This window comes from Canis lupus, chromosome 19 (assembly GCF_048164855.1).
Source record: "Canis lupus baileyi chromosome 19, mCanLup2.hap1, whole genome shotgun sequence".
NCBI lineage: Eukaryota > Metazoa > Chordata > Mammalia > Carnivora > Canidae > Canis > Canis lupus.
The window spans coordinates 44,144,316-44,268,235 of NC_132856.1; the positions used below are offsets into that span (position 1 = coordinate 44,144,316).

Here is a 123,920-nt window from a genome sequence, read left to right on the forward strand (position 1 = left end):
GTACACTTGGGGCATAACATCCTTGGTCTGCTCTGGAGATATGGCTATGACACACAACTATTCTCAAACATCTCCTCCCAGTTGTCTCCCATTACACATTCCTTAGCCTCTAGGGCTATAAAATCAGGTCTTATGGGAGGTGGGGTGCAGAGAGCTACTCATTTTGCAGTCACCCAAAACACACCTGTGTCCATAAGCCCCTTTATTAAACCATTCTTGGCAAGCTGGAATTGGTCAGCCTTTTTCTTTGGCCTCATGGTTTCTTTGGCCTTTGGAAGTCACTTGGCATATACTTCCTTTTCAGGGATCATCTGTGTTAGTGACGACTTGGTCTCCCAGAGTAGTCTTGAGATTATTTCATACCTGAGTTTACATGAGAAATGCTTGCTCCTTTCTTTTTCAGACCTGTTCCAAGAGACAGCAAGTTTCCTGCCATCAGGATTTGTAGACTTTATGGAAGGAAGAAAAGGAGGGAGCAGAGGAAGAAAGGAACAGAGGGACAGAGGGAGAGGCAAAGGAAGGGAGGCAGGCAGGCAGATGCTCACGAGATATTTGTTAAATAAATGAAGGAGCAGTTTGGGGATCATTAGTCCTATTCTATAGATGAGGACCTTAGGTTCAGGAAGGGTAGACAGCTTGCCCAGAAATATAGTAAATTTGACTTGAGTTCTCTGAATCCAGTTCCATTGCTCTTTCTTGTACACCTACTGGGAGAACGGTCTAGCTTAGTGCCACTCAAATGCCAGTCCCAAGGGGCATATGACCGAATGTAAATGAATGTGCCACTTCCTTCATCAAAAGAGCTTTGCTAAGAAGAAATGCTCCCCAAACTAAACAGTATGTTTTGTGACTTCGTGTTCTGGCAAATTTCCCAGTCTCATTACATATAATTCATCACTGGTAGCTAGACCACGGACCACACTTTTTTTTCTGATCCTCACCTAACCACATGGTTTGAAATTCTGCATCTCTGTCATTTCAGATGCTCTCCATGTCTATATGGAGCCCTCAGGCACCCCAGAGTCCATCACCATTTATTATGATTATCAGAGCCTTCTGTGTGAGACCAAGTCCTTCACCTTTGCCACCTTCAGCACCACCATCTTGTACTTCCTGGTGTTCCTTCTCAGCCTGGTGGGCAACAGCCTGGTGTTGTGGGTCCTGGTGAAGTATGAGAGCCTGGAATCCCTCACCAATGTCTTCATCCTCAATCTGTGCCTCTCAGACCTGGTGTTCTCCTGCTTGTTACCAGTGTGGGCCATGGGGTACCACTGGGGCTGGGTGCTGGGGGACTTCCTCTGCAAGCTCCTCAACATGATCTTCTCCATCAGCCTCTACAGCAGCATCTTCTTCCTGACCATCATGACTATCCACCGCTACATATCAGTAGTGAGACCCCTCTCATCCCTGCGCGTCCACACCCTCCAGTGCCGTGTGCTGATGACCACATCTGTGTGGGCAACCAGCATCCTGTCCTCCATCCCTGATGCCATCTTCCACAAGGTGTTTCCCGAAGGCTGTCACTACTCAGAAAACAAGTGGTTCCTCACCTCGGTCTACCAGCACAACATCTTCTTCCTGCTATCCATCGGCATTATCCTGTTCTGCTACGTGGAGATTCTCAGGACCCTATTCCGCTCAAGATCCAAACGGCGCCCCCGGACAGTCAGGCTCATCTTCACCATCGTGGTGGCCTACTTCCTCAGCTGGGCTCCCTACAACCTGGTCCTGTTTCTACAGACACTGCTGAAACTCGGGGTCATCCAGAGCTGTGAGCTCAGCCAGCAGATAGATTATGCCCTGCTCATCTGCCGCAATGTTGCCTTTTCCCACTGCTGCTTCAACCCAGTGCTCTACGTTTTTGTCGGGGTCAAGTTCCGCAGGCATCTCAAAAGTCTGCTCCAGCACTTCTGGCTCTGCCAGCAGCAGGCACCCAGCACTCCCCCTCACTCCGCAGGTGCCTTCAACTACGAGGGTGCCTCCTTCTATTGAAAAGGAGTTTGGTGGTGCCAATGGAGGTGGACAGAGCTGCTAGAGTGGGAGCAGGAAGAAGCATCATGGAGGGCACGCTGGGGAATGCCATGGCCATGGCGATGGGGTGAGAGAAATAGCTTCCACCTGCAGAGGTTTCATGTCCCCTCTCCTGCAGACAGTGGCTCCCACCTGGAAACTTTAGATCACCATCCAGAAAAACACTTCTTGGATTCTGAGTTCACCATCCATTCCTTCATGAATTCATTCATTCGGACATTGCTTAGTCCAGAAGACTTCCAAAACTTGGAAGGATTCCCAGAAAGGAGGGTCCTTCAAGACTTTATGAGGTCTGAGACTCAATGTGTGTGCTAATTGTACAAATGCAGGCTGCTGGCAGATGATCTGTCCCCTGCTCCACTGCAGGGTTGTGCCAGCTGACTTTGGAGGGATTGGCTCTGCACTCCTCAGTGACTGCTGGATGAGACTATTCTGCAAGGCCAAGATAAACACATCCTCAAATAACAAGTCAGGACGCAATCAGGATTCTGAAAATCCACAATTAGATGGGAGACATGTCCCATATCATAGCTCCAGTGTCTGCCACATGAACTGGCACCTGCATATTCAGTCTATAAATCTTTTGTGGAAAGAATGAATGCAATAAGTGCCACCTTCCACATGAAGCATTTATCTGCAAGACATAAAGATAATGAGATACTATTGTAATCCTCCAGGTACCAACAGTCCACCTCTGAAGGTCCAGATAAAGAAGTACCCGCCTTGGCTAAGGCATCCAGGGTAAAGAGTCCTCTAACATCTTATCCTCTCTAGTTGGATATTGAGCTGATGCTTTAGCTTCATCACTGTCCACCTAAAATGTTCTCCACCTGCTTGGTTGATGGCACCAGCTTCCTCCAGCCACTAATGCTCCAAACCTGGGTCATCCCTGAGTCCTCCATTTCCCTTCCCTCTACTCCCACAGCCCAGTCCTGTGGACTCTGCCTTCTCCAAGGCCCTCAGAGATATCCTTGCCTGTGTTCATCACATGCCTATGGTTCCATCCCCAATGGCCTTACTTCCTCAGCATCGTCCTACTGTTCATCTCTTTTACCACCTAAATGGCCAGTTCCTCAGGAAGCCCTCCTCTATCTGTAAATCAGAAGAGCACTCTCTGGGGTGCTGTGGCACTCTACTTGTCCCCTATAAAATAGCATTTGTCACTCTCCACCATGTGTCATAGTTTCACTTGTACATGTCTTATCATCCTGCCCCATTGGACTGCAAACTGTCTGAGGGCAGGAACCTGGTCTTTCTTGCACTCTGCCAAGCACTGGCCCTGGTGTTCTATCACTATATATTGCATGGGAGCGAATAATGACAATTGTTATTATTTTTCTAATTTATGCATTTTGGAGACCCGTGCCTAGGGAATACAGTCTACCTTTCCTGCCCCAGGCTGCTAGTTTATAGATATTTATCTTTCTTCTTTAGTCTATACCCTCAGAGCACCTTGTTTATCCCTCTCAGTGGAAATAGCTATACTTGACCTTGCTTTTTAGTTAGTGGTACACATGCCTGCCTCTTACACTGTCCCATAGTGTCACATCCAAGGACATAGATAAAACTCACCTTCTAAACTTTCCCATATCACACAGACCTGGTCCCAATCTGACTTAGCTCTGGAGTGGAGCCTTTGGAAAAATCTCCCCAGGTGATTCTGACCTGCATTCCACTTAGATATATTTGGCTATAGGTCCTTGAAAATGAGAATTCCAAAGTCTTCCATAGGTCCTTGAGCAGGGCTTTACACAGAGTAGGCACTCAATATATGCTTACCAAATAAAGTAGCTACTATTACAGCCCTCAGCTAGAGCCTAGAGAGCACAAAAGCATCCACTCCTTCAGCTCCAGCTTCAATTATGCATTTGCATTTGGGTGGCCAGCCTTGGAGGCATTTTACTTGGCTGGGAAAGACAGAGGTCTAGTTTTAAGAATTAGGCCAGTAGCACTTGCTGGAGAGAACTAGGTGGTAACCAACAAAGGGATAGAGCTCTTATGGACTTGCCAACTAATAGCTGGGGACATCACTTACCACAGATAGAAAACAGCAAAAGGAAGGAGATGTGAGGTAGTAATGGGCTCAGAGCTAAGCCCATAGGCTTCCGATTGGGGTAATCATTCAGTGCCCCTTTCAAACTAATATTATTAAAACTCCATTCAATGTTCATTCAGAAGGTGGGATGAGCCCAGGGATGAGAAGAGCAGAAGACTCTTGCTCACACCCTCCAAAACCAAAGCAGTGTAGCCTTAATCCCACTCTTCCTAGAAGGCAGGTTTGGAGGTCTTACATCACTACAGAGTATGCCTTTTGAGAGGTGTGCTTCATTAGCTCCTCATTCCAACCCATACCTTCACATCCAAAGATGCTTATCTAAGTATTTCTTTCAACACATTTACCCATACCCCCAAGAGCATATCACTAAACACAAGTGTATCCATCTTCTTAAATTTCTAGTGATGTTTTGTCATTCCCTAGAGTAGAGAGTAGAGCATCTTCTCCCAGTCTAGTTCCTTGGGAAGACAAGGGAAGAGGCACAGAGAAGGAAATGTATGAATGGGATGACAGAGGAGCATTTATCAGAGAGGGAACTGTGGGTAAGACTCCTGAAAAAAGCAGCCAGAAAGCTACAGGCTAGTGGCTACTCCCTATATACCTTGACCACACCCTCCATTGGCCACAACCTCTTGCCTTCCCCTCTCTCCACCCACAGAACCATGATTCAACCTCAGCTAGTCTCTTGTGGACCTGTCCCTCCCCTCTAGTCAATAAAAGGTGACCCGACCACAGGGCTACCGACCTCCTGCTGCTTCTGCCGCTCATCTCATTAAAAAACCACAGTGATTCCTAGGGAAGATGCCTTCACAGCATTGCTACCTCCCTTTACTCGGACAAAATCAGGAAAGGAGGAACTTTGCTCGTCTCTGAATAGGAACTCTAAGCTCAGGGCAGCCCCAGACCTCAAATGACCCCAGCCAGAGTAGAAGTTCCTCAAGGGCACAAGTCTCATATTGTAGCTCAAGAGTCTCCCTCTGTGCCCAGCAATGTTTGTGGTTGGTTGAGTCAGTAGATAGGAGACCATCTTTTTGGCTTTTATCTACTTCCATTTTTTCTTTCCACATTTGCTTACATTATATCTTCCACCAGGTAGAACAGTGGGGACTGTGGGCCCCAGTGTGGACGGGGCCTGGGCCCGGGCCCTTCGGAGTTCTCCAAAGCTCAAAGCACCCAACTGTATCCCCGCCCCATCCTGTGTCTTCACTGCGGCCTGATAGGGCTCATTCCCAAATTTTCTCCATCTCCTTCCTGTGTCATCACTAGGACAGCCCCACTGTCCCTCAGGGACTCCAGTGGGGACCCAGTCAACTTTTACCACCTAATGGCTTCCCATGAACTCTTCCCTAGGGCCCATCAGCCCAGACATTGCCCAATTGCTGAACTCCTGACAGCTTTCATTTGTGGAACCTACATGTGACAGGACAAAGAGGCCCACACGTCTAGAAAAGCACAGCAGAATAGGTCCCAAAGTAGACTATCTGAGAAGGCTCTCAGGACCTGAGCCCTAGACCCAAACCCCAAAACTCCTTTACTGACTCACTATGATCTTGGGCCTCTCAGACCCTCAGTATCCTCATCTGTAAAGCTATATAAATGCCAATGATGCAAAGACAGACTCTACCCACACTATGGAGATGCACATGAGGTCACATGCATAAAAGTACTTGCTTTGCCAATGATTCAGCCCCAAATAGGAATTACTACTGTAATCATCTCATAAAGACAGAAAGCATCATCGTATCATATGCACAAATTAAAAATTAGCATGTATGGATGCACCTCTGGCTGTATTTTCTTCATTTCTGCCCAACGTCATTATATACAACTCCCAAAAGTTCTCTGCTTATGGGCGATCTGGGTTAGGATTTAGGGTGGAGGGAGGAACACAGGAGGAGGACTGGATATTGACCATGGAGATACAGAGTGGAACAAGGGGCACCTGGGTGGCTCAGTGATTGAGTGTCTGCCTTTGGCTCAGGTAGTGATCCTGGGGTCCTGCAATCAAGTCCCACATCAGTCTCCCTGCGAGGAGCCTGCTTCTCCCTCTGCCTATGTCTCTGCCTCTCTCTATGTCTCTCATGAATAAATAAATAAAATCTTTTTTTAAAAAGTGTGGAACTTATGTGGGTCAGGATGGTAGGAAATTGACTCCTTTTAGGCCTCAGGCAAAATCCAGGAGGCCAAGTGTGTCCTGAGTGCTCCAGGATTCAGTTTTCTGTCCCCATCTCTCCCTTGGCCTGCCTGGCACCTAAGTTGACTGTCTTCAAGTCCAAGGTTTTTTCCTATTTTGTGATCAACATTGTGTCAGAACAAAGACTTTTCAGAGATCAGCCTTCCAATCAGAAGGAATGGCACACTTCCTGCTGTGAATTTCAGGTATCCTGAAAACTTGATGGGAAACACTTTACAGGTCTTAGGGAAGTTTGGGAAGGGTTATCCTGAACTCCCCTCTCTACCCTGAGGCCAGCCCAGATTTTAGGTTACAGGGTGGTTGTAACCTCCTCTCCCATACCCGTAATCCCTCCACAAAAGAAAGCGTGGCCAAAGGGACACAAGGAGGACAATAGCAGCTTGGTTCCTTGACTTGGGCCATACCAGAAAATCAGACTTGAGCATCACTCATGGTCAGAGAGAAGATATAGGCAATGGATGGGCATGGAGAACTGGGTAGTTATAAGCATGATATCGGGCCAGAGGGTGAGAGGGGGGCACATAGACCTCAAGGATGTTCCTGGCCACATGTGTAGAGGCCCACTCTGGGAAGCAGTGGAAAGCCCATGCTGGGAGGTGGAAAATCACAAAGACAAATTAGCCCCATTCTCAAGTTGGCCAGCCTCTGGTCATTCCTATTTGGGGATAGATTTCCATAGGACTACTCTAGTCCCAGGGAAGTGCTGATCTTTTTCCCAGGTGATTGGATGAACCTTCTTGACTCAGAGAAAATGATATGGCTCCATTGTCCACACAACTGGAAATGCACACCTTGAATATGTCACCTTAAATGTGTCATGGAAACCATTTCAAAGCATTTTGCAGCAAACTATGGTAGTTTAGGGAAGGAAATACCCATCTGTATCTGTTCCCCCTACTTTGGTTACAATTGGTACAACAATCTGCCTCTAACTTTTTCCAGAAATAAGGATAATGTGACTTTTAAAAAACACTGAACACTACTAATTTTTCAAAGCATCTTCTGTTTAAAGATTAGAGGAAACCCACACATAGTGGTCTTCATAGGAAATCACATTCACCTTTCTGGTTGGGTCCTCAGCAAGCCACTTCCTCTCCTTATTTATTTAACTTAACTAGAGAGGTTTAAACTAGTTATCTCTAAGATCCTTTCCTGTGATTAAGAAAATGAGATGTGTGGGCCTATAATCTCATGAGTTGCATTTCCATGAAGTTCTTTAGGGAACACAAACCTATAGCTTCAGGCATGTTATGGGTTGAACTGGGTCCTCCTCCTCCTCCTTACCAAATTCTTAGGTTTGAGTCCTAATTCTCAGTACTTCTGAACGTGACCTTCTCTGTAAAGAGCATTACTTCGTGTGTAATTACGTAAAGAGAGATCATATGGGTGAGGGCAGGCCCATAACCCAATATGACAGGGGGGAAAGGGGGAATTTGGACACAGATCCGGACAAAGGGAGAAAGCCATGTGAAGATTGGAGTTATGCTATCATAAGTCAAGAACACCAAAGATTGCCAGCACCCACCAGAAGTTAGGAGAGAGGCATGGAACAGGTGTTCCCCCACAGCCTCAGAAGAAGACATCCCTGCAGACACCCTGACCATAGATTTCTGGCCTAGAGATCTATTTAGGCCACCTGGTCTGAGGGACTTTGTTATGGCAGCATGAACAGGTTAATACATGGCACCAATCTCAGTGGGTGTGCAAGGAATTCTAGTGCATCTCAGAGCTCCTCATGAGGCGTCAGTGTCTACCCTGCCCACATAGAAGATTGGAAGCTGACTTTTACTGAGATCTGCTCTGTGCTGGGCCCATACATTTTTACACCTCACGGCCACCCTGGGAAGTTTCTATTTCCACTTTGACCAAGGAGGGTATTGAGGCTTAGAGAAGTCACACTCCCCAAACATGTGGGGTCACTGCCTGAAGCAAAGGGTCATAGCCCCAGTCAAGTGGGGCCTTAGGCCCTAGCACAAGGCTCACGACTTGGAAGACATGGGGTCATGAACCTGAGCATGAAGTATCACAGCCCTGAGGATGTGAACTCATAGCTCCGATAAAGTGGGGACATGGCCTCAAACACATGGGGTCACGACCCCGGGGACATGAGTTCAAGTCCTCTGGCATGTGGGGTCATGACCTATTCACTGGGGCCACAGCTTTGAACATGTGGGGTCATAGCCCCAATCAGGTGGGGGTCACAGTCCTGAGGATGTGAGGTCATAGTCCTGAAAAAAGTGGCACTAAAATCTGACTTTAAGATCTTTCCCATCCTTCGGGCACCTGGGTGGTGCAGTGGTTGAGCGTCTGCCTTTGGCTCAGGTCATAATCCTGGGGTCCTGGGATCGAGCACCGCATCGGGCTCCTTGCAGGGAGCCTGCTTCTCCCTTTGCCTGTGTCTCTGCCTCTCTCTGTGTGTCTCTCATGATTAATAAATAAAATCTTAAAAAAAAAAAAAAAAAAAAAAAAACCTCTCCCATCCTTGATATGTCATAAAACCATTCAGACCATGGTTGGAACAATGACTATTCCTCTGCCATTCTCTCCCTCTTTCCTCTTCCTTTCACAGTTTTTAAGAAGAAGAATAGAAATCACTTTTCATGACCCCCACAAACTGACTAGTCTAATCCATCTAATCACTGACTTATCGATACCTAATAATTTCTAAAAGAGCACTAATGACATGCCATACCCTGAACTTAATGAGGACATCTCTTTCCTTTCCTGCACTATTCCACCCAGGTAATGTTGGGGCCATGGTGCCTGACTGGACAAAACCAGCTAAGTCCTGTGAGATAGAAAGGTATTTCTAGGTTAAACGGTGGGAACAGGGGCAGACAGTAAAAGACGGTGCAGCCGGAGCTAAGGAATGACAAGAGCCCAGGCCTCAAGCCACAGGCCGAAGAGCCCCGTGTGCTTGCTGTCGCTTTTCTGTTAGATGTCACTTGTTTGCTTCTCTTGAGTCCAGCCTCAGAATGCCTTGCAACTCATTAATAGAAAATAGAACTTACAAACAGAAACCGGGCCGAGCGTGGAGCAGAAGGCAGGGGCGGTGCTTCATTCATCAACACATACTTTTTGAGCACTGCATTCAAATAGGTCCCTGCGTTACCGAGAGAGGGGATCAAAAGATGGGAAGCCCCAGCAACACGCAGCGCTTTTCATTTGGCCTGCCCAACGTATCAAAAATATTACCGTTTCAACACGTACTCAATAAAAAAAAATAATAATAATAATAATAAAAAAGTAGTGATAAGCCGTCTCACATTATGTTTTCATACTCAGGCTTTGGAAGTCAGGTGTGTTTTGCACTCACGGCCCATGTACGATTCAGCTCGAACTAGCCGCATTTCAAGTTCCCCAAAGCCGCCCGGGGACAGCGCTGCTCTCAGGTGCCACAGGAGCCCGCGGGGACTGCACGGCTGAAGCCGGGGCCGGGGTGACACCGCAGCGCCCCGGGGAGATGCAAACCTGGGCCCCCGCTGGGCGAGCCGGGAGTCGTAGTCCGCGCCCCCGGGCTGTGGGGTCCGACGGGACTTGTAGGCGCCGGCTGTGCGGAGCATGCCGGGAGTGGTAGTCCGCGCCCTCCTGCGGCGGCTCTGCGTGTCATGGCGGGCCGCGCCGCGCTACCGCACTCTTCCGCTGGGCCCCAGAAAGTTTCGCTTCTGCCCAGCGGTGGACCCTCGAGCGCGTAAGTGCGGCGGGGGGCCGGCCGGACCTCGGGGGAGCCTGGGCCGCCGTCCGCCCGGGAGCCGAGAACTTGGCTCCGGGCGCGGCTGGTCACCTGTTGCCCTCCGCGTCCCCGCCCCTATCCCCGGGTCTCCCCCGGACCCCGCCGGAGCCCGGCCGGCCTGGGAGGCACCTGGAGCCGGGGCTGAAACGGACCCTGGGCCCCGGCTGCCTCCGCCGTCAGTGAGGAAGGCAGACCCCCGAAGCACCAGCCCCAGGACCTCCGACGGCCGACGGGCGCCCCCGGTGGGAGCCTCCCAAGGAGCCTTGGACCCTCCAGGCACCGGAGGTCCTGCTCGCCCTGCCCGGGAGGCCGCTGACCTCCAGGGGCCGGGGCTGCCCCGACCTCCGCATCCCGCGCTGCCGCCCAGCAGGGGACAGTTTGCCCACCCGGGCCGCCTTCAGGCCTTGGCCCATTCTCTTTACCTTGTGTCCCAGATCGCGGGACAGCCTCCCCCACCCCGCCCCGCCCCCGCCCCCGCCCCCGCAGTGATCCTGCCTTGAGACACCTGTGCATTTGGGGTGGAGGCGTGGCCGCCTGGGACGTGGGCCAGATAAGACCCCGGCTGTAGGGGGAGGGCTGGGTTCTGTTGTATTTTGGTGTAAGCATGGGCGGTTGACACATGAACCACGTGGCTCCCCGTGAATGCACCTGTGCCCTCTGATGTCCCTTGTCACTCTTGACAGCTCCCATTGGCTGCTCCCTCCAGAAACCAAGAGAGCGTGGATAGAAAGTGCCTGTGTTGGCCGCAGCCTCTGCCCCCTCTGCTTGTCTGTCTTAAACCGCGCGGCCCTTCCCTTTCCCACGGAGAAATGGGTCAGGGGCTCTTTGAGGGCAGAGGATCAGGCTGTAATCTGCTCACTGCCGTCCAGGCCCTGCAAGCCCTGTGGTCTCTGTAGCAAGCTTTACTCCCCTGCCATCTGCCTAATGCGGCTTCCCCTGTGTGCCCGTGCCAGGAAAGAGCTGTCTCACTGAGGTTAAATGCTTTCCGGGCGCCCCCCCCCCCAAACTTCTGAAGTGGGCCCGTGTTGATGGGGCTCCACTTGACCGTCCCTTCTGTGACAGTCACTGTTCATCAGTTACGGGATGCCCTGTGCAGTTGTGGGCCACCGTTGTTATCACCCTGGAAATTAGAGTTAATTGTCTCGGTGAAGGGACCTGACCTTGAGATTAGGAGGATCCGCACCAGCTCTTGCTTTGGGAAACAGGTTTTCTGCTTCTGTTAAAAGTGTTCATCCTTGTGTGGTGCTGCATTTAGTTTCTAAGCTGTTTTCCTATTTTGGTAGGAAAATAGTTAAATATAATCATCGAAAGGATTGTCGTGAACTTGTGCCCACCTGTGAGAATCCACAAGTCGTATTCGACTCTGATTATTTTTGGTAGTTGCTTTAGAGTCGATCTTCTAGCGGCCCCTCAGATGGTTTTTGCTCCTTGCACCTGGTTTTGGGGCAATAGCATAGATGGAGGAGCCGTGCTTTTAGCGTGGTCCTTTTGGGCAGATGTTTGTGATGAGAGGAAGCACCCCACACAGACAAGATCAGAGCAGCTAGTGATGTCAGTGTTGACCTGTATCAGTCACCGAGGCTGGGGGCTGCTGCCTCCAGAGCACATAACAGGCACCTGAGAAATGGCAATCCCTCTCTTCCCTGTAGGGGAGAGGTTTGGCTGATGGGTAATCTTTATTTTCAGGTGATTTCGAGAATGACTTTGGTGGCTGAAGACTAGAATGTCTTTAAACACAAAGCGGAGGAAGCATATTGTCTAGCTGTGATCTCATAATGAAAATCACTGATAGGAACTCCCGAGTTTAGGGCCACATTCACTGTAGTAGCAGCCCCAGAATGCATAGCAGGTCAGGTGCACTAACTGGTCCCTTGTAACCAGCCAGATGCTGCCTGTGAGCAGAGATGAGTGGAGTTTGGCCTCGTCAGCATCTGCTCACCTAGTGCTGAATGTCACTGTGTTGCTCTAAAGATGAACAATATTTTCTATTTGTGATCTCAATGCCAGTTTTTTTTTTTTGGGGGGGGGGTGTTTGTTCGTTTTTGTTTCTAAAGCTCTTGATTGGTATAAGAGCCTAGCGTGGATACTGAAATGTTTCCATGGGTCTCTATTTATCCTTTTGCTGCTTTTAGACATACTGTTTGTTCATCACTGTACTGCCCCATAATAAGAGCTTCAGCCTCAGAGCACATGGGTTCATGGCTTTTACAAGATGAGCATGGTGGAGCTGTGCTCAGTTGGGTAGGAGGTGTTTTTTCCCCTCTTCCACATGTTGGAGCCAGCCTGATGGTTTTTGTGACCACCAATGATCCTCCCTGTTCACAAAGGTCTTTGTGGCATTTGAAAGACACCGAGCACCTGCATCTAGTTTGGCCGGATCCTGTTTTCCAGGACGAGGACGTGTACATCAGTGTGGTTCTGAGGGGAATCTGTGGTCTGGTTATAGTACTGTCACCCTGCAGTTGATTCCGGGGCCCAAGGGCAGGTCTGGCTAACCACCTCAGGAGCTTGGGGGTACTGCATCTTTTGTCTAGGGTGGAAAACCGAGTTAGGGGACATTATAGAATCCAGAAAAACCTGAGGTAAAAAAGCAATCCAAACAAACCATTAGTATGCAGGGGGGTATACTGCATAGAGGAGAATCCTGTAGGAGGTCCAAGGTGGACTGGACAGCCGAACCAGAGGTGGTGGTTTCACAAGGAACCAGAGGAATTTCCTCAAGCTGAACCTGTAGTCCCGTGGGCTTCGTCAAGAGTGGGGGGTGGGGGGGGGCACTTAGAAGCCTCTGCCAAAGTTAGCCACTGGCAATGTCTGCTCTTCTCCTTCCCTACCTCTTCCTTGAGGAAGATAAAGGGTAACCTCCCCATGTTGTACATGGGGGTAAAGCCAAAACTAAAAAACAGGAGAAAAAAAAAAAAAAAAACCCTCACACACAGAAGATAGGAAAAGGTTAAATAACTTCCCCAAGATAAGACAGATTTGCTTAAATTCCCTGAAAAGAGTTTGGTGAGCTAAATATAGCACAGTCTCACCCGATCATAGCACAATCTTTATCTCATTACCCACTGAATGCTAGGGAATGGAAATTTCACATGGCTAGTCTGATTCCAAAATCCAAACAGTGTCCTACGTGGCAAGCCTCAGCTACAATTGGTAAAAAAGAAGACAGTTTTCTTGCCCATTGCCAAACTCCAGCGTCAGAGCCATCCTAGGTCTTGCTCACCCTTCCTGTCTACCAGCATAGCCCCACCCTCTGCCCTGTCTGCTCCCAGGATGCTGCTAATGTCACCCAAGGAGCACAGCAGAGCTCAGGCCCATCAATACCTCCCCCACCAGGAGTGTTCCTGGTTGATGGTGCCGGATCCAAAGTCCCAGGGATGCAGAGAGGGAAGGGCTTTGGGAGGGTTGGGAGCGCAGGAGAGGTGGCCGTGGTTTTCTTTGTCTGCATAGATGGAGGAGGCTTCTGGGTAAGGCTGCCTCAGGCCAGAGCCATGGGGCGCACTTTCTCCCATAGACACACTTAATCCATCCAGTCCCTAAATACATTATTCCATTCCTTCCTAGGATAATAATTCCGTAGTTTTTCTACAATAACGACAGTATAACGTCTGCAATTACAGTGTGATTTTTTTAGTGTGTTATTTTAGTCAACATAAAACTAATTTATGTCCAGTAAAGAGGAAAATTGAAAAATCGAGTTTTTGGAAAATTTACTCACGTTTTCCCCCATTGAAGGATAATGGCATTATTTACATGCTGGTACATTTCCATGCCTTAAAGTTCAGTTCAGTCTGTGGAGCAAGAGTCTATGTGTTTGGTTTTGTCTAACTCATTCATTCATTCAACAAATAGTTTATCTTGGGCTCGCCACAGGTCAGACCTGTCCTAGGTGCTGAGGAAATGGTGAGTAGCAGTGGAGCTTACAGACAGGCGGGAAGAACAGGTTAAATGAGAAACTACCGCACTGGCGAATGGCCACAAACGTGAAAGAAAGGCAGTAGGGGCTTAGCATCTTGTGCCTCCTGTGCTCACCTGCTTTCATCAGAGCCCATTTCAGGCCTCAAGTGATCTCTTACTCATCTATAAGCTTAGGAGGGTGTATGCTGTCTCTTCTCCCTTCTGGAGCATGGGTTCCTTGGAGACTAGGGCCCACCGTGGCCTGCCTGGCTCACAGCTGTAGTCCCAGCTCCTGGGTCAGGTCTGCGTCTCACTAGTGGTGTCCAGCAGCCCCCTCTTGCCGGCAGACAGTCTGTTAACACAGATGGGTTACACACGGGCTTCCTCAAGGCCCTGTTTAGTGCCTAGAGCATATTCTAGCAGAGACTCAGTTGGTAATTCATCATTGGCTGGACTGACATTCCTCCCCCCACCCCCCCAAAATACTCTGATCAGGAGAGTCCCCCTGAGCATTTGGTTTTGGAACTCTGCAATTTTCTCCATCTGGGTGGGGAGCAGGAATAAATAGGTGCCCCAGCTGGGTTCTCAAGTGTTTGCCCAGCTCTTTCTGGAGACTGCCCAGAGTTTCATGCATGCACTCACCGCCTCCTGGTTCTTTTGTCTGGGCTTCAGTGGCAAGACCTCAGCCCCACAGCCCCAGGTATGGATATGTTGCTCCTTCTAGAGCAGCTGCCCCCCTTCCAAAAAAAGACAGTCAGCTTCCCACAGGCCCCCAGAGGCAACACCTCCTATCCACAGGTCTCTCAACCCTGCCTTCCTGGGGCAGCTGGAACTGGAGCCAGTTTTGTGTGTGTTCCAGAGGCAGTGACCGAGGAGCCTGGAATAGTTGGTGCGAGAAGGAGGCCCAAGGGAAGTTTCAAAAAGTGATGGCAAAAGCTCAAGTCTCCATTCCCTTTAAGAAAGAAGATCACAAGCAAGGAGTGTGGGAAAGATGACCCAGGCATGCAGTTGGTCAACACTTTAATTAGGTCTGAGGGGTTGGGTCGCCTCATGAGCCTCTGCTCACATGTGCTGAAATGTCTGCCTCTGACAAACTCCTGAGCACTCTCCTCGGCACCCTCTTGAGGCCCTGGTGAGGGCAGCCTGCCTACCCACCGCTGCAGTACTGAGCCAGCAGGACCGCCGGGCCTTCAGAGCTGCAGGTACAAGGCAAGTGCCCCCCTCTCCAGCGGTGGCAGCTAGATAGATACTGTTGATTGTGCTGAACCAGGCCAAGGCACTGGACTCTTCCAGAAGGGCTTTCTGCCTCTGGCTGATCCACAGTGTCCTTGTTAACATTCTTTCTTGGTCAGAGTAGAGTTGACAACTGGTCTGCTTCCCCTTGTTTGGGAGTGGAGGAGGAGTCCAACTATACGGTGGCCTCTCTGGGTCCCTTCTCAGCTATTGGGTCAAGAACAAGTACAAAACATTCTGAAGACAGGGCGAGCTTGTCTTCCACGCCCCAAACCTCCCCCACTTCTGATCTTTATTTCCTTAATGTGACTAGTCAGCTGCTGTACTGCTCCTGCCAGAGCCAGTTTCTGGGCAACATTATGAATATGAGTCATTAACACCAGAGTGTAAATAAGTTTACAGGAGTCAGTTGGTGTCTTTGTATCTTAATTCGGGACTAAACTGCTATCGCTATTGTTAGGGCATCTGGACAGGTATAGGAGGAATTTGGAGTTTGGGGAAGAGTCTTTACCTCTAATATACCTCCTAAGCTGTGATTAGGAAGTCAGACAATCATCCCGGGTAATAAATAAGAATTTTTTTAAGAACGCACTTAGCCCCTTTTGCACTTTATCAGAATATTGGATGCTTTTAGACATGCTGGATAAGCTTAAACACAGTGTTGAGTTGTTAGCAAGAGAATTCAATGTTCCCCCCAAATTTTAAATAAAGTGAATTTCTCTGGTATTTGAAAGAGCTTGCCAGAGACACGCGATGGAGGTTTTTACATGTCCTGCAGCAAGGACCCTGGGTTCAGGGAGGTTGATTGGCGCTTCCGGGGTTTTGTGAGGCGTGGGAATCCTGGCATCCTTCCCCCAGTGCTGAAGCAGCTGTGGCTGCTGATGTGAATAAAAGCTCTAAGTGTCCCCGGAGTTATGAGAGCAGTTTGCTAATCGGTTGTCAGGATCAGGCTGCTTCGGGCCTGAAGTCTGTGATCTCTGTGATCCAATAAGAAATACTTGTTTGCTGTTTGTCTCAGGATCCTGCCGCAGAGCTTCAGGAACCCTAGGAATTTCCTGAGTAATGGGAGCGTCCTTTGTTATTCATAACAAGCCTCTGAGTTTATGCTAATATGCTAATATGGTGACTCACTGGACAGCTTCGGGATGGGGCTGGTTGCCAGAGAAACTAGCCACGTGATTGGAGATTTGCCCTTTCAGCCCCACCCCAGACCTCTGGGACTGGAGAGAGGCTGAAGATGGAGTTCATCGCCAATGGCCCGTGTTGAATCAGCCGTGCCTCTACAATGAAACCTCCTTTCAAAACCCCTAAGTGACAGGGTTCTGAGAACTTCTGGGTCCGTGAACACCTGACGTGCTGGAGGGTGGGGGGAACTCTGAGGGCATGGAAGCCAGTCCCAAATTGTGTTCTTTAAAACAAACCGGTCACCGCAGTGTTTTTCCAAGTTTGTGACCTCTTCTAGCAAATTATCGAAGCTGAAGAGAAGGATCCTGGGGACCCTTGGTTTATAGCCAGTTGGTCAGGAGTACAGATAGCAGCAGCCTGGGCCTTGGGACCAGGTCTGAAGCCAGGGCAGTGTGTGGACAGAGCCCTGCACCTGTGGCGCACTAACTCCAGGTAATTAGTGTCAGAATTGAATTAGAGAACAGCCAGTTGGTGTCAGAACAGGTTACTGGTGTGGAAAAAATCCACAGTGTTGGTGTCAGGAGCGTTGTGAATAAAAAATAAGGCATCCCTCAACCACAGGGCAGGTTTATCTGGAGACACAGGGAAGTTAACCAAGGCGTGGAGAGGGACAGTGAGTGCCTCATCCCTCACCCTCTGGTGGTTAATAGTTGCCTCAGACCCAGGAAGAATGGGGACAAAATGCCAAGAGCCATCCTTCCCAAGTCCAGGAAGGTAGCTTCCCAGTGGTAACCCTGATCTTCCAAGGAATCTCTGATTAACTTCCAGAACCCCAGTGAGGTGGGACCCACCCCCACAGCGGGACCTGCAGCCCTGGCCTCCCATTTCCTCGGGCACATTACCTGGGTGGTGACTCAGGCTTTTTGGAAAACCAGCTTGTGTAATCAGCAGCTGGGCCCAGCTCACCCCGTGACCCAGGAGCTTGGCATCAGGCGAGCACGCCCTGAGGGCCAGGCAGAGGAGGCCTCCCGCGCATGCGGGCCCAGGCCAGCTTTCCCCAGAGCACCAGCGAGTCTTGAGGAGCACCTTTGTGTCTGTTGAGACCCGTCATGCCAGGGTGCCCGTTCGGCCCGCAGACCTTGTCCTCCTGCTGGGTCTCAGAGAGGACTGCCTTCCACTGTTCATGCATCGGCCGCTGCCAGAGCCTAGGGGAGGGCACTCAGGACCAATTGCTGCTGTTGCATCCTGCCTTCTTCCGTCTGCGAGGCTCTCACCCTAGTTTGAAGCATGCACTCAGACCCGGGGGACTGCTTTTGAGGACTTGGGGGGCCGTGGGCTGTTTATCTCTCCCAGAGACAACCAGGCCCTCTCCTGGCAGCAGATGAGAGAACTTGGGGAGGGAAGCAGCCTCTGTGCTTGCCACACACCCTCCCCCCGACTCCATCCTGGACCCGTCCCTCTTGGATCTCTTCAGAGACTTCATCCTCACTTTGCAGGCCTGGCACAGCTCGGTTGCCACCATCTCTCACCCTCTCCCGCCCCAGGCAGAATTAATCTTCCCTTCCTGAGGTCCCATGGCATCTTTCTGAATCCATCACACTACTGCCTTTTTTGTTGAGACACCATTGACGATCTGTGAGTTTTGACAAATACGTGCTTGTCAAACACATGCTATCACATAACCACCACCATAATAAGCAAGGTGCGGAACAGAACTGCCTCTCCAAACTTCTGAAGGCTCTTTGAGCCTAACCCTCCCTTCACCCTCAGGCCCTGGAAACCGCTGTGGGGAATCTCTCCCCGGAGCTCTGCCTTGGCAAGAATAGCACCCGAGGGGATCCCTGGGTGGCTCAGTCGTTTAGAACCTGCCTTCGGCCCAGGGTGTGATATAGCACCCGAGGGGATCCCTGGGTGGCTCAGTCGTTTAGAACCTGCCTTCGGCCCAGGGTGTGATCTTGGAGTCCCGGATCGAGTCCCACGTCGGGCTCCCTGCATGAAGCCTGCTTTCTCCCTCTGCCTGTGTCTCTGCCCCTCTCTCAGTCTCTGTGTCTCTCATGAATAAATAAATAAAATCTTTTAAAAAAAGAATAGCACCTGGATGGAATCATCAAGTCTGTACAGAGCCTTTTAGGCTGGCTGTTTTCACTGCAGAAAAGCATTGGTTGTACATATCCAGGGCTCAGCCCTTTTCGTAGCTGTGCACCCATCACCTTTTATTCATATCTCTGCATGGACTGCTTCTGTCATGTCCACATATCTGGATATTTTTTCCGTCTTTCTGCTCAGTGCGCAGCCGAGCTCTCTTCCAGGGATGGACTGTGTCTTGCATGCCTTTGTGTCCCCAGCCTGCACATAGTAGGCACCTAACAGAGCGTGGTGCCGGGGCTGCTGTGTGTCAAGGGAGAACCCTCGACTCTCTACCTCCCCGGGAGGGGCAGAATGGCCCCTGCACCCCTACCCCCGACCCCGCCCCGGGTAGCAGAGCCCCTGCAGATGTGAGTGAGCAGGCCTGGATTGCGGCTCTAGGCCCTTGGCTGGTCCCTGCTCAGGCTCTGTGCTCAGCAGGTGACCTGGAGAGAGATGGGCAGGCTAGCTTCTCGAAAGCCCCTCCCAGCCTCAGTTTGGTGTCTGTGGTGGGCAGGGTGCTATCACTTGTAAGGGGGCTTCGGAGGGCTCTTTGTGGATCCCCAGCATCTCTTGGGCTCTGGGTCAGGAATTACTGGGAGCCTGGTGTGTCTGTATGTGCCTGTTTCATTCCTCCTAGGCCAGAGAAGCCCTCTTCGGGCCTTGTGTGCACTGGGTCACTGCTGCACTAGTTTTGTTAAAAATAGGCCTTGGCATATCCACCCCATGACCAGCCCTTCTTGCTTCAGGCCCACGCTGGAATGCTTATGTAAATATTTGGAGGAACTTGAAACCTGGGACCATTTCTATTCCAGAGTCTTCTCTCCTGGACTCTTGGAGCAGGGAGGGTAATATTGGTATGAGAAGGTGAGGGCCAGCACATGTTAAAAACACTCAGAGGGGCAGCACATTATTTGGGAGATGCTAGAGAGAGGGTGGTTTCTAAAAGCCAGTGGAAGCAGTTGGTTATTGGCAGTAACGATGGCTATAAATCCACAGGGTTTAAATCTGACTGACCAGGGTTCAAGCCACAATTATTCTCCTTACTGACCCATGGCCTTAGACAACTTACAAGACTTTTCAAACACCAGGTTCTCCTTTGCCTGTTATCTACCCCACTGGAGTGATTGTGAGATTAAAATGATCATGTGTCAAGCACCTAATAGGACCCAGCACACAGCACACAGTAGGCCCTCGTTTAGTGCTGGCTGCTCCTACGGCCACTTTAGTCTTGCTGTCAACTTTTGCCCACAAGCATTGCACAACCTTGCGTTCAATACCTACGGAGAGAATTGGAGGTCCTAAAGGAGGAACACAAGAGTGTCCCAGTGCTTCTCTTCAGTGCCCCTCCTGCCTCCTCACCTCCATTGGTCTTCAGCCACTCCTATGTCCTGAGATCACTTCAGCAGCTGCCTGAGCAGGGCTGGTAACTCAGGACTCATCAGCTGCAAGAGGACTGTAACCAAGCTTAAAATAGACACACGTCCCTTGACTGGACCGAGGGCTACGCAGGCTCCCAATGCAGGCCAGACGGTGTCTGCACTCCAGGTTGAGCTGGACTCTAGGCAGCTGGAGCTGCTGGGCCCCCAGGAGGGAGCTGCTTCCCCCACCAGGCAAGCTGGGCTCCCCTCTCAGCCTCTTGCCTCCACTGCCACCTGGCCAGAGGTTACTGACCGATCCCGATCTTCGGAGGACACGAGCCTGGAGAGGACACAGGGGGGCTGGGCATGGGGGAGACAGGGATCTGGTGGTGGCCAGCACTTGTCGGCTCAGCAGGCCATCTGAGTGTGGGTTGGGCTGGTTCTGGCCTTGGTGTAAGGGGGTGAGGGGAGCCACCGGGAGGCATTTCTTCTTCTTTTTTATTCATAGAGATGCAGAGAGAGAGAGAGGCAGAGACACAGGCAGGGAGAAGCAGGCTCCATGCAGAGAGCCTGACGTGGGACTCGATCCCAGGACTCCAGGATCATGCCCTGGGCTGCAGGCGGCACTAAGCCACTGCGCCACCTGGGCTGCCCCTGGGAGGCATTTCTAAAGGTGGAAGGAGACTAAGGCTGTCCTGCCTAAGGGTTGGAAGAGGAGAGAAGCTCAGGGTGAATGAGTCATGCTGTTTGGTTGAACTTGCTGCTTTTTAAGCCCCAACCCAGGTCATTGTGTCTGAATAGAAGTACGTCAGAAGCCAGCCAGATGATGCCCACTGAGCCAGGCCCACAAAGAAAGATCAAACCCTTCCTCTTGAGGAAAGATGCCCCAGTGGGGTAACTTGTGCCCAGAGCAGCGCCCCTCTCCTGCTGTCTTCACGTTGTGTCTGTGACTGCTTCCTCCAAGGTCTCCCTCTTCCCCTCCTGTAGGTGCCAACATGGAGTCTGACCTCTGCTGACCGGACCCAGGCAGGAGGCGTGCCACCAAGAAAGGCGGCCTGTAACCCGTCCCCATGGCTTCCCCCATGGCAGAGAGCCAGCTCCAGAGAATCATCCGTGATTTGCAAGGTACAGTTTGGGGGGTGGAGAGGCACATGGGGCTTGCTTGTGGGGGAGCTGGGGCTGTGTTCTCATCCTGTCACACAGGGAGTAATTGGAGCCCTTGGGACACATTGTGTAGAAGCACTTGGTGCTCAGTTGTCTGCCCTGTGTCAGGCAGGGAAAGCTGGCCTGGCTTCCTCTCAGGGCTCTGTGAAGCCAGTCTGTAAACAAAATCTAATCCCCTTTTCTGGGTCTGGGTCTGCCTTCTGTTGGTGAGTGTATGTGTGTTTTCCAGCCACCTGTTAAATCTGTGGCTGAATCATGAGCCTTTGGGCCATAATGGAGTTGGCTCATCTGAGGAGGCATGTTCGCCTTCCCTTTGAGCAGGATGACCAGGCACCCGTCTTTCTTATTTTGCTGTCCTACCTAAGCCTGTCTCCTGTGACACACTGTAATTCTGGGCCTGCTGCATCCCTGATTTACCTAAGCTCAGCAAACTACCATTCCCCCCCTCCATCCAAGACTTGTAGCTCTTATCTCCCTGGAGAAGGGCAGGGCCGGGGAAGGTGCAAGTACAGTGAAGTAGACTCAGGAGGAATAGGCTTTCTCCACTGGCTGCAGAGTCCAGGGCCTGAGTTCACCCTTTCAGATGATGCCCCAAAAGTCAGAATTTTGGCAAGTTTCCCACCCCCTGCAGACCACCGGGGCTGGCCTGTAAGCCTCTTTGGAGCTCCAGCACTTTGGCTACAACACAATCTGAAGCCGCCACTTCCTGCATGTCGCAGGGATTACAGTGATACTTTCCTGACAGGCTGAAGATCCAGGTTCCTACCTGCTCAGGCACAGTGATGACCCAGGGCAAGTGGCAGCCACCATACACTTTTCATTCTGCAGGCAAAAGTTGATGTGGTGAAAATCACTCTCAGGCTTATCTCCCACTTATATAGCATTTTGGGCCTTGAATAGCTAGATAATCACATGGCATTTCGCACGTGCTGGGCACTGTCCTACACATGCCTTATAAATGATAACTCATCGAGTCCTCACATTTGGTCTGTGAGGCAGGAACCATTACTCTAATTCTGCAGATGCAGAAACAGGCACAGAGAGGTTAAGCAACTTGCCTAAGGTCACACATCCAGACGGGCGGAGCCTGGGTTTGCACACACACCCGGTGCCAGTCTCCACTCTTAACCACAGCAGCCTACCTCCAGCTAAAACACTAGATGTTTGCTTGTTTTTTAAATTTTATTTATTTATTCATGAAAGACACAGAGAGGCAGAGGCAGAGACATAGGCAGAGGGAGAAGGCTCCCTGCAGGAACCAGATGGGGTTCCATCCCAGGACCCTGGGATCATGACCTGAGCCAAAGGCAGAGGCTCAACCACTGAGCCACCCAGGTGTCCACTGGTTTGGTTTTTTTTCTTAAGTCTACACACACACACACACACACACACACACGGAGGAAGTCAAATGACAATCTCTGCAAATCTGAGTTCACCACTGGTCTTGAGAAGCAGCCACAAAGGAGACCATTTTTTTTGTGCATGTCGGCCTTTGGTTCTCCAGAATGACTTTGGGACCCAGATGTCTTTATTGGGAGGGAAGAGAGAGGACCCCCTGCTAGCACTTCTGATCCAGGGAGGAGGACAGGCATTGGCATTTGTTCAGATGGACCTTCCACCCTTTGTCCTGGCTGGTCTGGTCATCCTCGACTTCCCAGGGCCATCTCAGTGTCCTATACTCAGCCTGCAGAGTGCTTTGAGACACCACTTTCTCAAGACCCTTCCCTTGCAGCTGTTGGTAATTGTCTTCAACGGCACATAATAATCTCCACCATGTAGCATGGGAGTGGTGTATCCCTAACTGAGGTACCTCGGGCAGTACATAGCCTTCATGCCTCTGCAGAATAGCCCACTCATCCTCCTGTGACAGCAGTGATGAAGGCTTTGGGGTCAGCTCCTGGCCCTGCCTTTTAACTCTGGAAGATGTTGGACAAGTTTCATCACCTTTCTAAGGTCCCGTTGCTTCCTTCATGTGCTAGATCAGCTTGATGATGACACCCACTTCCCAAGATTGTTGGCAGACATAAATATATAATTCACATAATGTATAATTCATATAAATATACATGCAAATGTAGAATTCACATAAAACTAAGATTATTCATAAGTAATGCATTTGGATTACCAGAGATTGAAACTTAGAACTTCATATTTCATACCCAAGGCTCCTCCTTTCAAAATTTCAGGAATTCTCAGATCAGGTTGTGAGCATTAACCCTGCCTGAGAGTGGGGGAGGAAGGCCGTGTGTCTTCCCTTGTGCCTGGCCCCCCAGCTCTCAATGCCAGCTGTAGCAGATGCTTCTAGAGTATCAGTGTCGATTAAATTTTAGCAGCTCAGGCTCAGCTTCAGTGCTGGACAGGTCTGCTTTCCAGGCATGGTTCTAAAGAGCAGGGGCTGTGGGCTTCTCTTCGTTATGAGCCATCAGAGAGGAAGATGATTTTTGTCCAGCCTGCCCCAACCATCTCAACGGGGGTACTTTTCCCAGTATCTACACCAAATACTGCCATTCCTCTGTGCCACAGCAGAGGCTGCGAGTGAAAGTAAAGGTGGTTTTCCCTCTTTTCTGCAATAGGAGGTCAATTGTCTTAGAAGTGGAGAGGTGGGCGCTGGAGTCAGAAAGCCCTGGAGAAACCAGGCTTCTCATTCCAGCTCTGCTGTATGTAGCCCATGGTCTTTGGCCAAATGCTCCAACCTCTCTGGGAATTCCTTATCTGCCAAAGGGGATGGTAATATCAGCCCCCATCATTCTCAAGTTGTACAACCCCACCCCTGCCCCATTTTAACAGTACTGAAATTGAGATCATCTTAAAACCTTTTGCGTGTTGAATTGTTGAAATAAAACAATTCAGGTCTCTCTTTGCTGTTGAATGAGAAAGACATGCAAAGGCCTGCCCCCTGGATGGGCACCCAGCTCACAGAAGCAGGTGTCACTGTTGTCATTCTTGGGATTGTTCTCATTACTCTTATTTGCATATTCTGGGTCTTCCTGAAGCTGAGACAACCTGTACTGAGTAGTCAGGTTATAATGAAAGAACGACAAGAAACAGCCAGCATGAAGGATAAAGCTCTCTGGATGTCACTATGAGGGGCCTGCTGAGTGATTCAGGCACGTAGCAAACCTTCGTTGACCAAATACTGCATGCATATTATAAGGCCTTCATGGTGGGCCTTCAGGGAGGACCAAGGAATGTGCCCGGTCAGAGAGCGCTTGTAGAGTACCTGTGGGCCCTGTGGACTGCCTTCAGAGTTAGCATTCCTCCTTCCAGGGTTACACACCATTTTCTGCTTCCCAGGGGCTCTGCCATCATTGACTGCTTACTCCTCGTGCTTCCCAGGATGATTCTGCTTCTCTCTCTGAGGCCAGTTACGTGTTCCTGTTTGTTGTCTTAAAGATGCTGTGACAGAGCTGAGCAAAGAATTCAAAGAAGCAGGGGAGCCCATTACGGACGACAGCACCAGCCTGCATAAATTTTCTTACAAACTTGAGTATCTCCTGCAAGTAAGTGACTCTTGTACTGCATTGATTACTGCTCTGTTCTCTTGTTTTCCTCTCGGTGATTCATCAGCATTCAGGATGTGGTTCAGACAGCTCCGAGGAGCCATTAGGCCCTCCTGCTTTAGACAGAAGGTCGGAGCAGTCCCCCATTGCTTGGAGCTTGAGCCTCCAAGTGTGAGCCTTTGGAGAATCAGAGCATTGCCCCTTAGGAAGGCTGTGCGCATCAAGAACATTCTTTAGAGATTTAGGTCATCCTAAGGCAGTTCACAGGTCACTGGATAGCGGGGATCTTAACTTTGGGGCAGCCACATATCCCTCTGAGAGTCTTGTAGCAACTGTGAGTGAGATCTCTCCCCAAACAGACACGCATATGCATGCACCCATTCTCCAGGAATGTGTGGACCCTCTGAAGATTATCCAGAAGCCCCAGTTTTAGAGCCTTGCTGCTCAAAGTGGAGTCTGCAGACCAGTAGCAAAAGCATCACCTGGGAGCAGGTGAAAAATGTATTCTCGGTGTCTATCGTGACCTGCTGAATCAGGATCTCTTGAGATCAGCCCAGGAAGTTTTTTTTTCAGCATGCGCACAGTGTAATGCTTATGTATGTTAGGTTCGAGAAGCACAGATCTACAGAATTCTACAGATGTGGAAGAATACAATCACAGGAGGCAGGGAGGAAACAGACTAAAATGTTAACAGAAGTTATCTTAGAGAGCAGGTATTAGGCATTAGCATTTTTTCCATCTTTCATTTTATCCACATTTTCTCACAGTGTATGTATCCGACTTCCATAACCAGAAAAAACACTATAAAATATTACATAGTAGAAAGACACACATTTATCCTTCTGAACACCTTCAGTTTGCAACGTCACATCCCAGCAAGGTCCAGCTAGAGAATGAGCACCTGCTGGAGACAATGCCCCAATGTGTTGAGAGACTCATCTTTCACACACCTTTCCGGTTACTTCTGTTTTACACTAGGAAATGATTTGTGGACTTTTTTTTGTTTTTAGTCAGCCCATTTTGGTTTTGGATTTGAAATGACTCATGGTTGGCATTAATTTGAATTTATTACATAGATATTAAACAAGTGTTGAAACTTGAGTTGAGTAGCCAGGGTAGGATGTCACAAACTCATTTTGCTAAGTTGAGACCAAGTTAACAGTCTTTGTGGTGCTCTCAAGACTTTTCTCTTGGTTGTCTCCATCCTGTGTGAACAGCCCCTTTGGTAATCTTCCACCCAGTTCAATGCACAGAGATCCTTTCAAGGGATAGTCTTTCCAGGGGCTGTTACTCCTGAATTCTACTAGCTGTGTGACCCCAAGCCAGCTATGTAATCCCTCCCAGCCTCAGTCCCCTCATCTGTAAATTAGGGGTTGAAACACCCACATTTGCCAGTCAGTAAAAATGGTGCCAATAAAGGGCCTTGTCCAGGACTGGGTAACTAGGAAGCTGTTGCTGTTATTGATCATTTAAATGGCAGGATGAACAGCTGCAAGTCTGGTCCTCTTCTCTCTGTCCCTTTCTCTCCGCAGTTCGATCAGAAGGAGAAGGCTACCCTTCTGGGCAATAGGAAGGACTACTGGGATTACTTCTGTGCCTGCCTGGCCAAGGTGAAAGGAGCCAATGATGGGATCCGATTTGTCAAGTCGATTCCTGAGGTAAGCAGAGCAGCCAAGGACCTCACACCTTCCTCTCACTGCCTTAAGCATCTCTTGCCCGGACCTCTGCTTCAGACAGCCCCATGAGGAGGTGGGGGTGGAAGGCTGATGAAGCCTCTCCCTTCCCCGCCTCCTTCCCTACTCCAGCCTAGTACCTCTGGCAGTGAAGAACCATGCACACTTAGGAGTGAGTAAACCCCTAGATTTGAGGTGGGAAGCCTAAAGGGGTTCTACATTTCATCTTTCTTCTCGGTATCTCATCAGTATATCTAGAGTCATTTTAAAGCCAGCAGCCATGCTCCTTGGCCGGCCTCCCACAGAGGCCACAGAGTCAGGTGCTCTGAGATCTCTTCCCAATCCCTACCAGCTGGAGCCAGATGGGTTTCTTCTTACAGAGAATGACAGCATTTGATGCACTGGCAGTAAGGGCCAAGCATTTTCCACCCTCTGACATCTGAGAAATTGAGGAAAGACCTTGGCTGTGAAGAGTTTGCTGCTTGGATTTCTTTAACGTCCAAGCAGCACCACAGTCTTACGAGATCTTGCCTGGTGGGATGGTTGGGTCCCTGGTATAAAGCATTTTGATGTGTCAGAAACCTGGAGAAGGAGCAGCCCGGGTGGCTCAGCAGTATAGCGCCGCCTTCAGCCCAGGGCATGGTCCTTGAGACCCGGGATCGAGTTCCACGTCGGGCTCCCTGCATGGAGCCTGCTTCTCCCTCTGCCTGTGTCTCTGCCTCTCTCTCTCTGTGTGTGTGTGTGTGTGTGTGTCTCATGAATAAATAAATAGAATCTTGAAAAAAAAAATAGAAGAAACCTGGAGAGGGATCTTATTGTCTCCTCTCCAAAAGCCTGGAAGAAGTTCTTGGTGTCACTGTGCTGTCTTCCACTCCTGAAAGCAACAAAGGCCTTTGACCTTATGGCTTCAGACAACTGAAGTCTGGAAATAAGTTTAACTTAGTCCTCATGGCCCAGGGTTACAAAATGCTTAAATCTACTTTTTGGGTAATGGGCAAACCTTTAGACAGTCCAAGGCCAGGGAAACTGACTTCTCAAAGCAGAAAGCATCCTCTGCTTGCACAGATATTGCTGGTTTCCCAGTGGATACATGGGCTCTGCTTTCCAAGGGCTCCAGTTGTCTCTTCCCTTTTGAAGGCTCTGCTCTCTGGGGCGCCCTTGGGTGGAATGGCTTAGAGTGGCATTGGGCCATAGAGCTGCTGGCTTAACTGTAATGATCAAGTGTTGTCCAGGCTGCCAAGCCAGAAAGCAAAAGTTAATGGATAAGAAACATTGCTGGGCCCCTCAGGCCCTCTTGGGGTGGGAGGCAACCTTTTGGGCTAAAATAGTCTAAAGCCATAATCAGCCACTTATAGAGGTTCAGAATAAGCTCAGCCAAAGCTGCGCGTCTTCCCCTCCAGATCCTCAACAGGGTCTGAACCAGGGTGCAGCTTGGCGTCGGGCTGTCGGCACAGTGGCCTGGCTGGAAGCAGAATCCACTCTCGTGCAGCCTGCAGACTTCCTGCCCTTTGCTGCCATTGGATAGCTTCCTGGAGTAGTGCAGATGAGTTTGGGCCAGATGCTAAACATTTAAGGAGTTAGGTCACGAACCTAGACCCATGATCTCAGAACATAAAAAATTAAAAAGCTGGGCAGTGTTTTCACTCACAGTACAAGAGAACTATTGTTTGTCTCCCTAAAGGATGTTTCAAGATACCTCTTAAAATAAATAGCTCCATTTATATATACATAAATAAAATCAAGTTGATTAATAGGGCTAATTAAAAATATAGCTTCAAATATTTGTCACTGAAAAAGTCTTAATGTTCAAAATGCTGTTACAGTGGCCATTTTGCTCATAAGGATATGCTCATCCCTTGGGAGCTCATGGACATGGGCTGTCTTGTGAGGTTCTTATTACATTCTGCAGGGCCTATTTGTGGATGTGTCCATCTGACCAACACACTTGGCTTCACAATGCCTTGCTCAGCTGTTCTGGGCTGCCCTGAGTTTTCTGGGTGTCATCACTGACTACCCCGTTTGCCCTCACTTATCAATGGAAAAACTTTTTGGATTTGGGGCTGTCATCACGATCCTCCCCTGGGCATCTGTCAGATGTCAGATCTCAGACATGCTACGGTGGTTTTTATAAAGCCAGTTTGTCAGGCTGCCACCCACCTTCACTTCTAGGTATCCTGACCATGCCCTGGACTCAGAAAGCACACACAGAGACGGCTTATAACCATTCTACGTCATGACATTTCACACCTTTTTATTTTTTAGAGCGACCTCCTGCTGTAGTATCATTTCCTTGAGTCAGCAGTAGGAAGACCTACAGCTCTGAGCTGAAAGGTGCTATATGCTGGGATGTTTACACCTTCACTAATAGGTCAATGCTTGAGGCTGTACCACACGTTTCCTGTCTCAGTCCAGTGCCATGATTGGTTTCTCGATAATACGGGGTGTTAGGACCATCTGTCCCCGGGGCCCCACTACCAACTTAAAACATTTCTAACCTTTGAAGGGCTGAGAAGAGTATGGGTCTTTAACTCATCTGACCCAGACTCTGAACCTGACAGAGCTGGTAGGTTGAGAGGTTTTGAATTCCTGCCCCCTGATCTTGACCCTCTGGGGCTGAAAAATTGAGAATGAATCCTGTTTGGCAAGCTGGTTGTGTGTGCCCCTAGCCAGCAGAGCCCTGCTTTGGCAGTCTCAGGGGGGTGTCTCTGGCCAGTACATCCCGCCTCCCTCCCAAGAAGCATCCAGAAATCTCTTTAGAAGCCATGTTTTGGCACAGTGGGGGTGAGGTTTCAATGGCAGGCCTGCACCTAGACCCTCCTGTGTTGTCCAGCTCAGACTTCCTGAAACAGAACCACCCCCATTTTTTCTCTACCCTGGTGTGACCAGGCCATCTAGCGACACCCTGCTCTCTCTCACCACCTAGGTACTATCTAACTAGGCACAGTGAGCTGGTATATCTTAAATCCAACCAGGAAAGGATGGACACATAACAGGTTTTATGAGAATACTGAGAAGGCCCTCATACATCATCCATCAGAACTTCTTAAAAGTCCCCCTGATTGCATCCCTGCCTTTTGGTTCCCTCACACCCCTCTCGCACAGGGGGTCCAGCCAAGCCCCTGGCCTCTTCCCCTGTGCCTCTTCTCCCAGCACCTCAGACACAAGCCCAGACATTAGCCAGACTGAGACCATCTCTTGCTCAAGCTCACTTCTGGTGTGAGGAGCCCTTCTTTTACCTGCCAAGTTTTACTCTAAATATTCCAAATTAAATCAGTTTCACATGTGACTCAAAATCCAGCGCTTCTGATGGAGCAGGGGAAGGAGGGTGACATTCCTGGAGCACCCACAGATGTGTCAGAGCCTCTTGTGAACAGATCTGCCCTGACCTGTTCACTAGAGTCTACAGACTATTCTCAAATGGCGGACTGCAAGAAGTCAGCCTGCTTTAGGCCTCACCCTGTGAGCCGACATGAGGCCAGGGCTATACTTGGAGTTAGGCCAACAGGTCTTTGCTCCAATATCATCTACTTTTTCTAGCTCCGAACATCTTTGGGAAAAGGAAGGGCATTCATTCGCTACTCCTTGATGCACCAGAGGTTGGCAGACACCTTACAGCAGTGCTTCATGAACACCAAGGTGACCAGGTAAATGCATGGCAATGCTGGAGTTTCCCCTGTGAACTCGGGTGCCCACATCAGTACCAGGGAGCACCCCACAGGGGAGCCCCATAGCAGTCCCTGGTGCACGTGGGGCGGTGGCACTGCATGTTCACAGGTAAAGAGATGAAGCTCAGAGGGGCCGAGTGCCTTTCTTGAGGCCCCACTGATGCTTGGTCACAAAGCAGGAGCTTGGATCCAGGTCTCTGAGATCTGCTGCCTACTGGTTTTCCCTAGCAGGTGGCATGCCCTTGATGCCAGCCCTCATGTGTGGATAGGCCCCCCCCGGCCACCTGGAGCCAATGGCTGCAGAGCCTTGGCCTCCTCAGCAGAATCAGCTGTGGGGTTTTTAACATCTCTAAGGCCAGGGCCTCACCTGAGACCCCGAGTCGATGCCTGTTGGGTGTGTCTGGGCTTGGTGGACATTGTGGCAGGCAGCCAGATTGGAGCCCAGGTCATCGGTGGGGTCAGCCTTTGTGGGGCTGGTGCTAATGTCTGGGCAGGGAAAGGGACCGAGCATGGAAACAGGGTGTCCCAAGAGGAGCTGCAGCTCAGGCCCCTATCAGCTGAACCTCTTTGGGTCCCCCAGCCCCCTTTTCCAGTGCTGCCTCCCCTCTCCCTAGAAGAGTCTTCCAGTTAAATAAAGAATCACTTGTGGAGTTAAAAAACAAAAAACAAACAAACAAAAAAAAAACTGTTTGGGGGAGAAAATACCGTGTTTCATTTTGTCACCTGTAAAATTGATTTGCATAAAGACCTATTCCTCTTACGTGTGACAGACTCTGGATTCTTGTGAGTTGAGAACTTTCACACATTTGATCTGAAGGTTATTTTATTCTAGATGTATAGTGAGAACTGTCACAAGCAGCTTGACTTCCAGCATGCCGCATTTCACAGGCCAGCCAAGTAGCTCTTTATACTTAGCAGTGTTACCTCGCTTAATTCTTGCTGCTTCATGTGGAGTGCAACAACTGGCACCTCGTAGTGCAGCTGTTTTGCTTCTTGGCTTTAAAATTGGTGTCTGAAAAAAAAAAATAAAATAAAATAAAATAAAATTGGTGTCTGGACAGAACTTAGCCACGAGCTCAGCATCCTGTATTGAATCCTCTAGAAAGAACAGAAGGGGTGCTGGCCCCTATAACTGCCCCTTTCCTGGCAAATAATTGAGACTTAAGTTTTCTTGTCTCCTTTTTGGGGACTAGATATGATGTAAACAAGAGATGAATGAGCATTTAGTTCATTTCAGTGATTTCCTTGAAGAAGAGCAAATTTATTTGAGAGTTGAGTGCTCTTCCAGTGAAAATCAAATTGGGGTGGGTGGGTGTGTGCTCACCTGCCTGTCTGTCTGAATTTTAACTCATTGGTAACCGGAGTTAGAATTTGATAAAGCAGAGCCATATCAAATTTACTCTTTCCGTATCTTTATTATGTTTGTCATCAATCCCTTTCCTGCAGTGACTGGTACTATGCGAGAAGCCCCTTCCTGAAACCAAAGCTGAGCTCCGACATTGTGGGCCAGCTCTATGAGTTGACCGAGGTTCAGTTTGACCTAGCATCGAGAGGCTATGACTTGGACGCCGCCTGGCCCACCTTTGCCAGGTATTTTGAGGAATTGCTTGGGGGAAAAGACGGGAAAGAAATGTTTGAAGTTCTGAAGGTTGAAGTTCAGTCACTCAGTAAATTACATAAAGCCTTGCAGCTCTTCTGCCTGCTAATTTTCTAGACACTGGTGAGTCCTGACCAACGATAACATCTGAAGTCTCCAACCCGAAACTCTCTAACTCTCCTAATCAGCCAGCTGGTATGAGTCAGTGGAGATGCATATGCAAAACCTGAGGTTTTTGAGTGTGTTAAGGGACTTAACTGGGTGGCCAGCCAGGGAGCTGGTGGGCTTTTTCCTGGTTGTGTTCTTGCAGGGTTACCATAGAGGCCTTGCAGGCAATAGAGAGGGAACTACAGCTCACCCACGGAAGGGTTGCTGGGAAAGCACGCTCACCTGCCACCAAGAGGGAAGTGAGAGGGGACAGGCTCAGACAATGGGGGACTTCCCACAGCCACCCAGCACAGCCAAGGTGCCAGACTCAAGTTTAACTCCAGTCCAGCATTTTTTTTTTTTTTTTGAGAGAGAGAGGGAGAGACGGGGAGAGGGCTTGCATATGCGCACGTGGGTACTGTGTACTTCCTAAAGTCAAGGACACCCTCTTATGTATAATCGCAGGGCAATTTTTAAGATCAGGAAATTAACATGGATACAATGCCACTGTCGTACAGCCCTATTCAGATTTTAAGAAGTATCCCAATAACGTCTTTTATAATCCAGGAGCCAGCCTAGGAACATATGCTGTAGTTAATGCCATGTCTTTCTGGTCTCCTTGAATTTGGAACAGTTTCTCATTCTTTGTCTTTCACAGTGTACATATTTTTTAAAAGCATTGGCCAGTTACTTTGTAAAATGTTCCTTCATGGGAGTTTGTCTAACATCTCCCCATTGTTATATTCAGGATAAACATTTCTGGGGGGAGTACCCAGATGTTGTGTCATCCTCAGCACATTATGTCCGGAGACACTTGATGTTGATTTGTTTCATTACCAGGGTTATTGACCATGACCATTAGGTTAAGGTGGCATTTGCCAGATTTCTATAAAGTTATTGTCTCTTGCTTTGTAATCAGTATGTTTCTTATGGGAAGACACGTTAAGATTAGGTTGTTACCTCATTTTTTCCTTATTATGTATGTATGTATTTTTGTGAGCTCTGTGCCCAATGTGAGGCTTGAATTCACAACCCCGAGATCAAGAGTTGCATGCTCTGCTAAATGAGCCAGCGAGGGCCCTTATGTATTTATTTCTTTACTTATTCATTATAGCAGAGTTGACTCATGGGTTCTTATTTTGGTCAGTGGGTTATAATCTGTCACTGTAATAATTTCTTTTGAGGCCTAAACTGTTCATATTTGGCCAGCAGAAGCCCCTTCAAGCTGGTTCTTTTGGGTTGGTGTTTTGTTTCGTTTTTGGCTGTTGTTATGTCTGATACCATTTGTTTAGGAAATAAAAGATTACAGATCCAAATAAGGCCCCACGCTACTCTCATGCTATTTAGTTCCCATCTAGAAGTAATCACAGCCTTATAGTTGACACCGCTCATTTCCAAATATTTTTGTGTTTTACTATGTGCGTATCCATAAATATGTCATAGATGTATAGTTTTGTTTTATGTATTTATAAGTTTGGCATATATTGAATCATAAGTAGCTATCCTTTTGTAACTTGCTTTTGTCTTTTCATGTTTTAGAGATTTTTACCCTTGTTTGTCCATGGATTTCTATAGCTGTAGAGTGTGGGTTGACCAGCCATAGCCCACAGGGCGAGGGAGGGAAGGGGTCACATGGCTTTGCCCATTCATTTACATTTGTCTCCAGCTGCTCTCATGCTGCCACTGTAGTATGAGTTGTTGTGACAGAGACCATAAGGCTGGCAAAAATAAGATGTGTCCTGTCTGGCCTTTCATCAAAAAAAGATTGCTGCCGCGTGGTGCGGGGCATTCCGTTGTACAACTAAACCCCATTTTATCTGCTTCCCTGTGGTGCACTACTTCCTTCGCTGCCACAGTGCTGTACTCAAGCACAGTGCCACCTTCACATATCAGACTGATGGCTACTTTTCCCTCACTAGCAGACAGACCGTGACAGGCACCAAAGGTTGAAGGAAAATTTAAACCCCAAATTGGGAAATAATATGTCCGCTCAGTTCTTCTTTGGCAGCAGGTGGAAAGGCCTTACATGTAAACTTGGCAGTGGAGCCCGTCAGCTGCAAACAGGTGTACAAGTACCCATTGGTTATGAGCCTTTTTATGCTCTCTCTGAGACGGCCATGCCCCCTGTCACCACCCAGGTGACCTGTGATAACCAAGCCCTTGGTGCGTGTGAATGTGGTTGTGTGTGTGTGTGTGTGTGTGTGTGTGTGTGTGTGTGTGTGTTTCCTGCTCTGAGACAGGTTTGTCTGTTCTGTGGCCCCGCAGGAGGACGCTGGCCACTGGCTCTTCTGCTTATCTGTGGAAAGCCCCCAGCCGAAGCTCCAGCATGAGCAGTTTGGTGAGCAGCTACCTGCAGGTAATGCCAGAAAGCCCCAGGACATCGCCACTACAGTGTCAACCAGGGTGTGCCCTTGCCTCTTGCAGCTCAGATGTTCTCAGACACCTTTTGTTCTAACTAGAGTCATATAAATCCTCTGTTATACCCATTTATTTCCTAGAGTCCAGGTGTTTATAATGCAATAGAATTTAAATCTTTTAAAAATTAAATTCCGTTTGAAGCTTTTCAAGTATTTTGAAGGAAGCAAGTTGTCACTTGGGTTAAAAGCAGTAGAGTCAAAAGCTGACTATCACCCACCAGTTGTGTGACCCTGGGCAGACCACTCACCCTCTCAGAACTTCGACTCTCTCATCCAGAAAATGGGGCTCATAAAAGTCATTCTAGCTCAGAAGGTGATGGTGCAGATTGAGTGAAGAAGCACTTGAGGGCTTGATATCAGCAAGTAAGTGCTCCATAAATGTTCATGGGTGGGGTTAATTTTCTTAATTGTGTTATAAACGTGAGTGTATCATAGCTGCATATAGTTTTATAGGAAAGAACAGTGCAGCTAATCAAGACAAAATAAAAATAAGACAACATAAAAACAAATAGAAGCATTAAGAGTGGAGGATAAATTGAGCTTGATCCCTTTTTTGTGGTCACACCGCAATAGGAATTGTAGGTGCGGTGCAGTGGTGAACAGTGGTTTAAATTTAACTTCATGAATCTAAGCACCAATGTCCATTATGCTCCCAAAGCTGTAGGAGGCTGGATGGGACATGCAGGTTCTGAGAGCCTGGGAGAGCTCATGTGTATGGCATCATGGTTCTGGGATGTGCTCTGACCTCCTTTGGCAGATGCTTCCAGCAAAGTGCTTCTAGCCTTTTAAGTAGCTCAGGAGACTAGTCTCAGGCCCTCTCCTTACTATATTCTGACTTCTCTCTGACTCTAAAGCTTCTCCCGGTGGCCATGCAGCTTCTATCCAAGAGCCACTTTGTGTTTTGTTTCTCCTCCCCAGACTCAGGAGATGGCCTCTGGGTTTGACGTGAGCAGCCCCTTAAACAACGAGGCACTGGAGGGCTTTGATGAGATGCGGCTGGAGCTGGATCAGCTGGAAGTACGGGAAAAGCAGCTGCAGGAGCAAATGCAACAGCTGGACAGAGAGAACCAGGAGCTGAGGGCGGCTGTTAGCCTGCAGGAAGAGAAGCTGCAGATGGAGAGGGAGCGGGGGCGCACCGCTGCTGAGGACAACGCCCGCCTCACTCACATGATGGCCGAGCTCCAGAAGCAGTGGGAGATCACCCAGGCGACCCAGAGCACCGTGAAGGAGCTCCAGAAGTGTCTGCAAGCCCTGGAGCTGGGGGCAGCAGAGAAGGAGGAGGATTACCACTCGGCCCTGCGGCGGCTGGAGTCCATGCTGCAGCCTCTAGCGCAGGAGCTTGAGGCCACACGGGACTCGCTGGGCGGGAGGAGCCAGCATTCAGCTAATGTCCCCAAGCAGCCAGGCATGGCTGAGCAGAAGGCAGATATGGCACTGGACACACAGGGGCAGCAAGAGCTCCTCCCCAAGGACTCGGCCCTGGCAGTCCAGGAGCTGCAGGAGAAGCTTGGAGCCCTGGAAAGAGAGAGCACTGAGGTCCAGGAGCTCAACAGGCAGCAGAGTGCCCAGCTGGAGCAGCTGGCCAAGCAGCTGCAGCTGAAGGAGGAGGCCCGAGCCAGCCTGGAGCACCTGCTGAAAGAAATGGCCCCGCTCCGGGAGGAGCTGTCTGGGAAGGGGCAGGAGGCAGCCCAGCTCCAGCGACAGCTGCAGGATTCTCTCGCCCACTTGAGTTCCCTGGAGAAGGAGCTGGCAGAGGTAAGGCAGGAGGAGCGGCAGTGGCGGGAGGAGAAGGAGCTGCTGGAGCAGGAGGCCAGGTCCCTGGCACGGCAGCTCCAGCTCCAAGAGACCCAGCTGGCACAGCTGAGCCAGCATGTGAGTGACCTAGAGGAGCAGAGGAAGCAGCTCATCCGTGACAAAGACCACCTCAGCCAGAAGGTGGGGATGCTGGAGCAGCTTGCCGGGCAGCCAGGCACAGGTCTGCCCCCGGCTGGTGAGAAGTTTGAGGCCCCGGGCCTCCCAGATCCCACCCCACAGCCAGAGGAGGAGCCGAGAAGCCCACAGGAGGGACAGACAGGTGATACCCAGATGCGAGGCAGTGGTCGGGAGAAGGAGCTCCAGCAGGCCAACAAGGAGCTGGAGAAGGAGCTGCAGAATGTGCGTGAGACCAACAGGCTGCTTGAGGGCAAGCTGCAGGCCCTGCAGGCTGATTACCAGGCCCTGCAGCAGCGGGAGACAGCCATCCGGGGCTCCCTGGCCTCCCTGGAGTCCGAGCAGGCCAACATCCGGCACATGGGTGACCAGATGGAGGCAAGCCTCCTGGCTGTGAGGAAGGCCAAGGAGACCATGAGGGCCCACGTGGCAGAGAAGCAGGCCGCCCTGCAAAGCAAGGAGGCTGAGTGCTTGCAGCTGCAGGAGGAGGTGGAGAGGTGCCGGCAGCTAGCAGAGGCCCGGGAGAGGGAGCTCAGAGCTCTTGAGAGCCAGTGCCACCAGCAGACTCAGCTGATTGAAAGCCTCACGACAGAGAAAGGCCCACAGGGGCTCGGCCCACCCAAAGACAGTGCACCCCAGGAGCCAGCAGCCCAGCTGGCCCTGTGTCAGGCCCCAGCAGAGACCCAGCAGGGGGAGGCTGGGTACCTGCAGGCTGGGGTGATGGACCTTCAGGCTAAGCTCCAGGCAGCCCTGAATGACCAGGAGAGGGTTCAGAGCCAGTTGAGCATGGCTGAGGCCGCTCTGAGGGAGCACAGGGCCCTCGTGCAGCAGCTGAAGGAGCAGAACGAAGTCCTCAGGAGAGCCCATGGTCCAGAGCCCCTGCAGTGCTTGGAGTGTGAAGGGGCACCGCGGGAGGAGAGGGATGAGGAGGAGCAGTCCCAGGCAGAACACGGCACCCTGGAGGCTCAGCTAGAACATGCCGAGCCGCAGGAACAGCTGTCCAGGGCCAGCACGGGTGTGGACGAGCCAGGCGTCCGTATCTGCTCTCAGCTTGTGGAAAAACAGACAGAGGTGGCCCTGGCCCGTGCCGTCCAGGAGCTCCATGACACCAAAGAGGTGGCTTCGAGGGAGCGAGAGGGCCTGGAACAGCAAGTGGCAGGACTGCAGCGAGAGAGGGACAGCTTGCAGGAGAGGCTGAAGGTGGCGGAGGAGGTGGCCCGCTCCCTGCCCAGCCTCCAGGCCCAGCTGGCTCAGGCCGAGCAGCAGGCCCAGAGCCTCCAGGAGACCGCGCACGAGGAGTTCAATGCTCTCAAGTTCCAGCTGAGCACCGAGATCATGGACCACCAGAGCAGACTGAAGGTAGTCCTTGCCTTGACCCCCTCGGGCTGCGGGGATCCCCTGTGGTAGGGCCCAATGGGTCCAGAGAGGATAGGATGTGCCCTCAGCCACGTGGCATGTGAGAACCTAAGAATGTACAGCACCCTTCCCCCTACAGGGACACATTAGGGGCTCATGTCAGGAGCAATGCCATACTCAGAAGTCTAAACTCAGGGTGGTTGCAGACAGGTTTCGCTCATACAGAGTGGCTTTTTTTTTGTTTTGTTTTAAAGATTTTTATCTATTCATTCATGAGAGACAGAGAGAGAGAGACAGACAGAGACAGAGGTAGAAGCAGGCTCCCTACAGGGAGCCTGATGTGGGACTCAATCACGGGTCCCCAGGATCACACCTTGGGCCAAAGGTCCCCAGGATCACACCTTGGGCCAAAGGCAGGCGTTAAACTGCTGAGCCACCCAGGATCCCCAAGAGTGGCTTTTTAAAATCAGTAGCCAGCACCTTAAAGAGCAAGATGTTTACAAATTCATTTTGGGGGCTTCCTTTGAAACCTCAGGAGATCGTAAAGACTATACCCTCATTCCCACCCTACAGAAGTCACCAGGAGCTGGGCAGTGGCTGCCCCCTTTAAAGGAGGCACGGGTCACCTGGTTCTTTCATGTACATGCCCAGCCCCTCTAGGCCTGTGGGTTTGAGGCTCTGGCCCTGGCTTGTAGAACCTACTGCAGATACCAACAGCTCCTGCCTACAAGTCCCATCTGTAGGTTTTCTATCCCTTCAGGTGCCATCCTGAGGGCAGGCACTGTTGCGGAAAGTGGCCTGGTGTGTTTTTGCAAAGCTCTTGAGGTAGACGGGCTTATGAGAACAGTGGGTACCATGTGCCTTTGGTACCTGCCGCACAAAGGAAAAGGGTTAAGGGTGGCTAAGGCGGAGAACACAAGCAGGATGGCCATGGGGCTTTGGTTTCTAGAGCTTATCACTTGCCCACTTGCACTGTAGTCTGTGTGCACTCACAGACACCATTACTGCATTTCTGCAGAGGAGGCTCCTGCACTGTGGCCCCCATCCTGTGCTACTCCACATGGCTTATAGGGCACTTGTCTCCTTGCAGAGATTAAATCCTAGGTTTGGGGACCAAACTAAGTTTCTTAGTAAACTTGAAAAGATGTCACCAGTGAAGCCCAAAGCTCATTGAATTTGGTGAAAAAGAGAGGGGTAGCTTGTTTTTACCCATATGGGGGGAATGGGGCTGGTGGGGGGGTCTCAACGCAACAACCCTACTTTCATGAGCCCTCTCTCATCATCTCCAGACTGCAAATGAAGAGTGCAGGAGCCTCCGGGACCAGCTGGAGGAGCGAGGCCGGCAGCTGCAGGCCTCTGAGGAGGCGGTGGAGGAGTTGAAGGTAGGCCCCAGGGAGTGTGCTGGTCTGCAGCCAGCCCCACCTGGCTAGAGGGGACTGGCATGTCCACCTCTGCCCAGTCATCCCCACCCCTGGTGCACAGGCCTATCAGGGAGAAGGGTCTGCTTTGGTTTTCACTGGACCCTTTAGGAGGGCTGCGTGCAAGACTCCTAATTCCCAAGCCAAAGCTCCTATCCAATCACCTCTGTGGGCATCCTGAGTGTACACATCTCAGCCCCTTCTGTTTCCTGGACACCCGGCTGGAGCCGCCAGATATGTTTCTCAGCCAGCTGTGTGGAAAGGAAACTGAGTTGTCCTTCTTAGCTGCTTCTGTAGGCATCCCTGAGTTGGTGGTCCAGAACCGAGGGGGTGCAAGGTGGGTGCTGCAATCACCATCTCCAGGGAACCCCACTCCCTGCCACCTGACCTCCACCCCTGCCCCAAGATTCTGATCCCCTCTGCCCCTTCAACCTCCACAGCCAGTTGCAATTAATACTTGAGCAATAGGATTACAGACAGGAGTGGCATCACATTCCACAAATACAGAACAAAGGTTCTCAGGCTCTTGAACTTAAAACAAAACCCCCTCCAGCGAGAAGTGACCTAGCCGGGTAGGGCAACCAGTCATTTTATGGCCTGCGGCACGGGCTCTCATCGCCTGAGTGTGTTCTCCCTGCTGTCCTGTGCCAGGCTGCCCAGGCCGATCTGGGAGAGCAGCTGAGCAGCACCAGCAAGCGCCTTTCCGAGTGCCAGGCTGCCATGCAGAAGAAGGATGAGGAGGGGGCCGCCCTGCGTGAGAGTTTGGACAGGTTAGTGATGTGATCTGCCCAAACGGTGGGCAGCCGAGGTTTCGGGGAAGGGGGTGTTTGGTGCAGTCATTTAAAAACTCAGCCACCATTGCAGATTACAGTCCTTTTGCAAGAAAAGCTACGGACTTGGAAGGCACTTTGCCAGAAGCATGCCACAGGCGGGGGAGGTGCATTGCCTTTCAGCCCCCTGCGGGCAGCTGCTCAGCCTTTCTTTTTTTTTTTTTTTTTTTTTTTTAATAAATTTATTTTTTACTGGTGTTCAATTTACCAACATACAGAATAACACCCAGTACTCATCCTGTCAAGTGCCCCCCTCAGTGCCCGTCACCCATTCACCCCCACCCCCCGCCCTCCTCCCCTTCCACCACCCCTAGTTCATTTCAAATACCCACCATTTGCTTCAACGTGGATGGAACTGGAGGGTATTATGCTGAGTGAAGTAAGTCAATCGGAGAAGGACAAATATTATATGTGCTCAGCCTTTCTTGATGCTGGTTTCCTATGTCTGGCAGGGCATGTTTCTGCTTTAGAAGAGCTGACATGAAATAGAAGTTGGAATATAATACTGCTAATGATAACAGCAAACACTTAAATAATGCCCCAAATGAGCCAGGCACTGTTTTAAACACTTCACATCTATTTGTCCCTTTTATCCTCCTGACTGTCCTTTGAGGATGGAGTTATTACCTGTCCCCATTTTATAGACAAGGAAAGTGAACCTCAGAGGAGCTAAGCCGTGTTCCCAGTGTCAGCACACAGGTGATGGCGGGAGGAGTGTGACCCCAGCCACTTGGCTCCAGAGTCTGTTTCCTCAACAGTAACCCTCAGAAGTACACGGACAGATAGTTCTGTGTCTGGTCTCCTGTCAGGTCCTGGGGTTTGTGTGTGTTTCCCTGCTGTGAGTTGTGACTCGCGCTCTCCCTGGTTTCCTTTGTGAAATGAGAAGCCGCAGGCCTGGGAATGATGGGGTCTCCCAGGTGCATGCCAAGGGTGAGCAAGTGTGTCCAGCACCAGGCCAGCTTGTCTTCCTGCAGACTCTGCTGCTGTGTCTGTGAAAAAAGAGCACATCGTGCCATCACCCTTCATCATGATTGTCCCAACTTTGGAGTATGTGCAGCCCGAAGACTTCCTGAAACCCCTTGTCTTCAGGCTGGAGGGCCACCTGGAGTTATGAGCATGAGCTCACCATTTGGTGCTGAGGTCAAGACAGTCCTGCCAGGGATATTGGAACCCAGTTACCTGTGCCCCCTGGCAAAGATTGGCACACTAAATTGTCCCAGGCCTTTACCTTTTCTGCCCATCCCTTATTGCCTCCTACCACCTGGCTTCTAGGGTGGGCCTAGGCTCAGCGGGAGATCCAGAGCATGTTGGGTATTCGGCAACCCAGATGAACATTTCTTCTCATCTGACTTCCAGAGTTCAAACACCATAGGGCTCTGGCTGCCCAGGTCATATTCATGTGACAATGTAAATAGCAAGAACGTCCTAAGTTGGTGGCATTTTTTTAAAAAAAATACTACAGCAGAACTTATTTGTAAGATCTCAGAGCAATTGTTTGAGCTGCTCAGTGTTGCATAATCTGTTGCCCTGGATTGGATTTTACTTTATTTATTGTGTGTGTGTGTGCGTGCATGCACATGCCTGTGTACACCCATAAGATCATTTAGGTGGACAATGTCTAGTAAACTACCTTCCAACAGATGTAGACTGGATGTGGGAAGGCTGGATTGGAGCAAATTAATTAGTCTCTGCAGACCCCTCTGTTTGTAATGGAGTTTTTATGAATGCCTTGCTGGACCTTGGGGTTTGTAGAGCATCCTTGGAACACAACTGTCCTTGGGGACAGGCGAGCAGCAAGGGGAGCAGGCAAAGGCAGGACCATGCTTTGGCCAGCCCCTCGGCCGTAAACTCAGATGAGGGAACAGAGCTCCTTACGCCTCTGGGCTGTCAGGTCAGTGGCTGGCAGTGCACGTTGAGTGCCTGCTGCATTCCAAGGACCTAGACCTATGCTTTCTGTCCCGACTCTGTTTTCCTCTGGCAAACCCCTGTCGCCAGGCCATGCATTGCACCCTTGGGCTCCTCCCCTAACCTCAGCCCCTGTCCCAAAACCAGTGGTGCAGAGTTCAACTCACCTGGGGTGCTCCTAGCAGCCTGAGGTCACCTGTTCTCCCAGAACACCTATTGTATTTGGTGTAGGGGGCAGTGTGTGAAGAGTTTGGGTGCATGAGGGGTGTTTTGAAGGCCAGGGGAATGAGCAACCTGTAAGTTGGTAGTGCTGAGGGGCGCTACCACTGGGAGTGGGGGGTAGGGAAAGGCTCAGATGGCAGCAGACCCTTCGTTAGCCCAGAGGCATGGGAGAAGCTGGAAGTAAACTTCTCACCTCTCCACCAGGACCCAGAAGGAACTTGAAAAAGCCACAACAAAAATCCAGGAGTATTACAACAAACTCTGCCAGGAGGTGACAAACCGGGAGAAGAATGACCAGAAGATGCTCGCGGACCTGGATGATCTGAACAGAACCAAGCAGTACCTGGAAGAACGTCTGATTGAACTGCTCAGGTGAGAGTTGGGACCCTCCCAACCCTCCCCACCTCCCGGGCTGGGGTTTCTCTTTAAAGAAAGCAGCTGGTCTTGAAAGGCCTCTCAAGAGCAAGTGTCTGCTTGTGTTCTGTTGTTGTGCACACTCCCCTATCCCCTCCCAGGCCCTGGGCAGCCTGGCACCAGTGGCTTTCATAGCTCCTACCAGTGCTCAACTGGGCTTGTGTTTTTGTACTGCTGTGTCACTGTTGTCAAAACCTGTGTGCTTAGCCACAGGTATGACAGTAAGTGATGTCTCGTATCTTCAGGAATCTCTCTGTTCCCTTATCCCTCTTTCATGAGTTCTTTTCCCTTCCTCCATCCCGCTTTCCCCATTAACAGGCCTCCCAAACTCCAGTGCCTGCAGGTAGCAAACCACCAATGCAAGTGTGTGAGTGGGGCCAGGAGGGCGCTCAGGAACTCGCAGGCATGCGCGCTCCGCTCCTGCCACTGGCTGCCACACAGGCAAAGGGCCCAACTTGCCAGGTTACCTCACCTCTGAAGAGAAGGTGGAAATCTACATTTTTATGTGAAATCGGCTTGCCTTTTCAGTGTTAGCAAGTTTTTTTAACTTTTTCTTATGGAAATTTTGAAATACACAAAAATAGGCTAGCATGGGGCACCCTGTGTACCTGCCACCCTCGTCAGTGACATTCACTTTGAAGCCAGTCTTGTCTCTTCCAGAGTCCCATCTCCCTCACCTCCCCAGATTATTTTCAAGCAAATTCCAGTGATTATCATTTCATCGACCAGTATTTCAGTATGTACCTCCCTAGGACAAGGACTCTCCATTTTGCACCACCACGGGATCATCATCATGCTTAAAAATTTACTTATTAAAAAAAAATTACTTATAGTTCATGATATCATCAAGCATCTGGTCGTTTCGGATTTTTCCATTTGCCTTATAATTTTTCTAATGAGGATCTAGATTAGATCCATACATTGTACAATGATATGTTAGATCTCTATTACTTAGTCTGCAATTTGACCATGATCTCTCTAATGTGTTTTTTTTCTTTGCAATTTACTTTTAAGGATGCTAGGTCATGCAGCTGGTGGAGTTTCCCACAGCCTGGGTTTTGTTGATTGCATCCCCAACGTGCCATTTAATGTGTTCTTCCAAACTTTGTATTTCCTATAAATTGTTAGTTAAAACCAGACCAGTGGTTCTACACTGTAACCGTACATGAGAATCATGATACCTGTGTCCAGACCCTACCTGGACCAACCCATTTAGAATTTCTGGGACTGGGGTCCAGGCATCAGTGAGCCAGAGTTGAAAACCACTGCTCTACTAAAGGCTTACTCAGACCCAGTTTCAAAATTTTCTCAAGAATGCTTCATAGAATTGGTTTATAGTTTGGGTCTTTTCTTTCCTTCAAGAGCCACATAGGATCTGATTTGCCCATTCTTTGTAATATTAGCGGCCATGGATGAGCAGTGCCTAAAGCTACTAATTCATTTGGGGTTGCAAAATGATAGTACTTGGAAGAGTAAAACCTCTGCCCATGTTTCATCAATTTGCAGACTTGGAATTCAGGACTTTTATGACCTCTGAACTCAGACCTCTTCCTGAGGTGTGTGATGGAAAAGTCCTGGTCCTCACAGCTCCCACATTCCAGGGTGTGAGTGCCTGGCCTTCTGGGGACAGAAGAGATGGACTGTGGACCAGCTGGTAGGACAGTGCTGGTCCAGGGCATGAGACATCCTGCTTCCTGACAACTTTGAGCATCCTTGAAGGGCCATCAATTCCTGGCTTTTGAAAATTTATTTACTTGAGAAAAAGAAATAACAGGGAGGAGGGGCAGAGGGGGAGGGAGAAGAGAGAAAGAATTCTAAGCAGACACAGCACTGAACACAGAGCCCAACATGGGGCTCGATCTCACAACCCTGGGATCATGACCTGAGCCGAAGCCAAGAGTTGGATGCTCAACCCACTGAGCACCCCAGGCACCCCTGTCCTGGCTTTTGTCTTTAAATGAAGAGTTTTATGGATTTGGAGTCCCTGATTCCTACTGGTGTCAATTTCTCTCAGGATCTTAGTGGCTCTGGTGTTGGTCTTCGGGACTGAGGTGTGGCCAGGGCTCCATCTAGGAAGGAATGAAACCTTCCCAAGTCAAAAGACATAAGCCTCGAAAATGACCATGGGCAGCAATACAGAAGCCTCTGTGCCCGTCCGCGCTGGTGCATCAGGTGTGTTCTGACACTGCCTGGCCTTTCTGAGAAGCCTTCGTCCTCCTTCAGTCTTGCTTCCTGGAGTGCATCCTGTCTCTCTGAGGAGAAAGGGAAACTGATGTCCCACCAGACTTTCAGGCAGGATGTCTTTGGTCTTCTCCAATGATCACTTGTTACTTAAATCGTTAAACGTAAAGGTTCCTGAACACTTGTAAGATTTGTGTGGGCAATACATTTGTGGTCATTGGGCTCTCAGCACGCAGGCTGTCATGTCATTGTGACAGCCTGTTACAGCTTAAATTCCAGGTGACCATGTGCACTGTCATTTGGACATCGGAGTGGTGTTGTGACCCTTGTGGGTGTATGTACCTCATGGGCCTCCTCTGCCTTCACCCGCATGCCATCAGCTGAGTCTGGGACTGACTTGGGGGGCAGATGAGTAAAGCAAATTTTCTGCCCATGTCTTCGGAAATTTGGAATCCGGCTTTGGAAATGAATCAGGGATGATCCTATTGTTTTCCTGGAATCTTCTCTTTTTCTAATTGGTTTTGTCTCAGGGACAAGGATGCTCTCTGGCAGAAGTCAGATGCCCTGGAATTCCAACAGAAGCTCAGTGCTGAGGAGAAGTGGCTCGGGGACACAGAGGCGAGCCACTGTCACGACTGCAAGCGAGAGTTCAGCTGGATGGTGCGGCGGCACCACTGCAGGTTAGCGGGTGGGACCCAGCACCAGAGCAGAGGCTCTGAAGCAGGCATTGCTGGCAGGCACGGGCCCCGCACTGTCTGTCTGAGAAGAGCACATTGCCATGTCTTAAGGAAACCAGGCGAGACGGTTTTATTAGGCAGGGTCCCGGCAGGACTTGGGGATCCCTGAAGAGGAAGAGAGTTTGATACAGGGTTTGATACAGGGGTATGCGCAGAGTCAAGGGGACCCACTGGGCTGTGAAGTACCCAGAGACCAGCAACCTTTGGCTTCCTTTAGCCCACAGGGACCGGAGGGCAAGTGGCATTACTGGAGCCCAGGGAGAGCAGCAGCTGAGGCTTGGCTGGGGGTGAACACAGACAGCAGAGACCCTACTAGGGCCCAAAGAAGGATGGGCAAAAATAAATCTCAGCTGGGGCCAAGGCATATGGAATATCATCAGCACAGGCCCATGTAGGTCTGTGGTCCATTAGAGCCTTAGCCCCTGAGGCATGGAATGTACCCCTGTGTTGCTGTGGCAGAGAAAGTGGGCTCAGCCACATACTTTATTCCCCTGCCTCCCAGAACCTTAGGAAATAAAACATTTTCTTCCACTGGCCTTATCAAGATGGCTCTATTGTAATCTTATCAGATTGGCAATAAGGCCTCACTCCTAAGTGGGGGTAGAGCCAGGTCTAGTAAGAGCTGTGTGGCATCTAGAGTCCGGTGCAGGTGTGGAGCAGATCACAGGACCTGAGGTGCATTGTCCTCATGACCCATGCTCATTTCACCCCAGGATCTGTGGCCGCGTCTTCTGTTACTACTGTTGCAACAACTACATACTGACCAAGCACAGTGGCAAGAAGGAGCGCTGCTGCCGAGCCTGCTTCCAGAAGTTCAGTGACGGCCCTGGCTCCCCTGATAGCGCCAGCTCGGGCACCAGCCAGGGGGAGCCCAGCCCTGCACTGTCACCAGCCCATGCTGGATCCCAGGCTGCCAGAGGCCAAGGTCAGGCTCCTGCCCTCTGTGTTCTTAGGTGCCACCCCCACCCCCACCACTACCCCAGTGTGGATAGTTAGTTGTAATGGGCTTAATTCAGGGTTTTCCAAACTTAGGCATTAAAGAGGTCTTAAAAATGTTTGTACTTATTTGAGACTTTCTTTTTTACGTAATTAAGTTTGAAAGAGAATTGAAAAAGGAATAACTTTCTCTTGATATGATTCAATATTATGTATTTAATGCAAGGTCTGTGTACCTCTTAACTCACAGGCTACCAGTGAAATGTACCCCACACCTTGTCTCCAGAGCCTCAGCCCTGATATACCCAACCCTACTACCAGAGTAACCAAAGACCAAGAGTTGTGTGTGTAAATGATCACATCCTTCACCTTCTACCACTAGCTCATGCTGTCTCTCAGTGACCATGGAGGATGTATTCTCCTTCATGTCCTTTCACTCTGCTCAGTAAGAGGAAGTGGGATCTGGTTCCTGCTGCACCTGCTCTGAGCAAAGTCCTGCAAAGCAGGCCAGACTGTCCTCTCATGGACTAGACTTGAATGTAGAATACCAAGGAGGCAAAGCCAAGATGGCAGGAGCAGGAGCAAGTCTTGTCTTTGCTCAGCCACCTCCTGTAGCTGGTCCCTATGGACTCCTGCTTGGCCTCTGCTTGGATGCAGATCAGCCATCCTTCAGAAATACTCTTAGTTTGTCTTTTGTTTAACTGGATCATCAAGGAGGTTGACTGGCCCCATTATTAATATTTGGTATGAAGAACTGCTCAGGGATGGTGGAATGTACAGCATTCCTGTATCTTCTTCAAACCTATTTTTAATTCTTTTTTTTTTTTTTTTTAGGTTTTGAGAGTTCTTTATACATTCTGGATAGAAGTTATTTTTCACATATGTGTTTTATAAATACCTTTTTCCCAACCAAAAAGCTCTTTTTACTTTCTTTCAAAGAGCAGAACTGTTCTTCAGAATGCAAAAGGTTGTCATTTTGATGAAGTACATTCCATTTTTTTCATCCATAAGGGTATGGATCAACTTTTTTCTTTTGGTATCCTATCTAGCTTTACTTAGCCCAAAGACCCAAAAATCTTCTCCTGTTTTCTTCTAGAAATTTCATAGTTTTAGGTCCGTGATCCATTTTCAGTTAAATTTTTATATATGCTACAAGCTTTGCATAGAGATTCACTTTTTTGCATATGGTTGTCCCAGTTCTAATACCATTGGTTGAAAAATCTGTTCTTGTCTCATAGAACTGCCTTTGCACCTTTGTCAAAAATCAATTGCCTTTACGTATGTGGGTCTGTATCTGAACTTTCTGTCTTATTCCATTAAATCAATGTGCCTTTTCTCTCATAAATACCACACCATTGAGATGATCACCATGGTTTTCTAATGAGTCTTTAAATCAGGTAGAGCAGGTCATCTAATTTTGTTCTTTATCAAAGTGTTGGCTATTCTAGGTTTTTTGCTTATCCATATAAATTTTTAGAATTGTCAATTTCTGTAAGAAATCCTGGTGAAATTTTGATTGGGATCACACTGAGTCTCTAGATCAAGTTGGGGAGAATTGACATGGTAACAAAATTGCATCTTCTGATCCATGAGCATGGTATAGCTCTCCATTTAAGTCTTCTTTGATTTCTCTCCTAATGTTCATTGTCCCTTCCTTTCTTGTCCTCCTTCCTCCCCTCTGCCAGCCTCAGAAGGCAGATTCAGAATTGTGACTGGATCTATAGAAAGAAAGCAGTCCCTGGTCCCCTTTGTCAGCCTGTGTCCCAAACCCTCCATTATGTAGAGCTCAGACAAGAGGAAGGATGCTTCTCCTAAAGCATGGCCTGTCCAAGTAGCCCTGCGGTGGGGCCAGCTGGGAATTGTAGCTTGTATGAACTGTTCTTGCTAACTCGTCCAGGAACCTAACCACCTGCCCTGACTCACTGGCAGCAAAGACAGAGCGTGGCACTGTGCCAGAGTACTGAAGTCACTTGTTTTGATTTCTGACATTTCCTGTCTCCTTGTCTGTCTATATTTCTTTCTGTCTTTCCTTCTCTCTGCCTTTCTTTCGCCTCACGCCTACCATCACATTTTCCAGGATATAGGCAGGAGAGTATTTGCAGGTTGGTAACTGACGCAGTAGTGTCCATACAACCTCCTTTCTACTGAGTGGCCTGCAAAGTCAGGCACAAGGCCCCTGGCTGGAAGCCCAGTGGTTGCTACCACCTTGAACAGAGGGAGGTTCTTGTCTACCCCCAGTGGATGGAGGTAAAAATGTAGGTCCTATAGAATCTTGCATTCAAAGAAGTGTGAATGAGTCGTGTCTGTGCCTTAGGGAGCAAGGAGACAGTGGCATAGAAGTGTGTTTACTTTTTTGTTAGGTTCTTACCTTATAAGGTTTTAACAGGGGTTTTTTTTTTTTTTTTTTTTTTCTTTTCTTCTAAATAAGAGGTCTTGGAGAATATGTAAGAGGTTAGAATTTCTTTAGGGCCCAACTGGGAAGCTTAAGATAAATTATGTAGGTTGTGTGTGCAGTTCCACCTATCGTCCCTGCTGCTTTCTGGAATGCCCCAGCAGCCAGTTCTCTCACACCCAGACAGCATAGCTGTGGGTCGAGTGGGCCCTGAGGGCATGTCCTGGTGGCTCCTCCCACACAGCTACAGCCCCTCACTTCCCAGCATGCTTCCCCACTGTGCATCACTATATGTGTCTCTTCTCTCCCCTTCTGCCTCTACGGCCCAGGTGTAGACACAGACTACAGGCCGCCCGACGATGCTGTGTTTGACATCATCACAGATGAGGAGTTGTGCCAGATCCAGGAGTCTGGCTCCTCCTTGCCTGAGACACCCACTGAAACCGACTCCATCGACCCAAACCTGCCCGAACAGTGAGTAGACCTCGCCTTTATTTCCTGCATGCTCACTGAGTGCTGGGCCCGTATGCCTGCTGATTTAAAGGACCAGGAAAGTGAGACCTTGGAAGCAGGATCGGCCGTTTGTGCTTAAGGGAAAGTGCCTCAGAACAGTGCTCAGGGTGATTCTGGAGACCAGAAGGCCAAGATCAGGGTGTCGGCAGGGCGCCTCTCTCCTTGGCTCTTGGACAGCCACCTGCTAGCTGCCTCTTTACACCACTGCCCTGCTGTGCGTGTGCCACAGCCACTCACTCGCCATCTCATCTGCTTTCCAACAAGGTTTGTGAGGAGAGGTTTGCAAAGGCCAATTTTTAAGTACATGAAATAACCACACAAAGTGCCACTACATTGGAACATCGAGAGTTTGTGCCCGGAAACCCGTAGGGAAAGGCCAAGCCTGCCCCTCTGCCCCCCACAGCAGCCTTGTGGCTGGTATCTTTCAGACCCTGGTATCAGGCTTAAATGCAGTTTCTACAGCAAAGAAAAGCCAAGAAGCACTTACCCACTTTCCCTCTAGTTATGGAGTTTCATGATGCTCTTGCCAACACCCACATTGAGATCCCTGTCCCTCTCTTCTTGCCCAGAATTCAGGAGAGCTAAGATTAATCATCGGGATTTCTGCTATGTGGAAGGAGATGTATTTAATCCTCATGAAGCTCTCAAGGCAGGGAGTTTAGGCTTAAGTATATCCCTCCACACTCCCTGTTCCCTGGCTAGAGGGTGACTGAACTCCCATGTCATGGCCTCTGGGGAGCATCGACACAATCACCCAGCCCGTCAGCCCCTTCGCACTGGCTACCATGACTTTGGACCTTGCCTTCTCCTTCCTGGAACCCCCTGCCTCCCCTTCTGAAGCCCCCTGCCCACACAGCCTTTGGTATTCTCCCGAGGACATGTTCCATTCCAGCAGCACTGAGCCAGTCTGCCACCATAACCTGGCCACCGTGCTCCTCGCCAGGTGGTTAGGTGGTGAAGGGAGCAGGACTGTAGCCTCAGTGACTCCTGCAGCTCCCTCTTTCCCTCACTTCTCACCTTCCCCTTTCCCAGTAAGAACAAAAACAGAAGGCACTGTGATCGCTGACAGTTAGGTATGTTTTGGTGCTGGGAAATCAGGAAGTGTTCCAGGGAAAGGGAACTACCAGCATGCTGGCTGTGGCCCCCAGGGTGGATCGGGGCCTGGGGGACAGGAGCTGCAGCCCCTGCACTCCGTCTCTTGGGGGAAGAGCCTGCCCTCACCATCAGCTAAGGTCAGCTAAGCTAACTGTTTCCATGCATCAAAGAAGACTCCGGTGTCCCTGTTCCTTCCTAGGCTTAAGACCAATCAGAAACACCAGGACTCTGAGAAAATGTGAGCAATCTAGAGCCCTGGATACGTGTCACCCTCCCTGACAGGAACCTTCGAGAAAGAAATCAGCAAGTCCAAAGTAACAAGTGGTCCAGGAGATATTAAACACCGAGTGTGTCCAAATCCTGGAAGGAAGGGAGGCTGCTTGGGAGCAGTGTTGTTGAAAGTGACTCTGCCAGACACCTGCCCGGTGCCAGCCACGTCTACGTGTGGCCTCACTCAGCCCTTGCCCAACCCTCCAGTGTGTAGGGATTAGGATCCCCATGTCACAGATAAAGCTGCTGAAGCCTCAGGAAGCCAGAGAAGCCGCTCCAGGTCACGTGGCTGTAGGTGTCAGCACTAGGCCTTGAGCCCAGGGGTTCCCTCCCTCCATCCACAGGCTGAAGGTTCATTCTGCAGAATTCCTCCAGGTTCCACTTCCCCGTTTGCACATCAGAAAAACCTGCCCACCCTCCACTGACCCATGACCACCCCTCCCCACGTGTACCCATGCTCAGGCAAATGAGGCTGTCTGCCTTGCCCCTCCTGGCAGTGATGGGACAGGGAGAGGTCCCCACACCTCAGAGCAACTGCCCGCTGGCCCCCGCACTGGTTCAGAGCCAGGATGGTGGCAAGAAGCAGAAACACAGCCCTTCACCTTGGAAGAAAAGATGGCATACTTTAAAGCCCTCCAGACATACCTATTCACACTTGCTCCCCACACCCCTCCAGGCCCACCCTCCACCTCCTCCGTGGCCCAGTGTACATCCATGCTCTGGACAGAGGTGGTGAGCAGAGACAGAAGGAGAGCTCCTATCAGCCAGTAGCAGGGCTAGCTAGGCCTTGGGTCCCTTGGCCTCTGCTCAGCTTCCACCCAGGCCTGGCCTCCCCCCTTGCTACCAGACAAGCATACTGCCCATGAGGAGCTTGAGCCCTGGAATCAGACACCAGATCAGAGTCTGAGCAACCACCGCCAGGTTCCATGGCTTTGGGTGCTGCAGCCTCCTGAACGCAGGTCCTGCCCTGGACAAAGAGATGGGGACCACCCACCTCATAGGAATAGTAGGAGGATTTGATGAGAAGGATGTGTGTCAAGCACCGAGCCCAGTGCCTGGTGCCTGGGAAGCCATCCACGGAGGCACATTGTTTCTGTGATGCTCCACATGCAGTGTGTCAGAGGCTGAGTTGTGCCTGTCTCTCCTGTTGTGCACTGTACCTAGTTCCCCATCCCTTCTCCAAGGCAAACTATTCAGGTGCCCAGTGATACTGAGCCAAACTCAGTCACTGACCCTGAGCCTCAGAGCACCTTTGCCAGTAATTGCTTTATGACTGGGGCTTCCTGGGGGGGGTGCTATGGTGAGTTTGTCACCAGCCAGGAGATGTGATGCCTGCATCTCAGAAACAACATGAAAACAGGATATGGTAGTGATGGTTGAGGTTAGAAAGCTATCTTGTGTGTGGGTTAACCCACCATCTCCACCCTTGATAATGAATATAGAGCTGGTGGGTACCTAAGTCCATCAGCTGGAGGACACCTCTGTTGGCCAGCAGAGAAGAAGGCTACTCATTGGAGTCCTAGCCTTCTCTCTGCTGTGATGAGCTTCAGCAGGTATTTGTCTCTCAGAACTATTTTCCTCACCTAAAAAATGTGGGTGATGGTGCCAGGCCTCCCCCTTAAAGGCATTAGGAATTACCCCAGACTGTGGAGGACCAGGCCCCCCAGAACAGGCACTGCCTGGAGGGGTACTTGGTAGAGATGGTCAGAGCAAGCACTCCCTCCACTCCTGGACCCTGTGCTCCCTGCCCTGCCTCCACCCCTCCTACAGGGGCAGCTCTAGCTCTTCCTGCATCACTAATGCCTCAGTCCAAAATGCCTACTGCAATCAGCAGGGCTTCTGGCTCCCAGGCAGCCCCTGGAATCGGGGTCACCCCCTGCTCACCACGTCTCAATTCAGTGCAGCCGTCCAGGACCTCTAATCCTTCCCACCCCCTGAAGTGTTGGGAACATGGGTGGGAGGGGCAGCGGGGGAGAGACTTAACCCTCAGACCCTGAAGCAACACTCAAGGCAGCCCAGCCCCCTTCCGCAGTCCCCCCACCTTTACCCCATCATGTCTGGTACTTGGGAGCAGCAGAGTCAGGGGTAGGAGCAGAGCAGGGTTGAGGCTGAGAACTTGCACCTCCTGGGGCTGTTATGTGGACAGAACAAAGTCAAGACGTAGAAGTCCTCTGTAACTTATGTGGGCTGTGGCAGCCTCTGTTGCTGGTGATGCTGTATGTCCAGGGGAGGGCTTGGGGAAAGATCTGCTCTCAGGTGTAGCAGATAAGGGCCCAGAGATACAGGGACGATGAGTGACAGAAGACACAGGAAGGTAAAGAAGGTTCCATGGCTGTGCTGTCCTGGGTTTTCCTAAGGTGCACAAGGAAGGGCACAGCCTTTGTGTAGGGAGCCTGGAGAGAGGGCATATAACATAGGCCTGGGGTGGGGCATGGCCTGATGGGTGCCTGGTCCTGTTTGGCTCAGCCTGGCAGGCACCTGGTTAGAGAGAAGCCAGCAGCCCCAGCAGCTGCCCCTCTAAGGTCTTGGTCAGGCAGGCCCCAACCTGGCCCACATAGTGTACTATCCAGGCCTCATGAGTGCTCCTGGAGGGAGGGTGTGATGTGGTGTGGATGGAGAACCGGGCTTGAGGAGGTGGAGTGGCTTGCCCAAGGATGCACAGAGCTGGAGCAATCACCGAGCTAGTGTCCAAGTGCCCCCAGAGCCCTGCTTTGCCCATCACACCACACTGCTTCCCTTGTGGGCATGTGTAGAGGTGCCGCAGGGCCCCTGGCTCCCCACCTCTTCACATCCTCCTTTCCAGGTAGGGACTCTGTCTCATTCCATGGAAGCCAGGGGCTGGCGGCTCCTCTATCAGAAGTGCTAAACTTTTAAGATGAACGCGCAAAGGAGGGTGATGGAAACTCCTAGTTAGAGACCAATTTCTTTTTTTTCTCCCGTTGCTCTTATTTATTTTTTATTTTTTTTGATATTTGAAGCCAATTTAAAGATGATAAAAGTCAGTCTTGTCACCATAGAAAGGGTAGATTTTGTTGAGCAAGGAAGGTCTCGGTCCACGTGGCCTGTATACAGTGGAAGTAGCTGTCCTCATGAGTGCATTTAAGCATGAGTGCAAGACCGTAGGGAGGGTCACATAGACACTGCCAGGCCTGACCTGTGCTCATTTGGACTGGGGTGCGTGTGCCACGCTCCCGCACCTTGCCAACTCACAAAGGACAACTTGCAGTCTCCGTGTGTCACTGGTTCTTGTCCCACTACTGCCATCTTTGGAGCCCCACCCCCAAATGTACCCTGTGCTAAGTGTAGGCATTATCTGAAGTTCTCCCCACGCCTTCCCCAGAGGCAGGTGCCAGTTATGATCCATGTTTCACCAAAACAAAATCAGTTAAAGACATTACCAACTGGTCTCGCCAACTAGTGAGAGCCAGAGCTAGGATGCCACTCTTGTCAATCCAGGCCCCAGAGCCAAACTGTTAAGCCAGGTCTGGCCCACCACCCTGTGCAGTCTCTTTCACTGTTGGTGATTGGTTCTCTCCATTTTGATGAGTGGTTCTGGTGAAACATGAGCCAAAAAGACGACTTGACTTGTCAAGCAGATTGCTAGGATCTAATAAACATACGCAGGTGTCTGACATTTAGAATCACCTCATCCTGTGACCATATTACTGAGGTTACACAAATGTACTTCACATTTTGGTTAGAAGGTTGAAAGCCACAGTGAAGGGGTGATCACTGGTATATTTCATTTCCTTCATAGAGCAGCACCTAGAAGATTACAACTTTAACTTGTTTCCTATGCTCTGAGCCTATAAGTAATCACTTTCAGTATATTCCAAACATACCACATTAAAGTAGAATGTGCCTAAGGATAAACTAGGTTAGAGACTTTAAAAAGCTTTTATTTCTTAGTCACAAAAATCATATGCTCTTTGGTACGTGCGTGTTGGTATTCTATATACAAGGATACATGATTTATATGTGCTTGAGTGTGTCAGGCATTGGACAACTTAGTTCTTAAATGAGCAAACCCACCAAAGAATCCATTTCAGAAATGCCGCTTCGATTCATGATAGTCTTTAACTCTGCACGTTTTCCTAATATTCCGTAGACCCCTGGACTCCTCAGCTGACTAATTTGTTTGGGCCCTCTCATGTTCTTTGGTGTTCCTTCTTCCAGGATTAATCAAAGAGAACAGAAACATCTCTCTCTATAAAGGCCCAACCCCAAGGCAAGACAGAGCCTCATCTCATTTCTATCAGGTGCCTGGTGATTGAGGTCTGAGCCATGCAGCCCAGCACTTACTTTCATGGCTGCTCTAATTTCTCTGCTTCCCAGTGGCCAGAGGAGTCTTCTGAACTGGGGAGCCTGGAGTATCACCTGCCCTCAGGAACTGTGTGGACACGCCCTCCCCCCCACCCCTTTGGCATCCGGTTCCAACCCTGTGAAGGAGAACCTGAGGTCTTAAGGGCCACACATCATTCCCTTGGAGCCAGCATTCTTGGGGATAGAGGAAGGAAAGCCCTTCTAGTTTTTAGAGCTTCCCTGCTGCCACGCCCCCCTCCACCCCCACTGAGCTTTAGGCCTAGGGGTTCAAGAGCAGAGCAGAATGTGTTCATGCCCGAGAAGCAGCGTCCCACACCAGCTACAGCATTCGGTGACTTCTCCATGAGAATGTGCAAGCCATAAACAAAGCCCTCCTCCTCCTTTCCAGAGCACACAGCCGTGCTCCCATAAGTTCCTGAGCAGTTCTCCAAGCCCAGGTAAGGCCTACAGCTGGAACATGTTGGTGGCCTCCACGTTGTGAGAGGCAGAATAGGTCTTAGAAGCATCCTCAGAAGACTTCCATTGACCCAAGACCCCCAGGTAAGGGAGGCAGCCAATATCCTTCATAAGTTTCCAGAAATTCCTCCGAAACTTCAAGCCAACGAAGGCATAGAGCACAGGATTGAGGCAGGCCCGCAGGTAGGCAATGGCCTCTGTGATTATGATGGCATAGTGGAAGCTGGTCATGGTGTAGTGCTCCCATCTTGTGCTACGGATGAGCTTCACAAGGTTGAAGGGTGTCTGTGTCAGCAGGAACACAGCCACCACCAGGAAGATGATCTTTAGAGACTTGTGCTTCTGGAAGCCTCGGGCATGTAGCAGGGTCTTGATTATGACTGAGTAGCATACAATCATGGCCAGCAGTGGCAGAAAGAACCCCAGTGTCATCTGGGTGGCAAGAACTACAGTGGATATGTCCTCGTCGTGATAACCACAGATGAGCTTGTCGAGATAACAGACTTTGCCATAGATGATCTGTGGCAGGGAAACCAGCAGGGAGATCACCCAGATGAGCAAGCAGATGGCCTTGCCCCAGGCCATGCGCTTGGCCTGCTGGTTGTAGGCCTTGGTGGCCTGAACCACGGCAATGAAGCGGTCCATGGTGATGCAGGTGAGAATGAGCATGGACGTGTAGAAGTTCAAAGTGTAGATGCCCAGTAGGGTTTTACACATGACCTTGCCAAAGACCCACTCGTGAATGCTGGCATAGGCCCAAAAGGGCAAAGTACAGACAAACACCAGGTCAGCTAGGGGCAGGTTCATCAGGAACACATCTGTCAGGCTCTTCAGCTTCTGGTAGAAGAGATATATGACAAGCACCAGGGAGTTCCCCAGCAGGCCACAGATGAACACCACCACGTACACGCAGGGCAGAAAGAACTTGTGGAACTCCAGGAAGTGTTTGTGCCCCTCGCTGCTGTCACTGGACGTGTTGAAGAACTCGGAATCGATGTAGTCATCGTCAGCCATGGCATGCGTTCACGTGAACACCTGGGAGGCAAACACAGGGATTATGGTCAGGGCTGAGGGTGATGCCTTCTGCCCTCCTGCAAACCTGTTGCCCCCCTTTAGGGGGCAAACAGGCATCTCTTGAACCTACTTATGTTGTGCCCAGCAACAGCGTGGTCCAGTAGCCTGGAGACAGCCAGTGCCGAGGGGTAACTGCTCAGGCAGGATGAAGAACCCATAATTAGCCCCCTGAATCCTAAGGATCTCACCCACCTGGGAGATAACACATAACTGACCCTGCACATGATCTAGAAAACCAACTGGTCTTGAAACAAAGGTGACCATGTACTAGAGTGGGGGCAGTGCCCTTCTGGAAGTGCAGAACTGCTCCATGGTGGGCAGGCCTGCCTTCCCTACCCATCCTGTGCTTCATTTACTGTGAAATTCGACCCCTGAACTGCTCTTTGTGGAAGCTAAGGCATTATCCCCTTCCAGGGGGCTCCACTGAGGAGACTTATGGAGACCAGAAGGGGCTTGGGGGATGACCAGGACTTTTCCACCTGGGGAGATAGTCCCACCTCTCTTTTCTTGCCCTCCACTGCCTAGATTTAGATGCAAGAGAAGCCAGGCACAGGAAGTGCATGGCTGCCCAGCACTGTGACTGAGCCAGTGGTGGCCAGGGGGTCAGGCAGCTCTGCTCACAGCCCAGCCCAGCTTGCTCTCCATCACCTGGCATGCCACGTTCCACCACCAGGGTCTGGTTTCCTGAAGATTTCCTCATCTTCAGGAATCTTTTAAGATCCCCGGAAGAGACCATTACTTTAGCTTTTGTGACTAGCAGCTTAGATCCAAAGGGTCTCCCTTAACAAATGAAAGATCTGGTTGAAATGGGATGCCAGATGGGTGGGCCACTTGCAGGGGGGCCAGGGCCAGCCTTGCAGAGAGGCTTGTAGCAAAAACCAAACAGCTGCCTTTCTTGCCTGGGGCTCCCAGCCTTTCAAGACCGTCACTTCCCTCTGGCATGGGAGCAGGGTTGGCTGTGGCAGCATGGGCCTTGGGGCTCCAAGCCAGTGACGTGCAGATACCAAGAACCCAGAGGCTCATTTCTGGTGACCCAGTGCCATATCCCACTGGCACCTCAAGGCTTCTCAAGAAAAACAGGCATTTGGTTTAGCAAAGTCAGAATACCAACTGGCCAGATAAGAGCGTATATAAGGAGACATCATGTCTCCTTTTTAATCTAATGGAAGACTTGTCCTGACTGGAGATGTTATCAGCCCTGACGCTACCACCTTGGTCCTCCTGGGGACAGAGCGCCCTTTCTCTCCAAGGAAGGACCTTGCCTTTGGGATTAGATTACTCAGCGAAAGGTCCCTACTCAGACCGCAGAATGTAAGATGTGTAAGGGTGATAGGCTAGCTGTAGTCCTCATGCCCCACCAGCTCTGTGGGCTGCTAGGTTAGGTAGGTCAGATGATGATGTTTATGTTCCTGCTTCACGCAGGGACAAAAACATTTGTTTCACCATTTAGAATATGAAACAGGTGGCTTCACTTTGCTTGAAAGTCATATCAAATCTCCATTATTGCCTGACTTACTCTTGCCACAATTAGCATTGGCTGTTACTATCACAATGAATAGATGACCAAAAGAATGTGAAGTTGATCATGATTCTTAACTTTCTTTGATCATAAACCCTTTGAGAGTCTCATAAAAGCTGCACAAATTTTCCTCGGAGTTAACATGTACCCGCCTGTAGTTCTGAGAGCTTGTGAGCCCTTTGAGTCCCTCCGCCACATAGTCTGTGGAACCTTGAATCCACGATGATGGTGCGCATGGGTGGCTCAGTTAGTTAAGCATCAAACTCTTGGTTTAGGCTCAGGTCATGATCTCAGGGTCGTGAGGGTGTGGAGCCTGTTTGGGATTCTCTCTCTCCTTCTCTCTCTGCCCCTCCCCACCAAAGGAAAAAAAAAGAATCCATAATGAGCTGTGTGATTTTGATTATATATATTTTATAGTATATATTTTAAATACATATATTTCTAAAATATATTTATAATTTGTGTATATACACACGTGTGTGTGTGTGTGTGTGTGTGTGTGTATCTTAAAGTAGGCTCCATACCCAACATGGGGATTGAACCCATGATCAAGAGTCGAATGCTATACTGGCTGAGCTAGTCAGGCACCCCAATTTTGACTGTATTTTTTAAAACATTGAAAAAAATGCACAGTTGAGCAGCAGTTTGCCTTTAGCTGTGAAATTCATAATGACTTATTTCCCTTCTCCCTTTACATTTTTCTGTCTGAAGTTTTTGCTGTGACATATTGGCTTAACATTGAGAAAAGAAAGTAAACAGCTATCTGAGAACCTTTTATAATGCAAAAGAAACAAAAAACAAGAATCAGATTATTCACTGAGCAGATATGGCCAGTGGCTAGACTCTCCCCATCTCCTTGGAAGGCACTACCAGCACCATTAGCTTACAAGCACTTGCAGTGCTAGAACCTCGTTCAGTCGCTTTTACAATTCTCTAATTGTGGTGCGGTTGTGGAATTCGAACCGAGAGCATCGGCCAAGCTCTAAAGCATGGGCATTTTACCCCGTACTTCACTGCAGGCAGGGATCAGAGGACCCCAGCAACCTGAGGTTAGTACCTGCCTTTTAACTCTAAAAATCAGAAGACTCACCAGCAGAGAGGCTCTGTCACTTTGTCCCAGAAATGAGCTTGTTTGAAGTAGTAAAGTCTGCCTCTCTCTCTCTGTGATGTGGTCCGTGTTTCCGTTGACTATCTTCTGAGAGCCCTTGGTTGGTGATCGTAAGATACCCAGCCATCCCCACCCCTACCTTGTACATCAGAATCCACATGACCAGCCTGTACCCATGTAACTTGGGGGAAGATAGGAAGCAGTGGCTCTGATGTTCTGCACTCCCTGCTACCTGGCTGTGGATGTAATCATCTGTCAGGACCTAAGAGGGTTTTTATTTGTAAACTGAAGAGGAGCAACAAGTTGGTCTGGTTCAGGCAGCCCACTGAGGACGGTGGCATTTGTACCCTAACATTATTTCATTCACTAGTCTTGTCTCTTTGGAGCCATTTGGGTCTGGACTGACACAAAGTTCATGCTGTGGCCTGAGTTCTGGGTATGCATGCAGCCCTAACAGGATAGCCACTGCAGCCCCATAAAGTAGGTAATATCCCCATTTTATAGACAGCAACACTGAGGACCCTGGCCAAAATAACAGCCCCATGGGCACACAGCTAAAAACTGGCACATCCAGGAAACAAACCCAGGTCTCTGTCGTTGCCAGAGCACCAGAGGGCTTCTAGGAGATGGGTCAGCCATCTCCTAGAAGCCAGACAGTTTGACGCAGCTTTGCCACCTAAACCCACGTGACTCAGAGTCCTCTGGTTCCCTGACCCAGAAACACTGATGCTTCTGGGGAAGAACACCTGGAAGATAGGAGTCAGAGGAATGCCTGCTGGGGTCTATTCCTCAGCACCTCCCCCAAGCAGAAAAGGCTGCTAAGTAGAGGAGCAGACTCCACTTCTTTCCCAGAAGCAGCTGCCCTTGTGCTGAGTCACTGGGCCTCTGTCCCCTGACTCTGCACCCCATTCAGCCACTTCCTGTCATGGCTGGTGCAAGTCTGCTGGGCATACTGGCTCCTACGGCTCTTCCTAAGGGCAAGGTGTCAGGCACTGGGTGGGCAGCACCCAGCTGTCCAGCCCTCATCCTTTATAGATGAGTAAGCAGAGGGGTCAAGAGATGAGCACACTTGCCCAAGAACATTCATGCCCCTGGAGTCACCCAGCAGCTGTCTGGCTGCAGAGCCAGTGTTCCCTGCACTGCGTGCTGAGTATGGACCTATCCCAGGGGCTCTAGTAGAAACTTTAAAGGCTGCTAGTGGATCTTCAAGGCTTTTTTGAACGAACTAGTTCAAATCCTTCCACCACACTGATACAAACAAATGAGATGTTCCCTGAGGGCAGGAGCCGTGAGGCTATGTAGCGTGTGTGCCTCTGGACATAAGGCAGGTACACACAGGGGCTAACGGATGATGAACAAGTGGATGGGCCAATCCAAATACTGAGGGAGGTAAGCCAAAGCACCCATCCTCTGAAAGAGACTTTTTAAGGCAAGACATCCCTTCGGGGTGAGCCAGCCTTTCATTTGGGAATCTTTTGGGCTTTGAGAGATGAGCTTTTCCCAGGGACAAGCCACCTGTGTCATTTGGGACCCATTCACAGAACAGAGTTAGAACATCCTGAGCCTTATCAAACGCTCATGCGGCCATGCCCTCTGATCTGGGAAGTACAAGCACTCATCCTCCGTGGGAAGAAACAGGCCTCGCCCTGGCCCCTCCACAACTGTGTGCAGCCTTGCAGGGAGGGCGGGGACGCGCATCTGAGAAAGCACAGCTGCGTGGTCATCGTGGTCATCGCCACTCTCCAGCAGGAAGCTCTCCAGTCAAAGACTTGCAGCTCAGTTGGAGGAGGGAGCCACCGCCCATTCTGGAGGCCAGAATCTTATTTCAGTCACTTTACAAAATGCCAGCTTGTCTTTTTTTTTTTTTTTTTTTAATCTGCCCATTTGTAGCACTCAGCATTTTCAAGGGCATTACGACATTACTTTTCTTTGAAACAAAACTCAAAACTTAACGACAACCACCCAATCATATGTTTTAGATTGCCTCTGGAATACTTAACACATTTTCTAAATAGAACTAGGGGAAGAATAGACAGGAAGCAGCGGCCCTGCCCACTACAGGTTTATCTTGCAAGTCAGAGTGCATCAACCTGCTTGCTTTTCCAGAACACCCAACGTTCCAGAACCAGAGCCCTAGATGGACCTTCAGCCCCAGGACCCAGGAATGAGGCAGTCCCTGCCGCTGGCAGAAGCCTAACTGCAAAGCACTGGTGGATGATGGGGGGCCGTGGAGGTTGAATTAGGACCCGAAAGCCTCAGAGAAACAGCCCGACCAGCAGGCGGCTCCGACTAGAGCTGGAGAGGCCTGCACAGTGCCGCCTGGCTGTCGGCTCTGAGGTTGGGCATGCAGGTTTGGGTGTTGTGGTCGGACCATGGTTACTAAGAAATCAGAAATCAAAATACCAGAGGTGCTCTTCATCTCTCGGTTTTTAGGCAAAAAAGGAAGCCCGTGACTGAAAGAACTACCAGGAATTAACTTTTAATAGTAAAATGGGAAAATGCCCCCCAGATGCCACGGGGAGTGTGGTCCGTGGCATGGCTCAGCGCTGCGTTCCAAGCCCGAGCGGCTCACTAGCACCATCTACGGGACGGACCTGTCCCACGTCTACGCTGTCCCACACAGTGGCTGTTGAGCACCTGAGGTGTGGCTGGTGCAACCAAGGAGCCAAATTGTTGGCTTTTTAAAAATTGTGGTGAAGTTAGAGTCCAGGTGACCCCATGAGGCTGGTGGCGGCTGTACTGAGCAGTGACTTGTAAACAGAGCCATCCTCTGACCACGGGTAGAAGCTGGCCTGGGGACTCTGGACCCTGGGTAACTGGGCGAAGCAGCGCTTCTCACCGTGCTCTTAGTGAGGCCAAGAAACAGCCTGAGGAAGGCAGTCTGTCAGCAAGACATTTGGACCTGAGGGGCTTTTTAGGCATCCTTTCTTCTTCAGCCAAACCCAAAAGCCAGAGGATCTGTCCCCCCGGCATTCTGCAGGACTGAAGTTGTACAGTAATTCCATGAAAAAGCAGCTGAGGCATTTTGATTTGAGAGAGGAAGCTATTAAAGAGACCAGGCCAGAGGGGACACCCCACCCCATGACCCCTCATCCAGGCAGGCATGGGCCCCTGGACTGTATGGCTGGGGACTTCCCCACCGTCTGCCTTGTCCCTGGCCACCACTTTATTCTCACTTGGTTCTAAAGTGGACCCTTGGTCATGTGCTCTGTTGGGGGCACGTGGGAAGAAAGCCAGCTCAGCCAGAGCACGTAATCTGGACATTGATTGAGCGTAGACAGCGTGCAGGGTGGGATCCCCAGGGATGCCAAGGTGACCAACCCCAGAGGGACGGGAAGGAGTTGGCCAAACAGACGTGTGCCTTGAGACAAGTTCAGCTCTCCTGACCACAGACAGGCTCAGGGACGGAAACTCAGCAGGAAAGGGTGACATGCCATCAGCGGTCACCATCGCCAGCAGGAGGCTCCAAGGCCCGAGCAAGGGGAGGAGGAAGGGCCCGCCTTGTGCAGTGCATTCGTCTCCACTGCTCAAAAAACGCCCCAATGGCAACAAAAGGAAACGGTTCTGGCAGGAGAGAGGGTGCCCCCTCGTGGCCGTAATTTTGTTCCGTGTCATCCTCAAGCTTGTTTTTTTTTTTTAAATAAATTTATTTTTTATTGGTGTTCAATTTACCAACATACAGAATAACACCCAGTGCTCATCCCGTCAAGTGTCCCCCTCAGTGCCCGTCACCCATTCACCCCCACCCCCCGCCCTCCTCCCCTTCCACCACCCCTAGTTCGTTTCCCAGAGTTAGGAGTCTTTATGTTCTGTCTCCCTTTCTGATATTCCCTACCCATTTCTTCTCCCTTCCCTTCTATTCCCTTTCACTATTATTTATATTCCCCAGGTGAATGAGAACATATAATGTTTGTCCTTCTCCGATTGACTCATTTCACTCAGCATAATACCCTCCAGGTCCATCCACGTTGAAGCAAATGGTGGGTATTTGTCATTTCTAATAGCTGAGTAATATTCCATTGTATACATAAACCATATCTTCTTTATCCATTCATCTTTCGATGGACACCGAGGCTCCTTCCACAGTTTGGCTATTGTGGCCATTGCTGCTATAAACATCGGGGTGCAGGTGTCCCGGCGTTTCATTGCATCTGTATCTTTGGGGTAAATCCCCAACAGTGCAATTGCTGGGTCGTAGGGCAGGTCTATTTTTAACTCTTTGAGGAGCCTCCACACAGTTTTCCAGAGTGGCTGCACCAGTTCACATTCCCACCCACAGTGCAGGAGGGTTCCCCTTTCTCCACATCCTCTCCAACATTTGTGGTTTCCTGCCTTGTTAATTTTCCCCATTCTCACTGGTGTGAGGTGGTATCTCATTGTGGTTTTGATGTGTATTTCCCTGATGGCAAGTGATGCAGAACATTTTCTCATGTGCTTGTTGGCCATGTCTATGTCTTCCTCTGTGAGATTTCTTTTCATGTCTTTTGCCCATTTCATGATTGGATTGTTTGTTTCCTTGGTGTTGAGTTTAAGAAGTTCTTTATAGATCTTGGAAACTAGCCCTTTATCTGATACGTCATTTGCAAATATCTTCTCCCATCTGTAGGTTGTCTTTTAGTTTTGTTGCCTTTTTTTTTTTTTTTTTTTTTTTGGCTGTGCAGAAGTTTCTTATCTTGATGAAGTCCCAATAGTTCATTTTTGCCCTTGTTTCTCTTGCCTTTATGGATGTATCTTGCAAGAAGTTGCTGTGGCCTGTGTTCTCCTCTAGGATTTTGATGGAATCTTGTCTCACATTTAGATCTTTCATCCATTTTGAGTTTATTTTTGTGTATGGTGCAAGAGAGTGGTCTAGTTTCATTCTTCTGCATATGGATGTCCAATTTTCCCAGCACTATTTATTGAAGAGACTGTCTTTCTTCCAATGGATGGTCTTTCCTCCTTTATACTTTCAGGGATCATTTCTATAGTTTGTTACTCAAGCTTGTTTCTCATCCTTTGACGGCTGGAAGCAGTTGCTCTTACGCTGCATCCCATGGTAAGGTACCCGTTTTACCCAACTACACAGGGTGCGCACGTCCATGTAGCACGAAGGCAGAGCAAGAGCCCCGCGAAGCGGTACTGCCCTGACCACATGCAGTATGCTACTGCTTCGGCATTTTCCATTCGATTTCTTCTAATGTGAGTCACAACTTATGAAGCTGATTCACGAACCCCACAATGGGCCACAACCCACAGTTTGAAAAGCCATCAAGAAGAAACCTCTGTGCCCTTCATCCTTAAACTAGGGACAGCATCACCGACCCCTGCCCACCCTGCTTCCCACCCCACCCTCCTTCCTGTGCAGGACCTCAGCCTAGGCCTGCAAGGGCTGAGGACCTATCCTCGGAAGCACGTACTGGCTGGTCATCAGGGCTTGTCTGTCATCGTCGTCGTGGCCAGAGAGGGGGAGCTGTAGGAGGACAAGGAGTGACAGGTTAGGACATCGCTGGAAAAGCAAGAGGCTTCAGAGTTTGTTTTGTTCTATCGGATGTCATTTCTCTTTCTCTCAGTCGGTATTTGCACTTGGCACAAGGATGAAGACAAATGGCCTGAGGCAGGCCCAAGTGGCCTGGGGCCTGCCCCGGCTCCTCAGGACCCCACATCCATGGCCACCAAATGGGGGGTTGTGTGGTTGATCCCCTGAACAGCCTCTCACATTGACGTTCTGTGATTCTCTTTCTCCCAGGAGAAGGATGGGGGATGTAGAAGCCAGTGGTCTCAAGAGCCATGGAAGGAGGTGGGCAAGGAAGACGTCAGGGGGTGAAGGGGCTGGGCCAGGGAGGAAGAGGGGCAGTGAGGGACTAGGCTTCCCCTCCATGGCAGCAGGCGAGTCAGGCATGTTCTTGCTGTACCTTCCCTGGGAAGAGCGGAAAAGGCCGAGGGAGGAACCTTTTCCAGCCGAGCCTGTAGTTCGGAGTGGAGCCTGGAATCCACCTGGTTCCGTCTCCTCCTCCCATGTGGAGAAGAGAGAACAGGCCTCAGAGGAGGGAAGGGCATGCAGAGTCACAATTAGTCATAAAGCCAAGACTGGAACCACCTTGGGGTGGCAACCCCACCAAGAGCCACACCGCCTCTCCTGCCCTCTGGAGCCCCGAGGAGCTCCAGCTAGACACGTGGAGCCCCCACCGCTCAGCCCCTGGAGGGCTGGATGTTCATGAAGACGACAGGCTCTCCTGTTTATCTTGGACTGAGGGGGACTGTGCACAGAATGTGCACACCCAGTGCCGGCTGGGCAGCTGGGTGCCAGTGAGCAACTGGTTATCTAGGCAGCCTTGCTGGCTCCCCGTGCCGGCCTCCACCCCCACCCCCTCACAGCGGCGCCCTGAGAACAGTCTCACCCCCAGTGGCCTCAGCCCTGCAGCAGACAGGGACGAGGCCAGGACAGGGAGCTAAATGGCAGGAGGGCTGCGGGCCTGCTGGTCAGTGGGCATGATGTGACGTCTGTGCCACTCCAGTGAAGCCCCGTCTTGCACTCAGAGGTTTCCCCAGAGGACAGAGGCCTCTCCCTGGGCGGTACCTGTCCTCCTCTGGGCAGAGAGGCCTTAGAAGTTAGCGGTGGCTGTGCTGCTAAGCCAGCATCTGCTGCTCCACGCTCCACGCGTGACTCCAAGTCTTCATCCTCCAGGGATCCAGCCTCGGTTCTATCCTCGACTTTGTCAACATGCCTCTGCCCCTTCCTGAATTTCCACACTAACGTTTTACACCCCCACGTATACCACTTAGCAAGTAGCACATACGTTGTTTGGCTCCTGCAAATGACACCGGCCAGCCCGCAGCATGCCGGTCCTGTGAGGTAGGGACACCTCAGCTACAGCCCCTGCTTCCAAAGGGCACTCAGTCTAGGAGAGAGAGGACTCAAAAAGAGATAAGTAAGGCCCTGCGTGACCAAGGCTGTGACAGGAGTGGGAGGAGCATGCAGGGTGGGAGCAGGCCGCAGATGCCTGTGCATGAGCGAGCCTCTGGTGAAGCTGCCTGTCCCAGACTCAGGGTGCAGGACCGTTCATGCAGGTGCACTCCCGAGTCCTTGCAGATGTTCCCATCCCCACAGTTGAGTGACGGCCAGGACAGGCTTGGGGGAGACTCGCTGAATTTTGCCACCTCTGAACTACCCGTGGGTGCTCAGCCGGTGGACCTTCAGGTCCTGTGAGGTCCTACCAACGGAGTGTGGAGCCTTGGCCTGAGACACAGGACGTAGACTGGTAGACTATCTGCAGCCCCTCCCGTGGGCAGGTTGTACATCCCTACCCCTTGGTGTCCGTACCTCTCCCTATGGAAGGAGGAGCCCCCATGGCAGCGGGCTTGGCCATGGGACGCTCTGGCAGTGAAATGAGCAGCAGTGTGCTGGGAATCACTTCCAGGCAGAGGTGGTAGTTGCCGCCTCCAGCAGAAGTTCTGTGAGCCTTAGGGTGCAGCTGCTGAGCAGTCTTGAATTTCTGATGTCCCAGAGATGGTACGAGGGTAGGTCCTGAGCTCACCTGAGTGCAGGAATTGGCTGGGAATCCTGCAGAGCCCATCCCAGGCGCGGCTCTGGGTGGCACGCCATGCAGTCCAGACATGCTGTCATTTGCGGGCACAAGTCAAGGCCGCACTCCGGGTGGAGCTGTGAGCTTGGTGCCCGAGTGGGTGCGAAGGCGGTGGAGGGGGAGCCGTGCGAGCACGAGATCCGGATGCCTGCTGCCGGCCTCTGACCTTGCCTGGGCCGCTCTGTGTGCCGAGAGCACCTTCTTCCAGCTGTGTGTGCGTGTGCTGCTGACTCAGACGGAGGGCGTTTGCGGGGTGGGGCTCGTGCCCGCATCGGTGTCCTGCCCAGCCCCCACTCCAGTGTGGACCTGGGCCGACATCGCCGGGCACTTCACCGGTGGGTGGGGTGGAGCAGGACTGAGTACGCTCCGTTCCCTCAGGGCCTCAGGCGTCGAATGAGTGTCCCCAGGGCCAAGCTGGTGAGAGCCCAGGGGTACCTGTCGCAGGTGGGAGGGGGACAGTTTGGGGCACGTTGATCTCACCCCAGAGACGTCTGGGAAGGGGGTTATTGTGACATTTTAGGAAGAAGCTGTGCTAGGTGGGAGATGTTCTTTATTCACACTTAGACCCTGGGGCAGATAATTCTTCCTTTCTGGACTAAGCTTCCTCTGAGCAGAGCACCTCGAGCTGGTTCAGCTTGACGCCCCAGAGATGACAGACGCTGAGCCAGACATGTGGGGCTCTGGCAGGATGCGCAGTGAGCTGGAGTCGGGGTGTGGGGCTCTGGCCTCCATCTCAGGAGCCGCCTGGGCCCCCGTGTCCCTGTCCTTGAAGGGGACCTGCCGTCTCTGTTCCCAGAGTAAGCAGTTCAGTAGGAGTTTAAAATGTTCCGTGATCAAATAAATACAGGAGCGCTAGGGTTCAAGTCCAGTAGATGTCCTTGCTGCCTTCCTAGAGCCTCGACCTTCCTGTCTAGTGTGCAGGGGCTCCGTGAGGGGGAGCGTGTGGGGCCCTCCGCCCCGGCCCTGGTGTTCCATGGAGCGCCGTGGGAAGCACGCTGTGTCCGCGCTGACTGGGTCATGAGTGAAAGACGACGTGTGGCGTAGGCCCACTCTCTGTCCATGGCTTTGTCCCACTGCTCCCCCTTGGCCCATGCTGTTTCCTGGGGGTCTGTCCTTGTCCCCCAGAGATGAGCCAGAGCAGGCTTGGCTGGCCAGGCAGGACCCCAGGGTGCTGCTGACCGTACTCCACTGGCGTGGGGTAGGAGGGTGGCCTGAGTTGTGTGCAGCCCCTCCCCACACCCACGGGAAAGACGCTGGGGAAGTCACGGCAGCCCCATTGACTTTTCCCTGTCCTGCCTGCTTGGGCCGGGCCCCTGTGCCAGTCCCTGGAGAGCCTGCCAGATGCCCTCTTGTGGCCTCTGTGACCAAAGGATCCCATGCATTCTGCGGTTGGCTACTTGACCCGGAGGCTGCGGACCCCAGGGTGTGGGACCCTGCATGCTGATGACCAAATGGCTGTGCCTTCTTGTGTATGACATTTCAGGGATACCATGTCAACCTCGCTCACCCCTGAGGACACTGAAGACATGCCGCTGGGACAGGATGCCGAGATCTGCTTGCTGAAGTCCGGAGAACTGATGTAAGTGACAGGTGTCGTCCCCATCCCCCCCCCCCCCCCCCCCCGCCTCCTGCCCCTGAGCTGGACGCCCTAGGGCATCACTTCTGGGGAAGAGCTGGAAGCCCTCAGAGGCTCTGACGTGGCACTGATAGTGGCTTTCAGTCTGTGCTTAAAAAAAAAAAAAAGTACAATTTATATACAGTAAATTCCCCCTCTATGTGTACGATGCTTAGATTCTGACAAATAATACAGTATAATCACCAGTCATCCTGCTGAGCCCCACGCCAGATTCAGCCAGGGGCTTCTATGATCTCAGGGGCCTCAGAGCCCAGCTGGCTCCACGCCCCAGTGTGACCCAGAGTGGGGACACAGGTCTAGGATAGGTCAGTGTCACCCCCGTGTGACCACAGTGATGCCAGAGAACAGTTCCCTCACCTTCAGAAGCTCCCCGTGCCCCCTAAGCCATCCCTTTCTCAGGCCTGTGCCCTGTGTTCTTCTTTTTTTTAAATAACTTTGTTTTGTTTTCTTACTGTAAGAGCAGTCCATTTTCATTGTATAAAATAGGAAAAGACAAGCAAACCACTTCAGTGTATATAGCCTTCCAGTTTTTAAAAATACATATCTACATAATTTTCAACACAAAATATTCTACATCTCATTTCATAGTTTATTTATTTATTTGAGAGAGAGAAAGAGAGCATGAGTAGGGGAGAGGGGTAGAGGGAGAGGCAGACTCCCCGATGTGCAGAGCACCCGACGCAGGACTTGTTCCCAGGACCCTGAGATCGTGACCTGAGCCAAAGGCAGACACTTAACTGAGTGAGCCACCCAGGCACCCCCACCCCCATAGTTTTTAAAACTTACCACTGCATGAGTATTTTCATGTATCCTATTCTTTTTCTCCTGTGGTGTGTCTAATACCTGCATAATGGCTTAATAGTCACTGACTAGATTCACTCAATCACTCACAGATACTCAGCACCTAGCAGGCGCCAGGTATGTTCTGGGTCCTTGGAGTATGTCAGTTAGCAAAACAAAGATCCCTGCCTTCATGTTTAGTTTATATCCCAGCAGGGGTGGACAGACAATAAACATAAGTAAACAAGTGAATCACATAATGTGCAACAAGGTGTGCTTGCTGTGGGAAAGAAACAAAGGAGGATGGAGAGGGTGGAATTTGTAATTTTAAATAAAGTGGCACTAAGAAAGTAAAGACTGGAGGGAGTTGCTGTGCAGCTCTGTGAGGGAACAGCACTGAGGCAGAGGGAACAGGCAGTACAAAGGCCCTGGGGCAGAATGGCAGCTGGCATGTTCAAAGAACAGGGAAAGGGCCAGTGTGACTGAAGCAGAGAGATTGAGAGAAACTGAGTCAGAGAGGGAAGGGGGCCCTTGTCACATCAGGGCCCCGTTGTTTGCTATTGACAGGACTTTGGCTTTTAATCTGAGGGAAATGGGAGCCCCAAAATGAGGTTTGGAACAGAATGACTTAATCTGATTTACATTTGAAAAAAGATCGTTCTAGTTGCCATGTGGAGAATGACTAGGGAGTGACAAGGACAGAATTGGGGAAACCAGGAGAATTTACATTAATGATGTGGGTCCTGTAGATAGTGGGCTCCTTTTATTTAAAGTTATATTTGAGGGGTGCCTGGGTGGTTCAGTCATTAAGTGTCCAACTCTTGACTTCAGCTCAGGTCACAATCTCAAGGTCATGGGATCGAGCCCGACATTGGGCTCCATACTGGGCATGGATCCTGCTTAAGATTGTCTCCCTCTGCCCCTCCCTCAATTTGTGTTTTCTCTCTCTGTCTCTGTCTCTCTCTCTCTCTTAAAAAGAAAAAAAGATTTGAGCAGAGATGGCAAGGTGTTGATTTGTTTTTATTAACCTCTCCTTTGGGAAGACTGAGTATCATCCTTTCAGTGAACAGATGAGGTCTAGAAAGGTAAAAAAAAAAAAAAAAGAAAGAAAAGAAAAGACTAAAAGTACAATCTAAATGACTGGATATGAGGGAATGTAAAATTATAAAATGGCACGGCATTGGTAGGGTGTTCTATCAGGGTGACTGCGCATAGGGTCGTGCAGTAAGATTCACTCCTTACAAGAAAATAGACCCTTTGACTAACTCTCAGATTCTTGAAAATTGTGAATGTTGGACAAGGCTTTTTGTACATACTTAGAAATAAAACCTAAATCAACACATGGGAAAATGTTAGGTTGAATTAAGGCTTCACAAAAGTGGAATGACTTTGCCAGGGCTGCTCTGTAGGGCATTTTGGATTTTTTCGTCCTTGATTACTCTTCTTACTAGCACAGCTTTGGGGGATATTTCCATCCATCTCCACAGCTTTGAAGGCCGACGGAACTCGGCCCCGTAACCTACTTGCTGTGCAGTCATGGGCTAGTTACCTAACCTCTCTGAGCTTTAGCTTCCGCTGCTGCCTTTAGGGGAGCAGTAATAGATTTTGACCACAAGAGGCAGTTTGGTGTAGCAGACAGGTGATGGCTTCTTATCAGCGCCCCGGGGACCTGGACCAGGTTTCTTTTCTTTCTTTTCTTTTCTTTTTTAAGATTTTATTTATTTATTCATGAGAGACACAGAGACAGAGAGGCAGAGACACAGGCAGAGGGAGAAGCAGGCTCCTTGCAGGGAGCCCGACGTGGGACTCCATCCTGAGTCCCCAGGATCAGGCCCCGGCTGAAGGCGGCGCTAAACCGCTGAGCCACCCAGGGCTGCCCTGCACCAGGTTTCTTAACCTGTTTGAATCTTGGCTTCCTTGTGTGTAAAATGGGAGTGTCATGCTCCCTCCCGTAGCCGTGGTGCTAGCACAGGAAGCCTGCGAGCAGAGGGCCCTGGCGTAGTGGCTGCCACCTTCCCGGTTCACAGTTGAGGGGAAGAGACTCACCCAAGGCCTCTCCCTGCTGAGGTGGCACCCTCCCCTGAGGCTGTCCTGGTGACCCGCGCCAGCGTGCTCTGTACAGGAGGGGGCGCTGCTCGGTCAGGAACCAGCCGCAGCAGCTCTGCTCCCATCCAGCTCATCCTCGGGCCCTCCCCACACCTGTCAGCGGATGGGCAGGGTTGGCCCTGTTTGCAGGGGAGGAACCTCAGGCTTCCCGGGGGTGAGACTCCGCAGCAGACAGGTTCCAGGGCAGGTCCTGGAACCCGTTTAAGAAAAATCAGGGTGCCCCTTTGGAATCTACCAGCAGGCCCTAGATATCCACTGAAAAGAGGGACAGCCGGGAGGGCTGGAAGTTTCTAATGATGGCTGTGCTTCCCACCCCTGGGCGCGTGGAGCACCTCGGGCCGGCCTTCACCTCCAACAGCCCTATGGGTACGTGCCAGCCCCACACAGGCAGGGATTGTCATCCCTGTGGTTTACTTCTGTGTCCCCGGGGCCAAGAACCATGCTAGGCACACAGTCAGGGCTCATACTGTGTGAGCTGCACATCCAGGTTTCCACCACAATTAAGCCTGTCTGTCAAGGTAACCCAGGGGTTGGCCTCCCAGGAGCCTCCAGGGCTTCTGGCCACCTCTGAGGCACAGATGACCTGGCCAGCGGACTCAGGGCCCTCTCTGCATTTGGATCTTAGGATAAAATTACCCCTCACGGTAGAAGAGATCGCCAACTTTGGGGAGAGCAACAGGGAGCTGTTTGTGCGGTCCAGTACCTACAGCCTCATCCCTATCACCGTGGCTGAGGCAGGCCTCACCATCAGCTGGGTCTTCTCCTCCGACCCTAAGAGTATCTCCTTCAGTGTGGTCTTCCAGGAGGCAGAGGACACACCGTTGGATCAGTGTAAGGTAAGGACGGCTCCTATGCTTGCTCATACAGCAGGGTGCTCGGGCGGACCTCTCCTACTGCGGGGCTGTAGCCACCCCACCTTCTGCTGGGCAGGACTCACCTGGAATGTTTGGGCTGCAGCTGTGACAGGGACACAGAGGAAGGCAGGTGGGAAAGCCCTCTGGGCTGCATCCCATGCAGCAGCCGAAGCACCTGGTCTTGGCCAGCTTGGGGAGGGAGGGACCTGCAGGCTAGAGAGGTCTGAAGGTGCCTGAAGGTTGCTCCTGGGTCAGACAGCTTCCCTCTGACCTTGGGACAGATCACTAGAGAATACAGATTTGGGATCCCTTTTTTAACAGCCTTGGAGAACCCGAACAGGAGAGCCCGAACAGGTCACCATTAGAAGGGTTATGAGCTTGGGGTGTTTGGCGTCTCACCTCAGAGACCTCAGTAGACATACCTAGACATTGTGTCACTTGGGTGGTGGGGCTTGAAGTCTTGGTGGCATATCTCAGTTCATAAGCGTGGGATGCTGATGATGGCCTGGACCATGGGTCCCAATCTTGGCTACACATTAGAAATGCCCACCTCCGAGGCCATGCCACACTGCTCAATCAGAAGCCCTGGGGCTGGGACACAGGCATCCCAGGTAAGTCCAGTGAGTGACTAAGGTTGAGAGCCATGGGCCTGGCTCATGGGGTTGGAAACCAGAGAAGATAAGATGGGGTGGGATCCAGAGCCCGGGAGAGAAAGTCGAGCAGGATTCAGTGGGAGGCTGACTCAGCATGAGGGAAGGGGGAGCTGGTTTGGGTAGAAACTCAAGCCCCATTTGAATCATTGTGGGTGGGGGGACTGGAAAGGATAGACAGGAGCTTAGAGTGGACCTCAGGCTGCTGCCCCATGCAGAAACCTTCATGCTCCAGAGATGGCAGGAAGCAAGGTGGGGGAGAGCAATTTGAAGTCACGTAGAAGGAGAGTCTTGTGTGGTCTGTGTGCAAATATCCCTGAGTCCCTCCTGCATGTGGGCTGCTGGCTGCAGGGGGCTCTCAGTGAGGGCCGGGATGGATGGCGGGGAGCTGGCTAGCTCTCCTGCCATCTCTGCCCCATTGGTACTGCTCACTGCTATAGAGACTGCTTTGTCATTTTTGTCCTCTTCAAATTCACTCCTAAAATTGAATTCTAACCTCCTTGAGGTGGCCTTGTTTTGTGGAGTTTCGTGTTTATTCTTATTTAGAAATCACTCCACCCCCCCTTCCCTTTGGGGGCGGAGCTCATGGCCACACCACATACCCAGCTTGGAGCCCTTCCTTCCTGAGGTTCCAACTCTGCCCCCAGGAGGTCCTGGGCTTGCGGTGTGGGAGCAGGTGCAGACACAGCCCCCGCCAGCTGCATGCAGGGAGGGTGACGTGGGCCAGGCCTCAGTCCTCCTTTGCAGATGAGGTAACCGTAACCTGTGTGCTTGTCAGCCCCACACTGACCAGGACCTTGCCGCCAGCCCCCTGGCTGTTCATCCTCATAGGCCCAAGGCCTTCCAAGTAACAGCACCACTTCCTCCCACATTAGACACCAGTGGGTGTCGGTGGCAGGGAGGGGGAACTAAATCCCGTGTCCAGGCCTTTGCCGTGCCTGCTGCCCACATGTGGCCAAGCCTTGGGCCTCGCCTTTCTCGGTCACTCACCCACCAAATCCTCACAGCCCTGGGTTCTCCTCCATGTGGTTCCTCCCAGGATTCAGGGCTCTAGCTTGGAGACCTGGAGGAGGAGCCTTCCTCATCTGCAGCTTCCAGGTGGTCTCTGGGGCTCAGAACTACCAGTGTGTTTCTCAGAGGGGACGCCAGGGGGCAGAAAGAGCCCATTTGCGGGGGGCAAGCAAGAAGGGGGATCAGGTGCCCTCAGCCTTCATAAGCCCAGCATCACCAGCCACCATGGAGTGGGTGTTATTTCTGCCAGAATGTCTCCTGGACAGACATCAGCCTAGGAACCTATTCCCAGATGCGCATCCTCCGCATCTGTCTGGGGGCCTTCCCTGTGGGATCCCCTGACCTGCCTGAGCCTTACAGGAAACCATGTACAGAACTGATTGAAGCACTCGGGTGTGATTATGGAGGTGTAGATACAAGGGACTTAGAGTCTGCTCACAGCCATCTGCTGAGCCTCTGCTAAACCCTGGGCTCTGTTGTTTGCATCAGAGCTAGAGAGAGAAGGGACAACGTGGGATCCACCCTTGAGGAGATCCACCCTCTAGTGAACAGATAACCACGATTCCAGATAGAGAGTGTCGTGCTGGGGGAGGGGAGGCACCTGGGGGACAGCCATCAGGGGAGGAGCCTTGGGCCAAACCAGGAGACACCCCGGGTAGAGGAGCCACACTGAAAAGGCCAGCCCCATTTCTGGAGGCACCCAGCAGATATTTCCCCGCCCCCGGTGCTGCCTCCTCTCCAGAGGGCTTCCTTCCAGAGGTCAAGGTTGTGTCTCAACACTGAGATTAGAGATTGTGACTTTGGGAAGATGCTTGACTGAAGAAACTGTCCATCAGAGTCTTGAGGCTGCCCATGGGCGTCTGCTGTCCTGAAGCCTGGGGATGGAGCAGGGAACAGGACCCAGGCCCTGCCCTCTCTCTGGGCAACGGACCCCTGTTTGGCCAGAGAAACTGGACAGCCTGCCTGGGGCCATTGGGAATCAGAGGAAGAACCAGGACTGGGAGCAAGAACCCTTGACTCGGTGTTTGTTAGACAGCGTTATTGAGATATAATTCATATGCCAGATAATCGACCCACTTAAGATACACAGTGCATTCACAGCGTTGTGTAACTGTTGCCACTCTAATTTGAGATCATTTTCATCATCCCCAAAAGAAACTGTACCCACTAGCAGTCACTTTCCAACCTTCACCCCCAGCAACCACCAACCTGTTTGTCTATGTAGCCTTTTATGACTCACTTCTTCCACTGAGCCTAGAACCCTTGCTTTGTACAGAGCCCAGGGCCATGGGAGCCCATCTGAATATCAATAAAACCATTTTGGACTGTCTTGCTGACACATGACATGAATCAGGGCACCGCCATACGGGCACTGGAGGCTGGGGGGAGGAGCTCCCAGAGCCCACCCAGCAGAGACCTGCCTCAGGTTTATTCCAGAGACCCCCATCATCTTCCCACCACCTCATCTGTGTGAGCTTTGGCACCTGAGAAAAATCTCATAGATTTTGACCCTGGTGGGAAAAGCAGAGCTGAGATGAATGAAAGGTCTGTGGTGCAGAATGTTTTAAGGAAATGAAGCATATTGTTTTAAACGTACTTTCCTCAGAAGACACCCTAACAAGCTCTCTGTTGTTGCTCTGCAATCAAGGTAGTAAATGCTGAGGTTGAGGTGTGGGGTGCCCAGACACCCTTGTATAAACAGCCAGCCTTCCTATCTAGTGGCTCCTTAGAGTGCTAGCTGGAGTGTCCAGGGTCAGAATTCTTAGGTTACAGATCATGGAAGCAAACCCAAACTCTCAACCTCCCAGAATTCCCAGTCCCCGGTGGAATTTGAACACACTAGAACATTAGTGGAATTTAATGAGACCACCTGCAGAAGTGGCTACCCCAAGTCCTACCCACAGTAAGCTCCCCATGCATTTTTTCCCCTCCAAGCTTGTTTTGGGCTCTACTCCCTCACCACCACCAGCTCCCAACAAGAGCACATGTACGGTGGTGTCAGGAACGTGCTGTGCATGCTCTCTCCCATGCCTGTGGGGTCTCGGTCTGATTTTTTATTTCTCTTTGATCCATGTGCTATTTAAAACTGTTACTTAGTTTACAAATATCTTTATTTTCCAGAGACCAATTATTTCTAATTTCATTCCCTTGTAGTCAGAAAACAGACTGTGTAACTTGAATCCTTTTAAATATGAGGTGGGCTTTTTTTTTTTTCTTTTCCAATGGCCTAGAAGGTGGCCTACCCAGGTGTCCCCAGTACACTCAAAAAGAAGGTGTGTCCTGCTGTAGTCAGGTGGAGTATTCCATAAATGTCAGTTGGATTGAGTCCATTGATACTATTCTTCAAGTCTTCCATCTCCTTATTGAGCTCCTGTCTGTTATTCCATCAGTCATTGAGGGGTATTGAAATATCCAACTGTTAATTATGAATTTACCGATTTCTCCTTGTAGTTCTACTACTTCTTGCTTTGTGTGTTTGAAGCTCTCATTAGGGACATAAATGTGAAGGACTGGTCCATCCATCTTGATCCATTAACATCCCTGTCATTATGAAGTTATCCCTGGCCACATCCTTTGGTACCAAATCTATTTTGTCTGATATTAATATAGTCAATCCAGCTCTCTTTTGATTAGTGCTACCCCAACATATCTTTTTATGTGCTTTGACTTTTAACCTATTTGTATCTTTATATTTAAATTGTTGTTTCTTATGGGGTTGGGTTGGGTCAACCTGATAATCTTTGCCTTTTACTTGGGATGTTTAGACTATTTATATTTAATGTACTTAGTAATCAGCTTCGGCTTGAGTCTGTCATCGTACTGTTTGTTTTCTGTTGATCCCATCTATCTGTTGCTCCTTTCTCCTTTCAAAGTGGTGAGCTGGGGCAGCTGCAGGCCTCACCTTGTTCTCTCAAAGATCACTGTCCTCCATTGCCTGATGTCCAGTGTCTTGTGTATTTTGTCTATTCTTGGTTATCTCTTGAGAGATCAAATCTTAGCTCTTCTCCCATGTCTTTGAATATGTTTTCCCTTCTCCCTGGGACAGCCAGAGCTCCCTCCAACTACCTAACTTGTCCAGGCTCAGCGTAGCCTCCTCCAGGATGCCCCCCCCCCCCCACTACCGCACAGCTGCAATGGGCAGCCCTCCTGGTTCTCCCCTCATGACATGCTCACTGTTATAACTGAATGTTTCCTTATCTGCTGTCTCTGTTAAACCACAAGATCTTTGAGGGCAGAACGTTGTGGAAACTTACTTTACTTTGGGAACTCTGGCCAACACGTAGGGTTTCAAGAAATGTGCCTTGGTATTCAAGTGTAAGTTGAAAAACCCATCACATTTTTATGAGCATTTTGGATTCAGTCCTTTTGTACAGGGCAAAAAATGTTTCAAGGGAATGAACAACTGAATTTCACAAAGCTATATTTCTGAGAGTGGAGCTAGCACTTAATTTTGCAAAGAATAAAAATGCTCACTTGTGGGGAAGCTTGCCACATTAGGAGCTTGAATCAACGAGGTGTTAACTGTGGTCTCTAAAGTCTCTGGTCTGTGTGACCACTTATGTGTAGTCAGTCCTGCGTGAATGGCCTAAGGGTGCTTTCTGAGACAAAACCCACTGGGGTGTTTATCACCTCTAAAATCTTTTAAAATCTTGGTTGGCTCTGTCTTATTTTCCTATGTCCTCATTTCCTATCATATGCTCTACTGACTGAGTCAGCCAGGTACCCCTCCATATCTTTGGTTTTAAACTTTCCCTCATGGGAAAGGTTGGCCATCCAAAGACCCTTCCCCCAAACACCTCCTGGCACTGTTCAGCACTCACCTGTCCTCAGATTTACCCCCAACACTGAGGCCCTTAGAACCTGCCCTGGAGAAAGCAAATATTTCCTGGGGCTCATTTCTCATTCCTGGGGAAGGCAGAAGGTAAATAGGAGGCTGAGGATTAGGCCCAGAAAGTTGAGAGGGTCCTGGGGCCATGGAGACATATGGGGTGCAGTAGGACAGGCAGCCTGCTAGGGCCAAGTGAGAAGCGATTGGAGGAGCTGGGCCTGTTCAAGCCAGAGGGCAAAGCTCAGCAGCTCCACAAAGTGCTTGAGGGATGGGAGTGAGCAGGGGCTTGGGGCTTGGCCTATCCCGTGAAACACCCCTCACCCAGGACAGCACTAGGTCCCACAGGAGCCCGCCAAACACAAAGATTTCACCTAGAATAAGCCCCCGCTTCCAGACCAGAAAAAGGCCTGCTCCTCCAGATGGTGGAACATTTCAGCTATGGTCAGAGGAAGCTGGGGACCACTCCTTTGGGGCCTGACTGGCTCATGATTCTGGATAAAATGCATGTCCACAGCCTCCTCCTGAACCACAGGTTATCAACAAATGCAGGGCATGTGGAAGACTCCCCCCAACTCCTGGGGCTGATCCCAGACACACACATCTCACAGCCTTGCTCAACTGTCACCTCAGACAGGGCACCTAGCCTCCCTGGGCCTAGTTCCCTCCCCAGAATAAAAGGTCTGCTTGGAGGCACCATAGGGCATCTCGGTTTCTGTGACACTTTTTCTGATCTTCTCTTCCTCCTAGGTCCTTATCCCCACAACCCGATGCAGCTCCCACAAGGAGAACATTCAGGGCCAGCTCAAGGTCCGCACACCAGGCATCTACATGCTCATCTTCGACAACACCTTTTCCAGGTAGGTGTTTCCACCTCACTCATCAGCATCTTGGAGAATTCACCTGCCACCTGGCTGTAAGAACAGAAGTGAACATTTAAAAGAGACTATTTAATCATCAGTAATTGATTATTAATAGTTTTTTTTAATCTTAGACTCCTATACTGTGGTGGTCTAGTGTCTATTATAGATTTTATAAAATACAGGCTAGTACTTAACAGAGACTTAGCATATGTCAGGTGAGTTCTCTGCCCTCCACTCTTACTGATTCATTTAAGCCCCATGGCACACCCATGTCATAGGAACTGCCTTTCTCCTCGTGGCACTGCTAAAGGACTGAGGACTGGGGTGGGGTAGGAGAGGGGGTGGGTAACACTCCCAGGTCACACAGCTGGTGGTGGTAGAGCCAGGTTGGAACCCAGGGGGCCTGCCTCCAGGCTCCAGGCAGAGCCCTCCTGCCTCTCAGATGTCCAGGCTCCCACTGTCTGGCCCAAAGGAGGGCCTCAGTAGAAACAGAAGAAGGAAGGGAAGAAGGGAGGAAGGGAGGGAAGGAGGGAAGAAGGGGGGGAGGGAGGGGGAAATGAAGGCAAGGACCAGCTGTTGAGGGGGAGCCCTGGGGCCTTCTTGTCATGGCAGTGGGAACAGTGTGGTCTTGGGAAGCACTGCATCACAGCACCAGATGTAGATCCAGGAGTGAAGGGCTAGGGAAGCAGGAAGTTGGAAGTGTAGGGAGACAAGCTGGAAGGCAGCCGGTGAAGGAGCTGGGGAGAGGAACACATCGGTTGAGATCTGCCATGAACCAGGGCCCTCATTTCTTGAAGGCACAGAACAGGGGTGGTTAAGGTTGCTGGGACCCATCCCTTTTGTGTCTTCTGGCTTCAGCATAAGCCCTTTGTTGGGGCCACCTTTTTTAGGAGACCTGCCTGACCAGCACCCAACTACATCCTCTGTGAGTGGGGCCCTGAGCTAGGGGCCACATACATCCCCCCACACAGGGACCCTTCCCAGCCCACTTGGCTTTTAGCAGAATAACTAGAAAGCTGTGCCATCCCCGCCCCTCACCATATCCAGGCCTTCAACCCCCAGGGACTGTGACCAAAGACATCCACCAAAGGAGGAGCTAAGAGAAGGAACTTCCCACCTCTCCTCGTCTCCTGCCCCTCCCCTACACGCCCTCATGAGCACAAATATACCTTGAATTAGCAGGACTCATGGGCACAGGCCCAGCATGTCCAAAGATCTGCCTTCAGAGCTCCAAGTGGCTGTGAGCCCCGTATCCTCTGCAGAAGCAGTGAGCCTTATCACCACCTCATTGAGATTCCCTACAAGTTTTCGGAGGGGCCAAGGAGACGCCATTGAGGACAGAAGGCAGTCCCCATGCCCCGACCAGACTCCTAGTTCTCACTGAAGGCAGCCAGAGTCCTGTGACCAACCCCAGCCTTATTCTGTGCCAGAGATTTCTAAACTGTGGGTGGCAGAATGGATTTCAGTGCTCCAGTGGGAGCCTCCCCAGAAACCTCTCCTCACGGTCTACTCCCTGCACTGCCCCCCTGAAGCTCCCACATCCCCCAGCAGCTTCAGAGCAGCAGGGGCCGGGGTGTTGGTGTATCAAGCCCCAGGGAAGTCGGTGCTGACATCCCAGGACCCCTGTACCCTTGCCTGGGTAGAGCTCTGCTGGACAGGCAGGAAACAAGGTGAGGGACCTAGGCCTCTGCCCTCCCAGAGGCCCCCCCCCTCCGCCAGCCCACATGCATGCAGCCCCCACGGAAGCCCCAGCAGGCACCGCTGCCCTGCCCTTGGGCTTTGGGCGCTCTGAGTGATACCCTCCTTTCCCACTTCTGTTTCCTCAGGTTTGTCTCCAAGAAAGTGTTTTATCACTTGACAGTTGACAGGCCTGTGATCTACGATGGAAGTGATTTCCCGTAGCCTCAAGCACCTGGATTCTAGATTCTAATAGTTTCACTTTATGCACAGGAAACACTACTCTTGCTCACCTGTCACATAAAGCACTAAAAAAAAAAAAAAAAAAAAAAGGCGGGGGCCAACTGCTCCAAATCTAACCAGTGTGTGACTCTGGGAGACAGGCCTCCGGCCGCCCCTCAGAGCTGCATTGTCTGGAGCGCTGTGTACTTAGCACTACGCACGGTCACTCTTAGCCTCCATGGCTTTTAAGGGCTCAAGCAATGTTTCCAGTGATTAGGGATCCACCTGTCCTCACATCCAAAGGGACATTCTGCCAAAGGTTTAAACACTCAGGAGACCTTCAGCCTCTCCTGGAGCCACAGCTGGCTCCCTGCCTCCCGAGGAGAGTTGCCCAGGCCAGATCAGGGATCCCAACTTCTGCTCCCGGAGAGAAGCGCCCCACTCTGCCCAGCGGGGGACAGGCATCCTACGTGACCATGAGCCGGGATGTCCCGGCCAGACCCTGTGAGTCCTCAGGCTGCGAGGCCTCTCACAGGGCCATCGTGACAGTCAGGGCACCCTGGGGTGGACTGGGGAGCCTCCTGAAGCCCCAGTCAGCCTCTTGCCATTAGGCCTCTGTCCCTTCCTGCCCCCATTAATTTGGGGCTGCTCCAAAACTCGGCAGTTTTGGAGGGGCCACTAGCTGCACTTTCTTCCTGGCCCTTCTGGGAAGATCTGCCCTCATGCAAAGCCCTTCACTCAGGCAGGCCCCTCAGTAGTTCAAAACATGGCCCTAGAAATCAGAACTAAAGACTGCCGGGGAAACCAACGCCACACACAGAGGACGTATCCTGCAGTGGCTGTCTCCACACTGAGGCTGAAGCCCCCGCTGGCTCGCGGCGCCGCCCTCAGCACAGGCAGTGCTGTGCGCTGGCCCTTAGGACTCACTCCTCAGCTGATGGGCTGTCTCTGTATAAGAGCCTCTGCCTCATCCGCAGATGTGTTTACTAATGATCATAATCAGGGTAAGAACCACTTTCAGAAACTTCAGCCTTCTTATCAAAAGTCTTTGGTAACTCAGGTGCAACAGGCATAATTCATGAATCTGTTTTGAGTTCCCTCCTCAGCCCTACTGCCCATTGGTCTGTTCCCCAGCACCCCATGTGCCCACTTCCTGTGGCTCAGCCCACCCCTAAGAACCAGGAGCCATCTCCCCTTGAGGGCCGATGAATCCCGCTTCCCTTTGCTGGCCTCTTTGGGCCTTGTTCACGGAGGCCGGAGCCTGAAGTCAGGGCTTAGACACTTTCACAGGCAAGCAGGCCATCTGACAACGCAGACCGCTTTGGCCAGGTGAGACGCACCAGGCAGAGTGTCTGGGGATCTGAGTGCTGGGCCCAGCCTGTCCCCCAGCTGGTCTGGTGACCAGTCAAGTCACACCACACGGACACTTCATCCTGTCACCCGCAGGCTTGGTCAGGCTGGTACTGAGAGCCTGAGCACAGGTCAGGGCACCCAGGCCAGGTCCAGTGCAGACCCCTCCGGCCACCACCCAGCAGAGGGGACTCGTGCAGCAGGGCGAGGGGGAAATAACCTCCGTGATGGACTCAGAACTTTCACTCAGATAGGGGACTTGGCCACTTGCAGTTCATTTTAGGCAGGGCAGCGGGCAGAGTGGTGAATTTTCCCAAGAGATTAACCCAGAGAGAAGCCGAACCTGTCCTGCTCTTTCCTTGGAGCAGCCGCTGCCTCTAGCAGAAAGCCACCAGGCGCCCTAGCATCTCCCAGTGGCCAAGGCCTTGACCGTGCTCAGCAGCCAGACTCCCAGAGACTCTCCCTAGCCTCACACTTGTCCTCACAGGTGTGCTACAGGGCAGCGGATTGTTCCAGAGCAAGTTGTCCTGCCTTTGAACCCACCCTCTCCCCTGGAAAGGGTCATCGGAATTAGTGGTCTGCCACAAGAAAGAAACTAACAAAAGAACCCAAAGCAGTCTGGAGTCTTGTTTCGAGTACTTTCCCAGGATGCTATGGAGACTGGCCAGCTGATGGTGTCGCCACCATCCTGTGCAGCTAACAGCTCCTGTGTTTCCTGTGAAAGGCCTGGAACATTCCATCCAAGCCCCCCCCCCCCTTGTGAACCTCTGTCACTCAGCCGGCAGGGGACCAACTACACCTTAAAGACGACATGGTTCTCACGAAGCCAGCCCTGCTGTAGGAGAGCAGGGGCCCCTTGTGGTGTGCACCCTCTGGGGCATTGACCATAGTAGTTCAGAGGACCTGCTCTCCCCCAGCGGCCATGTCCTGATGCCGTCGCCTATTTATTTTCATGCTGGACAGACTTTTCCTTCATTATTTTGCCGTGTGAGCTCGAGTTTGCTGTGCATTATGCAACTAGAGAACATGGTGGCGTATTTCAGTGTGGCTTGTATGAATAGCTTTATTCCTATTTTAAAGAGGTTCCCGACTTTACTGAGGTTTTGGGGGTTGAGATACTTTTAAAAAATGCAGATGACAATGAAGAGCAACTATTGAAAGTGGTAGCCCCAGCCAGTAGACTGACACTAGAAATCATCAATGGGACCCCAGATCACTATTCAGCACAAAACAAAACAAGACGAAAACCCGGCAGCCCCTGGATGGCCCAGCTCTCTGAATAACAGCCACTTGCTCTGTAGTACCGATCCCACTACCTTGTTCGTCTCTGCCTCAGAAGCCACTAAGCAACCTTGCCGAGAATTCAGCCTCTCAGACATGCTCACTTGCAGCAAGGAAGGGCGTCAGGATAAATCGTGGCATCCACGGTGCACTTGTGGCCGGAGTCCGCTGGACTCCAGGTCAACCAGACCAAGAAGGAATCTGGAACTGAAAAACCCCACCGGGTCTGTAAAGTAGAAAAAAACCACATAATATAACTGAAAAATCAAGGGAATGGTTTTTCTGAAATTTTTCAGTTATCCACTCCCTGTTCCTCCCCCCAAGGTGGTTAAGCCATTCTAGACTCAAATGAAAGGAAATCCCCATTTGGAGGTGAAATCCCAGAATTTGTGCTTTACAGGCCACTGGTTAGATGTCTGCCCATTTTTAAAGTTTTTTCGGAGTTTCATTTTTTAAAGTTCGCCTTTATAACTACATGTAAGACCCCCATTCCTGGCTCCAAGGGACTGAGAGTGAAAGCAGAGAGAAGCTGTCTGTGATTCCGAGAACCAGCGGTCACCCTTACAGAGACCAGTGAGCCAGCCAGCCGTGTTTACAAAACACAGAGCGAAAGGCATTGCTTAGAGGAAACCTGGAGTTTTTCTCATTGCGTTGTGATTCTTCCAAGGAGATAGGGAATGCTTAATTAATAATGCCTTTTCCCCCATAATTGCTTTTTAAAGATAATAAAGTCTATCTTTAGATTTCAGTAGACATCGCCAATGAACAGGCTTCCTTAGAACCTCATAATGAGTGTTATCCAGAGATGCTTCTGCCTCTGGGGGCTGCAGAGCAACATCCATGCCTCCGTTGAGCAGCTCCAAATCAGAATTGCATTTTGATTGACAAATCCTCAATTCTCGAGGCCTTATGGGGTAGTGGGTCTGGGAACCCATTGCATTCTTACCTGCCAAAGAATTACCCAGAAGCACATCCAATGCCAACACCCCACCTGCGCAGTAGGGGTGAGAAACTTTTATATCTCAAATGTATCCCTTTATAGCATCTGCTGCACCATTGGGAATGGTTTTATTTTTAACCTCAGGATTTAAATAAAGCAAACACTATGACATGGGGGGAGTAGCCTTGTCTTTCATTCTCCTGGGACATAAGGCCCATTGATGAAGTTACCCAGATCAGACTCATAGTTGAGTTGCCCTACCAGGAGACGGCCTCAACTGGTACACTCCGGATTTTCAAAAGGGTTCACACCAGCAGATACCCTGAGAGGTTGCCATGTGGCCTGGTATCCAGACACTTTCCCATCTACCCTGAGGTCAGTACTCAGACCTGCTGGAGCCAAGGTATCATTCCAAGCTACCCCCTCTACCACATGAGCTGCCTGGCTCTCTTGGGCTACTCGGAGACACTGCAAGGAAAGAGAACACCTGCTGACCTACCAGAACAGCAGGGTCAGGGGGGACGGTCATGGATGCCCTGAAACCGTGATCAGTGGAGCTGTGGTACAAAGCTGGGCAAGACCATCAGGCCAAGGCAGCTGGCAGAGGAAGAAGTCGCATTCCACTGCTATTTAGCTGCTGGCACTGGGTCAGCAATGACCGGACATGGACCTGGAGGGGATGTGACCCAGACACTCCTGGACCGCTCAGATCGAGCTCGGGCTGGACGGTCCATCCACACTCGCCCCACACCCCACATGACAAGGGCTCCTACCTTCGGGTGCCTCGAACCTCACAGAACACCCCGAGCCCCCCTTCCCTCCATCTCCCTTCCTTCCTCCTCCAACTGTCCCCCTGTTCCCAAATTCTCATGCGGCCTCTTCTTGAATATGTTATAGGGGAATAAGTTGTACTTTCTGTAACCATAGCCATGCTCTCCCTCAAGGTCAAGGACTGTATTTCCTTCTTCATCTCCCTCTTTTCCCTCAACCGCACTGTGTCAAGCACCATGGCAGATGCAAAAGTGCTCAACACATATGAGATCAAAGAGGATACTGGTCAGTCCCCATGCCTGGTCAGCTAGAAGGCCATCAACAATCCCATTGGCCAGCTTGGCCAGGGGCAGAAGCTCCTGAGATTCCTTTTTTTTTTTTTAAGTTTTTTTTTTAATTTATTTATTTATGATAGTCATAGAGAGAGAGAGAGGCAGAGACACAGGCAGAGGGAGAAGCAGGCTCCATGCACTGGGAGCCCGACATGGGATTCGATCCCAGGTCTCCAGGATCGCGCCCGGGGCCAAAGGCAGGCGCCAAACTGCTGCGCCACCCAGGGATCCCCAGCTCCTGAGATTCCTATGGCAGAGAAGAGCAAAGAGCAACCCTGCAGGAGGAGGTGTGGGGAGCATGGAAGTGAGCTGGTCTCGATCCTGCTCCCCTTGCATCCCCATCTTGTACTAATGATGCCCTCAAGTCAAGCCTCTTACTGTCCAGTTGAAGTTATGGAAGATCGGTTTCTCCAAGTGCCCAAAGCAATGCAGCAGGAGCTCTTTGGTAAGAGAACAGTCCTTCCAGAGACTTGGTGGCCACATGGGCTGGGAGCTGGAATAAGAACCAACTGAGACACAGAGCTGTGTATGTGACACTGGAGGCTGGGATCTAGGGGCCTTCATGTCAAAATCCCCATTGCACCCCCACCCTACTCGCTAAAGCACGGAGTAACTCAAGGTGACCAAAGTCTGGTCCAGGTTCTCCAAGCCCTACATTCAATTCCAAGAACCCGAGCCCAGCTTGGTGTCTGCAGGTTCTGTGGCACTTGGAGGTGCCCTGCCTCTCCTGGCCATGTTCCCCGGAGGTGCTGGAGGATGTAGAGGTTCCCCCAGGGGACTCAGAAGGAAACTCTCGGCAGGTCAGCCCTTTCGGTTTGAAGATGCGTGGGAAAAATCTGGTGAGAGGATCTTGCCACCCACACCCCTCTGAAAAGCAAATAGATTGGTGAAACCTGTCACCCAAGATGAGCAAATGGACTTTTTTTGAGAGAGCAGTTGACGCTTAAGCCATCAGAAACCAGGGGGAGAGCATAGCTATTATGAAAGCCATTCAAAGTGGGTTAGGGTTGACAGAAAGGTCAGCCTTCTACATTTCCCACACCTGTGGTTTCTAGAGGATGGTGAAGGCGAGCACAAGTGTGATCGCCAACCTCTGGTCTTTGATGTCTGTCCCCCGTCCCTCCCCCATCCTCCGCCCTCTGGGGGAGGAGGGGACCTGGTGTGGCTTCCTCACACTTTCTGGCACGGATGGACTATGGTTGTCTCCAACGAGGCTCCCCCACCTGAAACCTGGAATGAACAGTCTTCTTAGCTAAAAAAATGAACAAAGTGAGACAGGTATCGCCAAACCTGACACACGTGAGTGTCCCTGCCAAAAGGAAGGCCTCAGTGCCAGGCCAGGGTTGGCTTTGGGCCTGGGACTCCCTAGAATTGTCAAAGAGAAGGCAATGTTTGGTCATGGGGTAGGGAGCCTCCCCAGCTTTCCACTCCCAAGGAGCCCTCCGAGCCTCAAGGAGAGAAGGAACCTTCCCAGAGAGGCCGGAACACCTGTGAGCCAGGTCAGTGGGGCAGGCACTATCTTTTCCCAGGAAGGCAGGAAGGAAGGGGGTGAGGGGGCTGGGCAGAGCATAGGAGAGCAAACAGACACAGAAGGTGGTGGCTGCAAACATGGAAGAAGGTAATTGGGTTTGTAGCTCTGGCTCTGAGTTGGCTTCAGGGCTTCCCGTGCTCTCAGAGAAAGGCCCTGGGGCGGGGCAGCAGCCACCGTCCCACCACCACCGCCACCACAACTGAGGCCTCTGCACAAGAGGTCCATGTGTGGGGCCAAGATCTTTGCCGAGACGTCCCTTCTGCAGCAGCTAGGACCGCCACAGAACTGTGGGGTGTTCTCAGAGAGAGCATCACCCATCCACAGCCATGACAAGTCTGGTTTGTCAGGCTGCTTCCCTCACAAATCCACCAGTTGTGGTGCTGGTGACGGTGAGCCACGCCGAGCAGGCCCTTGAGGGTCACTGCTGCGTCACCACCTTGCTTAGAACTTGAAGGGTTAAACGAGTTCGTGGATCCGTCCCCCAATTTAACTCCACCAGCGACCCTTAAATCTTGGAAGCAGGACCTCTCCCTCAGCCCGCTGGCCCGAGCACAGGGGAATCACCTGGAAGGAAACTGTTCTGCAGGTAAAATCTTTTCATGCCCGTGGTTTCGTTTATGGCTTGCATTTGTCTTCGAGGACATGTTGCTCACTGGCAGATCATTTCTAGATGGAAAAACATTCCCTTCCTCCAACCCAAAGTGGCTCCACTCATGTCCAAAACTTAAGGATTACAGGAAGAAATGGGAGTTTGGTAGTGATGGATACTGTTGGGGGAGGTTGGGTTGAACGTGGACTCCTCACCTGGTCCACCTCCAGAAGTCAGAAGGCCCGTGAATATGGGGGGGGGATGCAGAATGGCATCTTTCCCCTGACTGTGAACTAAACCTTCGGTCTTCGCTCCATCATGAATATAAAGAACATGTCACACTAGTGTTTGTCAGCAAGACCTGTGGCTTTGTCACCAATGGAAAGGACAGATATTTTCACATGACACGACAGCTATCACAGACTCTCAAAATGTCATCGCCGCTCTGAAGTGAAGGCTGTCATTAGACCTGCTGGTAGATTCTATTTAATGCATTAATAATGAAAAGGCACATATATTAGTAGTTCATACATTTGTTCTGATTTTTAGAGAAATGTATCACAACAGAGGTTTTCTTTGTAATCCTATGTATTTTATCTTATTCATTTTACAACATTCTGAGAAGGGGCCAGTAGGCTTTACCGGATGCCGAAGTACATAAGGCCAAAAAAAAAAAAAAAAGAGGAATCTAAGGAACTTTGGGTTCTGGTAGGTCTTTATGAAAAAAAGGAGGCAGATCAGCTCATCACAGCACCGGTTTATTAATAACAGTAGGTGGTAAATATCAATCTCACAGGCTCTCACCATATGTCAGCCCAAGACCCAGGGGAGCTGGTAAGTCTGAACCATTTATAGAGCTTGTTACTACGCCTGCACCAAGCTGAGACAGCTGTGGGAGTGGTTTTCTCTAAACTGTTTTCATTTCAAAACAAGAAAACAAAAAAACACCTCTCTCATAAAGCCGGATTTGCTATGGCAGCCCTTGACCTTGGTGTGTGCATCATCCACACAAAGGGCTGCGTGGGTTATTTATTGTCACTATAATACTGCATAACAAGCAACTCAAAACCAGCGGCCTCAACCCGAAGCATTTATTTAGCTCCCAGGTCTGCAGGTTGACGCAGGCATCGCCGGGAACTGACGCACGTCCTGGTCAGCAGCACATCACCCGAGCTCTCCCGTGTCCAGCAGGTGGCTGGCGGGCGGCGGGTCGCGGCCGGCTCCCTCTTGCGTCTGTGGCCAGCTGCTTGGTCAAGGGGGGCAGGGGGCGGCTGGCCTACGACGACCTCGGCCAGGTGACCGTGCCCTGCCCCTCATGGTCTCACACCCCCAGCAGGATGGCCGGGCCTGTTCGGGGAAGTGCTGGGCAGGTTTCCAGAACCGCAAGTGTGCATGCCCAGCCTCGAGCCCTCTCCAAACAGGCACAACATCACCTCGACCGTGTTCTGTGGGCCCGAGCAAGCACCGAGGCCCGCCCAGACTTGGGGGGTGGGAAGAGAGACCTCTTGCTGGGAGAACTGCCAGGTGGCTCTGCAAACAGGGACACGGGGCAGAGGCCACCTCAGAGTCTGACCATCGGACCTTCCCTTTCGCCCTGGTCCCAGCTCCCTGGGGAAAACGCTTCTCCTCCAGACACGCCCACCCGTGTAACACCACGGCACGCACGCGACTCTCCATGGACACCTCGTCTATGAGAGCAGCAGCGAGGAAGACGGTGTCGTGTGGGGTGGGGGCGGCTGGAAGGAGCACACCCCGCACACCACACTAGGCAGCGGGGCTCCGTCCCGCGTGTCTCTGCATGAGGACGCTAGAAACTTAGCAGTGGCTGTCCCTGGAAACACGGCTGGGGGGTCTGTCCAGGATTTGGAGGTGGTGCCAGGGGATACCCTTCTGTGCCATAGAATTACATTTATTACACGCCAGATTAACTTTTAAAATCTGAAAACGGGAGCCTGGGTGGCTCAGTTGGTTAAGCGTCTGCCTTTGGCTCAGGTCACGATCCCAGGGTCCTGGGATAGAGCCCCATGTCGGGCTCCCTGCTCAACAAGGAGCCTGCTTCTCCCTCTCCCTCTCCCTCTGCTCGTTCCCTCTCTCTCTCTCTCTCTCTCTCTCTCTCAAATAAATATAATCTTTAAAAATAAAATAAAATTTGAAAACAAATTCACATCAGCTCATGGCTGTCTCCGTTTCACAATAAACAACCAAACGCTCAGTTCCGACGAGCTCAAGTCACAACAAAGTTGTTACTATCTCTCGAGATTCACCCAAAGGATCAACTACTCAACAGTAAGCATGACCGCATGAAGCCAGGAGGCGAGGAAGCCGGAGCCTGGGCAGGGCTCCTGCTCCCCTCCCCAGGGGCCGGCCCGGCCCACAGCCACCCCACCTCCTGACTTGGCCTATGTGGGACGAGAGCCACACACCTGGATTCCAAGGTGTGAACGGACCAGTGGGACCAGAGTGCCTGCACTCCAGTGGGGGAGAAAGTATAACAGAGCATCTAGGACATCAGATTCTAGGGATTCTAGGGTCAGAAAAACCTGTATGGATTCCTCCTAGCTATGGCTGGAGGCAAGGGACTGACCTGCTCTGTGCCTCAGTTTCTCCACCTGTTAAGTGGGAGACATAACAGTAGGTACTTTATAAGGATGCTGTAAAGACCATAAGATCAAAGAAAGGCCTTGCTGGGGCACCTGGCTGGCTCAGGCGGTGGAACAGGTGACTCTCAATCTTGAGGTTGTGAGTTCGAGCCCCATGTCGGATGTAGACATTACTTACCAAAAAAGAGCCTCACATAGTGGCTCCCATAAAGAATCACTCAAAAACATGAGCATTTCTTACTAAGAAAGTCATCTACATGCACTTTTTCCTCTCTTCGGCTCTCCTCTCTCTGGGTGCTAGTCAGCAAGACGGTTGGGGCATTGAGTGATCCGGGTCATTGAAAGACAAGTTAACTTACAGAGCAGCAGCTTGTGGTGGCTTTAACACCTGACCCCAAGGTTAGATGACACCGTTAACAGAAGAGGTGGGGCCTGCGGCTGCTCCCCAGGATTCTAAGCCAGACTGGCACTGTTCCAACCAGGGGAAAACAGCCCCAGGGATGCTCTGTGACCTCAGAAAAAGACCTGCCACTTCCTCCTGGTTCTCTCAGACCCTTGCTCAGGGGAGCCAAGTGCCATAAGTAAGCCCCCTGCAAGCTGAAGAGGCCATGTGTTGGTGCCCTGCATGGCAGCCAGCATCAAGTGTCAGCCACGTGGCCTGACCTCCCGTCAAGCTTTCAGGGGACTGCAATCCCAGCCAGTGTCTGACAACAACCACGTGGCAGACCTTGAACCAGCCATTTCCAAATCCATGACCCTCAGAACAGTAAGCACAATAAAGCAGCTACTGCTATATGCCGCCGGGTTCTGTGGCAACAGTAACAAGAACACAACTGGATGGAATACAAGCAAGCTTGTAAAATCACTTCTTTCATCAAAAAAAAAAAAGCAAAGGTCCAAGGAAATTGTGAATGAGCCAAAAAGAATGCTATGTCAAAAATAACAAAATTACAAAGTCAATCACCCCAAACCCCAGTGGCTTAAGACAATAACGATTTTAGTACATCTCATGATTTTCAGGGTGAGGAGTTTGAGCAGGGCTTGGCTGGGTGAGTCTTCTGTTCCACATGGTCTCCATGGAGGCCACTTAGTGGTATTCAGGGGGCGGATTGGCAGGTCTGTGGGGAAGTGACCAGGAAAGATGGACAAGGGCCAGGGGTGAGGAAGTGGCCACCACCAGGTGTGCTGTGGCCCAGGAGTCTGCCCGGGCAGGGTGCACTGCTCTCGCACCTGCATACACACCTGCAGCTGACTTTGAAGCCTCACAGCTGTGTGTGTTTGGGGAGGAGCCCCAGGAGAGGGAGCAAGTAGGAACCTTCTCCATTCTGTGAGGATAACATCATCCTTTGTTGGCTCACCCTCCCAGCCCACCTTTGAAGGAGGTGTCAGCAAAGCCCAGGCTGTCACCCAGCATCGTTTAGAGCTTGCATGCAGTGATGTCTGTCCATCTGTCCTTGCATCCCCTGCTACTCAGCCTGGTATTTGGCAAATCGTTGGTCAGCTCTCCAAAGCAATGGCTGGTTTGTCTGACCATGGCAGGCCAGGCGGGATAGCATCACAGGCAGAAGCCAAGGCTGTAGGGCCCGGCATACCCTGTCTGTGCACCAGCCTTACTAACTGCATGACCTTGGGTGACTTAACATGAGGCTCAGCCCCTCTGTCTGTAAAACGGGGTTGATCCCAGTACCCACCTGGCATGGAGTAAACTAGCCGGACACGGTGGCTGAAAGGTCTTGGCAGGGAGGCTGTCTGTCCTGCACACCAAGGCCCTGACCTGCCGTCAGTGCCCAAGATCTCCGCCCGTGAATTAAGATCGGACACAGCCCGGGCTCCCCAGCCTTCTGAGATGTGTTCTGGGAAGATACTCACCACAGTATGTGGCTCGTGGACACCTGGTGCTCTGTACCCGTCTGGTCTTAAATGGGCTCTTAGAATTGGCAACCCCTGGTGGAAAGATAGTCACAGGCTGACTTCTCTCAAAGCAGACACTGAGCTGGAGTTTGGGGTGCAGGATGTTTATCAGGGATCGACACTCATGAAGGGAAGTGGGAGGAAGCAGGATCGAGCAGAGGGAGACTCTGTGAAGCAAGCTGGGCGAAGCGTGGCCAGCCTGGCAGGGAGCGCTGCAGCTGATGCCACCTACCAGACGGCCTCCATCCCCCACTTCTTGGGCACTGGATGCAGTGGCCTTGGGTGACATGGCTCTGGCCCGGGCTGCTACCTGCAGTACAGGCGGACCCTAGAGGAACTGGCAGCTGGAGATTGTGTGCTGCCCACAATGCCTACAAGCTCGTTCTGGAGGGGAAATCCAGTCGGTGCACCTCCATCTGACCACAGAGATTTCTCACTTAGCCTGTGGTACCAGGATTGAGTGTGACAAAGAAGTATGTTGAGAGCGGAGGGAACTCATAGAGTCAAATGTTGGAGAGACACATTTGCCTGTCTTTTGTAGGTTTTTATGATAGAAAAAGCCAGGACAACCCCAGTGGCCCAGCGGTTTAGTGCCGCCTTCAGCCCAGGGCCTGATCCTGGGGTCCCGGGATCGAGTCCCACATCGGGCTCCCTGCATGGAGCCTGCTTCTCCCTCTGCCTGTGTCTCTGCCTCTCTCTCTCTCTTTCTGTGTGTGTGTGTGTGTGTGTGTGTGTGTGTGTCTCGTGAATAAATAAATAAAATCTTAAAAAAAAAAAGCCAAAGGAAGATATTGAGTGGGACATTCTCTGTTGGGGTATCTGTACCAACAAAATAGAAATGATTAGAGAAAAACTCCCGCTCCCAGGAGGATGCAGGCACAGACCTGAACTGCAAAAAGAGGGGCAGACGGGACGGGGGAGAAAGAGACTGCCCTGCAGAAGTACCGTGGCATCTTGGTTGTGATGATGACCACACTTTACAGCCCGGTACTCACTGATCATGCACAGTAAACGGTTTGTCAAATAAAGAAGGAGATTTCTTTTGAGCATCTAAAATGTGGAAGGTGAGGGTGCTAGAGGCTGTATTACCTCCCCTTTTTCCAAGCTGTGTAGAGCGCAGAGCACTGACCAGAGTGTAGGAGAAGGAGGAGCAGCTCCGGTGGAGAGAGGTCCACTCCACTGCGGAACAAACACCTCTGAACACCAAAACCAGGGGTAGGGGGAGGCTGGGGATGCTTTGCTCACCTGGACCTGGACCCCATAGGAAGCTTCAACTTATAAGGCCAAATCAGAGTTGGGAAATCAAACTACCGCTCAAAGATTACAAACACAAAAGACCCGTCTGGACATGTGTGACAGATTTTCATTTGTTTGGAGTAGGAAGTCGGTGTCCAGAGGTGTCATGCTTCATGACAGCCTTCACTGGGTATTAAAGCCCATCATGGACCTATTTCCCATCACCACCACACGACAGCAGTGATGGCCTCCAGCGAAGGGCCACCAGATCAGTGGGGCTGGTTGCTTCCTCATGCAGGACTATTTGCAATGACTGCTATGGCCAAAGGGAAGACGTTATGACCACACACCTCTCTCACAGGAGCCAACAGGCAGCAACCTGAGCTACTCTCCAGGGCAGGGGAAGGTACTGTGTCTGCCCTGCTCTAGCCAGCCCTCCCTCGACCACAGGTTCTTCTCAGGCAGCCCATAGGTCACAGGACACCATTATTACCCTCAGCACACACCATCTCATGACTCCAGGCTGCCAGTCTTCTGGGTTTGTTTTGTTTTGTTTTGTTTTGTTTTGTTTTTCTTTGCTTTGCTTTGATTTGTTTTGTGGCAGCTGAGTTCTGATATGGGAAATACACACTTGAGAAATGACCAGTTTTAAATTTTAACAAGTTTATTTGTTCACTGTAGTGTATCTACTCCATAGAAGGCATTACGTGTGGAGTGAGGGTGTTTGGCACATACCCCAGGTCAGAAACTCACCCAAAGATGCTTGTTCAGAGGTTCACCCAAAGAGGCTATCATGTGCATTTTGTGCCGGGAACTATCTCCATACCCATCTTTAAGCCATACAAAGGCCTCCTCATGCTTTTCAGCCAAGGGATATCACCTGACAGAGGCTTCCATACCACCCTCCATACCTGAGTCCACATGGCGCTTGGCTTTTCCATATTGTCAGAACATAAACATCTTAGAGAAAGGATTATTGTAAACCTGTTACAGCCTCAAAGAGTTAGAGATGGTCTGGCTCATAGTACGTACACAAATGTTTGCTGAATGAATGAATGCTTTGCTGTCCTGAAAGACAGCCCCCAAAGAACAAATCCCCAGCCATCCAAACTGACTACTTCAAAACAACTCCACTTGAGTGTACATGTTGTGATGTGTTGACTTAAAATCAGTTTTTGAAAAAATTTTGGTCAAAAAAGATGATCTCTTTTTTTGATAATGAAAACACATCATGTTTCATTCTGTGTCTTGATTTTTCTCATTTATGGAATTCTAGTAAAATGTAATTAGATATGATAACCCTTTTATCTGTATTTCAAAAAGTACTCAACACAGCATATTTCCTAGAAATGTTGAGTGAGTCACAGCTCCTCATGGGTTTCCCCATGTTGGTTCTTCCAACATTTTTATCTTAGGATAAATCTGCTACCAAAACCTAGATTCGTTTGAATGTGAAATGGTTCTATGTATGCAATCATTTAAAAAGTAAGGCAATTTGCCATAAAACATACTTAAAATCTTTATCATATAATTCAATTGCAGTCTATCTAATCCAATGTTGGAGCTGTGTTAGGTCTGGGACAGTGCGGTAGTGACAGTCATATCCCAATGGAAGCCATTGGAACTAGGCATGAGTATTGCTCATCGGGTATGATCCAGGCTTTGTCATTCTCAGGGCATCCCTCATCCCCCTTCTTACAAATCCTAAAGGGAGGAAAGGTGGAGTCCCTGGTGTTCCATTTTGTTTCTTCCAACTAACATGCATTGATCAAAAGTACATTACCTCTCAACTCCTACTAAATCTCCATCACAGTGTATCTTTTTTGTTTAAGGTATTTATTTATTTATGAGAGACACAGAGAGACAGGTAGAGACACAGACAGAGGGAGAAGCAGGCTCCCTGTGGGCAACCTGATGCTGGACTCGGTCCCAGGACCCCGTGATCAACCCTGAGCCAAAGGCAAACGCTCAACCACTAAGCCACCCAGGCGTCCCTCCATTACGGTGTGCCTTAAGTAACTCTAGACCAAGTGTAGACCCAGCAAGCACAATGGTGGCTCACCCCCTTCTTCCTCCATCCCTCCCCACTTCCTCAGCTCCACGGGGTCCCCATGACACACAGTATCAGAAGCACATATCAAAAGAGCCAAACTTGGGATCCCTGGGTGGTGCAGCGGTTTAGCGCCTGCCTTTGGCCCAGGGCGCGATCCTGGAGATGCTGGATCGAATCCCACGTCAGGCTCCCGGTGCATGGAGCCTGCTTCTCCCTCTGCCTGTGTCTCTGCCTCTCTCTCTCTCACTGTGACTATCATAAATAAATAAAAATTAAAAAAAAAAAAAAAGAGCCAAACTCAGTCATGTTCGTTTCACCTAACTGCACAATGTTATTTAGATTTGGCCCAAGCTTGTTACTTACTCTCCCAAGTTCCTTAAAAGCCACCCAGGGTCTCCTGGAAATGGTAGCCAAGCAATGGCTGTGTCCATACACTGCCCTTAGGGACCTCACCTCCCCTCAGCTGTAAGTGGTGTTTATTGCACTGGGGCCCATGTTGCTATGCTGGTCCCAGACCGATGCTGGTTCATCCCCACCTGCCCACACACAGGATGAGTTAGCAAAGCCTTTGTATCACTGCTCATCTCGTGCTCCCTTTTTGTTCACTAATATGTACATTAGACGTGGACAGGGAGGAGGAGGATCATGTGGCCAAGTCCACTGCTTCTGGGCCCCTTTTGGAAGCCACAGTCTTGGGACTGAAACCATGGTAATTCACAGCACACTGAGAAAATCAGATGCCTCCTCTAGAGCAAGTGGCAAAGCTGGGGGGTCTGTGTACTGCTCGAATCACTGCCCCGCCCCCAGCCCTGCCTTGGAAATTCCACTGGACTAGTTGGGACAAACCTGAGAAATAAGCTTGACCAGAGGAGAGATAAAAACCAGGCAGCCAAGGGGAGATGGGGTGGGGTACCTAGGTGATGGGCATTGAGGAGAGCATTTGTTGTGATGAACACTGGGTATTGTATGCAACTGATAAATATCTGGATTCTACCCCAGAAACTAATAGTACACTATGTTAACTAACCTGAGTTTTTTTTTAAAGATTTATTTATTTATTTATTTATTTATTTATTTATTTATTTATTTAGGGAGGGTGCAGAGGGAGAGGGAGAAAGAGAATCTCAAGCGGACTCCTTGCCAAGCAGGGAGCCCCATGTGGGGCTCAGTCTCATGACCCTGAGATCACGACCTGAGCCAGAATCAAAAGTCGGATGCTTAACTGACTAAGGTGCCCAGATACCTCTAACTAACTTGAATTTAAATAAAATCTAAAACCAAAAAACAATGGGCAGTCAAGATGGCTTTAAGGTATTTGAAGATTTTTATTTCCTTATTCCAGTCTTACTCTTCACACTCTAATGCGACTATTGGATCTTTAATAGGACACTTGTAAAATACAAAGACGATGAAGAAAGTGACAAATAATGGGTATTTTACACAGTCATCAAAAAGCACTTTTTTAGCCTAATCTCTAAATTGGAAGCCTTTGAACATGCTAGCACTCTACAGTAAGAAAAGGAGAAGCATGGAGCCAAATCCCCTCCAGCAAGCTCAGAAGCAAGAGGGTCAATGAAACAATCCTTTTTATAGGGAGCAGACGAAGGAGACCATCACAAAAGCCACTCGGCAGAGTGAGCCCATGACAGAGCCAGGGACAGTTCTACCAACTAGGACTCTCAGAATCCCTACACAGGTTGACAACGCCTGCAGCATGAGTGGACAAGCGGAGTCCTTGTGCAGGTCAACGCTGCAGCCAGCTGTGGAAGCTCTGGCAGGGCACAGAAATGGACACAAGAAGCGTGGAGAATCGGGATGACATGCTGGTATAGTCAGTCATCCAGGGGCTCACTGACCAGTCATGCAGAAAGTTTCAGAAGAGTCACAAGGTTCCTCACTGGCCCAGAACAGATCAAGGAGACCAGAGGAGAAAATCTGAAGTTTTTTTTTTTAAAAAGATTCTAGATCAAGAATCTCTAAAAAAAAAAAAAAAAAGAATCTCTAAAACTTGGGATGGGCACCAGGCCCCAAAGCCAGGGGTAGAAATTCCCCCAAACTGGAAGTTTTCATGAAACCTTGTGGCTTTGTGGACTTTTTGGTGGCAGTGGCCAATGCTTCTGCATCCCCTTTTGGAAGGCGTGGCATCAGAACTGAAGCTATAGCAATTCATAGCACCCTGGGGATGTCAAATGCCTCCTCTAGAGGTCAGCTGCATTAATGCTAAAGCAAGTGGCAAAGCCAGTGTGGTCCACAGGACCATGTGTTGGTCCTCCTTTGAAAATTGCAGCCATTGCAGCCAAGACCAATCAACAGTCTCGTGGGACAGCCAGTCAATTTGGAAAACTCTGGCTTGGAAATTCTAAATGAAGTAATTGTCCAAATTCATTCCTTTCTGGCTTTTTCTTTTTCCCCCACTTCTTTTTACTTCTTCATTGGTTTCCCTCTGGTAGCATCAGTGCAGATGCCATAGCTGTATTTCTCGTGACTTCTGAAAGGCCCGTCCATGTCGGAGCAAAGACCCTTCAGTAGGAGAGAGCTCCCGAGGTTGTCTCCAGCAACATAGATGACAGCTTCACGCTCCCCTCTCTCCTTGTGAATGAGACCCACTGCTCCTGGCTGATGCAACCCAAGCTCTTCAGGGTCTTCACGAGATCCCGGCGGAATCTCTCGCCCACAAAGACATAGAGAACGGGGTTCAGACAACTGTGGAAGAAGGCGATGGTTTGAGTGACCTGGAAGCAGATGTCAACGTTGGTGGAAATGGCACAGTTGGAGAGGAACACAGTGTAGGCATCGATGGTCTGCACCAACAGAATGCAGTTGTAGGGGAACTGAGATAGGACAAAGACGGTAAGGACAGTGATGGTCACCTTCAGGGCCTTGTGCTTGGATGACTTCCTGGCTTGCAACAGAGTGTAAATGATGATGGTGTAGCAGCAAGCCATGACCACAAAAGGGAGGAAGAAGCCCAGGATGACCTTCAGGGTCAGGACAACCGACTTGACTTTGCTGTTCTGGTCACTAGGGTAAACCATGGTGCAGATGGTGATGTCAGATTCCTCCTTGAGTTGACTGTACAGGAGTTCCGGGATGCAGAGTGTGGCTGCCACCACCCAGACAGTGAAGCAAACCATTTTGCTGTACACAAGTCTCTTCTGCCTCCAGGTCTGCGCTTTCGTGGCCTGAGCAATGGCAATGTACCTGTCCACACTGATGCACATGATCAGCAGCACACAGCTGTAGAAATTCATCTTGTACATACTGTTGACCACTTTGCACAGGGGGGTCTGGAACTTCCACTGGTCGGCGGCAGCGATGGCCCAGAAGGGAAGCGTGAAGAGAAAAAGAAGGTCGGCAATTGCCAAATTCAAAAGGAACATGTCAGTCATGGTCTTGACTCTGGTGCAGTAGCAGTAGACGAGGATGACCAGACTGTTGCCCAAGGTGCCCACGATGAACACAAGCCAGTACAAGGGTGGGAGGAAGTGGCTCGCGAACTGCCGGACGTGGCCTTTCTGACAGAATAAATCAGGGAAGTTCATGTAGTCATCCACGGGAGACGTGGAGTGGTAGCTGTAGTCATCAGATATGTTAGAGATGAGGTTCTGCAAGGAGACACCAGATACCATTAGGTCAAGGACTATCCTTTGGAGGATTGCAGGATGGCAGAGGCATGGACCACGTGACCCTCCCCCACCCCAAAAGTCTATGACAAGACAAAGAAATGTATGCATGGAAAGTAGGAATTTCTGAGAGTATCTGCTTGGATCACACGATAGATACTTGTATTCAAAGAATCTTTCTCGCACGCATAGGCTACGTCAGGTACTGTGTTTGTGCTAAAAATGCACGGATAAGTCAGACGTGGTTCCCACTCTTGTGGAACCCACCTCCTAGTGGAGGGCACACAGAGGCAAAGGAACATTTACAGGACATGTAACAAGCGCTCAGATGGGGTAGGACCCCTTTGGGACCGATGTTGGGCAAGACTTTTATCAAACTCTGAATGATTCTAATTTCTCCTCTTTATTCCACACTCTCAGAAAGGTCCTCAGAGGCTCCTAAACTTTTCTGGGTCCAGATTTCTCTGGGTCATCTGAAAGCTGTGTATCCTCTGCTCATGAAGCACCAACACACATACACGCACGCACACACGCACACACACATTCATACCCTCTCAACGTGCATGTGCATGCACAAGCACTGGGGCAGGCTACATAGTTTTCAGGATCCCTTGTTCAAAATGTGTTAAGAATTTCAAGACAGCAGAGCATTAAATTAAGCAGGTGGCCCCTCTAAGGACCAGGGCCCTGTGCAGCTGTACCGGTTGAACGCCTCTATACCATTATGTGGTTTTCGTAAAGCCTCTGGCATGTTATGCAAGAAGCACTACTAATGGGCTTACCAAGGTTTTTTTTTTTTTTTTTCAAAATGAATTATGGATTGACCTTTACCCTTGTTTGTCTCGATTTCAGAACAGACACATAAAATCATTTTAAAAAACACTTACTGTTAATAAGATCTAAACTAGCAGTTTCCTCTTGCTTCACCACATACCCCAAAGCTCTTCTGGTCTCTCATGTTTGTAAAGCCCTCTGTGCTGGAATCGACTGCCCATACGGGGCAGAGATCTCACCCCGAGAAACCCTCTCCAAAGCGGGTTTCTTCCCACTCCCCCCAAAACAGGCAAGATGAGAGTGAGTTTTGAGGAGCCTGAGGGGCATGGCTGTACTCACTGTGAATTCTGTGGGCACCATGATGGACCAGATGCAAGCCTGCTTCTAGAAAGAGAGGGCAAAAATCAAAAAGAGGTGTCTTACAAAAGAACAGTAATACACACTTAAAGGTGGAAATTGAATGTTAAATTTGTTTGTTTATACGAAAAGAAAGGATCTCAAGCAGGAGTTAGAGGCCATGTTACACTGATGTCAAACAGAATATTCTAGATTTCAAAACAATTTTGGTTGTGAACATAAAATGAGAGAAACCTCTCCCCTGAGAGCCCTTTGGGGCCCTCATGCTTTCCCAGCACATCCTTTTTTACATAAGCTCATTTTCTCTTGACTCAACTTCTCAATCATACTCTGGTTTAGTAAATGCCCCCAGCCCTATTTCATCAACCGGGGGGGAGGGGGCTCCTGAAGATCACAGGACAGAGCCTGACTTGAGAGCCCTCTGGGTCCAGACTCTGCAGGGGAAGGGCCTCTGCATAACCAGGTGGCAAGGCCGGGTGCAGGGGGCAGAACAAAAGGAGGAGACATCTGCCAGCATCGGGGCCCCTCTCCCAGAGGGGCCAGAACCCCAGCACCTACCTACAGGCTCCATTTTCAAGCCCAGGATAGGAAAATGGGCCCTATCTTCTCTGTCCCCTGACTCCAGCAGGAAAAGGAAGTCCCAGGATTTGTTTAGCAAAGAAAAGATAGTTGGTTCCCTGATGCAAAGGGCCTCCACGCTGACTTCAATTTTTTAAATTAATTAATTTATTTATTTATGATAGTCACAGAGAGAGAGAGAGAGAGAGGCAGAGACACAGGCAGAGGGAGAAGCAGGCTCCATGCACCAGGAGCCCGATGTGGGATTCGATCCCGGGTCTCCAGGATCGCTCCCCAGGCCAAAGGCAGGCGCTAAACCGCTGCGCCACCCAGGGATCCCCACACTGACTTCAATCAATCAATCAATCAATCAATCAATCTCTGCTATTGTTCATATGTGTTTTGATGTTTTGAATTTCTGTAAACCCACCTCAATATAACTCAGGGAACCACAGCTCACCTCCCTTCAAGGAAGGGTCCGTGCCTGAGCAGGGCATTTCTTTTTATTTTTATTTTTTATTTTTTAAATTTTTATTTATTATGATAGTCTCACAGAGAGAGAGAGAGGCAGAGACACAGGCAGAGGGAGAAGCAGGCTCCATGCACCGGGAGCCCGACGTGGGATTCGATCCCGGGTCTCCAGGATCGCGCCCTGGGCCAAAGGCAGGCGCCAAACCGCTGCGCCACACAGGGATCCCGGGCATTTCTTTTTATACTTTTAGCGAGAATATTCCAAAGAACCATGTCCAGCACCACACCCCAAGTTTCTAGAAGAAAACAATTCTCCTTCATAGATCCTCCCCTAACCTATTGGTTTCCTTTCCATAACACAACATCATGACTCAACCTCTTTTTCTGAAAGTACAGTGTTTTCCAGGACCCGGCATGTGGTACAACCACTTTGGAAAACCATTTTGTCGGGTTTGTAACAAGTTACATACCCACTCTCCATGTGATCTAACCATCCTACTCCTAGGTACTTACCTAAGAAAAATGCAAGCATGTGTCCACACAAAGACTGCTTTATGAGTGTTCACAGCAGCTTTATTTGTAGCAGAAGTTACTGGAAACAACCCAAATGTCTGTCAAGTATCGGGAAGGGATACGTGAACCATGGAATGGCCACCCAATGAAATCGGGATGAACAACGTGTACACACAGCAACACGGATGAGTCTCAAAATATTTATGCGAAGTAAAGAAGCCAGACCAAGGCATACATACTCTGCGACTCCACTCACATAAAATTGTAGAAAATGCAAACTAATCTATCCTGAGAGAACACAGACCAGTGATTTCCTGGTAAGAGAGAGAAGCAGCAGGGAGGGTGTGGGGGTGGGGAGGATGAGGTGCAAAAGTGCACAAGGAAGCCTTTGGAGGTGATAAATATGCTCACTGGGCTGATGGTGTGGAGATTTTATGGGCATATACGTACTTATCAGAACTTATATTCCGCATTTTAAATATGATCTTTGCACATGGACCTCAACAAAGTGGTTCAACTGAAGAAAGGAAAAACAACTGAAATCTAATGAAAAGTGATTTTCTTTCCTCCTCAAAGTCTTATCTAGCCTTTAGGAGGTGAGGAAGAAGACAATACAGCTGTTCCTTGCAACCTTCTTGCCAGCACTTCTCAAAAATGCCTTGGAGTCCCTCGTGCTATTTATTTGGAATTGAGGATTCAAGGTTAACTCATATTTTTAAAAAGTTAACTCCTTTAAAGATGAGATAGATAGATGATAGATAGATAGATAGATAGATAGATGATTAATAGATAATAGAGAGATAGATGATAGATAATTTGTGCTTCACACACACATTTCCTGGCACTGTTTCCTAAGATGACCCAAAAGCAATGACACAGCAGAATAAGCACTGAGTGCCCAGATCTTAGTTTCTAAATACCTTCTTCCACCAAAAGGAAGCAGCACTGTGGAGAAATATCTAACTCCAAAGTGGGGCAGGGAACTTGCAAGATGAACCTGGAACTGATTTTTTTTTTTTTTCATTAGGAAGCAGGTGTTTGAAGGACCATGAGGACTTGTCAAAAGACATAGGTGTCAACCTCCTGGGGCTCTCACTGGCCAAATCAGAGGTGATTTGGGCTCTAAGTTAAGTAATGATGGCAATCATTCTAGCATATCCAGCTACGTGAGGCTGCAGGAGTCCATAGTGATGAAAATAAAGAAGGGCACCTGGATGGCTCAGCGGTTGAGTGTCTGCCTTTGACTCAAGTCATGATCCCCAGGTCCCGGGATCGAGTCCTGCATCAGGCTCCCCTCAGGGAGCCTGCTTCTTCCACTGCCTATGTCTCTACCTCTTTCTGTGTCTTTCATAAATAAATAAATAAAATCTGTTTTTTAAAAAAAGAAATGAAGAAATGTACAAAGAGATGAGAAAGCCCTTCTTATGGCGCCACCCACTAAATACAAAAGGAATCCTGGGATTGGAAAATCGCCAATGGAAGCTGAAATTAGTGGGTGGACGTTTGATGGGGAGCAGGGGTGTTGACCTCATCTCAGAGGATCCCCTCTCCAAATTCCATATTGTCCCATTGACTTTATCATCCTCTATTTTGCTTCTTAATTATGGGCTTAAAAAATAAAATCTTTTTTTTTTTTAATAAGGCCCAGTTAAATGTGGAACTTCCCAACTTAGCTCATGTAATTCTAATACAGCGTGGGGAGCAGGGAAATTGGTTTTTGAGACACTAGCCAAAAAACAGTTCATATATTTTTAGTATCCGTGGCTTCCTTTCTACCTACATAAAAAGACTAAATATTAATTAGATAATAACAAAGAAAACAAACTCCCAAGGAAAGAAGCCACATAAAGAAGAAAGAATGGCTTTGGTCATGGTTAGTTATAACTAGTTAGCAGAGAGTGTAAACTACCTGTCCCCATGCTCTCCAGCCTTTAAGGGCAAGCAAAAAAAAAAAAAAAAGTCCTCAGTGAAGCCCTCCTAGGCTTCCCCAGTGCCAGTGACAGGATGGTTGATCCTCAGTGAAGCCCTCCTAGGCTTCCCCAGTGCCAGTGACAGGATGGTTGATATTTGCACCGCTCCTGCCCTCTTGCCTTGCCCTGTGCAACCTTTTCAGAAGATGAAACTATATCTGTCAAAATTTACAAAGCACAATAGCTCTGACTCATCACTCGATCTGCTGGAAACATGTACTATTGCTATTCTCACAAAAGAACATAAAACTACATACAGAGATGCATGAGGCAGCTTTTTTTTTTTTCAGAACAAAAAAACTAGAAACAACCTAAATACCCAGCAATTGGTAATATTTCGATACATTTTTCAATAAAACACAAGAAGTCCATAAATGGAATTAAAACAGACCTCACACGGAAATAAAGAGGTCACCAGGAGGATTTGGTAGAAATGCAAAGTAGAAGACTATGTTGCGTGATCGTTTTAAAAAAAAAATGTAAAAGTTATACACTTCACTGCTTATCAGTACTGAAACATTTTCTGGAAGAAGATTGAACAATTATGACCAGTGGAAAGTGAGACTTTCATTTTTTTCCTTTAGGTTTTGTAAACTATTTAAATATTTTACTTTGTGCATGAAATTTATTTTAAGAACTATAGTAAAAATAACTGCACTTTTTTTTTTTTTTTTAAAGCCTCAATGCTCTTCCGTTTTGTATACCATACATCTGTTTGCAAAAGCTCCTCCCCAGGAGGCACTCTCAGCCTGCTGCTGCTGGCCTGGAAACGCAGCCCAGGACTAGGAATTAAATTATCTGTGGCTACTTTTTGCAACCTTGAGATCCTGCATTGGCTTTTTATGAAGGCTTATCTTGCTGCTGTTACACATGTGTTTCTGACCCACGGAAAATTTAGAGAGAAGCCAAAGAGTGAAATCAAAACATATTCCTCCCAAGACCCACCATCAAAAGACACTGTAGAGGGCCCTCCATCCAGCTCCCCTCTCCTCTATCAGAATACTCTTGGAAGATTTTATTGCACCAATTGCAAAGTCTCCAAGCTTGCTTTCATTTTCCTCTCGCCCCCGAGTCGGAGGCAAACACCCACATATAACAAAACATACTGAAAGCAGGGCCCCCTGTGTCTGCTGGGAGCGCTCGGGCACCGGGCTCAGGGGTGCCCCAATCTCTCCTCGCCACCACGCTCAGGCTGCTTTCATTACGGGGCCGTGACTGTTCCCATCTAAAAAGTCTGCCCGTGTCCTGCAGCATAATGGACGGGGCGGGGGGAAACACAATGGACCTCCATCTGTCCCTTGGTCCAGCCCTTCCTGCCTGTGGGACCTTAGCAAGAAGTGACATGCCCTCGCCAAGCCTAGATTTCCTTGGCTGTAAAATGGAAGCAAGAGCCCACCCTGCTGCGAGGGCTGGTGGCAAGGGTCAAGTGCAATGCCCTTTGAAGAATGCAGAGGGCTGGGTGAGAAGGAGGGAACATTCTTCATCCCCCAGCTACTCATTCAGAGTGTCTTGACACCGGTACACCTGCTTGGCTTAAACACGGTATGAGACATGATCCATGTCCTCAAGAAGCTCACATTCAAACATCATCACTGCAAATACCAACCGTGGTAAATACTACCAGTCGCTTTGGGAATTAGTAGGAGGAAGTCCTGACTCCAGTGCTGGGGAAACCCAGGAAGGCCTCATTGAGGTAGTGACTTTTTTTTTTTTTTTTTTTTTTTTTTTTTTTTTGTGGCTGGAGAGGATGGGGACATGTAATGAGGGGAGAAAACCTTGCTCGAGGGCAGGGAAACATATGCACAAAGGCAGGAAAACTGGAAAGCAGGAGATGTGTACAGGGGCCCGGGTGGTGGTAGAAGGCAGAGCTGCTAATTCACAGAAGAAAGAAAGAAGAAAGAAGAGAAAAGAAAGAAGAAAGAAAGAAAGAAAGAGAGAGAGAGAGAGAGAGAAAGAAAGAAAGAAAGAAAGAAAGAAAGAAAGAAAGAAAGAAAGAAAAAGAAAACCTACATGTGAGAAAAGTTAGGCTGACAACCATTACTATACAACAATTATTTTTCTTTTTTCCATTGTCTTTAAGTAATCGACAGGAGAATCATCACGGAAGGGCAGCAGGCTGGCTAAGTCAGTGGAACACTGGAACTCTTGATCTCGGGGCCCCCGCAATGGGTGTAGTGTTTACTTAAAAAAAACAAAAACAAAAACACCTCATCATGCAACCCCAGCCTCCCTGCCCACTGCAGCCGTGCAGCCGTGAGTTGGAGACAGATACTAATGTGAGTCAGGAAAGTGGGTGTTGCTTTGATTTTTGTCCAATTCGCTATACTGAGATTGAATCATTTCTTGCATTTTTTGGTAGCTCTGCTTTCTCTCACCGTCCTGAAAGCAGGGTCTCCGAGCGGTCTACACGGCCGTCTGCGGGCCAAGCCTGGTCAGGGCCTCACCCCCTGCCCCACATTGGGGAGTCCTGGGGTGGGTGGGGAGCTTCGGGGCAGATAGATATGGAGACAAAGAAGCGTCCAGCGTCAGGGGCTGAAATGGCAGATTGACTTTGGCTCATTCTGCAGGGGATGGAGAAGACGGGCTCCAGCTTCTGTAGGCTGGTGGCCGCCCCCCAAGTCCAACTCCGGGTGCTGTGACAGCCCGCCTGCGGGGCCGACCCGCTACAGAGCTACTACGGCTCATGGTGATAGAGAACTGGAGAGGTACGTGTGTTTGAAAGGACAAAGCCACAGTCACTGAGGAGTCATCGAAAATAGAAGAGCTGTGCTTTTTCCGATTATAAAGGAGATTTGAGGGACCCCTGGGTGGCTCAGCGGTTGAGCATCTGCCTTCGGCTCAGGGCGAGATCCCTGGGTCCCAGGATCAAGTCCCGCATCGGGGTCCCTGCCGGGAGCATGCTTCTCCCTCCGTCTGTGTCTCTGCCTCTCTCTGTGTGTGTCTCTCATGAATAAACAAATAAAATCTTTAAAAAATTTAAAGGAGATTTTGTACATTTCATAATGTACAAAAGCAAACCAACAACCCCAGAGCAAATCGATATGATGAAGACAATTAAAAGTGCTCAAACAGCCCTTTCCTGGGCTGGCTATTTATTGTTCACTTTCTGAGGTGCATCCTTTTAGACGGTTTCTCTGCGACAGAGCCTCTCACACACACATACACACACACACTTAATGGGAAGGGAATCGGGCAGCCCCAGTGGCTCAGCGGTTTAGCGCTGCCTTCAGTCCAGGGCCTGGTCCTGGAGACCCGGGGTCGAGTCCCACGTCGGGCTCCTGCATGGAGCCTGCTTCTCCCTCTGCCTATGTCTCTGCCTCTCCCTCTCTGTGTCTCGAATAATAAATATCTTTTTAAAAAATGGGAAGGGAATCGGACCGCACAAACCGCTATCAATCTGGCTTTCTAGTTAACACTCTTTCCCGGCCTACTTTTGCCCGTTAACGTGGAGCTGTCGTAACTGGAGGGCTGTCGGGTGTTCTGTTTTGTCTGTTGTCACAGTTCACTTAACCATCACCTCTTGGTGCAAAGTTTGCTTGTTTCCATATTCTCACTGCTACAGAGAGAGTGCTGCCCAGCATCCTTTCCATGGGGCAGTCTCTCGACCCAAGGACCTCATGGGGGCTTCACTGTCCTAGTCCTGACCACCTTCTTGTCACCTGTCCCAAGCACCTGCTTCTCCCTCCTGTAAGGTACAAATCACAGACTGCCTTGAACTTTTATTTCACATATGTAGGTGGGAAGGAGTCTTATTACTCATCCTAGAAGACTGGGCAAGCCACCACCTGATTCACCGTTGCCTCGCTGGAGGCACCTAGCAAAGTGCCTGGTGCTCAGGACCACTGCACAGATGAGCAAAAGCCTGAGTTTTAGAAGCCATAGAAGCAATGCACATGTGAGGGCACAGGAGATACTGGGCCGGGCAGAGGAGGAGGGTGAGTGATACTCACTGCGGAGGGCAGCCGAGAGACTCCAGGAGAAGGTGGCCCCACCAGCTCCGTCTAGGGGAGGGGAGGAGGAGGGCTGGCCGGCTCTCTGCCTGGGATGAGGGGCAAGGCTTCTATGTGTTATGTGCAGGCAACCTCGGTAAAAACACTATAAAGGAAGTCAGGCCACCCCTGCCTGTGTTGTCATAGGCAGGGTGGCCCCGGAGGGTGGGGAGTGGGGAGTCACCAGCTGCACCTCCAGCAATCAGCAGAATCGATGATTTGCAACCAGAAGCGAAAAACCAAGAACTGCTGCTAAGGGAAACCATCTTTTCTGAAGACTGGTCTACAGACCAAGAGTCTAAGAACAATGTCTTTTCCTAGACAGCACAGCTACTTGCAGGCAGAGGGGGAGAGAGGCTGCCGAGAGGGGTCAGCTTTGCCAGGCTTGCTATGGGTGTGCGTGTGTTAGGTCTCCCTGGGGTGGGGGGTCTGGCTGGTATGGGACCAGCACCCCCCAGCTCGGTCTGTCACCATGCAACCCTTTCTGGCCTCAACAGCTGTACCTAAGGGCATAGAACCATGCTCCCCATACAGTAGCTACTGCCCACATGGGCCTTTTCAAATTCAAACATAACTAGATCCTTAGTCACACCAACTGCATCACAAGTGCTAGCTAGCTAGCCACCCGAAGCTGGTGGCGTCCACGGGAGACAGCACAGATTCTGAAAGTCCTATTGAATGGTGCTACTTTAGAAGGGCATGTATGTGCTGCATGTCTAGGAACCCCGGGAGTGTTGGAGAGTCAAGGATGCCTTAAAATTAGGGTCAGCTACAGTCAGATCTTATTCTGGCGTGACCACTATATATTAGATGCATGGATGCAGATAAAGCATCTCACCTGATATATTACAGGTGTTTCAATGACATTTTTATAAAAGCCTAAACATGCAAAATATTATATTTTTTTAAGATGTATTTATTCATGAGAGACACAGAGAGAGAGGCAGAGACATAGGCAGAGGGAGAAGCAGGCTCCCGGTGTGGGACTCGATCCCAGGACCCCAGGATCACAACCTGAGCCAAAGGCAGAAACTCAATCACTGAGCCACCCAGGTGTCCCAAAATATTATATTCTTAATGAAGTTCACAGATGTTTTTTTAGCCCCCACGGCTATGGGAAGGCCATCGACCGTGACACGATTGCACCCCCACCCCCACCCCTGGGCCCCAGGGTCAGGTGCTGCGCCTGGCAACTGAGAGGCCTTGACAGGGAGAATCATGGAATAGAAGCCGCAGCCCATGACCTCTGCCGCCTGTAGCAGAGAAAAGACCCAAGTGAGTTCCTTGTTGTCATTACAATACAGACCTCTCTTTTATCTTTCTGGGGGGAAATCACAGCTGTACTCTAGGGGAGGCCAGTTTCCTCTTTCTGGTACATTTGTCGTCCCCTGGACTCACCAGAGCGGCAGAGTGACCCTCCCCAGTCACCGTCCATTCGTGCAGAGCACGGTGATGCATCACATGCAGTCGGATTCATTATCTAAGTGGGAAAGGCCAACGAACGGCCATGTACGAAAGTTACAGACAGAGCGGGAGCAGTAAGAATGAAAGCAGCAGTTGATTCAGCAGCCTGGAGGGAGCTGTGAATTCCCTCGCTCTCGGCCCATAGCTGCTGAGCATCACGTCTAAAACGGTACGCCGGCCAGGGGCTCTGGCCTTTCACTTCTCCCTCGACCTTGCAATTATCGAAAGAAAAAGAGGGGCAATCGAATGGAGAAATGCTCCCCGAACTGATTTTTGGCCATTTTCGGGCGGGGGGAGCAGTGCACTCGCTTCTCATCGGGGGGGGGGGGGGGGGGGGCTGGCCCGGGACCCCGGAGCGCTTCCAGGAGCCTCAGACACGTGCTATGCTGCAGGAGCCCCGGTGTCTGAGCAAGAGGCTGTGCTTTCACCTTCTTGTGACTTCAGCTGTTTCTTCGCCAGGTAAGGGCATCCCACATAGATGCCGGAGGGTTGGGGTGAGGCTGGCAGGCGGAAGGGAAGTCGGGAAGGGGGTCAGGGAAGAAGAGGAGGACAAATGAGCTGTCGTGGGGGAGATTGCCTCCACCATGTGATCCCCCGTGGTCCAGGCGAGGCAGGGATGCTCAGGCCGCACCAAGTTCTAGAAGGGCTGCTTTAGAATAACACCCATGCTCCCTCTCCAAGGATGCAGAGAGGGTGCTGGAGGCTGGGGTGGTAGGGAGATATGAGAAAGAAGAAGAAGAAGAAGGAGAAGGAGAAGGAGAAGGAGAGGAAGAAGAAGAAGAAGAAGAAGAAGAAGAAGAAGAAGAAGAAGAAGGAGGAAATTGATCTCTCAAAGGAGCCAAGACCAACATGGTCCTTTTTGGTGTCATCCAGTGTAGGGTCATTGCTTGCGGGGAGAACCCCGACATCTGTCCCCTCACCGTGTCTCTCCGTGTGCCGATGGAATTCGGAGCTGGGTGTCTAGGAGGCTGCAGGTGTCCTTTTACAGAGGTCATTTCTCTCTTGGTGTTCTCACCCCTGCAAGGGAGAGTTCTAAAGGCCCACAAGCCTAGCTGTGGGGGCCAACGGGAGCGCCACGTCTGGGTTCCCGCTTGCCCGTCCCTCTCAGTCCACGTGTCTGACACAGTCTCTGGCAGAGACCAAATGGGTTTTTGCTTGAATCCTGTGCTCTCCCGGTTCTCCATATCGTAGCTCGAGTGGTAATCCTGGCTCCTTCCCAAGCCTTCCAGACCTATCGGGACAGTCATATCCCGAAAGCTTGGTGGGGTCTTTGGAAGAAGCCATGCTCCATCTCTACTCTTCATCGATTAAGGCCTTACTAATTTTGGAAAGCCCAAAGTGCCTTAAAGGGCTTTACAGCAGTTTGGGGATAAGGATCTGATCATTGCAGGTACAAGGAGCCACAGGGCAAACTTCCGAGGAACAAAATTCAGGAGGACCCCTCTTGTCCGCTAACTCCACGAGGACACAGACCGTGGGGCCTTGGCCATGGCTGCAGCCCAGCAGCACATTCTAGCAGCTTACTAATCGTCTTCTGACTGCACTAATGGAAAAGACAAACCTCCCATAAGTGCTGGGCGTCCAGGACAGGGCCATCCATAGAGCTTTCTAAAGTGGTAGAAATGTTCTAGATCTGTGCAGTTCAACCGGGCAGCCACCAACCGCAGCTGATGAGGCCCTAAACCATAGTTAGAGTGAGAGACTGATTAATTGAATGTATTTATTTTATTGCAATTGGTTTCAACATACATGTAAATAACTACATATGGCTAGTGGCCACCACAGGTCTACACTGCAGCTAGTATATGTCCCTTAGGACAGCTCAGTTGGCTACAAGCCGGGGTGGGGGAAGGGGGGGCAGCTGGCCGGGGACAGAGCCACTCTCCTCTCCGCTTGGGGGCGGAGGGTGGGTGGGGAGTCGGGGGCAGGGTGCCTCCTGCCTCAGCAGGCTTAAAGCCAGCACAGGCTTTTGATCCACTGGCTTTCCAGCATACTTGTAGATTCTTTACTTTGCCCATATTTGGAGAGAAGGAACGAGAGGGATGGGAGAGCCGTGGGACCCCCGGGAGCCAGCAAATGATGGGATGTTGCCGGAGCCAGAGAGCAAGATCATTCAGAGGCTCTGGAAACACTCGGGTGCCTTCGGTAGAGAGGGCGAGGGAGAGGAAATGTCGGCTGCAGCAGTTAGGGATGCACGTGGCTTCAGGTATAAAATGGCAGAAGTACAGAGGCTCAGGGCAGGTCATGGGTTCACTGTGCAGCTGCAAGCTCTTGCAGGACACAAGCTACTTAGAAGAAAAATAAATGTCATCCACAGCTCCTGAGATTTGGAGCTGTAGCACGTGAAGCATGAGACCAGCCGCAGGATCTGCGATTTTATCCCATCTGTTAATGATAAAGGTCACCCCTCCCGCCCTGCCCCGCTCTGTCTCATTGGGAGATCTGGTTTCAATCCCCATGCAGCGCGGAGTTGTCGGGTTCCTACCACATGCCAGCACTGATCTCAGAGGTGGCGATGGAGCAGGGACCGAGACAAAGGATATTAAATAAGACTTTGGAGAAGTAAAGCAGAAGACATGACCGAGTGGCTGAGAGACCCCTTCATACCGGGTGGTTAGGAAGGGCTGGCCAAGGAGGCGACATTTACGACGCTCCCCCAGAAGGTGAAGATTGGGTTGACCATGCCTAGCAGCGGGAACAGGTGGCAGGAAGAGCCTGGTGCGTCTGAGGATGAGAAGACCAACTGGCCAAGACAAGAGAGGTGTGAGGGGCAGCCAGAGAAACAGGAAGGGCCCAATCATGTGGGGACCCGAGGCCAGAGGCTGTAGTTTTGATCTGATGCCAGGTGTGATGGAAAGTCCCCGAAGGGATTCATGTAGGCAATGACCTGACCCAGGTTCCACTGCTAATAGATCATGGGCTGCTGCGTGGGGATTTCAGGAGAAACAGAGAAACCAGGTTCCCGTGCAGCCTTTGGGCGTGAGTTCCCACCACCAGCCCGAAGCATTAGAGCTTCCCCTTTGCCGGGGCGGCCGCGGGAGCAGACCTCCTCTCAGCTCCGCCACCACTGTCCCTTCTCCCACTTCCCCCTCTGGGAGGCAAGGGGTGCATTCAGAGGGCCCACCTCCTCCCTCCCTCCTCACACCCCAGGTGGAGGGAGGGCCCCTGCTAACTGCTGGGGAAGCTTCGTAGTAAATGATGACAACTATACATGCAGATGTGCTGACAGGCTTTTTTTGTCCTTGTTGTTTTTTAAATAAAAAGACAGCACTTTTAGGTTCACAGAAAAATTGAACAGAAGGTACAGGGACTTCCCACATATCCCCTGTTGCCACACAGGAGCAACCTCTCCACAATCAGTATCTTGCACCAGAGGGTACATTTGCTATAAGCAACAAACCTCATGGACATGTCATTATCCCCCAAAGTCTGTAGTTTACCTTAGGGTTCACTCCTGGTGTTGTACGTTCTGTGGGTTTGGACAAATGCAGACTGTAACGACGGGTAAGCACCAGCCCAGCGTCATCCAGAATAGTTTCACTGCCCTAAAAATCCTCTCTGCTCCGCCTGCTCATCCCTCCCTCCCCCCTCCCCACCCCTGCCAACAGGGATCTTTCTCAGTTTCCATAGTTTGCCCTTTCCACAATGTCATGGTTGGAAACCTACTGGGTGTAGACTTTTCAGATTGGCTTCTTTCGCTTAGTAAAATACATTTACGTTTCCTTCCTGTCTTTTCATGGCCTGTTAGCTCCTTTCTTTTTAGCACTGAAAAATATTCAACCATTTGGGTGCACCACAGCTTATTTAATCATTCAGCTACTAAAGGATTTCTTGGTTGCTTCCAAGTTTGGGCAATTATGAATAAAGCTGTTATAAACAATCCATGTGCAGGCTTTTATGGGGACGTAAGTTCTCAGCTCTCCTGGGTAAATACCAAGGAACCCGATTGTTGCATCAGTGGTAAGAATATGTTTAATTTTTTAAAGAAAGCCCCCAATTCTCTTTCCAGAGCACCGAATGGGTCTTCCTATCGCCCCACATGCTCACCAGCATTTGGTGTCAACAGTGTCCCAGATCTTGGCCGTTCTCATACATGTGTAGTGATACCTTATTGTTTGAATTCGCATTTCCCTGATGCCATATGATGTAGAGCATCTTCCCGAATGATTATTTGCCACCTGTAAGTCTTCTTTAGTGAGATGTCTGTTGAAGCCTGTGGTCCATTTTAAAAGCAAGTCATTTTCTTATTGGTGGGTCACAGTCCTTTTACGAGATGTGTCCTTGGCAAATCTTTTCTTCCAGTCTGTGGCTTATTTTCTTTCTCTTGACATTGTCTTCTGCAGAGCAGAAGTTTGTAATTTTAGTGGTGTGCAGCTCTTCGATTCTTTCTTTCATGGGTTGTGCCTTTGTCATTGTATCTAAAAAATCATCACCACGCCCAAGGTCACCTGGGCTTACTCTCATGTTGTCTTCTAAGAGTTTTATAGTTTTGCACTTTACGTTTAGACCTGTGATCCATTTTGAGTTAATTTTTGTAAAAAGTGGAAGATCTGTGTCCAGATTCATTTACTTTTTTTTTTTTTTGCATATGGATATCCAATTGTTCTAGGACCATTTGTAGAAAAGACTGCCTCTGCTCCATTGTACCTCCTTTGCCAAAGATCAGTTGACTGTATTGGGGGGGGGGGTTCTATCACCAGGCTCTCTTTTCGGTTCCATTTATCTATTTGTGTATTCTTTCCACCAATATCACACTGTCTTGATTATTGATGGGCTTTATAAACTTGGGTGCTTTTTGGTGACCCTAAAAATCAGACCATTAAACTTTTCACTCTTTTTTTTCCAACAAGAAATGTAAATAAAAATAGACCCCCATTCCATGCTTCATCCTGTTCCTCCTTCTCCCCACCATGTTGAGCTTTGCCCTGTCCTTGACCCCATGCCTCACCAATACATAATAATTTGTTCAAAAGCAAAATATTTAAAATAGCCGGTGTTTTTAAAAAGTCAGAAAATTTCCACAGCATTAAAATAGCTGTGTCAAAATGTCCTCAGTTTCAAAATGGCCACATCAACACAACCACATCAAAAGATCAGGTCCCTACAATGGAGCCCAAAGTAGAGCTTCTTGGGGGGTGAGGGTGGGGGCAGTTGACCTGAGGTGTCCAGGCTCCTATTTCCTTCTTAGCTACGTACCTCCCAAGCACACAGCCGCTTATTGAGCTTCTACCTGACAGATGCAGAGAATCACGAATGATGACGCCTGGGCCCCAGACTGCTCACCATGGGGTTCTGTCTAAGAAATACAGTCATCCAGTTTCCAATATTAACCACATTTAGAAAAACATGCCCCAAAACAAAATAGTTAAGTCTCATGGCACAAGGTGAAACTGTTTGCAAAACAGGCAAAGCAGGATATTGAAGATTCTGAGAGGTCCTACAGGAGAGAAGGTCCTGAGGAGCCCTGAAATAGAGAAGGTTCTAAGAGGTCTTGCAGGAGAGAAGGTTCTGAGGAGTCCTGCAGGAGAGAAATCTACCTGATATTTTTTAAACTTGGAATATGTTTTTCAATGGTGTTGAGCATTTTATTCAATATATCTCAGGCTGCAAGACTTTGAGAACCCTCTTCATGTCCCCTTCTCTGACATGTATTGATGAAGCCTTTTCTCCCTATATTCCAAATGACATAAGAGGGAGACATCTGCTGTCCTGCATCCAGGAAGCTCTGAGGAGAGGTTGGGGGGATAGGTCCCCCCTCACCTCTGAGATGACCCGTTCGTTCTTCCTTCCTGTTGCCTTCAAAGACTTCACTCATTTCTCTCTTCTTCTTTTTGAGGCTCCTACTACCCACCCAATTTCTCGAGCCTTCCCCCCACCTCTGGGGAGAGCCAAGAAAGAGAGTCAAAGGTCCATACTCAGCAGAACAGTGATGGGGTGACAGCTGCTGTGTGCCCCAGGCAAGTACTTTCCTTATCTGTACAATGTAGCAATAGGATCCCCTCAGAAGGTTGCTGTCAAGGCAGAAAGAGCTAACACGGGCAAGAGCCACACCACAGCCTGGCACCTGGCCCATGCTCGTGAGCAGTACTTGCTGTTGGAAGGTGTCATCACAGAGTTATGGTTATATCTGGGTCGGTCTGATGCTACACTTACTGCATGGTGTTCATCCCAAAGCTTCAGTTTACTCTTTTATAAAAGAGAACATTAATATCTATGTCCTACCATTACCTGGTACCAAAGCAATAGTGCTCATCCTTTTTCTATTAAAAGCCTCATTTCTCAACACTACAGAGAGATCTGGTCAATGGTAATGCAAGGGATCACTGGGTGGCGCAGCGGTTTGGCGCCTGCCTTTGGCCCAGGGCGCGATCCTGGAGACCCGGGATTGAATCCCATATCGGGCTCCCGGTGCATGGAGCCTGCTTCTCCCTCTGTGTCTCTGCCTCTCTCTCTCTCACTGTGTGCCTATCATAAATAAATTTAAAAAAAAATTTTTTTTAATTTAAAAAAAATGGTAATGCAAGAACATCACTCCCATTCAATGGAATTAGCAGGCTTGCTTTGTTCTCTCAGCCTGGGTTCCCTTTCCCTCCACCACTCCCTTTCATCCATTGTGCCCCACCGCTGCCCCTTCCCCTCTGGCAACAATCGATTTGTTATCTGTATATATGGGTCTCCTTCTGCTTTTTGTTTGTCTGGCTTTCCCTTTCCAACAACCTTTCTTCCTATGGTTCCAAAGTCTTTCTGGGCTTTCTTGGGGATTTCTGGTTCCTGAGGGAGAAGAGCTCAGGCTTCCTCGCAACTGTGATCCTCACTCTTCTCTAAGGAAAGAGAAAATAAATAAATGTCCTGAACACCCTATTTGTACAGCAGCTTTATGAACATCATCCCATTAAGTACCATAATAATTCTACAAGATAGAGTGTATCCTTTTTAAAGATGAAGAAGTGGAGCCTTTGAGCAGCTAGCTGAATTTCATGAGAAGTGGTCTAAAGAAAATAAAGTGTATCGGTCAGCTATTGCTGCCTAACAAACCACTCCACAATTGCGGGGCTTAGCACAATGGTTATTATTTAGCTTCTGATTCTCTAAGTTTCAATTTAAACTTTAAGGGCTCGCTGAGCAGTTATGGTCTCAATCAACCTCAGCTGACCTCAGCAGGGCCTGCTCATGTGTCCGTGTCCACTAACAAGGTGACGGGGGCTGGCTGTGCATGACAGCCTTCACTCTTCACCCCTGTGGTCCCCAACCTCTGGCTGGCTAGCTTGGGTTTGTACACATGCTGATGGTGAGGTCCTAAGAGAGAAAGTAGACATGCACAAGGCCTCTCAAGGTCTGGATTTGGAAGTGGCCACAGCCACATCTGTCATAGCCTAATGGTCAAAGCAAGTCATAGGTTTAGCCCAGATTCAAGCAATGGAGAAACAGACTCCACTTCTCAATGGGGAGACCTGCAAAGTCCATTTCAAAGGGTATGGATAGAAGGAACCTGGGTTGCTCAGTGGTTGAGCGTCTGCCTTCAGCTCAGGGCGTGATCCTGGGGTCCTGGGATCGAGTCCCACAACAGGCTCCCCATTGGGACCCTGCTTCTCCCTCTTCCTGTGCCTCTGCCTCTCTCTGTGTGTCTCTCATGAATAAATAAAATAAATGTTTTTAAAAAAACTACAAACGGTATGGATAGAGGGACATCAATGAAATTAACCTTCTATACAGGGTGATATAATAGAGGGCGACTGGCTGGTGGGGAAAAAAAGATAGGCCTACTTTGGGGAAGGGGAGTAGGACAAGGAAAGTCATTTTAAGGAGGTGACATTAATACTGAAGTATGAAAAGAAGAGCCATTCCAAGACACAGGAAAGAGCTTCCTCTAAGAAGTTATTATAAAAGATACAATCCCTATAACCAAATATCCATATCCTGCACATCAATCTATTTGGATATACATTAAATACGAGCACACAGGTGAGCAGCACAGCATAAACACAGCATCAACATGCTCACCCCTTCACCTCCCTCCAGCACCACACAGCTACAGGAAGCCCAAAGGTTTATCCAGTGGCTGTCATTTTCACTAGTTAGTTTTGGTTCTATAAAGAAATATATTATTAAAATAGGGACATGGGAGAGAAGAGGAAGCAAAAGATGCCTTCATGAAGAATGAAGACAGAGGAGAATGAGAACAAGAAAGGGGGAGGAGCCAGAAGAAGGATCAGAAACAACCCTGACGAGCAGGGTTGCAAATCCTTGTAAAGGTCACTGTCCACTGCATGAGATAAAGCATATATCAAATAATTAACATAAGACAGAATAAGAAAACATCATGAGGTATAAACACACACACATACACACACATGTTATATAATATGTTATAAGGGAGAAATAAGGGAGATCAAGAAAAGCAGTGAGAGACATTTCTAATGATGGGGGTAAAGAAGCTAAATGGCTTTGGAAAGTTATATTATAATTGAGCATTGATCCTCATGTAGGAAAATGTGGGAGAGGGGATGATTTTCTAGAAGAGGTGAATGGTTTGAGGCCCACTCAGGGGCAGAAAGGGTTTGTTTATGAATTTGGGGAAGAATTAAAGTGTGTGGAGGTAGGGAAGTCTTCCAGAGAAAAGAGAATTACATAGAATATCTGTTATGGTGAGCTTTTGGAGGAGAAACAGAGGATTATTATGAGCAAGACGTAAGAAGAAAAGAATAACAATTCAAAACTCTGGATAAAACAAAAAGCTTTATAAGAAATTAAATGCAGTAACAGTTCACTACTTGGCTTTTTATAACTTTACAGTATCGCTATACTATAAATGTGGTCTATTAATATTGATAAAACTACTGAATAAAACTAAATGTAAAGGTGGGAAAATAAATGAGGCTCTAGGTATAGGAAGGCAATCCTCATCTATTATAGCAAGAAGCATATGAATAATGTCTAAAATTGATTACCAAAACACAGAATTAAAAGAATGATTTTAAACCTTCCAATACAAAGTGTCGTCCATAGACCAACAGCAGCATAACCTGGGAAACAGATATGTAGGATCTCAGGCCCTGCCCCAGACCCACTGAGTCAAATTGGCACTTAAAAGCTCCCCATGGGATCTGTGCACTCAGTAAAGTTTGAGAAGCACAGAGATTTTGGTTTGGGGGGAGAGGACTGGAAGCCAGGATAAAAAGAACGAGGAATAGGAGTCTCTGGTCTTTAAGTAATTCTAAAGAATTCCTTGACCTTTATTTAGCCACGTGCATGTTATTTATTATTTTCATTTTGCAGGATTTTAATGATTAAAATCATAAATGCCTGGCTAGGATGTGGTGTCTTTCTCATTAATATTTTATTCTCCATCCCGGCTTAATCTAACCCTGGCCCTGGCTCTCTGTTTTGACCAGGGTAATCCTTCTAAGACATCACAGCTCCACCGCTGGTACCACTGAGGCCTCGAGCCTCACTTGCTTTTAGAAGCTCATCAAGAAGACGTGGTCCCTCATCTGCCATCTGCAGACTTTGCCACAGAGCATTTGTGGCAGCTCCTTTTCCTCTGACTACCTTTCCCCAGCAGCCTATGGTGAGATCACAGGCACAACTGTCCAAAACACCTCCTGGGGTCTGTTTTCTCCTTGATTACACGTTTCTCTGGCAACTTCTCTCTAGCCCAGTGGTGGTCAGAGTGTGACCCCAGACCAGCAGCAGCAGCCCCCAGATAGTTGTTAAAGTTGTGGGGTCCATCACACCCACTGAACCAGCAACTGTGGGGAGGCTTCCACAGGCTGTCCAGGAGGCCCTGCCACTTGCCAAGCTGTCCCCTGTCCCATCATGGGTCTGTTTGCGGCAAACCTCGCCTGGGCTTCCTTTGGTCTAGCTAGCCACTTTCACAAAGGCTGGAAGCGCTACATCTCCCAAGCTTGTTTTTAAAAAGGGCTCCCCCCTCGAGAGTCTTTTTGAACGATTTATAAAACAGAATGCTAAAGGCATTATGTCACACATACCCAGCTCTCTACTCCACACCACACCCATCTTTGGTGATGATCTTTTAATTTGCTCCTTTGGCCTCATCCACACACACCTCGGAACCGTCTGCAGAGAGGACAGATCTCCTGCCCCCTTCCTCCTCAGCCCCTTTGCCCCGTAAGTGCCCTGCTTTCTCAAGTCCCCAGACTTTAGCTTTCACCCAGGATGATGCCTTGTGGAGATAAGTTCCCTTGCGGTTGAGGGTAAGTCGAGAAGCCCGGGCTGCCACTCCTCGTTATCATCTGGTGCTCCTCTGTCTCTGTCACTACCATGTGTGATGAGCCCCTCAGATAACCCCAGGCGAGGGCCACAGACTTACATCACTTCCTTAGGTGGGCAACTGATGAGCACAAGCCCAAATCCCAAGCTCCTGGTAGAGAAAAGATTTCTACAGGAAAGAGTCGGCCCTGGGATTGCAAAGCAAGCCTTTTGCAGAACCTGAGAGCCACATTTCAGCTGCTCGCTGAAAACTGCCCTCCTTGTTATTAAGCGTCTAGTAGAACAATCTTCCTTTTCTTTGTCTTTCATCTTTGCCGTTGCAATCTTTGGGGGCTTCAATCCGCTTACTGAACGTGTGTGGGTGTTAAAGTCACGCTATGGAAAAAAAACACATGCACAGACACACCACAGGCTCTTTCCCTCTGTTTCTATGCAAGGTTTTAAGACTTTCTGAAAGAGAGAAAAACTGTCGCTACTAACTTTTTGCAGTATCTTTTCGAACCCCAAAGAAAAAGACAATTAACCCCAGCGTTAGAGCATGCAAAAGCACACAGAGGCCTTTCCCAAATGAGGGGAGCAAAACATCTTGCAAGGAAAGTCTAACTCATCATCTGGGAAATGCACGTTAAACAGCAACATTTTTCACTCTTCAAATGGCAACTCTCCACAAGTTGAATATTGAGCACTGGGGAGGAGAACCAGGCTCACTCCTCCTGAAGCTGTGAGAATTGGCTCAGCCCTTGCAGGGGGATCACGGGAGGATGTGTTAACATATGACGCTCGCATCCCTGTGTCTCAGCCGTCCAACAGTGCTATTCCCTTTCGAGAATATTCATGCGTGCTCTCGAGGAGGTATCACAACAAAGGTACTTGTGTTGGTGAAAACGGAAAACAATCTCCATGTCCACCAATAAGACAATGATTGTTATGCTATATGTTGGCAAATTGAACTCCAATAAAAAATATACAAAAAAATAAGACAATGATTTTGTAAAGGCTAGTATATTCATTCTGTGGAATGAATGCAGCAGTTAAGACGAATGGAGTGGATTTGTATGTGTTAGCGTGGAGAGATCTCCAGGCTTTGTTTCCAAATGAACAGAGCAAATTCTAAACGATGTGTTCAATATAATGGTATTTCTGCTGGAAACAAAACAAAACACCAAAGTGACTATCTTTTGTCTATCGTTGCAGAGAAAAGACTTTCACACCCAAATGGCCACACTGTTTACCTCTAGAAAGAAGTTAGGATGTGGTGTGAGGAGGTCAAGGAAGAGCTTCACTTTGTCCGTAATCACTGAATGTTTTGCCACGAGAGTATATTTAGGAATAAATTGCACAGTTAAATAATTAATATTAAACAATTTAGATTCTCATAAGTGTTTGTTGAAGAGCACAAAAAATCTGTAATGTGTCTTGAATGTACGCTTTGAATTTGTGCAAATATATGATTAGTTCTCTATAGAAAGTTATTACAAAATTATCCCATAATTTGTCAAAATCTCTCATCGATCATCTAATAGCTAAGAACAAAGGTAGGTTCTCTGTGTTCAACCACAAACACACACACACACACACACACACACACGCACCATCACTCGTCCTGGGCATAGCGATTTCCACACTATGCCACATTGGGCTAACTTTCAGGATGTCTAAAACCACATCCAAGCACATTTTTCTGATTAGCTGATAACTTTGTTTACAGATTTCCGTGCCACCTGACTGTCAGCTCATAATTTCTGAGCTGCCAAAATGAAGAGGCACTTGACTTGGTGGTGGTGCCTAAGTTTGTGGGTGTAGCCTGACAGCAGGCACCTGGTTTCCTGACCCCAAACCACATGGCTCCACATGTGGCCTCATGAACATCCTTGTAACATTCTAGCCCATCCCTCCCACCAGCCTGAGCTGCAGAACGGGCACTGGGGCTATAATGGGAGCCCCAGGCAGCAGCGGGTCTGGTGCCAGTAGTCTCAGGAACATCTTCATTACAACTTTCTAATTTATGTCCCATTTAGTGAGACAGCAGTGTCTAATGGAAAGGTGTGGAAAGTTGGAGGAAGATAAAAATCAGCTGTCACAGGGTCTTGGGTATGTTTGTTGGCAAGAGCGCTCTCCACGGGCGGAACCACTGGGGAAGCCAAATTAGAAGCCTGGTGGAAATGGTTTTAGACAAGACATAAGAAGCTGATTGATTGATTGATTGATTGATTGATTGATTTTAAGATTTTATTTATTTATTCATGAGAGACACACAGAGAGAAAGAGAGAGAGAGAGGTAGAGACACAGACAGAGGGAGAAGCAGGCTCCATGCAGGGAGCCCGATGCAGGACTCGATCCCAGATCTCCAGGATCACGCCCTGGGCAAAAGGCAGGTGCTAAACAGCTGAGCCACCCGGGCTGCCCAAGAAGCTGATTTAAATGTCATCTTGGGTTCTACCAGATTTGGGGATGACCTCCTCTCTCTGGCTCTGACATATCTGAATTCCTTTTATGTCAAGGAAATGAGGATTTTAGGGCACCAAAAAGAGAGCCATCAAAGCCATGCGTGCTCTCGAGGAGGTATCACATTGGGATCTTCATTCTCACCAGTGCAATGGCCAAGCCACCTCCAGACGTTACCCATGCTGCTTCCCATCGCCTTCCACAAAGGAAGAGCTCATCGATGATATGAGCAATTGTAAGCTCAGAGTTGGCCACGTTCCCTCAAAAATTAGAAGTGGACCACAGGAGGTATGCTCCCTCTTGCGGATGTGTTCCATCCCAGGCAGGGGAGAACAGAACTTGTGGGTGCAGGGTGCCATGTGACCAGTCATGTCACCCGAGACATGGACAACGTCCTCCAAGAGAGACATAAAAGAGTAAACAAATGTGATTTGTAAACAAAGAGGAGCTTTAGACTGACATCTGGCAGACATGGTATCTTCTTCGCCCTGTCTTCTAGAAAGGCCTTGAACAATAAAAATGGATTCGAGTCTTCCTAGCCTATGATCCCAAGGTCATGGGATGACGCGTGACAAACGTGCGGTGTCAGCAGGCTTGGATGCCTGATGTGCCCCTCACACAGCACCACTGATCTTGTCACCGACCATTAGCTAAAAGCCTTCATCCGTGAGCACTGCCGGGCTGGCCTGCCTGTGGTCACCTCCATGCCATCCCTTCCTAGTCCTCCCTGCCTGACCAGTCAGAGTCAATGCATACCGGCTTTCTTTAGCTTTTCCACCAGTGTCACGCTCGACCTGCTGGCCTGGGGGACCCTTTGTCTCGATGACCCTGGGTCTCTCTGCTCTGGCCAGGATGCATACCTTTGATGGCTTACTGGAGAGGGCTTTTCAGACTGTAATGTGCCTCTAGGTCACCTGGGGATCTTGTTAAAATACAGATTCTGACTTGGCGGGGCTGGATGGAGCCTGAGAGACAGCATTTCTAACAAACCTCTGGGTGATGTCCATGCTACTTGGCCGGGACCACACTTTGAGTAGCACAAAGTCAGAGAGCGATCTTATTTCTAACTTCAGGAGATTGAGAGATAAGCTCGGCATCACAGCAGCCACCTGTCAGAGCATAGCTGTCAAGGCCCAAGCAGACAATGCAGCTAAACACTTTTGCAAACTATGGTGTGTGAGGAAAATGTTGACTGGTATGACTTTATATTACATAAACTATATACTTATAGTAGAATCAGAGAGAGCTAGATCTCCCCCCCCTTACTAAAGGCAGTTTGAGCAAGTCACTTGATTTCATGAAGCTTCAGTTTCACTAGCTGTAAAATAAGAGGTTATTGTTTAATAAAGATATATATGCAGATATCCTGAGTCAATATATATTTATATATTCATCTTCTCGACATTAATCTAAAGGAACAAGAACCTTATTTGTGTGTGTGAGTTTAGCTCCCTAATGATTTCTGCTAAACGCTGGGGATCTGGAACCATAGGTTAACTAAAAATCCAATCCAAAACTGTTAAACCAAACAGCTCTGTTAAGAGTCATCTGGTTTTTCTAAGGTTTACAGAGCTTGAGAAACGCAGCATGATTTATGGTTCGCTACCACGACTCTACGAAGCTACTGGTTTCAACCGAGAGTCACTTAGCCCCGAAATTCAGCAGAAAGCTGGGGAATTCCACTCGAAAGAAAATTGCTTTTGAATCCTTCTGATCACTGGAGCTATCTAGAACTTGGAATCTGTTCCACTGGGGCCAATGTTTATCTTTGGCTAAGATGAGTCTTGCAAAGCAGGGCTAAATGGTAACAATTGAACTGCAGGGTTGATTTTTTTTTTTTTAAGATTTTATTTCTTTATTCATGAGAGATAGAGAGAGGCAGAGACCAGGCAGAGGGAGAAGCAGGCCCCCAGCAGGGAGCCTGACGAGGGACTCGATCCTGGGGCCCCAGGATCACACCCTGGGCCGAAGGCGGCGCTAAACTGCTGAGCCACCGGGCTGCCCCAACACATGAATTTAAAAAATGGGAACTATAGTGCTCTTACTTTTATCTGCACTGTGTAAAATTAAGCTGTTAGCCTGCTTCATCGGATCCATTCGTGGTTTGGAAGTTGGCTGCGCCATAGCTAAGCCCATGGTATACCCGAGGAGGTGTGCACAGTTGAGGATCACAGTGCATTACTGGCTATACTGGAACATGGTAAACAACCCAAGTCCAAGATCAGACTTCAAACTTAATATTATTATTTCCAGACAGTGGAAGGGTATGGAGCCACCAATATATTTTCAAAGAATTTTCAGTGACATGAAAAAGCTCTAAGGAGGGATGGCTGGGTGGCTCAGTGGTTGAGCCTCTGCCTTTGGCTCGGGTCGTGGTCCTGGGGTCCTGGGATCGAGCCCCACATCAGGCTCCTCATGGGCAGTCTGCTTCTCCCTCTGCCTGTGTCTCTGCGTCTCTCATGAATAAATAAATAAAATCTTTTTTTAAAAAGGTTCTAAGGAGATCATATGCAATAGAGTAGGCTATTTGCCTGCTTATTTATTTATTCAAAATATTTGTCAAACACTTGTTTTTCCAGCACGGTGCTGGGATTACAGCTGGTGAATCGGGAGGGCTTGTCCTCGTGGGGCTTACAGTCTGGTCGGTATGGAAAAGCCCCACCTGTCAGCCACTGTCTTCCCAGTGGAGTAAAGGTGCTATTTTTTTCCCTCCTTCATTCGTAGGTTATTTCCAAATTTCCTATATTAAATATGTACATTTTTTTTTACAGATTCATTGAGCTATAGTAGGCAATCAACTGCACCTATTTAAAGTGTGCAGTTGGATAAATGTTGGTGAAGCCTACACCACAGAGACCATCAGCCCAGCGCAGGGTGCGAGCCTCCCCAGCACTCCCAAAAGTTTCACTGTGCTCTTTTGTAATGAATTCCTTCCTCTCACCCCGCACCACCCCCACTCCCCATTCAACCACCCATCTGCTTTGTGTCACCAGAGTCTGGTTTGCATTTCTAGAATTTTCTATAAATGGAAATCCATGACATGGACTCTTTCTCGCCTGGCTTCTTACAGCATCATTATTTTGAGATCCATCCAAGTTGCAATGTGTGTCCATGGTTGTTCCATATCATTGTTGGATTCAGTTGACACC

At 49.8% G+C, this 123,920-nt stretch overlaps 4 protein-coding genes across 8 annotated transcripts in view; 2 read left to right on the forward strand and 2 right to left on the reverse strand.

The window, feature by feature from the left end:
- XCR1 (X-C motif chemokine receptor 1) overlaps positions 1–6,200 on the forward strand; it is an 11,082-nt gene extending 4,882 nt beyond the window's left edge. Inside the window, exon 2 of the mRNA XM_072786515.1 lies at positions 983–6,200. Coding sequence (XP_072642616.1) covers positions 1,000–1,992 — 993 coding nt within the window. The 5' untranslated portion in view covers positions 983–999 and the 3' untranslated portion in view covers positions 1,993–6,200. The remainder of the gene's footprint in view (positions 1–982) is intronic.
- A 3,637-nt stretch (positions 6,201–9,837) lies between these two features.
- FYCO1 (FYVE and coiled-coil domain autophagy adaptor 1) lies at positions 9,838–83,527 on the forward strand. Of its 5 annotated transcripts, none has more exons than XM_072786516.1 (18): positions 9,838–9,972; positions 20,742–20,879; positions 24,312–24,418; positions 25,951–26,076; positions 29,629–29,735; positions 31,203–31,346; positions 33,766–33,856; positions 34,836–37,205; positions 38,492–38,584; positions 39,272–39,390; positions 41,782–41,949; positions 44,703–44,852; positions 45,623–45,834; positions 48,567–48,711; positions 67,641–67,736; positions 71,305–71,515; positions 77,771–77,880; positions 79,710–83,527. In XM_072786516.1, the coding sequence occupies exons 2-18, from the start codon at positions 20,825–20,827 to the stop codon at positions 79,783–79,785; spliced, it is 4,380 nt and encodes a 1,459-aa protein (XP_072642617.1). In that variant the 5' UTR covers positions 9,838–9,972; positions 20,742–20,824; the 3' UTR covers positions 79,786–83,527. The 5 variants fall into 5 exon arrangements, with proteins under 5 accessions (XP_072642617.1, XP_072642621.1, XP_072642618.1 ...); XM_072786517.1 differs by lacking the exon at positions 9,838–9,972 and adding an exon at positions 14,982–15,120; XM_072786519.1 differs by lacking the exon at positions 9,838–9,972 and adding an exon at positions 15,003–15,113.
- On the reverse strand, positions 54,741–58,710 carry CXCR6 (C-X-C motif chemokine receptor 6). Its single transcript, XM_072786521.1, has 2 exons — positions 58,578–58,710; positions 54,741–55,929 (listed from the first exon to the last, which is right to left on the reverse strand). The coding sequence occupies exon 2, from the start codon at positions 55,906–55,908 to the stop codon at positions 54,883–54,885; it is 1,026 nt and encodes a 341-aa protein (XP_072642622.1). The 5' UTR covers positions 55,909–55,929; positions 58,578–58,710; the 3' UTR covers positions 54,741–54,882.
- Positions 83,528–96,360: 12,833 nt separating the features above from the next.
- CCR9 (C-C motif chemokine receptor 9) lies at positions 96,361–106,717 on the reverse strand. Its single transcript, XM_072788120.1, has 3 exons — positions 106,593–106,717; positions 99,113–99,157; positions 96,361–97,981 (listed from the first exon to the last, which is right to left on the reverse strand). The coding sequence occupies exons 2-3, from the start codon at positions 99,131–99,133 to the stop codon at positions 96,899–96,901; spliced, it is 1,104 nt and encodes a 367-aa protein (XP_072644221.1). The 5' UTR covers positions 99,134–99,157; positions 106,593–106,717; the 3' UTR covers positions 96,361–96,898.
- Between the last annotated feature and the right edge of the window lie 17,203 nt (positions 106,718–123,920).

Excerpts from the sequence above, each read along its gene's own strand:
- CXCR6 (XM_072786521.1), bottom strand. The coding sequence starts at position 55,908 with ATGGCTGACGATGACTACATCGATTCCGAGTTCTTCAACACGTCCAGT.
- FYCO1 (XM_072786516.1), top strand. The coding sequence starts at position 20,825 with ATGGCTTCCCCCATGGCAGAGAGCCAGCTCCAGAGAATCATCCGTGAT. Across the intron at positions 33,857-34,835 it reads TGGTGAGCAGCTACCTGCAG|ACTCAGGAGATGGCCTCTGG; the intron begins GTAATGCCAGAA and ends TCTCCTCCCCAG. Across the intron at positions 45,835-48,566 it reads CCAGGCTGCCAGAGGCCAAG|GTGTAGACACAGACTACAGG; the intron begins GTCAGGCTCCTG and ends TCTACGGCCCAG.
- CCR9 (XM_072788120.1), bottom strand. The coding sequence starts at position 99,133 with ATGGTGCCCACAGAATTCACA. Across the intron at positions 97,982-99,112 it reads TGGTGCCCACAGAATTCACA|AACCTCATCTCTAACATATC; the intron begins GTGAGTACAGCC and ends GTCTCCTTGCAG.